We start from the raw sequence: 144,179 nt of genomic DNA on the forward strand, positions 1-144,179 counted from the left end.
CCTTTTGAACAAAAGCAACAACTAAGAATTCTTTCCTGAACTTGCCAGAAAGCCTTTGAAAGGGTTATAAACAAAATTCTGCACAGAAGGTAGAGGAGTATCTTTTTGTCTCTTCCTTCTCATAATTTTTCACTTCCTTTTTCTCTATATATTGCATTTATTTATTTCTCATTGAATCATATACTGGCTTTGGTTATAAAAGATCTTTAAGACCATTGACTGTAACCATTAACCTATCACTGTCAGGCACAGCAGCAATCCCTGCTCCTAAGTGCCACATCTACACATCTTTTAAATATCTCCAGGGATAGTGACACCCTTCAGACATCATAGATAAAGATATTAAACCAAACTGGCTCCAGAACTGGGCCCTGGGGAATGCCACTTGTGACAGCCTGTCTACTGACTTTAACTCCATTTCCACCTTGTCCTCCAGGGAATTACAAAGAAACTGTGATGTAAAACGCATGGCTGTCACCTTGAAGCTTGCCACAAAAATGATTTAGGCTTTCTGGAGGAGGCACAGAGCAAGGCAACACAAATGAGGAGCTGGAAGGACTCTGAGGGGTGGACAAGAATGTTCAACAAGAGTTGGGCATACAAGAACTAGCGGAAGGAGTAGCAGACCTGTAACCATGTGAAGTCTAAGCAGCTAAGGGGAGAAAGGCTTTGATTAACATGAAAAAGGCTGACTTGCATTTGCTCCTGCTGGGTCCAGCTCATGAGAGGCAGTCCTACCAACCCAGACACACCTATTCTGAAAGGGCACAAAAAGGCACAAAGCAGGAAGGGGGTGCTGGCCCAGGTGATGCAGGGAAGTGCACTGCAGCCTCTGGGCACTGTGATCTCAAATGTGCTCTGCTCGCAGAGCGCAGCTCTACGCGTCTCCTACTGTGCGCTGAGGCTGAGAGCTGCAGCACTGCATGTGTTGTGTATTTAATGTTAACAGATCGCCATATAAACAGTCTGGCTTTCCCAGCAAATGGTGATCCAGGGCTCAAGCAGAAAATCCCAGAGGTATTGCAGTGCATTTTCATGAGACATGATTTATTTCGCAATTGTATGTTTTGGCTTTCTGCTCATTATGTCCAGTAATCAAGCTCTATGGGGCTGCTTTACATTACACACACCATGCCATGGAAAGCCCAGCAGCAAGGCATTAGCCATGAATCACCAGGATCTGGGGAGATGAAAAAACTTGAACTCTTCTCATTTTTTATTTTTATACTTAATAATGTTTAGAGTGATTAGGAACAACAACTTCTTTTTCTGTTGTTTTGCTGAAGCAGACACTTTGCTCCCATCAGTGTGTAAGTTGATTGGCTTCTCTAACAAAAGGCCGGGGGCTAATGAACCTTTTACATAAGTCCTTTTTTCCTCAAAATGTGAAATAGGATTTAACAGAAAAATAGTCATACAGACCTATACTCAAACAGCACTGAAAGTATAATTTTATTTAACTTCTGTCCTCTTCCTATGGCTAAGCAGATCTATGTGTGGACATATCCATTTCTATACATAAGCCAAGAAGATTTGGTTTAGTTAATCTTCTGTGGTTAAATCCAAACTGGGGACACATTGTAGAAGAAACATGTCCATGCACAAAAAAAAGGAAAGGAAGGTGAAGAGAAGAAGGAAAAGGAAGAAAGCAGAGGGAGGAAGGAAGGAACAGGAAGAAGGAAAAGAAGCAGTAAGCTTGTTTTCTCTGTGCAGGAAATGTTTTCTCTATAGCAACAAGATGAGTTCTGAGGTTAAACGGTGCAAATGTGGACTTTAAAGAAAGAAAGGTGGGCATATCAGAATCACAGAGTGGATTAAGTGATTTACTAGAAATAACTTGTCCCTTTGCTGCCCCTGTGTTTTAGCCCTATGCTATCTCCCAGAAGAGACAAGCCTGTCTCTTGATACAGTTTTTGATTAATTCCACTTCACATTCAAAAATACCAGCTCTCCTGAAAAAGGGTATTTCTTTCACACTCCATATTACACATGCCAAATACTTTATTGTACTAGATACAACCTCTAAACATTTACAGTAAGTGCACTTAGTAACAAAATTGTTTGCCAAAGCTCATTGGCTCTCTCAATACTTTTGAATTACAAACACGGCTTTATTTAAACAGGAAAAATTATCAGATTCCTGAGTCTCCCACATACACTTCTGGTTATCAGAATTTTATCACAGGCAAAAGGGAACATTTCATGGAGGCTCTTGTTAAAATGCTGGCATCTACCAGTGTGTTGAATTTCCATGTACCGCAGAAGACAGCAGCATAGCTTAAAATCCTTGTGCTCGGTGGTTTTTTGTGGCTTTTTAAGTTTGTTTTGTGAGGGTTTTGTTGTAATTGTTTTGGTTTGGTTTGGCTGTTTTGTTTGTTTTCTTTAAACATCAACCTCTTTTTTATCTTCTTGATAGATTTAAAAAAGAGGAGCTGGGTCAATAGCTTAGAAAATCCTCTAAGAGAGGAAAATGGAAGGAAGGAAAGATAAGGGCACATTTTCTTAAGGAGCTGTGGCTGGACAGGTGTGGATGTCAGTAAAGCTAACTCTCTATTGGAAGTGGCCTTTCCAATCAAATGGAAAAGCCAAGCAATTTGTCTGTACAAATGAGATTGCAGTTCCAAATCCCCTCCTTACAGACATCAGTGTATAGCACAGACTGATGCCTCACAGCAAGAACTGGTTTGAAAGGACACGACAGGTACACTTGCAATAACAGGAAAGCCCTTAACAGGACCAGAAAAAGGAAAAGCCTGTATTTCCCTCTGCAGCAAGTGGAAAAAATTAGCCAGTTTACTACTGAACTTTGCCAGCTACATCCAGTCTCGAGGTCAGAAGAGACCCAGAACAATGACAGAGACACCAGGGACGGGGTCACACCTCCATATGGGGTGGGGACAATGCCCTAGAAAAACGCCTTTGCCCACTCTGCTTTGCATCACCTTTTCACACAGACTGAAAGACAGACCAGGGGTGTTTGCATCAAAGCCTCTCCATTTGGTGGTGTTCTTTTTAATCCCACCTGGTAAAACCAATCTGTATGGTGAACTTTTATTTCTTTCACAGAAAAATCTGCATGTTTTTTGTCTGTGGATACCCAGTGCAGACAGGTCTGGCTGCTGCAGTGTGTCACAGACAGAAACCCTAGATGGCTTTACAGTAGTTAAGTAAGGTATCTGGTAGTTAAATATGGTATCTGGTAGCATACTTCTGGAGCAACACAAAGGTCAGAAAAAGCTACAAAACCTACTTCAGAAGCAGAGCCCACTTCAGTTTCCCTTGAGACACCACTCCTGGGACCCAGACTGGCCATGGTTAAACCCCTGCCCACCACACTACTACAGACCAACAGATAGTCCATGGAGCGACCTGAAAAACTTAATTTCAGTGCAATCCTATACTGGGACAAACTTATGTTGATATTCAGAAGTTAGCAGAGGAAGGAGAACGAAAACACTGGACATAAGACAGGTCTCTTCCTCTCAGACATCCAAGTTACCCAGGCTTAGTTTGCCCCATGAAGGTAGCAGGCCTGCCCTTACCTTTTCACCAAGTGGCCTACTCTGAGCCTTTGTTGCCTGATTGTTTAAATGCTGCTACAGCTGTGACTATTTGGCAAAGGCAGAGTTAAAAAAAACCCCATATGGCAACTATTAAAAAAAACTCCATTACTGATGCACTATGGAAAGAGAGAGAGGTATGCTTAACTTTAGGAATCAGCAAAAAAGCCTTTTTTCGGTCTGCCCTCTCTTCTATCTGCCCAGCTCTAAGTATCTCAGTCAGAAGCCAGCCTGAAGCTGCCAAGGGATCCCAGAAACCTCAAAATAAACAAACAAAAAAAAAAAGTGCTGACAAGAAAATCAGTGTGTCAAACATACATAGAATATATTTTCAATCTTTTATTAAAAAAGTTGTGCTTTTTCTGACCAATGGGTTACCTAGCTACTGTATAAATCACAGCAACAGGGAATTAAAATACAAAGGCCATCTTTTTAGTTAGTTTTCAGATTTATACTGCCACTGAAAATACAATGAAAATACATTTTCCTTGATCTGCAAATTATACACCTTTTAACAAACAACGTCCCACCACTACAATTCTGACACAAACACCATTACATTTGAACTTCAAGAGGATTTACTTGGACCAGAAGCAATCAGCAACAAAAGAATTTTAATGACTGTGGGAGGATTGTTGGTATTTTAAGAAGTCTTCTAAAACCTTTTGAAGAATTTGAGATAAGTAAAAATAAGTGGGGCAATCTTTTTCCCTAAGTACTTTGCACCATGTTTTCACATAGCAGAAGTGAGTTCTACAACTGCACAATGAGGCTGGAAAATCTGAATAGAAGTGCAAAAATTAAAAAAATTCTTAGATGACAACAAATGGCTGGGAATCATTCTAAGGAACACAGCAAATGAATCCTTCTATTCCAGGCTCTGGTTTTTATTCTCTTTGCTCACTGGAGCTTTAATTTCATTAGCTTGCAAAGAACTACTCAATTCACAGATCAGATTTCTTAAGGATATAGGAACAACATGGCAACAACACAAAACACTAATTAAATTGTTACACAGCAGCCATATGCTCAGTGAGTTCCTCTAGCAGAATTGTACAAGCAATGTTCCTCCTGCTGCATCTGATCTGAAACATTGCACTTCACCTTTTAGAAGAAAAGCCACCTGTTGTCAGACATGCTACTGGATTAATATACCTGACAACTGAAATTTGACTGCTGCTAAAAGTTCAAAAGGTTCACTTTCTTGAACTGTTGAGTGCCTCCTTGGGTTGAACTATGTACCTGGACAGCAAGTGCCCTCTGTCACAATCACAGTGATGACAGAAAACCTCCTTGGGCATCTGTCTTCACAAGAGGCCTTCGGGCCCACCCATGCTCAAACAGCCACACCACTCCTGTTTTCAAGTTATTCACCCCTCTCAAAATCCACCAGACTTCCAGCAGGTTAAACTAGGGTGAATGATTGCTGCTGTTTTGTAACATCATCCCCCCTCCTTATCTGGATGAGATTCAATAAAAGCATGCAAATAGCAGTGAAAAGAACACTTGGAAAGGGCAACCCCTCAGCTCAAAAACCCTCAGACCCTAGACTAAAGTGTCTATGATCTTCTACTTTTGTGGGGATGTTAGGGACAGCAAAAATGTTCTTGCTGGATCCAAGGAAGAAAGGTACTCCAAGCACTCTTGACAAAAAGAAATTATTTTTCACTCAGATAGGCTCTGTCTTTGGGGGCAGTCTTGCCCTCTCCTTTCTTCTGCTTACCTTCACTAGTTCAAGCATCAAGCAGGCACTAAGGAAAAAATATGAGCAGATTAGCAAGCAGATGCTTTTAAATGAAAAGGTTCATACAGCCTATTCTTCTGTTTCCCAGTACAATTCTGTGAATAAAACCAAATCAACCTGTACATTCAGTTGCTCTCAAATACAGTCAGAAGAAAGACTGGTTTTGTTCAAAGCAAGTGGATGTATTCAAAACCTTGGTCAACTGGCAGACAATGTAATGTCCACCTTCTACTCCACCTTCCACAGTGTCCACACAAAACTAACTTGACAGTTCAGGTGGATTTCAGTTTGACTGAAAGCAGCATCATAACTCCCACTTGATTCAGCGGAGGCAGGATTTGTTAACTTGTTTCTCTTCCCTCTCTCAGGAAGGAACTGCCTATTCTGAGCAATTTTCTGCTTGGAAGCATAAAATCCAAGCACCTCCTCAAAGCAAGAGATGATGAAAACACTGGGTTTTGCTGAGCTGACCCTCCACCCTCCATTTTTTTCCTGCCCAAATGGGAGAATATCATCCCTTAAGTTACATTCCAGTATGGTACAATGAAGGATATATATATCTCTGGGTTTTTTGTTTTGTTTTGAGGGGTTATTTTTTTGTTAGTGTGGGGTTTTTTTCTTGACTTTTTTTTTTGTTTCTTTCCCTTTTTTTGTATTTTTTCTTTTTGTTATAGAGACAAATTATGAAAAGAACAGTGCCAGGAATTTACTGTTGATATATTTTGCATTGTTAGGAGAACACACAGTTTCCTGGACAGAAGTCCCAAGTTTTTTATCAGCAAGGTCCCACCTTTGCCTAGATTTACCTCTCTTGATGAGTTTTGTTTACTATCAGTGATTCTTGGTAACTGATATTCACATGAGTGACATTTCTCTTCAAAACAGTCTCATATGAAAAAACCACCTGTTAGCTTAGGCATTTATAACAGTGTACATGTATGGCTCTGTAATATAGTCCAGCCATTTGCAATGGATTACTATCTTGCAAAGTGTCGACTTTACAAAATAAAATTGTGCCTTGGTTCTTAGTAGCCCACCGCTTTTGAAATGAAGGAGGCATAATTTGAATGGTACCCTACAAATACTTCTCAGTGCAAAAATGCAGCAGGTGTTTTGTTTTCAATTACCAGAAAGGTTCCATAAAAACATACCTTTTCTTTTTCGCCATTAGAAATGTTTTTTGCCATGAACAAGAAAAGCATTCCAAGAATATGCCATAAATACAGTTTTTGCAATCTACCAACCTGACTGTAGCCCTTTAAGAGCCTTAGGGATGTGTCCTACTTTAAGAACCTATCCATAAAAAACTTGGTACCCCTCACATGTTACAAATTTCATACTGTACTTCAAAGAAGAACCTTATATACATTGTGACTAAAGTACTGTTTATTTCATAATCTAAACAAACACTGGAATACAGTCTATGTTTTTCTACTTTCCGGCAGACTTTACAAAGAGCTTTTTTTTTTTTCATAATTAAAACAATCTGCATACACACAGAACATGCATTCTCTAACACCAGTAATGAAGGTAAGAAGAGTCAGTTTCCCTCATCTTCCTGTTGCCTGTGTTAGGAAAAAATACTTTTCTTTTTACTGTAGTTATGACAGTGTGGCTAAGGATACAAAGACTAGAGCACAGTTTTACTCCCTGCACAGAAAATGTTCATCACAAGCATGCTGATGGTGATACATATTACATGTCTATTAAATGATAGGCATAGTTTTATCCCCTTTACTCCCTTTTTAAAAATACTAAGTGGCTACATGTAAATGCAGTGAAGCAGGTATAAGCTTAATTAATCAGAGTTGATTCAGACTGGCACCAAGATGCAGCAAAGTCCAACAAAGTCTCAGCAAGGCTTTCCGTGGTTATTGATGGCCTCTTCTGCAAAGCAACTACTTTCTACTTTTTCAAAGTAGAAATCAAAGGCTTTGCAGCATGGCCAATCCTGTGGACAGGGCAGTCTGCGCTGGCACGTCAGGCCCCCGGAAAAGATGCACTTGTAGTCCATTAGTGTTTGAGAAAACGTGAGTGGGTTACCTTCCCTGGGGCCACGCACCTGCCCCGCCCGAGCGTCGCCCGCTGCTCTTTGTCGGTGAGGCGGCTGGCTGTGGCTTCACACCACGGAGTGGTCGTTGCTGTGGACGCCAGCCAAGATGGTGTGGTTGAGGGAGGAGGCTGACCGGTCCGAGCCTTCAGTGGGGCCATTGGCGCTCTCGCTGCGCTGGCAGCACAGGATCTGCTTGAACGTAGTGCTCATCTCCTTGTCCCGGTAGGAGTAGATGATGGGGTTCATGGCAGAGTTGAACTCTGCCAGGAGAAGGAAGAATTTTTCATAGGCCAGGACGTTGCACTGGGGACAGCAAACATCGAGGAGCAGCAAGACTAATCCTGGGGTCCAGCAGATTATGAAAGCACCTAAAAAGAGAAAGAATGGAAAAACCACAAAGTCTACAAATATACTTATGTACCATTACTCGTCAAAATATGACAAGAACCATCCAGACAGAAGCAGCAACGGTTAATTTTCTCTTTCAGGAGCATTGTTCCCACAGTCTCTTTTCACTGACCCGATGAGAGGGATGCCATTCAAAGATCTGTAAGTGGTTATGAGCAGCACATCAAAAGAGCAAGGCACACCCCCAAGCCCCAGGCCCAGCCCCCCACCATCTGAAACTCTGCTTGGCGAATACATTTACATTTAAAGTTGATAATGAGGAACATTTTTTCCCTTCAGCTAGGGACCTCTGAATAATCAATCTCTTGATCAGAGAAACAATACTGCAATTTACTTCTCAAACTAACAACAACAAAGAAAACCCTTCTATGAGTGACTGAAGCATCAGTAATAGAAAAAGAGTGGTGCAGGCAGCAATTCTCAAGAAAAAGAAAGCCTGGGTCTTGTTAACCCATTTCAGCCCCATTATGTAATGGAAAGTCCTAAACACACATCCTTCTTGCACTGAAATGCCGTCCTTCAACGGATCTACTTCTTTTCTTAGGGCTCTATTCAATCAAAATTCAGAGGCTCATCAGGCTTCAATAGTGTCAAAGCCACAGAGTCTAACACCGATTAAAATGCTTCCCCCCTCCTTTCTCTGTTTTCCAAAGCTCTGAGGAGAACAAAGCCCAGAATTCAGAGCTCAATGCAGAAATTAAATCAAATACTTTGTACTTTATTGGGAGGACTGAATTAAAGGAAGATTGTAACTCCTTGCAGGAGTTACAGGAGGTTAGAGAGGCTTTAAATATAAGCTCTGCTGGGGAAACCCTTACACACCAGTCATGTCAGAACAAAGACAGGGCTCCCACGATTTTCCAGGCTGCTTTACTGAGGTGGAAACCAATGTCTTATCATCGCTGAGCAGGATTAGCATGGGCAGCAGCAATAAGACTTCCCAGCACTACGCTGAGAACGCTGTTTTCAAACTGGTTCTCCTGTCACTGTGGTATTTATTTGTTTATGTACTGCTCCCGTTTTTATTACAGTGATGGTCTCTTGCAGTACTGGCACCGAAGTCAGTTCCCACACCAGGCAGACTGCCATGCCTGCCAAGAAGGTACCAGCAATTTCCAGCTTGGCAGTGACAACTGTAAGCTGTGCAGTTTGGACAGCAAACCCACCTAGATCAAATAGAAGAAGATTTTCCAAAGGGGTCTGCAAGCCGGCAATATACACCAGGTGACAGACAAAGGTTAGCAACCAGGAGACCACACACAGAGGCTTTTTACACACCAAAAAGCATCTCTAAACTGAGTTTTCTTGCAGCTAATGGTGCCACTCAATGCCCATCACTTTGCTGACCAAGAAAGTTCACCAATGGAAAGAAGCTGGGCGGTGAATTGCCAGCTGCCTGGCTAAAGCATCGAGCTCTTTCACCAAATGACTCTGTTAGGGTCTCTGGCAGCAGTTTGACAGCATGGGGATGAAACTCTCCCACGCTGAGGTGGCATCAAGCATATGAACCCACTTCATAGCGTTTGTCTTTTTGTAGCTCTTTCAGATTCCAGTAGTCCTAGAAAAGGGTATTTGAAACCCATGCAAAGGACTACAGGCTTTTGTCCCTTCCTTGTACCTGTTGCCATAAGAGTAGAAAACTGTATCTCTTTATTTGCAGTATTGTCCACGCTCCTGGAATCTTCCCCCTGCACAGAAAACTCTGCTGAGCTGCTTTTTGCAGAAACAAAGTCATCAATTCAAATTCAACCACTCACTGTTGAAATTGTGCATGTTGTGTTCAGCCTCCTAGCTAGTAAGGCAGCAATGGACTTTGTTCTAGCTTAAGCATCTATTTTCTTCACTGTAGGCTGCCTTGGGAGAATAACATCAGAAATGGGAACACTGCAAGTCATGGGATCTACAGTGAAGGACAAAAGACAATGACAGCATCCTCATCAGGCCTGTAGCAGAAAAGTCCAATGTGGAAACAATGGAGCTAGCAGGAAAGCTCTCATAGCATTGTTCAAAGTTGCAATTGAAGGCTTCCAATTTTCCAAAATTTTTTTTTTTAATCTGTTGCTAAGGAACAACAGAACATTCTGTTGGCATAATTTTTGATATGTTAGAAACAGCAACAAAAAGCTCTATAGTGAGGCAGATTGGAATTTCCTCCTGAGAAAGCCCCAAAGTCATCCAGAAAAAAAATCCACATGCAGATCACTGCACTGAACACTTGTCTCAGATGGAGCTCCTGAGCTCTTTGGGCTCCTCAGTATCTCAGACAGGTTCTGACAACCTATGTGCTGAGGCTTGATTGCCCGCACTCAAGAAAAAGTGGGCTGTGGTTGAGCAACCAACTAATTGCTCTGCGCAGCTCAAGCTACACTGAAAAATGATAAAAATAAAAGTTACCTTCCCACCCAGCTCTGGAAGGAAGTCACCACGGTGCAAGTTGTCACCTTTCTGCTCCTAGCAAAACATCCCCCCATGCTATTGGCTCTGGCACCTTAATGAGTGCTTGCAAATGGTGACCAAAAAATGCCTCAGGTTTGCTTACTTTTTATTTACTGTTGGTACACTGGAAAATACTGAGAAGCATCACTCATGGTAAGGATGTGTTTGAGTTAGGTACAGAGGAAAGGATAAATGTCAGGCTCTTAATACTTCAGATTTAGGAAACTTCATCCATTAAACATGGAATTCTTTTTCTGCAAGGAAAACAAGGATTGAATTTTTTTTTCCTCTTAGAATATTTGTTGAAGCTGGAAGTGAGATTAAATTCTTCCCCTCCCAGAAGTCTGTTGTGAATTGACTTCACCAAGAATGAAGATCTAAAAATACCACATTTAATAAACCAGAGACATCCAAAAACTTCCTGCTGCCATATACTGGAAAGCCTTAAGCACACACCAAAATACTGATGTTTTTCTGCTCAGAATCAGAACTGAGGGCAGTCTAAAGTACAGTGTTAGTAATTTCCAGGTGCATCTTAACATTTTACAAACTTGGTCAAATCTAAATTACAATGACATACAAAGCAGATCTGTTGCATTTAGTGCCTTGAACCTTTGTGGACATGCCATAATCATACCATGGCATGGGCGAGCCCAATGTACTTGGAAAAAAAGTGCAGACTTTATGTCTTTGGGCAGCTAAAGAGCACTGTTCCCTGGACAGAGAGCACCCTGGGATATTACCTCTAGCCCTGGCAGCTCTTCAAAGGCGATGGAACTGCAAGAAGCTAAATGAGCTCTTCAGTTGCAGCAGAAGGAACATTCCCATGGAGCATGGCCAAGGTCTGTCCTGAGGCTCAGGCCACAGAGGGCTGGGTGAAGAAGAAATGCCAATCAGGCTGAAAGCCCATCGGTGTGAATGGCTAGCCATTACACAGGAAAGCTTTAGGAAACCAGAGAAATAGCACATCTTAAAAGACTGAAAGGTCCCTACAGACTAGAGAAGCATGTCTTCCAGCAGGAATGAGTTACAAAAAAGCATTTATGACCTAATCTAATTTTCTGCTGAGGTGTGATACCTCTCATCCCAGTAAGAAAAGAAACTCCGACTCCTTGTGCATTGTCTGTCTTGGAGAGTTGTGGTAGAAGTCTACTGGAGGCTTTTCAAGGTCCATGATATGACTACATCTCATCTGTCTTGAACCCTTGTCTGTTGCATCAGTGCAGATTATGTTTCCATGGTAGCTGGATGCTGGAAACCCTTGGGTAAGTGAGACAAGGCCTCACAGCAAGCTTTGATTGCAAGAAAAACTATTGTAGGCAATAGGCATATGAAACCAGCCATGATAAATCACACAAAAATCAGTGAGTGCAAGAACAAAAGAGAAAACTCCAAAACCCAGCACCAGAAAAGAAATAAGATACACAAGAATAAACACTGATGAGCTAGTCACTCATTACTAGGATACCAGACTGGATGGCTACTCATGAAACTTCTTGTGTTAGCAGGCAAAGTGTTTCCTAAGCAGCCCTCTTTTTTTTTTTTTTTTTTTTTTTCTTTTTTTGTCTTTTGCCTTGGAGAGCCTATGTCTGTGTTTATTCTGTGAACATTTGTTTTCCTCTAACTCAAAAGAGCAAAATAAAAGAAGCACTTTTGCTCCTGCCAAGTCATACAGTGCTGTCCTTCAGAGGCTCCAGAGGGATGCAGCTCTAGTCAATGCACACCTATTCTGAAACACTCTTCTTCTCTGCCTTAGCCACACTGTGTCCCTTTCATGTGCTCTCTTCTATTCATCTTGTGTGTTAACCCTGATATCTGGCATGGGCTCACACTCACCCTGCAAATTCCTCAGTCTACGCAGAGAGGGAAAATATTGAAAGGGCCTCTTTTAGGGAGAGAGGGAAGAAAAAAAAATCTCTCCTGTATTTGCAGTTTTTTAAAGATTACAGGAATAGGATAAGGAACTAGCATATCAGAGACAGAAAAGATCCATTCCAATTGAACTTCAGGAACATTTATAATCTGCTGCTGTTGCCCTCCTACTCTTGTCCATCTGCTGTCCTCAGAGTGGTATTTGTGACAGGCAGCTGCAGCCCCTCTTTCTCTGGGACAACGTGACTGAGAGAGTAAAGGACATTGAACATCACTGCTATCATTGTTATCACAGATACCAACAAGGAGAAGAGTCCTTCTGCACTTGGTGCAGGCTAAAAGCAATGCTCTGGGAGAATGATTTGTTTTAATTAACAAAACCATAGCCAAAAGGGGCTGCAGAAGTGCCTGGCATTTTCCACATTCTGATGTAATCCCACCCTCATCAGGGAAAGCCACTTGCTATGCTAGCTGAGGTGCAAGCTCATCAGCTGCAACACAACTGCACTTCTTCATGTCCTAGCCATCTGTAAACTGTATCAATAGTCCTCCTTATCACACTATGCATTATCTTGTGCATAGCAAGAACAGAGATAAGTACTTCAAGCAATAGTGCCTATTTACAGCTATGTATTGTTTTCCCCTGACACAAACATGACAGCATGAAATTGAAAATGAATGAATGATTATAGATGCCAAAAATCATGAAGAGCATTTACCATGCTGTAAACATACAGAGTGTAGGAGTGATTCTTCTAATTCTAGTCTGACCTAATTTTTCCCTTTTTTGACACAGCACTCTTACAATATATGCTAATAGTTCTTGGTGGATGAAAACACTGTTGTTGTTTTTTGCATTTTCTGCTGGAAATAATTAACATAGGGGTAATATTTGCTTTGACCCATGGAATTTTCACGTGAAGAAATAAAATGTGACTACCACATTTGGATCAGCTAAATAGATTTAAATAATTGTGTGCTAAACTTGACAAATTCTGAAGAACTTTATATAAAAAAGGTTTGCCTCTCCATCCACAGCCTCCAAAAGATTTGAGGAAGATGACAGTGAAGGAAAGTCCTTGAAAAATACCCCAGGTGAGGAGAGCTGCCTACAGGGTACAGGTAAGAAGGGCCATGTTGAAAAAGGGGCTTTCAGAACAGCTTTATTTATTCAAGGTGTCTTTATTTAAGGAAGCTGTACGAATTCTGCAACAGTGAGAGATTCATGGCACACTCCTGCAGTTTTTGATTTATTGCAAAATGCTGCCTTCTTTAACATGCCTCTGGGAGACTTTAGTACTATGGGTGCCTTTGTGTTTCAAGACAAACATTCATCTGGTGAGGCTGTGTGTAAAAGAAAGAGGAAATATCTCCAGTAAGAGAGATGGGATAGCAGTGTAAAACAGGAAATGAGAAACAATGCAAATGTAAAAAACCCCTACATTAATATTAATGAAACACTATCTTACATATACTTCTCTAAGCTGATTTGAAGCAAGAGGATGTGAGCACATAAGAGAGAATACACAACTAGAGAGCATATGAAAGGAGCTGGGTGATACAAGCCACCAGCTTGTCTTTCATAACACTATATATGCCCCATCCCTAGGGATCCGTGTTCTATTCTCCCGAGAGCTGAGCAGCTCTAAATGTGCAAGTTATAGATAAAACCCCATCCTCAGCTTTATTAAATAACTCTGCATGAATTCCGTAACTGTCAGATTTGAGAGATTTTTCAGTCTACTGTACCTATGGTTTGTAAAGGGATTTTAGAATAAACTGGTTATGCTAGTATTGCATCAGATCCCTCATTTCCTACCTTTTCCACAGCTACATGAAAGTGCACAATTCAACCTCTTCCTGAATCTTGTTTTGGGAATTTCAGCTAGCAAGTTTGGTCAGACTTTGTACAAAATAATGGCTAGATTGTGTAGGAATAGAGAAATTATATCTCGCTCAAAAATGTGTTTCCTCTTCTCAGCAGAAATTCAGAATGTGTCTGCTTCAAACATCTCTCTTCATCTTTGAAGGTGCACAGAATTTTTTGGTGTTTAAGGCAAGGCTATCTTTGTCAGCAGACCACCCTTCTCTGAGGAACCCATCTGCTTCCATCTTCACACATTTCTCTGGTTTAAAACATGTTAATGACTTAACAGCTTAAATGACTTAATGAAAGCAGCCTTGGGGCTCTGCTTATGCTCTGACTGGCTGGGAGGAGCAGCAAGCCTTGACCCCAAAGAGTGAGGTGCTGTGTATGTTAGCACCACCTCTTTCCGGGCTTTAATATTTAGTATTTCATGTGTGTCCGTTCATCTAACCAATCCTAATCACCTTTTTTATTTCAGAAAAAATAAAGTAAAAAACTCTTTCTAGGGGGACATGCCATCTTGACTCCCAATGATACTTCTGCTGGCACCTAGACTCCTTTGCTACAGGCTGGCCTCTGCTCTACCTGCTCTCTTCCAGTACTCACATCACCACATTGCCCCTGTTGAAAAACACACAAGGATCTTGGCTAAATCTTTAGGTCAAAGCCTTTATTTTAAATCAGACACACTTTGGCACCTATGCCTGCTACACAAAGGGTCAACTGAAGACACAATGGTGTAACACAGGGAGCTGACAACAACCATTAGCCAATAATTCCATTGTCATCACTAACTGCATGATCAACATGGAGACAGGCAGACACAAAATGCTGTGGTCGTAGGGCTGCATCCACAGTGATCATACCTTCCCTTATCTCAGGGTGAGCCAACAACTTTCATCTTTTCCTCCTGCCTCACTTTGCAAATCCAGACCAGAGGTGATGAAGAGCAGGTTGCCCTTCAGCCAGACTCCCAAGTACCAGCTGTGGGAATCTTTGTGAGCTCGTTCTCTGCAGCACCTTGTGCTTACTGCCCCGAGTGCTTACTGGCATGGGCTGGAGGCAGGACACTCAGATTCCTGGCTTTCCTTCTGGAGATCCTATCTGCTGCATGTCTTCCCACCCGGACACCACCAGATGATCCTTCCACAGAGCCTGGCACCAGTTGTGGGTGTTTCCAATACCACATGGTCTCCAAGCACTTTTGTATCCCTGTAGCATCTAAAGCTTTGACAGTGTGAAACAGCAAAAAGAAAAGACTGGCGAGGACCAACAACAAAATAAAACTAACTGAAGAGAAAATGAAACTGGGCAGTAGCAAGCCATCAGAAGTGATCTGCTTATTGCATGGGTACTTGCCAAACTCTAGCCCAGGCTAACACTTGATGTAATTCCCCACCTGATGCTTGCAGTCTTGCATACGAGTGTACTGGTTTTTGGCCAGCTCAACCAGCCGCCCTCAAGTATTCCACAGCTGACATCTCTGAAGGAGAGCTCCAGTGCTAATGCAAATGGAGGAGACCAGGAGGGTTTCTCAATTGACATCAGCAAACCAAAGGTGTTTGAATAGTCCTCTTTCGGAACATACTTGTAATCGTTTTAAAGAACAACTTACAAAGAGGAATGTGCAAAACGCATTCCAAAAATAAAAGTAAAAGCTTAATCCTGTTGCAATTTGTCTGTATCCATTTGAATCCCTTAAAACAAGAAAAATGGAATTTGCTCCTGATGTAGTAACTGTAGGAGAGAAATACTGCACTGCCCCTCTTCAAAGGGAGAAACTAAGGCTTGTATCCATAGAAAGCATTTTAGACAAAAACAGGAAGTCATTAAATGCCAGTGGTCAGCATTTCGACTGATTTCTAAATTCATAAAGATATGTGAAGCTCATCTGAATAAAAGCTTAGCTGTTGCCAAAGCAATCTGATTATTTATCTCTGTGTAAAGACAAACAGTAGTCCTCGTGGAGTTTCTCTGTTGCCAAAAAAACTGACACACAGAGGAAATTTCAGTGCCTTTTCAATTTTCTGGTGTTCTAGACAAGTCTTTATGATCTTACTTGAAAACAAACGCTCTTACAGTCCCAAATCAGTGCTTGTAGCTTGGCTGGAAAATGAACACGTAAGTCCAGCTGATAAGAGGCTCCTGGTACGGGTCTCCCTGGGTCTCAGGACAAAGAAAAGCAGGCAAGAGATGTCTAGGGAAAACTAGAAGCAAGAATCATAGAATCCCAGAAAAGCTTGGGTTGGAAGGGACCTTAAACATCTAGTCCTAACTCCCACCGTGAGAAGGGATGCCACCCATTTCACCAGGTTGCTCAGAGCCCTGCCCATGAACACTTTCAGTGATGGGACAGCCACAGCTTCTCTGGGCAAACTTTCCAGTGCCTCATCACCCTCATAGTAAATAATTTCCTCCTAATCTCTAATCTTAATCTTCTCCTTTTCTACTTAAAGCCATTCCCACTTGTTCTATCTCTCCATGCCCCTGTAAAAAGTCCACTTCAGTGCTCTTGAAGGCCCCTTTCTGGTACTGAGAGCTGCTTTAAGTTCTTCCCAGAGCCATTTCTTCTTCAGACTGAACAAGCCCAATGCTCTCAGCCTCTGCTCCAGCCCTCTGATCATCTTGGACCTTCTCTCAACCTGCTCTAATGGGTCTAATAAACAACCTTTATCTCATACCTGACAACCTGTTTACACCTCCTAGTCCAAACTCAGGAATCTCTTTGGGGGCCCTGCCTGTTCATACGAATGACTTGGGACTTCAGGTGGGGGACATCCTCTCCCTGAATAGCAAAAGGACCCTGTCTGAAGGGTCTGGGTGAGGCTTTCAGGTCCTATATGTGGGGCAGCTGGAGCTCACCAGGTCTCCTGAAACATGAAAATGCTTCTGCAGAAGTGAAGGCGTACTCAAGAGGTCATGTGAGGCAAGGGCAGGACAGCTGGCACCCTACAGGGCTTGCAGACTGGACTCTCCTCTGCCTGCTTCTGCAAGGTATGTTTAGTGTGCTCGGGACTTGGGTGTTTCACTGCTTTTTTAGCAGCTGCAGTTTCCAATCACAGAAAAATAATTCACAGCCATGGTGAGAAAGCCCTGCTCTGCCCACTTTTTCCACAGAAATCCATAGAATTTCTGTGGTACTCTGCTACATAGTCAGAATGATATGCTCAAACAATACAGCATGTTTAGCAGATATCAAACAACTTTGCTATGTGAGATTGTTTAATTGTATTTTCTTTTGTTGTTAAGGACATTAAGTGATACTGGTATTATGCTTGGATAAGCTCCATTTGCAACACAAGATTCCAAATGAAGCCTGGCTGGATGCAATTTAATATGTAAAGGACTGCCTTGATTCTTGCATAAGATTAAACTAATAATATTAGAATAAAAATATTAGCCTCTGTTGGTTCCCTTAATAGGAATAAAACTTGTTTTATCTAACATGCTACTACCAGACTCTGAGTAGGAGAAAGTGTTAGCAATTTTTACCAGCTCTCCCCAACTGCAAAATCTGTGTGTGCTTTTAATTTATATAGCCATACTAACATTTATCTGATTATAGCTATCTGGTTAAGCTGTGGTAGACATCCTTTGAGGGAACTGCATTAAGATCAGTCAAATAAAGTGATTTTAAGAAGCAGAATCCATGCTGACAGCTGTGCCTTGCTGAGAAAACAAAGAGCACAAGCTCCAAGTGAAGTGGGCAACAGGGTAAGCCCCTAAGAATAAGGGAATGCCCCTCTAGAATAAATCTGCTCAGAAAAATCTGCCTGCCTTTGGACAAATTAGAAAAGCCTTTCTAGTCCTCACCTGAATATAACAAAGCAAACTACTGCCTTAGAGCAAAAGCAGCCTTGGACAGACTGCACATGAATGGCACTATTACCTGAGTTGCCTGCACACCTCACCACCCAAGCAGTGTTAGCGTAATTCAGACATTATTCAGGCTATCAGACCATCAGGGAGACACCTACAAATGGCACTGCTAAAACAGACGGGAGCAGACAGATGTGGCATTGCACATCACAGAAGAAGCACTGAGTAAAGAACCACCCATGTTTTGATTGTGGTAAGTATATACTTACCAATTATCAAAAAGGTAAATTTTAGGTTTTGGCACTTAATTCTACATGTACCTGTTAAAAATTATCTAGATGAAGCTGGTATCTAGGGCAGAAAATATAGGTTTTGTTCTGCATTTCCACTCTGTGAGCATGAGACATTGTTTAAAGGGATGCAGCTACCTTTTGGCTCTCACAGATTTCTCTGGATTCCCCATTAGGATGCTTGCTGTCTTGCTGCCTATAATTTCAGTGTGGTAACAACAGGATTTCCCATACTTCAAATGAGAAATTCAGTGAACAGGACTGTTTCACTGCTGCTGACGGATTCCAGGGGCAGCTCTCTGTAATTTTTTTAAAAATAATTTACCATATCAGAATCTAGATTGATTTAAAATTTTCAGACAAACACAGAAGAGAACTCTAATAAAATCTAGCCTCTCTTTCAAGTCATATCATCAAGAATCACATTGCCATGCATTATGTGGGGGAAAAAGGAGTATCTTCAGCTAGCTCCTTCTCTCAGCAGTACACACTGTGTAAAACCCTGAGTATGTAACTACACCCTCATGACTACAAATGAGGGCATCCCAGTCTCATCCACTTAGAGGATTAGTCACTAAAGCTGCTCCTGGGTTAGACAAGTGTTATGTGTCTTCTCCCTATGACTTCTCCCTTTCCCTTATGACTAAGCTTTCCCAAAATCACTGCATTAATTGGAGAAGTGAGCTTGATTCGGCTTACAAAACGGATCCTTGTGTTTCCATTGGCTTACAGGAACAGTTTTCTACCTTTGGCAGTCTGCTATCCTGTTCTAAATTTAACCTCTGCTAACAAAGTATGGCACCTAAAAGCACCCAAGAGTAGCCCTTGGACTATGTTAGCACCATATCCTTGGTTGCTTGGCTTAAAGATTGCCATATAAATAGCCTCTGAAACCACAAAAAAAGCACACTATCATGCTTTTTTGAAGGTTACTCAGTCTGTGTATTTCCGAGGATGTGACTCCTTTGACCTCTGGCAGAGAGTTTGCTCCAGTGTCCCTATAAAAGGCTATAGGTTTTGGCTATATATAACAAGGGATAACAATGATGAAGTCTAAAAAAAAAGGTGCTAAGTCTCTTAACTTTCAGTTCCCTTACTCCCACACTCTCATGAAAAAGCAATTGAATAGCAAAGGAAAACTGAAATAACTGCCTGTGCCGAAAATGGGCTGACTCCCAGCCACCTTCATCTCTTTCAGGGGTGTCCATGAGAAGTGCCAGACAGAGGTCGTTTAGATCCAGCCGCTATCTACCATGCAAGAAAAGCAGAGGTGTTAACACTGGTGCTTTCTCTGCAGCATGCCTTGCTTGCTGCTTGGCTTTGTCGTGGGTTTTCTGCTGCTGGGCACGAGCAGGAGCTCCCACTGAACTCTTGGCCTCTCTAATGAGGCTGTCAAAGACAACAATCATTCTCTTCTGTCACCTGTCTTCAGCCCAAGGGCAATGCTTATTTCTCACAGTGACAGAGAAGAGATGCTGCTGCCAGGGCAGAGCTCATGGCTGTGCTCACACAGGGGTTGCTCCCCGTGGATCTGCCAGTGAACGTGCTGCTTCTGCACAGCAAGAACTTCAAAACACTTCCTTTTTAGCACTCTCTGTTTGCCATGAACTTCAGTCCTCAAGCGACGAGGGATTTACATGGCATCCAAAGTAAAATCTTTGCCAGCTGAAAATTAAACAATCTAGAACTTTTCAAAACAGAAAAGACAGTTTAAACAACTCTTTAAGATGCAGACCAAGCTGATCTAGTAAAAAAGCAGATCACCATTATGTACAGCAGGGTAGAACTCTACTTTTAAAAATAACCACTAGTAACAGTTCCATCAGATGTGGCAGATAGTGACATACAATGCAGATCACACCATGGCTGCCAGAGACAGAAAATATTTGTGAAAGCATTTGCTTCACACTTGGAGCGCCTGAGACTTCGTGCAGACAGTGATGAGGCATCCAGAAAGTAAGCCTAATATGTTCTGTCTCATCTGATGGCCCTTACAGCTCTCTAATCTCCTCTGGCTGATCCTGTGCCATCTCCAGGCACGTCTGTGGAGCATGCTGCCCTGACCCCTCCGTGTGAACAGGCTCTAGGTGCAGGGCTGGGATGTCGGCTCCAAGGGAGGGGACAGCATACAAGCTGGGAGTCAGCCATCAAAGACACTGTAACTCCACTGACTCCCACAAGCAATTGCAAAAACAAACAACTGCAATCGCCACAGCTGCATTGAAAACTAGCCTCTGAAAGGAAAACAAAAGGCTCCTCCACACTCTGTGGAAACCCACAAGAAGCTTTGGCAAAGTTATCAGTCCTCAAAAGAAGGTCTTAGTATGCATAGGCTATCTACTGTATTGTGTCCTGCTTTAAACAAGAGAGTTGATGCAGGATTGTGAAATAGAAAACTAAACTAGCGCACATCAGTTGTTGTTGCCTGATGGAAGAGGAAGCAAAGGACCAAGACTGCTACCAAACCACAAAGACCATTTCCACTTGCATTACATTCAGCAGCTGCACATGTTTGCAACCCACCCAAGGGGCTGAGGAGGCAGTAAACTGACAGAGTAGCAGAAGGAGTGAAATGGGATCAAAAGCATTTTGAGAGGATCAAAAAAAAAAAAAAAAAGGACACCTCCTCAAACCCCTGCTCCCAGCTTTTGTATTGCTCCATGTTAAAAAAAATAAAATAAAATAAATTCACCACACCAAGCAGAAAGGCTGTGCCCAGCAGCACTGCTTTACCAGCACATGCCCAGGAGGTAGAACCTGGGGACATAGGAAATGTTTTATTGCAATGCTAACCTATCAAAACACTTCCACTGAGTACTCCTCATCCTACCCCCCCCCCCCACCCCCCCCCAAAATAGTACCTGTGGGATCATTCTTAGTTTTAATCCATGTTGATGTTTTAGTTCATCATTGCCCACAGTAGTTCAAGTCAGATTATTTTGGGACAGACATGCTGATATATGAATCCGAAATACTTCTCCAGGATTGTGGTTTTTTATTTTGTTTTAGCAGATACTTGTAGGCTTGCGCCTAAAGTAAACAGGAAACTTCATGAGATAAAATGAGACCTTCCAGGCAAAAAGGCTGAGGAATTTTTGGGTTTAAAAAAAAAAGAGATAAACAAGCAATTAGTATGTTGTAAGAAATTCGCTTGCAAAATCAGCAAATTAATTGCTTCTAAGAAGTACCTCTGCTGTTCTAAATGAAATACAAAGCTTTTTTCTATTTTCAGAAAAGATTAAAACTCTCCTCAACAATGATTAAAACTCTCAACAATGCACTGAAGGGCACCACTCAGAGATTATTTTCTTTTAAAATGTTTTAACAATGGAATATTCAAGCAACACTGAGGTAAACTCCATCCAACACAGCAGCAGTGTGTAGGGAAGATGCATAAAGAAAAAGCCTTCAGGCAAACTCAGATCAGCTTTTGCTGGACTTCATTTGAAGTTCCTGGTGATACTTGCTGGCTTCTCCTCATTTTTCTACAGAGCTCAGAGCTGCGGCCACACCAAAGTCAGGCTAGCTAAATGAGGGACAAATGCAAGGCAGAGGGGCCATTTCAGTGCTGTAGGAAAAGCCCACGCTTCCAGCTCCTTCTTATAAACTTTATAGCCTGGAGATTGATCACAGCTGTGCCTTAAATAATAAGTTACACCAAGCACAACTGCAAGCTTTCTATCTGCTGCGCTCTAACTGTTCTCCAAGCTACAAGGGGAGAAAAGGACCTGAGATTTCTTTGTCCCTTGTGTTTTCTAGGAGAGACAAGCAACAAGGGATGAGCCTGCTTATTTGCCCTTCAAAATAATGAGTTTCCTTAGGCACCCAGTGACACCACAAGCATTTTACTGTCATTGGTGCTCTTGCTGTTGTATGCTGTCCAAACCTTGATATTGTAATCATGCTCATTAATTATCTATGAGCATGAGAATATGTAGTTATGAACAGACTGACCTACTGCAAATTTGTTGATTTCACTGTATTTCCAGTACATATTCTTCTGAAAACAAGCACTCACTAATTTTATTTTTTGTTGTCTGTGCTCTTGTCTTTAATTGTATTTATTAGAGAAGGCTCATTCAAGCTTTACCACCTTTAATTCCTTTAAGAATGCAGTGTCAGTGGCTAAGCTACAGGTGCAGGGCAAGTATTATGGTCTGTGCAGGACAGTTTTCACTCCCTGCTGCTTTAATCCACTTTTTGTGGAGCTCGTGTATGAAGCTGGCTGAGCACTCTGCAAAGCCTGCGGTGCTGGGATGCAACGTCTCTTGGGTTGGTGAGTTCCGTGCTCCACTGCACAAGATATCATCCTGGTTACAATCCAGCCACCCTTCCCCCTTATTGACACGGCTTTCATGTGAACTTTGCTCTCCTCCCACCTGAGCCATGGCTGGAGAAGCTTGCACCAGTACCTGAACCATGGGGTTTTGTAAAACCTGAGGGGTGTGTGCCTGGGGAAGGGAATGAATGAGAATGGGGAGAAGCAGTATTGCTGGACTCTCTTACCCTCCCCAAACAGGAGAGTTTTGTTCCTGTAAGTTATGAACAGTGTTACTGTCTCAGATGGTACTGGATTTCATATTTTCTCTGTGGGCCAGGGGAGCTCCCTACAGATTAGAACTGCAGCATTTTTATGTTCACTGGCTTTGATGTGTTCCATGTTTGTGCAATTATGGCAGCATGCTACTGCAGGTACGGCTATATGTTTCATTCATAAAAGAAAAAAACAAAAAACCAACAAAAAGGTTGATCCACAGCCTGGATGTTCTTCACCTCTTATTCTGCATGACAAACGAATTCCCATATCCATAAGGGTTACTTTGTGCAGGAGTTCAGGGCTGATGGGAGAGGGCTGAATGCAGAGATCTCCCAAGGTTCAGTTGTGGCTGTAAAACACTGCGGCTAGCTGTGAAGTCTGATCTTGCATGTTGCTGCAATGCAAGCTTTTTTCAGTGGGAAATTCACATGTTCACAGTAGATGGTGCAGTGTACAGGCAAGAGCAAACTCACCAATAAGTAAAGAAATGAACTGGTTTGCTGATTGCAGTAGACATTGCCAGGAGGCTTTGATCTCACTGATAAGCAGTGAGATGACCACATACAGGGGTCACCATATGAGCACTGTCCATGAGCACAAGGAAAGGGAGAGGCAGAGGTAGCAATACCTGCAAGAGCATTGCACATCACTGCAACAGTCACATGTAAATGTTTATGGATGCAACAAAAATTCAATCTTTTACAGAGAAATGTTCTGTTGAGATGTGTCAGCCAAGTGGAAAGAGACAAACCCAAGAGTTATTTTATGGCAGAAGAGAGCCATTTGTAACTTGCCAACTCTCCATCTTTATCCATCTTTATCCCTAGCTGTCCTTTCTCAAAGCATCCAGGCATGGTCAATGGGCTGTACACATCTCCTTGCCCATGGGAACACCTATTGGGTCAAATTCAGCTATAAGGGGAAATTCAGAAAGCTAGCTTATGTTGTCATCACGCTTCTAGCACATATACACATCTCGAAACTTAGTGCATTTTTTGTCAGCTGTAGTATTTGTATTTCAAGTATTCAAGCATGCTTTCACAGAAAGTGTATTGATTATGAGCAATCCAAGAAGAACCCACATCTCTGTTGCTCATGAAATGACACTATTTTGTACCTGGTCATGAGTAGTATTGAATGCCATCAGACCTTTTTGTTATGGCTGTGAGGGTTCACTGGGCATGATTAGGCTTACAGTGCATTGCATGGTATTGTTCTATCTGTGAGTCTGTAACAGGAGTAGTGCTTATTGGACATTGCTGGATTTAGAGTGCTGCATTGCCTCTGCATTTCTGTTACTTAGTGTCTATGACCCCAAATCTAAACCCAGCTGCCACCACCCATTTGACATCTCAGGACCAGCTGGAACATAAGGGTGTTTATTTCTCTGTTAAATCTCTATACTCTTCATGTGTCAGAAAGGTTTGCCTTACTCTTAATGTGACAGCACCACAGAGGTGCCTTTATCAGCTCTTGAATGCTCTGAACTCTAAGCAAGTCCTGGAGCCAAAAGACACTGCCATGAAGAGGGCAGCTGTGGTCACAGCAATAATGGGTCTCCTGGAAAACCCGCATACCAAGGACACAAACTGCAATATGCTTACACACCCTTTAATAAAAAAAAAGTGAAAATATTCTAACACAAGTCCTCCATCTAAATTAAAGAACAATTCATACATGAACTGAGCTGCTGAATCTGAAATACTGAAATATTTCCAAATATTTCTCTTACTGATAGCTCTCATGTTGGTTCATCAAGTTTCCAAACATACTGCTAGCCTAATAACTGTTTTCACAGCTCTTAAAAAGCTGGCAATGTGCTTGGTGTTTCCAATAACTTTGTGTTTCATTTTTCTGAGGCGTGAGAAATAGAGGTGTCTGGACAACAAAAAAATACACTACCCATCTTCCAAGTAGGTGGACTTCTCTCGTTGTTTTGAAAGCGGTCAGTCTGTGCCACAGAAGTGGAGGATATTGTTTCAAGATGTGGCAACAAACATCTCTTACTATCACAGATGACAGCACACACAGGAGCTCTACCATAATACACTGCTGCAAAATGCTGCCTTCAAAATTGCATACATGCAGATATTTAGGCAATTCTATCAGGGTACTAAAGCCTGTGCACTGTACTAACACTACTTCCTGTTAAAAAAATCCAACTTAACACTTTACAATAGTATCAGAAGCTTTCTGCTTGGGCTGGCATTTTTACTCATTGTGCTTTCTGCTTTCTTACATACACCTGAGGAAACACTCAGCGAAACTGCTGCTTCTGTAAGACATTTACCTCTTCTGTTTGAAAGTAACTGCATCAAAAAGAGGCAGTGAACGTAAACTTCAAATGAAAAGGATGTCAAGCTTCTCTAATAAAGACAAGTATAATATTTTCTTTGTTATTTTGGGGAAAATCTGCACTCAACAGTGCAATATGCCATGAAGACATCCCATAAGAGAAGCTTTGCAAGATTCCCTGTACTGTAGGAGTCAAGGGTAATTCTTGGTAGCCTGTGGATGCAGGAGACCACTCTGCAAACTTTGAGAAGAAAGGTGAATTGTTTTAAAGTGAAGTGCATAGAGTACATAGCTTATGAGTGCTTTGTGATCAAAGTTTTAATGTATTTCAACACTGTTTTCAAGGTCAAGGCCAGGTTTGAAATCTGGTTCATGTCCCTGCTAAGATTTCAACAGTACTTGCGGAGAAATCTGAGTGTTTATACAGACAAATGCAGAACATGCGCTTCAGCCAGCTTTCCCAGCTCATTTTAAATGCAGGAGATTTTGGAATTAGAGGCACTGTTGTAGGCATTGCATCCTAGAAAATTGCTGCATCTCTGGGTGTACATCCCTCCCAATGGTAAATACTCAGGTGCAATTTCCTTATGAATCAAACCTTAATCGACCACTATTTCTGTGCAATCTAGTTTTTGAATTACTGATGATCAATGAAATCCTGGACTTGGGAACTGGGAGTACAAGACAGCTATAAAAATGAAATGAAATGAAATGAAATGAAATTGAAATGAAATTGAAATGAAATTGAAATGAAATTGAAATGAAATAAAATAAAATAAAATAGTATCTTTTTGATGTTGAGTTTTGCAGGGCACTGAGGAGAGGTTATAGTCCTGGAAGGTCATATATCCTCTGCAACTTTAACCAGAGGATGTGTCTCAGCCCTAGTTGGTTTCTCTGAGCTCCTGTGGATGCAGAAGGAGCTAGCCAAGGAAAAAACCCCAACCCCTAGACCACCAAAATCTCAGCAGCAGTAGTAAATTGACCTGTGCCTGGCCAGTGGTCAAAGACAGCAGGCTCTTTTGCATCCTGGTGCCCCCCTTTCTTGGATCAGCACAGTCAGGGAAGCTGGGAAGCAAATGGCTCCCTACTCAGCAGGCAAAGCTCAATACTCCTCCCGCTGAGGTACTTGTCTCCTACAGTCAGAGAGATAAATCAATCAGAGGCCTAAATGGTGAACTGGCAGGGTAAAAATGGAACAGATGGGCCTGCCGTTTCACAACCTCGTTCAAATAATTCAGGAACAAAACATTTGTTCTTTCTTCTAAGAGTAAATCTCTATATACGTGATATTTTGCCTATGATAGTGGCTTGCAGGAAAGTGGCTACAATTTCTTTTCTGAAAACAGGCCTGGAATTGCTCTTCTATGCCATGCCACAAGCCAGGACAGTATGGCAGTCCAATCCAGCTCAGAGGCATGTGAGATGGGGCACCAGTGCTCCAGGACAGGGTGGTCTCTACTGTGAAGGCCCCAGAACATCCTTTGACAGCTCAGGCTCCCACAAATTACCCTGGCAGTTAAGCTGGCTGTCAGAGGTGCTGATCCTGCCTGCCAGCCAAACAGGGGAGAGGCAAAGCAAAGAAATAAAGAGATTGGAGAGATGGGAACAGAGGGAAAGGAAAGGCAGAAGAAAAAAAAAATAAAAGGAAAATCTCATGGGAAACAGCATCAATCAGTACTATGTTCTCTGGAACGTGCTTAAAAGCTAGTGTTTCTGGAGTGCATATGGCTTTATCCATACCTCTCACCCTCCTTGCTGGGGCCAGGCCAGTGTACCTGAACGCCTTCTGCTTTATAACAGGACTACACATAGTGAGTACAGCACTAAGGTTTTTGATAGGTGAATTGGCTGAAAGTTCTTCTAAAGAATGCTACATTACTTATTTCAAGCTAAGTACTTTGTTTGCTTAGTTAAATTGATCCCTCCTCCCCACAGAGTGAACCAAGCCAAGCTTTCCTGCTGGAAAGACAGAAACCCACACAACTCATTTTGTGCAGAACTCTGGCTAAACAGGCAATGTCAGATGCAGATCACCCTCAATGAAGGCCCATTTTCAGTCCCCATGGTTTACAGGGGCATTACAGTCTATTAATCAATATGCATTCACTTCACCTTTTCTTTGTGTGTGTGCCTGTGCGTGTGTGACAGCAATAGGAAAGAAGTTAAGCTACAATATACTCTGATATTACTCGCTCCTTGCTGTAGGAGGGTAAATACAAAATGCAACTGGAAGGCAAGGTGTGCTTACAAGGCTGGGTATCAGACAGCAAGCAGGCTGCCAGCAATGATCCCTGAGCACCCAGGACCCTTAGAGCTATGTCCCCCAACATAGCATCTATCCATTTTCAATTTTAGTCTATGGAAAAAGTAGCAACCATTCTACAAAATCACAATAGTTTTACACAATATTTTTTAACTCTCTATATACTGAGCTTTTACTTAGAAAACTAATCTATAAATTACTCCTTGTATGTTTCTAGAGAAGTAAAAAATGACCACCTTAAAGCAACTTAAAACAAGGGAAGGTGGGAATTATCAATGCCATATGTCAGAACAAGTTCTTTCTAAGGTTATATCAATACCAGAAGATGTGAAACGGTTCCCTTAAAACTGCTTTTAGAAGAACAAGAAAGGTACTGAATCCAGGAGAACTTGGCAGCTTTTCCTCCTTTTAACAGCTAAATCCCCTCCCTTTTCTTCAGGAGATGACTTCTTTAATGAAGGAAGATATTTCAAAAATCTTAACTGTTCTCATATATCTATGGTTATATTAACAAACTTGTAATCAGATACCAAGTACTTTATTAAAACAGAAAGACCTAGGCAGATAGCTCTTACTCAAACACAAAAAAATGAAACAGAATTACTCTCTCACTCCTCTCAAACATGTCTCAACCTTTTTTCTTTATAGTAACCTCATAGACTTTTAACGCCAACATCAAGGAATTAATTACTTCAACCTCTGCAACACACCAGAGGCTACTCTCCCAACAGCAGCAGATGGCCACCCCATGGCAGATATGTCCGGGGCACTTTTACAGACCAAGTTCTCACTTTCCCAGTTGAAAAACTTTACATCACCCTATCCACAGACTTCAAAGCACTCATCCCTGTTCCAATTCCTCCTGTTTGCTAGTGGGTTTGGAAATCAAGGATTTTCACTTAGAGCAATTCCCTTTGCTCCTGGTATGTCACTAAGTAGTGCAGTGGGATGGACAGCACCAGAGCATGCAAATTAAATACCTGAGATTTACAAATGATGTTACAGCTTCCAAAGTCTCATGACCTTCCATACAAGCTCTGAGCCCTTGCTGCTCTCTAGGCATTGAAGGGAGAGGATATGTGTCCAGCAGTGGACCTGTCATGCTACACAAGCAGCACACTTGGACATAATATCAGCATTTCTCAACATGGATACAGGAAAATGAACTTCAGAGACATTTTCTTATGCTGAGGAAAGTAGAAGTGTGACACAAAGTTTTCCCAAACAAAAACTACAGAAAGGATGAGGATCTTCTCCTGCGATTGCTGCTTCCAGCTTTAAAGAAGGGCATCAAATGTGTAAGTGTTTGAGAGAAACTTAAGGTGGACCAGGTGGGGAAGGAAAAAAAAAAAAAAAAAAAAAAAAAAAAGGAAGAAAAAAACCCTAAAAATATATTTGAATGAAAAAAATCAATGAGGTCAGTGACAGCATCCCCAGGAGTATGAAACATGAAAATAGGAAACTATTCTGCTGCCACCAGAAGAACTCAGAATCATATCTTCCTTCTACATTCACATTCTAAATACCTTTACTTCAAAAAATGCAGAAACTAAGCATTTTTGATGAACATTCTTTTTATGCTGAGGCTAGAAGGATGGAACCATGGCTGCTGTCTGAAAGCTATCAATCACTGCTGACCATTTCCCACTGCACTGTTTGCTGTACCTCAAATGTCTCAGCAAGTTTTGCCATCAGCAGTAACTCTGTGATTTGATGTTAAGAGCCATAGTTTCATTGAAACTATAAAAGTAAAAATAATTTGATATTGAAAATAGTTTTTCTTCTGTTTTCATGGATTATCCCAGAAAAAACAAGCCCAGAATACTTAATCATACTGCTCATGTGCAATGAAGCAATGTAGAAGGAGGACCACTGCTTCTCTTGCACAAAAGAATCTGTTGTTGTCAGTGCTTTCTTTCCACTGGTGGAAACAAACAAGAGTTCAGTGCCTCATTGAATGCTGTTTTACAATGAGACCAGTTAACAGCTGGCATTTTTGTTCGCTTAATTTCTGAAGCTGAGGTCCAGCTGTAAATTTGACTTAGCACTTGGGTGGTGTTTGCTGAAACACAGGAAAGACAAATGGTATCACAAAGGTGAAAACAGAAGCCAGTGGGTGGACATGGACATTACCCCATACCTCCAGACTGCAAATGCTTTCCTTTAGGAATTGCCAAAGATGTATCAGTTTTAGCTGAGGGGGCAAGAAATATAATCTGGAAAGCCAGTGAACAAAATAAGCAAAACATTTAGAAGCAAATTCTCCATGCAACTATGTGCTTTCTAGAGGACAAAAATGTTATGTTGCGAGTAGCCATTTTTAAAAAGCACTATTGTTGCCTCTTCTAAAGAAAGGATGGGTTCCCATCTTCCAAAAAATTCAAAATCCAAAATTCTCAAATTTTGAGAGATCAGCGGGACTTGGTCATGTGCTGGCATTTCACTGTAAGCCTTCTTGCACATGCTGATTTTCAAAATTTCTTCTTGGTAACAACTTCTGCCCTGGGTATTCAGCAAAGTTTACTAAGGCCTCTATTTTAGGGAAAATGTCCCACAAAACATGCCCATCTGCACTGTTTTGGAGAAGCCCAGGCTGATTATTACTTACTTGTGGATGAAGCACTCCTAAGTGCAGTCTGATCCCAGAGCAAGATAGGTTAAAAATTAATTTTGATTTGGTGTGGATTTTCAGTAAGTAAATATCGCTCCTTAGTCAGCATTTTGTTATTTTACCTGGATCCAAGTGAAAATCTTGGATTCTACTTTTCAAGGTCAAGATGTGATTTCCAAATCCTGTTATTAAATTAAAGGAAAATAAAAATCAATTCTCAGGGCCTGTTGAGAAATATACCTACTTTTGCCATTGCAATTAATTTTAGAAGCTTCTTGGAAAAGGTCAAAATCTGTGCAAGCAAGAAGAATTAGCTTTTTCTTTATAATTTTTTTTAAAATCAAAATGTGAAGTGTAGGAACTACTTAAGGTTTACCCCTTTCTGGCCATTCCTGGGCCTGGAAAAATGAAGAGAACTTTCATCTGCCCTTTAAATTTATTTTTTCCCTGAAAAGGTAATAAATTATACTGAAGTGAGGGGAAAGACTTTTATTAAACAAGGCCTCATTTTCATCATACTTAAAGGAATGTATTTACTAGAGACATTTTTCCCTCTCAAGAATAAAATAAAATAAAACCACATTCCTGTCTTAGGAAATGATGGAAGGTCCTCAAAGTGCGTTTTCAAATGATTCTGAATGAAAATAAATAATTCTGATTCTTAACTGAAGGGGGAAAGAAGGAGAAAACTTCTAAAAGGATTCCCCAGGGTGAAGCGTTGAATGCTGTAGGGATACCTGGAATACTTTAGAGAAAAGGCAGTTACCTGGGATGTATCGGGTTTAACTGTGGATACAATAACATTAACTGAGTCAGTGAAGAATTTAAGCAAAACATTTAGAATGAGACTTTCTACACATCCAGCCATACTCTGGGTTCAGAGAGAGTTGCCTGCATACAAGACATCAGTAATTTCTGCTTCATCAAGTGGAGCTTGCATGGGCTTGTTTTGGAAAAGAAAGCTACTTATGAAGTTTATCCCACAAACAAACTGACCACACTCTAATTTCCAGATCCTGTGCTTCCTTTGTTTTTCCTTTCAGCATTCTCACCAGCCAACCAGTAACAGGAAGAGATTTGGTTTGGGACTACTAGAAAAAATTCAAGAAGATCCACCAGAATTCATTTGCCAGACTGTAGATGACAATAAAAATGATCAGTGACTGAGACTTTGAGACAGAGCACACATAGTACTGCTTCTACCAGCAGCATGAAATATATCAAGCAATCAAGAAAAATCATACAACGGGTGCTAAATTTAAAACACACTACAACCACTGCATGATTACATTGTACATAGGTCCTTGGCAAGTTTTCATGCCTCCACTATTTTAACTGGAAAAAGAAAACCTGACTGATTTTCAACAACTCTTTGTGGAAATTTGTCTTCCTGTTAGAAAACAGTGCTAGACCTGTCTAATACAGTAATCAAGCTGTATTTATCAAGAAAATAGAATACAGCTATTTACATTTACACACATAAAATTATTAGTACACTTGTTGTGAATCACTGACTAAAAGTTAAAGTTCTTGTTATTAAATCAGAATGATTTCACAATTAAGCCTTCTAACAAATATATGCAATAACATGAAGACTTTTATTCCCCTTCATCTACTGCCAAGCTGTAAGTACATGGTTACTTAAATAAATTCTAAAATGTCATTAAGATGCACAGGGGAAACAAAAAAATACAACAACAAACCCAAAAAATAATACATAATTCCCAATAAGTGGAAAATGGCAAGGCCTGGAAACCACTGACTCCCTAAACTGCATGTTTTTTCCTGCAAGGAGGCTTTTGTGCAGCAATCAGAAGAACTACTCCTAAGGCTGAGAGAGGGAGAAGAGGGAGAAGAGGGAGAAGTCCAAGTCATCCAAAATCCACTAGGATAGATAAGATGTGCTATAAATAATAATTTTAATCAAGATTTCACTTTTGTCACTCAAATATCCGATGTGTCTAGCAGTGGATCTGTCACGGTCAAATATTTGATGATACAGCTTGAATATTGATGCACACTGCATCTCTGAAAGCATTTGTTACAAACCTTTGCTCTCCATATTATGAAACAGATTTTATCCTTTAAACTTACGAGCTCTCCATTTAGGCTACATCATCAGCAACAATTTCCCAGTTTACTTGACTGTAGGGTTAAATTCACAGTTTATGCACATTTAAAATATACTGATCTAAAAACACTGGGACTGCACATAACTGTGTGCTAGAACAGAAAGTCATTGATGCTCAGACATGTATTGCCTGCACCAACTACAGAGTTTATTGCGCTGTTTTTCTGTCAGGATTAAATCAATACACAAGTGATATTTCTGTGACCTGGGGGTCGGGCAGGGTTGGTGACTCTGAACTGGCCCCCTGTGCAGACCACAGGGTAACACAGTATTTATGGCTTCACATTGCACCACTTCCAGACAAGAATCTGTGAAAATTGCTGCTCTCATCTCAATTCCAGCATGATGTTACTGCCCAGCACAATTCTCTATGGAAAATTTAATAATTACAAGGAAAAACACCTGATTGGATGCTGCTCTTCTCCCCATGAGTCCACTGCTACCTGGTGGAAGGGTATCTCCAAGCTAAGACAACATTCTCAATTTCAGTCATGTCAGGAAAAATACTGCTGCAAAGCTCATCCCCTCCCAACAGCAGCAGGACTCCTAAAGGAGGAGGTAAATAGGTGAAGTTTTCTTCTTACAGTAACTGGGCTCAGAGTTAAACCCTGGCTTCTCCAAAAGATCATCTTATAAGCTGCACTGTGCTAAGAGGGCTGATGCTTCCTTTGGCCCACAGGAATAATGTTCCACGGGTAGGGAAGCTCTGTCAAAGTTTGAGCGATACCATAACCAAGCTCTGTCTAGACATGATCATCTCCATCTCAGTCCAGGACCACAGCCTTGGTAACTGATGAAATGTATTTCATACTGTTTAAGCCTTAAGGCCAACAAAGATAAACCATTCCAGTTAATTACCTGACACTACATGAGGGATATGGAAATGAAGACATGCCTCTGTCAGGACACCATGTGCTGTCAGTCAGGTTGCAGCATTATTTCATAGTCTTTCTATATTCTACTGGTAATCAAGTGCTTTTTTACTGCATGAGAAGAAAAATGGAGTGAAGATGCAGACTGCATGTCAAAACAACCATTCAGAAAAGTTAAAGTTGTCAATAATGTACTTTATTTGCTTCAACAGTGTAGCTACAGCATACGTGAACACTCATGTGCATTAACAGTTTTTTGCTGTTTTCCAACCCTATTTGGAATGTAGATGTGAAAGAAAAGCTACAAAAGTTCAAAAATAAGTCTCATGCAATTAATAACTGCTGCAGAGAGGGCAGGAAAAAAGTCCTTGCTGAGCAGTTCTACCCTTCCAGATGTTTATACTGAACTTCCAGATGTTTTTCTTACATTCAGTTCTTCATTATAATAAGTAAAGACCTGTCTTCAAACACTGTGAGACTCCTTTAAATCAAAATTTATAAAAAACTCAGAGTTTATACAAAAAGAACCTTCACCTTTTTTATCTGTGCCCACATTAGTGTCCCAATATTACAGAGTAAACCACATTCCTGCAAACAAAGTGGATGATTCTATAGGCAGGAAAGTCCTAAGTGTCTTTTTACTTCCCAGGAACATCAAGGGTAAACAATTCTGAACTCATTGTTTGGTCTCCCTACATCCTGGGGGCTAGCTGTGATTTTTGGCTCAACAGGCATGCCTAATTTTGGCCCAACAACATTGAGAACTCACCCAACATAGAAGGCTAATCATCAGGATTAGTAAAATACAAATAAGGAGGGCTGTTGGTATCGTGCTTGTTTGAAATTCAGTTATAAACCCTCAGTATCACAATCTCACAGTCTAAATTCTAAATAGAGAGGAATGCCCAAAGATGCATATGGAGGTATATGGCAAAGTTATCCACACTGTAAAAACGAGAGGTGACAAATTAGGATGAATACTTAATCAGCATTTAGGTAGGAGAAATATAGGCTAACTTTCTAACAAACAGCAACATTCTAAGCCAGTACTTCTCTAGAAATGCAGGTATACACCTAAAATACCTGAAAGACCCTAGCCTTTCATGACTGATTCCAGGCCAAGGAAATCTAGGCCAGGGCTAGTTTATCCAGGCCTGGAATCTGAAATCCTTAATTTTGTGCTTTCACTACTTCTTAAAACAATAGTTAGATATTGTCTTCCTTTTTTGGGCCAAACCTACGACTGGCCTGACAAATGCTTTCAGAGTCTAACTATGATCCCCAGCAGAAAAACAGTTTAGCTTTGTTTTTAAATGCAACATGAGAAAAAGTGGAGAACAGAAGAGAGATGCAAAGTTTCAGCTGATGTATCTGCTCAGTTTCTGCCTATTCCCTGATTGCTCATTTAAAGGGAACACATGGTGGTGGTGAAAGGCAAAGTGTCACTGAGCTGCAAGCCAAACCAGACATGATTTTATGACTATGTGCAGTACACAGATCAGTTCTTCCTTAGTTCCAATGCAAAGGAAAGGCATGGTTTAGAGAGAGAGCTTTATGTTCCTTGTTACTTTTGAAAGATTTCAAAAGCAGCCTTGTTAAAAGAAAAAAGGGCTCAGCTATGAAATCACTTCCTTCTGTTTAAACTATTTTACTCAAGGAAAAAAACAAGAGGGCATGAAAAAAAAAAAAAAAATCTGTTCTCTGCTTTTGACTTTTTCCTAGGATTCAGCATCCCACCCGCTCTGTGGGATGACGCAGTGTGCCAGATCCCGACCGCTCCAGTCAGTGCGTCAAGCAGCCATAGCCCTCCCCACACAATCACCCTCTTGTCGGAGACAGCTGGCACCCTCCCTGCACATGCTGACAGCATCACTGCCTGAGGACTGCACCCCTTTGGGGCAGCTCTTCTCCTCTTGGAGCAAGGCAGCAAGGCATGAGGAGGGCAGGCCGTGTTAGGCAGCTAACAAACAAGAAGCCCTTGTGTTATTCCCTCCCACTCCTGCCACCAAACACAGCGAGAATGCAGACAGGGGAAAAGATGCTCTTCTGCTTGCAGCAGCAGCAACATGGCTTTGCCTGGGAGTACAGCCAGCAGGACAACTCCAGGACACCCGTTTATGGAAGTTTAAAAGTCAAATGAACAGTTCACTGCTGCCCAATTCACAATGGGGTTACTTACGGCTGAGCAGCATTTTAACAAAGATTCTAAAATGAGGAATGGTTGCCTCCCTCTGCCAATGCTCACAGGTTTACCCAGAGCCCCAGTTCTGTTTTCCTTTCAATCCCAGGGCACCCTCCCTCTCCTCCAAAATGAATTGTCTTCTGTGTATAGCAGGCTGACACAAACCAGCTCCCTTCCCCACTCAGCTGTGGGGAAGGAAAGGAGGGAGAGGCATCTTCAGAATAAACTACTCTCCTTCCCAGCTCCACTTCCTGCAAAAAAGTTTGTTTCTGTCTCAAACCAATGTATTGACCAATGTAGTATTACCCTGATCTGCACCATTAAGAAAGGGGTTCTTGTACATGTTTTTGATGTTCACTGATGCAGAAAAAGCCAGATAACATGAGATAAATGATCAGCAAATTGCTCCATGCATACTGACACACTCACCTTTTCTGCTCTTCCCAAATCTCCAGTAGATAAACTCAAAGCACTACCTTTTCAAGAAGGCACTCAGGAAATATGACCCTTGAAATTAAATCTTCTGCTTAAGAAAACTTTAAGCCAGACTTACAAGTAAAGTGCAAACAGTGATAGAGCACCACCACACCTGCCTGATCAACATGCTGACCACACTCTTTGCTTGAGAGATACCTGCTGATATCTGAGATATCTGTTGCCCAGAAGTGCTTTGAAGTGACGCTTAGCTTTTTTTCCTTAGAACCACAAAAAATCCTCCCCTGAAGTGCAAATTCAGCAATATGGGATGATACTCCCCAGCTGATGACAATTAATGAAAATTTATCATGGTGTACGTAGCAGTCTGGTAACACCTTGATGCACAAATATTTAACTCCCCCAATGTGTCTGCAATTACCCCCAAGCCTAACTCTTTACTTCAGTCTCTTCTTTATTTATTTATTTCTTAAATTAAAAGAATTTACACAACAAACCCACAACTGTTTCCCAACTATCTTTATCTTGCAACTGTGCCTCCCAGGTGGTAAGGAGGTAAAAGCACTGCTACTTCTTTACTCTACAGGCCTACGACTGACCTCCGCTAGCTTTCCTCTAGAAACCAAACTGCTTAGGAAAAAAACCAAACTGAACCAAAAACTCAAACCCATTGCAAAATAATACCAAGGTGGGAGCTGCAAAAATGATAAAGAATGTCACAACCTACGAGGGCTTTTGTTGCCTTTGAACAGATTTAATAAAATAATAACTTATTGTTTTCTGTAAATGGTATTTTATGCAGATTAGAAGAGATACTTAAGTACAATGTGTGCAAAACACTGAATGAAGTGCAGGAGTAACAAGAAATAAGATCCTGTTTGAATTTTATAGAAAGCTTCAACATGTGCCACTTGCAGTCCTGAAAAATCTCACCTTTATGAGGAATCAGAGGTATTACTGAACTACATCTGCAGCTAAACTGAATTCACCTCCAGTTTAGCTAATGCCCCTTAACCCCTGGAGTTGTTTCACTCTTTCTAGAATAATACCTGAAATAAATATATTTATTAGGGAAAAGAAAGGGGTCACTTTACATTCTTTGTACACCACTACTGTTGTGGCCACGGTGAGTGGCCTGTATATCTTCCCTCTGACCTCTTCTCATAGGAGACTGATCCTTCCTGCTGCATACACATACCTCTAGAACCATACATGTTTGGGATTAGCTGACATTTGCTATTTATTCAGTGACTGTTTATTGCTACAACTCCACATTGCACTGGTAGAAGTGCCTACTATTTTCCATCCACTTTTTTTAGTAGCTGTTTTTGGGGTCTTTTGCCTTTTTTTTTTTTTTTTATTTTTGTGAAGTCTGAGCCAGTCTTTCACCTCATTGGAAATACTGTATGAACAATAATGTCTTCAGGAAGGAAAACAGAGAACTGTTTCCTAAAAGAGGACTGCAAAACCCAAATTTTCTTGGTATTCTTAACCTCATCTTGCCTTCTGCCATGACAATCATGGAGATTGGAAAGGACCGATTTTTGAAGCACCAGGAGGTCAGGAAAGGTTTCACCAATCACTAGAGTCTCCCTTGGAAATCTCATATAAATGTTTCCCTGAAGACAAGAGCAGGACATGGAGGAATACATCTTATCAATGGTTTAACAGGTTAGTTAACTGCACAATTCATATTCTGGTCAAAATGCAAATCACTAGGTCAAAGTACAACACGTAAATTCTTAACTAAAAAGTGAGTTGACACAGTGACTCACACTGAATCTCTGCCACAATTCTGGCACGTTTGTCAAGTCACAGAATAAAACTATGGGAACCATAATGTCAAGGAGAGAAATGGGAGTAAGTTTTGGGCTTTGTGGACTGCATAACAATTGCATTTATGAACTGTTAGGGCAACCATCTGATGCAACAGGGTAGAGGGATACCTGGAGACCCATGTACTGTAGTGGAGGGCCTAATAGGTGAGAACACATATTGGGACAAGGAGACAACCTGTACCAACCATGCTTGCTGCCTTCAGCTCACTATCATCTGCAGGAACAAAGAACAGAAAAACAGCAAAGAAGATCAAGAGGGAACGGTACTCAGCCTTTAGGCTGTGCTGCATAAGGAAACTGGGAATCCCAGACAAAACCCAAGTAAAACTATTCACAAAATTACAATAACCTCCTGAATCCAAAACGTGTTATGGTATTTCCCTCATGCCAAGCACTGAAGCCTACGCACCTCCCGAGCAGTGTGCTGAAGCACACCCAGTATCTCACATGCTACTTTCCTGTATTAGCAAATGCACCAAACACTATAGGACTGGGTACATGCAGTCCTGCTTAACACACAATCTTTTTGTGAATAGCCTGACTGTAGCTTGTGATTGTTCTCCATATAATGGAATTTCACATAAATACACACAACACCTTTCAGTAGAGAAAAAGGAGACAACAGATATTTCAGTGTAACACCGAGCCTTCCCTGTACTATTTTAAGTTTGAAGCCATTTGGTATCTTCAAAGGCAAAAAGACAAACATTATATAATAGGTTGCTACAAAAGATTTTAAACACGCATTGCTGCAAAAAACCACCACATTACATCTGGATTTTCACTGGTTTCATGTTACAGGGCTAAGCGACCATGTCAATTCCATAAATAAGCTTGATAGTCCCAGTGATCTACTTAGAGCACCCAGTGGTGAACTCTGTGTGCTCTTATTGTCTGCACCTGCTCCAGTGTCTTCCACATTCTGCTGACCCCCAGGAGCTGACCACGCATTACTGAAATCACCTGATAAGAAACAGAGCAGGAAGAACAGGGTGGGCAAAGTAAACACTTACCAAGCACAATGACCACAGTCTTCAGGAGGCTCATCATGGTATCCCGATTCCTGCGGGGTCCAGAACTGTGTCTGGACATTCTCATAGTCCTTTGGCGAACGTACCCAAAGATGTGAGCGTATAGGACCACCATGACCACAAAAGTGACCAGGTTGAAAATAGCCCAGAAGACCAGGTAGGAGTCACTATAGAGCGGTGCCATGTTGGAGCAGTGGGTGATATCACAAATACAGTTCCATCCGACACTCGGTATGGCACCCATGACGATGGCCATAGTCCAGATAACAACAATGACAACGACCACTCGGCGGTTGCTCATCCGAGTGTGCAGCTGCATTCGGAAAACTGTAATGTGCCGCTCAATAGCAATGGCCAACAAATTGGCTACAGAGGCTGTCAGACTGGTATCAATGAGACCCTGACGGAGAAGCCAGGTGCTTACAGTCAGTCTTCTAGTGTTGGGTCCTGTGTTGAACATTAAGTAAAAGTAGGCCAGCCCTGCAAAAAAGTCCGCAGCAGCTAAGTTGGCCATTAAGTAATAAATAGGAAAGTGGAATCGGCGATTCACATAAATAGCCACCATAACCAAGAGGTTGGCCAGCATTATGAAGATGCAGACGGTAATCCCCAGTCCCATTACAAGCTTGCTGACAGTGTTCCATTCAGTGGCTAGATATTTTCCACTTCGGTTATAAAAGAAGGCAATGGTTTCATTGTAGTAGCACTGTGGTTCACTCATGGCTGTAGACTGAAAGAAGAGAGAAAAAAAAAGAGAGAGAAAAAAAACCCAGAATGACATCAGAACTGAAAACATATGATTGTCTTTATGGCTAAGACATACACAAAGAGTGGGGAGGGGGACAGAAAGGAACACACTTCAGAACAAATTTATTGTTTCAGACCAAATGGCATTCCAGAACTCACAAACAATTGCTCTGAGGAATCTAGTAACAGCAACCAGATTAGAAACCACCAGAAATGGCTCCATCTGCTCTCGGAGCCAGCATGATTTCTGATGTAGCTGTAAATTGCATAAAAAACAAGCTTCTGGCCAAGCAGATCTGCTGAGAGATTCAGTTAAAGGCATGCAATTCATAATTAAGAAAAATTAACTCTGCTAGACACGTTATTTATGTTATTAGTGCACAGAACTGTTGTTTGAGTGTAGCGGAAGAATAGTTCATCAAAGAGGAGGAAATGTGCGTTACATTTCCAAGTAGGTTTTAACTCATTCCATTTTCCGTCATGGGTATTCCTTCTTGTCTTGTCTTAAAATGTGGGAAGAACACCCTAAATAAAGATTGTCAGTATGTTCTGAGACCGTGAATTACAAAGGATAACGTATGTCCATAAAAAGTTCATGCTTTTATGAACAATAAAGGAAGCATGACATAGCATTTCTATGAGCACCAGCCACATTTCTAGAAATGGTTTGAAATATACAATGCTTTTAAACGTAACTCATCAGAACTGACTTATTCCAATTTGAAATAGGAGTGAGCCAAGAAATAAGAAAAGCAATATTTGGCTTAACTAGTGTTAAAAGCATCCAACCTTATTTCCTGCATTAACTATTGTCGTGGCTATGCCAGAGAACACATGATTATTTTTTTTTTGCGGAGTACTCCGCTGAGAACAGCTGGGGGGCAACAAACCAGCCCATATTCCACTAGAATGTGGAAGTTTTGGATACAACTGTTGGCTTATAAGAAAATGCCTAATGAGTTTCCTTTTTAAGTTCCATGCAATTACTCAAGGTGCAATTCCCAGAAGGCAAACCTTAAGAAAATAAACCCCTCTGAATAACATCCTGGTTCCTTGTTTAACATGGGTAAACAACAAAGATGTAAAAATAATAATTTAAAAAAAATCAAACCAATAAACACATGTCAAAAAGTCTCTTTCTATATAAGATCTGCCTTTTCCTCTCTGTTTTTATTGCTCTGGAATGCTATCACCTAAACTTGAATTTTTACAAAAGCAGGACCGGTTTTGGCAATGCAGGTAAGCAGCCCAATCAAGGAACAGATCAACAACACTAAAAGGCGGTAATTTCTTCCCATTAAAACATAAAAGTTAACCATAGATTTTGGACAGCTCCAGTTACTCTGCAGGAAGTGCTACAGCTAACCTAACCTTCTTGTGGAAAACAAAACATACAGAATTGGGAAACTAAATTCATGACTTGACTCAAGTGAAAATAGTATCTGATAAAGATCTCCTTAGAATTACCCAAAACTGTTTCTGTTTCTTTTCATGTCTACATTTGTCAATGCAATTAAGCCAGTTCCAATAAAGCAATATACAAAACTTTCCATCTATATCCCAAATGGACTACATGACATTTAAATTTATGTTAAAGAAAAAGGTCTTTTAAGAAAGATTTTACCTCCAGCCTAAACATTGACCAGAAACATTTGCAGTCCCAGGATAATAAAAAAGCTAGAATAAATAGTATTCTAAGCCCAGTGAGCATAATGCTTTTCTTGCTCCTCTAGGATACATCAACCCTTGGGTTTGAAGCCTTTTAGCCTTAATTATTTAAGAAATTTTGAACGTTCTCATGTAGGATCAGTTGCATATAAAAAAAAAAATTATTATAAGGGGTGTTTAACAAAGGGAGACCTAGCTACAAGACATCTGGCTTTAATTCTTTGGTTAAAGACCTTGTGGTAATAACAGGTCAAGTATAAGAACCCTTGAGGGAGAGAGGAAGTCATATGCATGAATTAGTGGCCCTTATAAAAGCTTGCCAACATCTGCATTAAATATGTAATGCACAGGATTTTTAGTCTCTGTAGGAATATCTGGATTCAGGACCTAGTTGATACTTGTGATCTTGAATAAATTCTCTTTGCCTGTGTATTTGTCACTGTTTTTTTCTTTCAGATGTCTGCTGCCCACATGTAATGAATGATTCCTGCTCCTCTGTTGCTCCTATGGAAAGAGGTCTGCTACACCTGAAAAAACATATATTTTTAATTCAGAAATTTAAAATGTGGCTGGTATTATGCTTTTACTTTCTTTTTCCTTCTTTTTTCCTTTTTTTGTTTTGCACATGGGCTTAAAATGTGAATTATTCCCTGATTGTGCAATGCTCTCCCCAACCTTTTAGTTTGAAATCTGAAACACAATATGACAAAAAATATGACTTAATCATGAAATGGCAAGGTGGAATGTACATACAGACATAAGGGTATGTAAAATGCTACAGAGCCAGACTTGTTCAATTTAAAACTTTGACAGCACTTGAGCAATCTCGGAGAAGCTAGCATGAGGCTCACTTGCTACTTCTCTCATTTTGAAGGCAGAAAACCAAAATGCTGTGTTCATGTAAGGAATTTTGGAGAAGTTTTGTTTCTAAGGTATTCTAATCTAAAACCTGGGACCTCCTGTAAAAGTAATCTTTTCATGCCCTGCACACCCCACCCCCCTTCCCAAGGGAAAGAAGAGAAGAAGATGAGACAGTTTGCTGGCAAAAATTCCAGCAGGGGACTTCCAGATGATCACCTTTCTTGGATGCCACTTAAAGGAAGGTTTTGACCTCCCAGGTCACAAACATAAAAATCCCAAGGCATCACATTTAGCTGTGATGCTGATTGGAAAGGCTCAAGCAGGAGAGAACTGCACTCTATCTCTCAGTACTCAAAGTGTTAACATACCACAAAGGCATATGCAAGCAAGCAGACCCCATTCCCCTCTCCTGCCCCTGCAGGAAAAGGGGCAGGGAAGTTTATATTTTAATTTCCTGAAGTTTCACTCAGTGTGTTTCACTGCCTGTGTAAGCCAGATGTGTGGTGCCCGGAGATTTACCTCATCCATCCAGTGTATCTCAACAGAAGTTTAAAACAAACTGAGCTGCAAATTGCCCATGTTAACTAAATCTCTAGGACAAATCTGTGTGGAAGAAGTAAACACTGAGCTGTAAACCAACAAGACAGATAAAGAAAAATTGAATAGAAGCAGGTTAAAAACAAAGTCTCCTCCTGCTGCACGAAGATGACCCAATACACATTTGTCCCAAATCAAAGAAGAAGAAAATCACAAGTACATGGAATTCAATCTCTTAATCCCATGAGCCCAGTGCACACAAACCAGGAAATTTGGCACCAGGACTTAATAAATTAAACTCACTCTTCAGCAATTAGTCATTCCATTCACCTTGGCGCTGGCCTTTTCAGGCACTATTTGCCTGGTTGTCTCCCCTCCTCTGGTTAGACGGGTGCCAGTGGGAGCACTGGGAAGAAGAGCCCATGTAAGATTTCCCATGTTTTGTGCCTGATTCATCTTGCTTCTACGCCACCTCTGCATCACACCCTGAAGAACAGGGTGAGGATTTAGATCCACAGCAGCTTGACCACTGTGTCCCTGGGAGAGCAGCTCATTACTACCTGTCCCTCCTGGGGCAGACACAGCAGTGGAGAACACACTGTCTGCCTGGAGCAGAAGGTGACAGGGGATCTCTGAATCCTGCCAGCTCTGTGGTGAGTGACAGTTCACCCGGTGAGGGCTGCTCACCTGGTAAGGACTGTGTATGGAGAGATGCTTGGGGTGGAAAGCAAACATCAAAAAGTCTTCAAATACCATTGCCTGATCCTGCCTAAACAAAGCGTTAATTAGCACGAGGTGCCTGAGGGGAAGATGATCAGTTTACAAACCCCTCTGCAATCTCAGAGTTTGGAGAGTTCCTTGATCCACGAAACAAAAAAAAAAGGCAAGTCACTGTCTCCCCACCCCCAGTACCCATGGGTGCACCTATTTCTTGTCGAGAAAATCACGGCAGAACATTCTTTGAATATTAAGGTCTGACTTTTACAGCACTTTTCAAACTTGTAAGCCACAAAGAAAGAATCCATATCCAAGAAATCTCTTAAAAATATTTTAACCTAGACTCTCCAAACACACTCTGCTCCTCTCTTTTTTGTGTTTTGCTGAATTAACCTCCACATGCCACTGTTTTCTTACCCAGAACATGGAGGAGAAGAAAATCAATTTATTTTTCTAATATTGTTATGGTAAACTAAGACTACAAAACCATAATAACTCTGTTATATCTATACATTTAGAGCAGCAGTGAATGGAAACCACTACCACTGCTTTCAGCTTGCGTAAATATCTTAATTTTACCAACATACTGGAAGGGGTCAAGCTGAAGAACTTCATGGAACTGCCAACTTCAAAATCCCCAAAGAAGGGTATAAATTAAGAATATATTTAAAATAAGGATAATCAAGTAAGTATAGGTATAATTGAATTAATACATAAATACTTCAACCCACAACTGCTAAACATGGGGTTTAGGAAAGTAAAGTTGTAACAGATGAGGGAAAAAAATCCAATTTGCAAACACAGTTGTCCATTACCTAATGAAAAACACAGATTACTTTTCAAACTGCAGAACATGAAAGAAAAGGTTTAAAATAAAGCAGAAAAGATGTGTTTCCTTCAAAGATAAAAGTAGAAGTAAAAAAAAAAACCAAAAACCATGAAGTCACAAGAGTCCTGATTCATTATAGCCTTATGCACAGACATGTTTTTCATCTGCACAATGGAAGAAGGAAACCCTATTACCAACACAGAATGGCTCCTCCTCTTCAGAATTGCATCTCCCAAAGTAACCATTCCACAGACTTAAAGATAAACCTGTATAATAAGATGGGGTGGTTCTGTCACAGCAGGTTACTTCATTTCACTAGATTCATTTTGGCCTTCACAAAGGTGACAAGACAGGAGGAAATTAATCTCTCTGCAAGGGGATCCCTTTAATGCTATTAAAACATTCTAAAGCATAAAGTTACTTAAGGATCATGTGGCAACAGCTAGGGCATCCAGTAATTTGTAGGATGCTTTTGTAGCAGACTATATTACTACAGAGCCTCAGATCTGACAAATGTCCCAACTACTAGAAAATGAACAGAGAATTTCTCTGTATCCTACAGTTTATACCTGAAAATGCAGCTCAACATTCTAGGCACTCAGTGTATTAAAGAGACCCAGCCACCAGCAACAGTGAGAAAACAGGCAGCTTTACTCTTAGAAGGTATAATTCACAAGTGACACAGATCCCATTGATTAACTATGATTATGATCTCCACGGATTGGCTATAAAACCAGTGAGTTTGTTGACCTTCCAAAATTCTGCAAGTCAAAGGAGATTTAAGAAATTCAAAGCTAGAATTAATTAAAAGAAGAATTGGAAAAGACAGAGTGACCTCATCTATCCACAACTTAGCCAACAATTCACACGCTGTTGTATTGCTGCTCCTTTTCCACAGATCCAACATTTTCAGATGATCTGCGTCCCTCACAAGTACTACATAAATGTTCATAGGGAAGTTTTCCAGTAGAGGAAGAAGTGAAGACTGTTTGAATCAGGGCACAGTCCTACATCATCACACCCTCACTTACATTCCTAGAATGGCTTACATATGTTGATTACTAAGGATTTATTTTTTCTCTGCCACCCCATATCTGTCTTCCCAGCTCAAAGGGACATCCCCATTGTAATGTGGAGATACTGCAAAAAAAAAAAAGTAATTAGCTGTGGTGAAGGTAGAGCACATTGAGCCCAAACTGGGTATTTAAGCCCAAGTGTTCCAAAGTACAGAAAAGGCTTCTGCAAAGCTGTTAAAACTTCTTTTCTTTGGGGTACCTTTCATGACAAGCTGAGCTTCACAAAAACTAGCCAAACACGGGCACAGGCTCAACACTTTGTGGCTTTGTGGGAGACACAGGAACACAATTGTATTCCATCATCTCATTTAGTGACTGAAATATTCTACCTCCTATGCCTTCAGAAAAGGTCTTTGCCATGATGCTGATTGGGCTGCTCCACTTTCTTGCCCAGCTCACTCCCAGCTGCCCAGTTGCAAACGGCTGTGTGTCCTTGAATGCTGCTGTGAGGATGAGGTCTCCAGGACAGACCTTTATCGAACACCCCCACCTTGGGAGGGGTTTTCTGGAGAGAGGTGCAGCACACAGAGTCCTATCTGTGCACTTCCACTTCCAGAGTGGAAGCAGTCAGAGGGGAAAAGGAATCTGCACAATAACATCCCAAATGAGTTTTCATGCATAAATCATTTCATGATTTACAACGTGCATCCTTTAAACCCAGTTAGTAAACCAAGCTGGGAGTTAATTATTGGCTACAGCAGCTCAAAGATAGCAATTTTATGCTGAAAAAAACACTGTGGGCTACACTGGGGCTGCTTCCACCTCCAGGGCACACCTCCCATAGATCCTCACCAAGCAAAAAGTGAGCACTTGGGAGAGTTTAGCCTACAACCAAATTGCATAGCAAATTTAATTTTGAGATGGAAAATAGAGATTTACAGACAGAAATAAGAAGACTATTCTGTATTTACAATACAGTAAAGTACAACAAGCACCTTTGTTTAATGAAATATATGTTAGACAATTTGGGTTTCTTTTGCTTTGATATATTGAGAGATTTGTGAAATATATAAAAAGAATATAGAAAAATCTTTGTCTCAGAGCTTTGGAAACAATGGGTCTCTATAACTAACTTGTTCACACTTTACTGAGCAGTTGCCTTTAAGGCAGTATTGGTCTACTTTAAACAAAACAGATTTGAATTTTGAGCCTCCAGTAATCTCATCTAGTAAAACAATTTTTTTAAAAAGTGTACTGGTATTTTAGTTTCTGCTATGATGTCTGTAACTGGATGTGATGTGATACTTCTAATCACAAATAGTTTTTTCCAGCCTCACCATTTCCTTTTGTTTTGTTTGCTCTATTTACCACCACAAGAGGTCTGTTTTGGTAACAAGGCTAATTTGTTTATTCAGCTCAAGTGGGACAAAAAAATCCACACACTTGTTGATTGCAGAAACTTGGGCACCAAATCCAAAATGCAAATTGTGTTGTGCTTCACTGGGGAAAGGGGTGACAACAGCTGTGCCAGCTCAAAGCAGCCTGTTCTCAAGCATATTATGAGAAGGATAACCATTCTGTGGCAATGATAGCTTAAATCTCTTCCATTCCAATTCAAACAAAATGAGGAGAAATAGAGATGTATTCAATGGCACAGAATGGGAGAAGTGGTTCTTGGCTCTGGCCATGAAAGGCCATCCTAATGGAAACTGCTCTGGATTTCTCTTTGGAACAGCTGCAAGGCAGTTATTTAAACGTACTCATTTGCTTTGAGTATTTGGCTAGTAGGATCCACTCCTGGCAAAAGCAGAGAGAATGATGAATTTTTTTTTGTTGCTTTCTTGTTAAAGCATTTCTGAGGCACTGTTGGAAGTCCCTGGTTCATTAAGTAACTTGAGCTCAAATCATTACTTCTTCAAAGCTTTTACTGCAGAATTCATCTCATGCCATTCATAAAGAGAGAAAATACTAATTACTTCAGAGAATACTTTCATCAGTATGGGTCACCACTTGTGATGTTTCTTTTTTTTGCAAACAGCAAAGCCCTCTGGGATGCTAAACGCTTCTTACAGAATTACTTAACTTTGTTTAATGCATCATCAGACTAGCCAGGTTTCTGTGGAATCACTTTACTTATCCATATTTGAGATATGAAGTCATAACATGTATACAAAACATCTCCAAATTAAAAATCATAAATTTCTGTTACATTTTGTTTCTCTCTCTTTAAGACCAGAATAGCTTATCTAATCAGAAGTCACTAGATTGTGATTTATTGTGATTAATTTGAGATCTTTTATGCCTTACAATGAAATCCTGTGGCAAAAAGCTCAAAGCATATTTGGGAAATTTCTTGTTTCATTGACTTCTTTGACATTTTGTGAATGCTATCCCCTAGCTATTTTCTGTTCCAGATCACAGCTACGGACAGGTAGACTACCTTAAAACTTTACTCATCCTTCATCTTTACACATGACCAGGATGCCTCTGCTCTTACTCACCACTTCTTGTGTCTGGTAACAGGACACTGGGTGAGGAAAAGAAGAGGGGAGATGTGAATAAATTAGTGTGGTGGGAGGGTATGAAGAAACACTACTGTGGCAAATGCATTGCTTCAACAGAGGGTTGTAGAGCAGCACCAGAAGCAGGCCCCGTGTTGACACACTAGCCATAAGAATATTTAAGACAGTATTAGCAATTTCACATCTGGTACCCAAAGTGACTTTCAAAAACTTTTGCAAAATGTGAGCCTTTTGTTACCTGACTCAGAGGACAAATCTTGGGAAAATGCCATTTGCCACTAAATTAACAGGAACTTCTCTTATTGCGGTGCCACAATGAGCAGCTGTAGGATTGAAGTCCAAGAAAAAACCTATCAGAAGAAGCTCTGGTTTAAAAAAAAGGTCCTGCTGAGGTCTCTGAGATTCTCTCCCAGGGGAAATAAGCTTGTTTGCCTGGTGAAGTTAAAGGACTGATAATAAGCAGAGGAGTATTTATTACTGCAGTGTGTAAAGATGTATGCGTATACATATATAGGTATGCAAAATAAGTAGTACTTACTTCTGAGCCTAAATTGACTAAATGTGAAGGAAGCCAACTATGCTGGCAATGCCAAAGGAAAGTTTAAAGATAAGGATTAAAAAATAAAGAAAATTAAAAGTAAAGTCACAAAAGTCTTCTTTTGCAACTAAGATGCCGTCTAGCTCATGCAAAAGGCATGCAAGGTTATTTCCAAGTTTAAAAAAAAATCCTTCCTTAAAACACTAGTCTCTAAATTACTTCTACAGCACACCATGGCACCTCCTCAATTTCAAAAAGCAAAATAATGTCCTCTGGGGGAAAAAAAATTTTAGTCGATGTTGTTTTCTAAACTGTATCCAAAAATTCATTACAAACATGAAAGGCAAAAACTGCCCATGCAGTCCAAATATGAAAAGTGCTTTACTTCAATATTTAATCTAGTAATTGTCTCTTAACATACTTATTTCACTATGTCCTTGTCTGTTAAAAAGGTCTTCCTTACTCTCAGAAACGTATAGATGGCTCCCAGCAGATTGTCTGGAGATGCTTGGAGATATTTATATACAATTGAAGACTTTTATAAACTGTTATATCCACAATGATTTACTGAAATCTGTGGGAATTCATGTAATCATTTAAGTCTTCTTGTACAGATACCAATTTTGAGCCTACTTTTGCAACATGAGGATGAAAGAATGGTATTTTTTCTACCACAATCTCCTACACTGAGATACCAGTCTTTCCTCTGCTTCTTGTTGTCATTTATTTTTGGCTCCCAAGTCAAATCTCACTGAAGCAGTTTATAAAACCTGAGTGTGGAGAGAGACCTCTATATTACTAATCAATGACCACAATCACCTATTTATTTCTAGTCTTTGGCCTAGTGATCTAAGTCCAGGCAGAATTTATTCAGTGAAAACTCTCTGTAGGCCCAGGATACCTGCATTTATAGAACACAATAGAAAGGTGACCATGCTGATCATCAAATCCCTTACAAGTGATAGCTTTTCTTCTGCTCATTCTCACACTACAGCTGCTCTTATTCTCCTTTTGAGAAGGCATTTGTCCTGAACAACAATCCTTAGATGCATGCAAATATGAAACATGCTGCAGTCGAGCAAACTACATGAGTGAAATCTCCTTGGAATAGAGGGTGGTGGATGGGTTTCCAAAATGGTGAGGGCTGCCAAGTTGACTACATTGGACCACTGCCACAAACACACCAAAGCAAGAGCTACATACTCACCATGGCAGAGGCAACAACTGTCTGGCTGTAAGCATGCCCTGTAAACCATTTCTACACCTTGGAATGCCATCTCAGATCTTGAGAGACACATTTTGTAGCAACATGGTACACCAGAGGGAATTGAATCAGATAATGGGACTCATTTTCAAAATAACCTCAGAAAGTCTCGGGCAGAGAAACACAGCATTGAACGGATATATCACATCCTTTATTGCCCATGAGCCTCTAGGAAGATTCAGAGGTATATGAACTGCTGAAAACCATATTAAGACCATTAGGTAAATAGGGCATGGAAGCACTGGGATGCAAATTTAGCAGAAGCCATTTGGCTGGTAAACACTAAAGGATCTGCTGACTGCCCTTGCCCTAGCCAAACAAAATCCCTTCACACTGTGGGAGGAGATATGGTCCCTGCAATACATAGGGAAGTGGCTGGGGAAGTGTGGGTTTCTCCACCACTAAGACGAATACATTTGTGGGATTGTCTTTGCCCAATGATCTAGATGTACTTGGTGGTTAATGACTTGGTGGGTAATGTGGAAGGATCAGGTGACATGGTGTGTGCCTCAAGGAGATTTAATCCTCGTGGAAAAAACATTCTGTGGTGTAAATTGTATGTTGCAGGAAGTAAAATAGCAGGAGTGACATTAACTGATGAAGAATGAATTTTGTGAGGAGCAAGGAGAATGCAATGACCAGGCCAGGCTGGTGTTGGTGCTCAGTGATCCAGTATACCATTGGGTCCTGTCCTGACCACTCATCTGATGGACTGAAGATCTGGAGGGATGAAGCCCATGAAACAGGAAAATAATAATAGCTATCTGTCAAAGAGCAGGGGACAGTAGTTAATGAAAATGTATGTTTGGTAGAGAGATAGTTTAAGGATGTAGTTTAAGGTGTGTGTGTGGGTAAGAAGGGGTTCCAGAAATGAGAAATAAATACAAAGGAACAGTCAGAAGATACATTATTTATGTGGGATCTGAGTGCAACATAAATGGTATGGAATAAGGGGTGGAGGTTACAATGGGTCTGGCTGAGCAGGAGGTCATTTCCCCTTAATAGCTCCCACAGTGCTGCTGCACTTTGCCCTGATAATTGGAAAGGTGCTGATAACACACCTGTGTTCTGGCTATTGCTGAGCAGCACTGGCACAGCATCAGCGCTGCCTCTCCAACATTCCTCCCTCCATCCAGGGGGCTGGGGGTGGGCAAGATCCTGGGAGAGGACACAACCAGACCAGCTGACCCAAACTGACCAAAGCCATATCCTGTGGCATATGATGTCAGCTCAGATATAAAAGCTACAAAGAGTACTATAACACAGCAGTGTCATGTCTCAAAGTATAACAACACTCTTAATAAGTGATGAGTGTCTTTAAAATAGTATTTCCAGAAAACTCCCTGATTACTCAAAATGAGAGAGAGAGAGGAGAAAAAGCTAGGATTCCATGAGGAAATGAAAAAGAGGTTGAATCAGTTCACCTGCTAGAGTTTCACTGTGGTGTACTCACCTCAATCACTTCAGGCTGGGACATCATGGACGATGGCACCAAATCGGTGGGGATATCCATGGTAGCTCAAAATGCCCTTGCTGCTCTCCTTGCACTGTTCCTCTGCACCAGCAAGCTTTTGGTAGGAACACAGAAGCCCTTCCTCAGACTGCAGTCATACTGATATTTACTCCTAACAGGAAAGAAAAAAAACCTGTTGAGAATAACAAGAGAACTGGGTAGCCAGCCAACATCCAAGATCCTGGGCTGCTGCAAAACTAGTCTGGGTTTGTACAGCCCCACTTGCTGACATGACTGCTCACAACAGATTTGCAGGAGAAGTCTCAAAAGGTATACTGGAATTTGATCCAGAATAGGAAAAAAAAAAATCACTTGACAACACAAACTAGACTCACACAAACTGAAATCAGCAAGAAGGCTAATGCACAGATTGCTTTGCCTTTGCAAGAAAATATGGTTACCTACAGAACATTGGAACTGTTTTGACACCCCCCCCTCCCAACAAAAGGAAAAATAAATCTCCACAAAAGAGTATTCACAGAATTACTCACTGGACTTCAGAATACATTAATTCCCTCAGTTCAGTGATCACATGAACTTTCTTTGTTAAGAAAAACAGCTTACACGTTGTGACTTAAAAATATGACAGCCTTTTTTCCCAGGTCGCCACAGATGTGCAGTACATGAATAAATCAAACTGTAAAATTTGCTCAGCTGATTCAACAGAATGAAGTTATCTCCATAGCTATCATGTTTATCAAGGTCAGTTTAGCTTCCATATGTATGTTGTTTTCTTGTGTGCAAAGAGGTGGAGGGGGAAACCCCTGTAAATGTCCATGATAAAAATTCCATTTAAAAATTCTAGACTAAGACAACTGCTGGCTTTTTCCCTTAGTGAGACCAGACACATACAACACAACCCACAAATTAGTCACCACAGAAAGGATTTTGGAGAGACACATATTGCTGTCTTCATCTGTCACTTCCTATTCTGCAAGTCATGGCAGAAATCTACTCATGCAAAGTGTAACCAATATCCAATAAACATATCAAAAATTACTCCAAACTTCTGTGGCATTTTTCAAACTGAGGACATGCTATAGTTACACAGACAATGCCAGTAACTTTCCTGGCTATAAGTTCATTTTTTCAAAGGCAACACTTACCAAGCCAAGAAAGAACAGATAAGTGCTGTAGGAAAGTTATGCTCCACATGCTTTTCTGATTCAGTTACGTCTTTGTTTTTGGTCTTGTTAATTTAAACTCAGCCTTTGCACGCCACCGTGGAAATTATTCCTCCTTCTTAAAAAGCATCATCTTGAAATGCCTGCTTCACATTTCAACACATCCCCACATGCCTTACGTCACATGTAGCTGTCTCATCTTCCAAGCTCTAGGATCACTTTTTCCATTTTTATATAGCTTTCCAGTGACCCCTATTCTTTCCTACTCAGTTCTGGCTAGTAACCTTTCATTCTTTCCACTCCGTGCTCCAAATTTCTTCTCCTATACTCATGGGGAGGGCAGAAAACGGAGCTGCAGCATCTCTCCAAGACAGTCTTCACAAAGTAAAAGAACAAACACAGCCTTCAGGCTTCCTGTTTTCTTTAAAAAATGAGAGTTGAACTAATTTTTCTATGGACAGATGAGGGAAATCTATAGCATCAGCTTGGAATTCTGACTTAGGGAAGCTTCTGCAACTTGACAGTGATTTTCAGTAAAGCTCTATCAACAGCCTGAAATCCTCAACCAACATATCTCATCAATGTCTTTTGAGCTGTTGCAACTGTAACTTAAATATGATCTCAGAAGACATTTTTTTCTGTTCTTCTCATAGCATGCTTAAAAGCAGCAGTTTCAGTGCACCTACTTTACAACAGTCATTGTTAGTTTATTTTAAAATCTTTTCTCTTAATTTTGTAATACTGCCACTTTTGGATAATGAAGGTAGGGAAAAAATTACAGTTAAAGCTGACTTTAGAGAATACTGCCTGAACAAAAACCAAAGGTATGCTTAAAATTCTATCTGTCAAACAAAAAGGCAAGAAAACAAACATTTTTACTACCAAGCATCATAAAGAAAAAAAAAAGTGAAAAACTAAGAAAAAAAATCTGAAGTCTGTTCAGCTCATAGTGTAAAGTACTAATTGATCCCAGATGGATAGGTCCTGTAAACTCATCAAAGAAAATAAAGCATTTGAACGCCATGTAAAAAAGTGAGATAGTAAGAAAAAGATCTCACACAAATGTCACACTTCCGGATGTCGCATCTGAATTTTTTCCATCTGAAAGTATTCATTTGGCATCACTTGCCTCTGGCAGCCTTCACTGAACAATCCTGTTTGCAATTAATTCATTCAGCTCACAAATAAATGCACCACTCCACCATGGCAGCCTTACCAGTCACAAAGAAAAACTAATGCCATCCAGGGAAGAGCAACAGCAATGACGTGTCCTGCCTAGCATTTCATTTTACTACTTGTTGAAGTGATAAAAACACACAACAGGTGTTTTTCTGCTGTCTCAACTTGAGATAAGACCAATTTACTAGAAACAGCAATGAGATAAGAATACAAACAGTAACAGCAACAATATTAATAACATAAGTATACATACAGAAGGTGATTTACATGCAGGAGTGCTCAAAGACGAACCCGGTACCATGCTGCCCCTAAGATGATGAACCATGCACAGACCCTTTATACCCATGTTTTTCCTCCTGACTGCAAGCCCCTCCTGTTTCATGGAAGCAAAATTCCCTTACTTCCAGCCCTCTGTAGTGACCTTTGGGACATAGAACAACCACCTAGGCATGCCCACAGGGCTCCAGACTGACCGCTCGCGGCTACTGTGAGAAAATTAATTCTGTCCTGGCCAAAAAACCAAGCACTATCCACCCCTTAGGCTATGCCATCTACATCATGCCCCAATCCTACACCTTCCAACTTTACACACATATGTATATGGTTACACACAAACACAGGTATCATTTCCACAGTCAGTGGCTGTCCCTCCAAGATGTCTGTTGGGTTCATTTAGTCCATGACTGTGGGCTCTATGAGGAACTCACAACTAATGTATCTGGAGCATCCATACTCATTGTCCTTGGTAGTTATGGCATATAGTGGCATCATTCAGCAACCAACATTACAGACTCTTCTCACCCAAAAAGCAAATCCTTTTGAGGTACACACCATTGTTCCCCACCCCTCTGCATTATCCAAGTGCACTCAGTCCTTGAACAAAAACAATCCCATGGATGGGTTTGCCTTTTCTTGAGGAAGCACTAGTCCAAATTGTCTTCCCTTACACATTTCTCATATCTACCACAGCGACTATATCCCCTTCCACAGTACGTGGAGGTTTGTATTGAGCAGGGCCAGCTTAAATAGTAGAGCCTCTAGTACAAGAGTCTCTAGCGTTAACTAACCCGGTGGCCTTTGCTAAATGTAGATGCCAATGTTTGAAGGTCCCACTACCCGTTGCTTTCAATGTGGTTTTTGGCATTCCATTGCACTGCTCAATTTTCACAGAGACTGGTGCATGATAGGGAGGGACTATGATAAACCCACTCAATCCCATACTCTCTGTGCCAGGTGTCTATTTTTGAAATTACTCCTGTTGTCAGACTCAGTTCTCTGGGAGGTACCATAACTCCAAAGGACTTGCTTTTCCAGGCCCAGGATGGTGTTCCGGGCAGTGGTGTGAGGCACAGGGTAGGCCTCCAGCCATCCAGTGGTGGCTTCCACCATGGTCAGCACATAGTGCTTGCCTTGGCTTGTCTGGGGCAGTGTGATGTAGTCAATCTGCCAGGCCTCCCTGTACTTGCACTTGGACCACCGCCCACCATACCATAGGGGCTTCACTCTCGTGGCCTGCTTGATCTCAGCACGTCTCACAGTCATGGATAACTTGGGAGATACTGCCATGGTTAGATCCACCCCTAGATCACAAGCTCAACTGTGTGCTGCATCTCTTCTCTGATGATCAGAAGTATTATGGGCCCACTGAGCCAGAAGTAATTCTTGTTGCCAATCCAGATCCACTTGAGACGCTTCAATCTTGGCAGTTCCTCCAATTGTCTGCTGTTGCAAGTTCTTCACAAGCCTGACTTTTGGGTGCATGACTCTACAGCACACACTTTTACAGCAACTCCTGTACCCAGGCAGAGATGTCTTACCACAATTCAGAAGACCAGACGTGTTTCCCTCTGTGCTGCCAGCTGTCTTTCTTCCATCCTTCCAGCTGTCCCCACAGAGCATTTGCCACCATCCATGAGTCAGTGCAGAGATAGAGCACTGGCCACTTCTCTCATTCAGTGATATCCAAAGCCAGCTGGACACCTTCAAGCACTGCAACTTGACTTGATCCAGCTTTTCCATCAACTTCACAGCTTGCCATACAGGACTCCACAGAGCAGATTTCATTTTTGACATATCCATAAGATATGGCACAAATTGTCAATAAATAGAGAATATAGCCTCCCATTTTCAGGTAGCTGATAATATGGTAAGGTCTCCTCAGCACACCACCACTATCTTCTCTTCTCCTCCGCTTCTGATGATAATCTGAAATTTTTGCTTTTGTTCCAGTCCATGATTACTTCTGGTGATTTGGATTTCCTATCTGATCTTGCTGTATGATCAAGCGCAACCAACTTATTCCACATGGCATCAGTGGCATGAGGTCTGGAAGGGACTTTCCCTTTGAATATCCAGACCAGTACTGGGCAGCCAGGGTGCCAGGAGGAGCTATACTTTGGCACCAATCACTTCTGAAGCACCTGAATCTCCTTCATGAGCTTCAAAAGCAGATATGCTTTTTCAGCCAGGGTGTAAGATGCCTTGGATCCTTTGTATCACTGACTTCAGAACCCCATGGGTTGTCCTTGAGTCTCTCCAGGTACTTCTTGTGAGAGATTCCAGGAAGGTCCATTCTCCCTGGCTGCAGTGTAGCGCACACTTTTTACATCCTGTCTCATCCTGACTGGCCCAAGGGCTACTGAATGAACAATCTATTTTTTAGCTTGTCCAAAAAATTGTCAAAAAATTTTTCTATGTCACCTGATAGAGAGGTGACATAGAAAGGAAGGTGACTCTAGTCTAGAATATGGATCCTCAAAAAAAATCCAATTACTAAGAAAGTTTGTGCTTCCTTCTTGCTGGCTAGTGGGGACATAGCTGCTATTTAATCAGCATAGCTGATTTTGTCCACTGGAAACTGACAACATCCATCTTGTCATTTTACTCCTAAAAACTGAATTTCCTGGGCAGATCCCTTAAGCTTACTTCACCAAAAGCCATGATACCACCAAAACATAAGGACAATCCAAAATAATTTAAGTTGTTTTGAGGACTATATTTAATGCAGGTAGCTCAGTGTGTGCAGGTTGCAAGCTGAGCTACCCTGCATTTAGTGTATTCATCAGTGGAAGTTGTTATGATCTTTACAATTTCCTCCCAATTGTGCCCTCTCTCTGTTCCACAGGGTTTTGTATCTGCAGCTGAGGATAACCCCCTGCACTCTGTTCAGTACTTAAAAGAGCTGCAAGAAGGTAATAGCTGTGATTCAGTATTGGGCAAAATAAGCAGAAAAGAATAAAAGAGGAGATTTCCAGACAGATGGTGCAGCCCATTGTTGTACACTTGCCCTAAAGTTCTTATGAACAACAGTGAGCAATTTTTTTCCATTTAATGAGACTCCCGTCTCCCCATCAAATTTCTGATGTCTGAGCAGAGACCTTTTCTCTTGCCTCAGCAGATGCACTAGTTTGGTAGCTAGCACAAAGTTAACGGTCCCAGTCAAACTTTGCTGATAGGGTGTGTTTGAATACACATATTTTACAGCACAAATTCTGCACATTGGTTGGTATCAGCCTGGCTCTATTACCCGACACCACTCTCCAGAAGGCAAGATAAAGAAAGCCATCACATCCACTATCTATTACCATGGCAATAAGTACTGAAATAGATCTAGTATATGGCACTGATTAAACATGTTCGATAGTGGTGATGGCACTAATCAGTATGCCTTCCGACCAACTACTGTCTTAAGTTACAATGTAAGATGCAACAAAAAGTACATATTCTATCACCATTTTCATATGCTGTTAAAACCAGGTGGGGCAGTGCTCTTTATCTCTTTCATGACTCATCCCTGATAGCTCTCTGAGGGATATCTTCTGCTAATGGGCCATCAAGGTCTCACTGCATGACTCCTAAAATTACATGATTCCATTGTGAGATGCTCTGCCCACGGGGAGGAACCAAGCATTCCTACCTGGACATAATCTGAGGCATGAAACCCCAGAGAATCTACCACTGGATGCCCAGAGTTCAAGACCTCCACAACCACCACTGGAGCAGGATCACCACTTCAACAGAACCACATCCACCATTTAACTGGACTGCTATCACCACCCTGACCAACAGGGTGTCAGGTTGTATTCTGACTCTGTCAGTTTAGGCCAGTGTTTTCTGCCTTTATTTCAATTTTCCTATTAAATTGTAGCTCTGACTTGGAATCTCTCAGTGGTTCACTGTCAAATTGGTACAACTACCAACAAAATGCACAAGTTACACCTTTTCTTACAGCACATTCAACACCTCCACTGTCCTAGTGAAGACCAGTTCTACAAATATGTCCACCCCCAAAGCCTTCCTGTCTGCTGTTTCTAATCACTGGCCAGACTGCTTAAAAAAACTACAGAGCTATATCTTCTCACCCATTTGGAAGCACTTCATAAGAATGAATAAATTCACTGTGAAAACGTACTTGTGAAGTATTGCTGAGGGGTTGTGGAAGTCTGGAAGGGGAGTGCCAAAAATAAGGGACAAGCTCACTATGTTTCCTGTGCTGGCTGCAGCATAAGCCCCCCCTGGAAACAGTCCCTGCCAGTAAAGCCAGACATTTCTTGAGTCTAACTTCATTGTCTAGAAAAAATAGAATGGAATTTGCTAACATATGAGAAAAGGTTTAGATACAACAATAGGAAAACTCTACCTTGCAAACACTGAAATAAAAACAAAACCAAAACCCATAGTAAAACATACCTGATTCTGTCATTTTCTATTATCAAAATACTTTATTTTTTGCAACTGATACTTTTGGTATTAGTTACAAAAAGTTACAAAATTAACAAAAGTTACAATATGCCCTAAGAAATTGGCCAGATTTTAAAGTTTAAGACTAAAGATCAAAGACAGACTGAAGGTACAACAAAACTGAGCTTATTTGTTCACTTCTGCAGAAGAAACTGAGATACTCACAGGAAACCAGGTGAACTTTTCATGCTGCTGTTGGATTAGCATGCTATATCGGGGCACAAGCTCTTATATATGCACCAGAGACAGGCAATAACTACATGGAATAAAAGATGCTTATATAAACAATACGTCATCCCCAAAACATAGTGCATATATTTACCCAAACCACAACTCGAAATCAGTTTACATCTAGAAACATTTTTCCATCAAATCCCTGTCTCTGTGGAGGAATCCCCTAGGGACCTACTAATTTCTTTGCAGTTGTCAATAGTTAATTCACGTTGACATTTAATGTAAATTCCTTGCAGATATTGTTTAAGAGATCAGAATTTTCTCTCACAGTCTGACAATGTGATTCCTACGGCATCAATTTCTATCCAGGCCGCTTCTGCTCACAGAACTCCTGCTGTTGATGAAGCATTGCGCTGTTTGAGCATAAACATACCCAGAGCAATTATTAAAAATTATAATTTTGCAACCTGACACAATAAATACACAACACAGAAAGTGGCTAAACAAAATATCATTGAGGCTTAAAAGGGAGGGGAGGACAGGGAAGGAGACTTGCAACAAGAATAATGTAGTGTTTTAAATGTTTCACTGTCACAAAAAAAAAAAAAAAAAAAAGTGGTGAGTGGATTTTTTATGTTTTGTTTTGGTTTGTTTTTTTTTTCTTGTTTTTCTGGTTTTTTTATGTACAAGTGTGTGTTTTTGTAGGATTTTTTTTTCTTTATTTTCAGCAATCTGAGCACTCAGGACTTTGACAACCAGAAAAACAGGACAAAAAACTCTCCCAATTACAGATCAAACCTAATCACTGAACATGTCAAAACAGGTAATGCCTACACCACTGCTGCCCCTTCAGAATGACAGTGTCCTAAACAATGTCTTGGAAGTGACAAAGAGTCAGGGATTTTATTATGGTTCCATGCTATGGTTCCATGTAAGTAATACATTTTATTATGGTTCCATGCTATGCTATGGTTCCATGTAAGTAATACATCTGCTTTAGTGTTGGTATGATGCCTGCTTTGATTGCAATTTGTCAGCCAAAGCAGGCATTAAGCTTAATATTAATTGCAACCACCTCTTTAGCCATGAACAGCATTAAAAGCAGGACAGCAGTATGTTTAGCTCTCTATCAGCTTTCAGATTGCTTAACTGAAGCAGTATCAGCTGGCCAGAGCACTCAGCTTTTATTTAAGCAAATCAAAACAAAATAACAGACAACACCTTGGAAAATTTAACTTCAAGATGCCCAGGTAGCTGAAAAGCATCCAACAAAAAACCTCAAACCAAAACAAACATGAGAGCTCACTTAAAGTTCAAACTAAAATGCAGAAGTCCAAAGTGCATTACTAACCAGAACAAAAGAGAAGAAAAGAAACTCGTGTTTCCAATATTCCCTTCTTCCTTCCACCAAATCACCTACCTGTACACCTCAAAGACTTTTAGACTTTTTAAAAGCTGCTGCAGGGATGTTTGCAACATCCTGGGGCTAAAAGAGTTTTCCAGTTTCCATTACTTCAGTCTTTACTTTCAAAATACAGCTCTTAGCCTTTCTTAGGTAAGGAAAAAAGATTAAGAATTCAGTAGTGATTTGAGGCTAGAAATTTATTTCTAGACAAATTTTAAAAACTGCCCTTAGATTCAGCAGGACTCTTCCACAACACAAGGTTCCACAGAGGATCTCAAATCTAATCCATTTGCATTCACTGTGCAGTCTGTGCTTCAAACAAGAAAAAAATAATTACGTCATTCAAACCTTTTTGAATAGAAACTCTGTGGCTAATCTGGGGAAGATCATTGTTCTGGCCTCACTAATACAAGTAGTACAAGATTGCTCCTAAGGCTTCCCATGACAGAATAGAGCTTGCAAGTTCAGCAAAGATGCCCCAGGCAGAGCCTCCTTAACCAAGCTAAATAGTTTCACGAACCCTGCAGAGGGAGTGTGGTGTGAAACTGTCCTCCTTCCCCACTGTAAGATCAGGGAGATGATCTGTCACCTTAATAATTTATCACACACTGAATTAATTTACAACAATAAAATAGTACTCCCTCAGAGAAATCATCTGCTGTCACAAAGAACATGGTTCAGCAAAGATACCTTCACAGTGACCCCACCAGGGCAAGGTTAGAGAGCCTGCTCACATCCCCAAATGAAAGCGGAAGAGCAATCTGAACGTATAAAAGGACAGAAACCTCTCTTCACAGATTTTCAATGAAAATAGCCAAACAAACCAGTAGATAGTACAACATCCTCAAGCCTTTACCCTGCAGGGTAATCTTTTCCATATGCCACTCTAATTTGCTTCATACCCCTTCTGAAGATGACAAAATCAGACTGACCACAGTCACGACAGGGGTTCCACCAAAGGGCAGACAGCTCAAGAGTCTGTAATTAAACTACACATGTCTACCTTTCTCCTTTATGTGCTCTGAGGTCCCGCCCCAGCAAGGACCTCCAGATGATCTTAAGTGAGTAGATTATTCCCAAAATTACAAGCTGTTATTCCTTCAGAAATTGTTTTTGTCTTGGAGTTGTGTATTTTGTTATTTTGGGCTTTTTGGAAGGAAAAGAAAATGCCATATTTTATTAAGTGACAGAAAGCATACTTTGAAAGGACAAACCCATAGGATATGGCATTGTAATATGTATAGTCATGAACACATTCACCATGAGTTGTGTCAGTTATGATACAAACTGGAGTCACATCAGCAGCAGGCTAATCCACCAAGTTTCTCTGCATACTGATGAAGAGAAATTTACCAAAATAAAAGAGACACACTCCTAATTTTCTATTAACATCTTAACTTTTTTTTTGCTAGTACTGTCATGACTGTGCTCTCAAAAACTGAATCATACTCATTTTCCTTGCTAAACACAGAATACCTTTTCCTCTGCTACAGAGTGAGGCAATTAATCTCATTTGCAGTCAGACAAGACTTTCACTTATTTTATGTAGTTGTCCTTTTCCAGAATCCTTTCCGTACTTCCCTGACCTAGGTCAGTTTGCACCATCCTGTGCAATTCTCTCACTTGCTAAACCTCCTTTCCTGATTATTTCCATATTGTATCTATTCCACACCCATCTCTTGGGGAGCATTTTGTTGCTGTTTTCTGAACCCAGAATGATATTTCATCTTCTCTTGAAGCCTGTACTTCTCTGAAAAGTGGAACTTTGTCTGAAAATTCAAAAAAAGTTCTGTATGGCTTCCTCAGTTTTCCCATTTTCCTGCAGTTTGCCCTTTAAAGCCAACACATTAGTCTGCCTCCCCATTACTATCCAGCACCTTTAGAATTATTTCAGTCATTATCTAGTTTCTCCTAATGACTTCCATAAGTGTTTGCATGTTAGGAATTGCTTAGAGATTATTGTTACTTTGCCACTCATTAAGGCTGGAGAACCTCTTCCCATCCTCTGGGGGAAAAGAGCGAGCATCTGCCTTAATGCAAGGGATGCTGGCTGGTAGATGCATGTCTCTTGGGAAGCATTAGGAGCTTCTTCAACACAATGAACAGATCAGTGTAAAAATAATCACAACAAACACACAGACACACAAAAATTGCTTTAAAACATCAGCTACAGCACCATCTTCAAGAAACAACTGCAGCAGCAGCTCCACAATGTGGTTTTTTTTTTTTTTTTCCTTAAATTGGTAAATACTGGAACAAGAAGATATCCCTGAAAGTGAATTTTTAATTTTTGCATTTCAAGTAAAAGTGACTTAAAGAACTAGAATAATAATTAATGCAATCATATGATTTCAACATTATCTCACTACTTTAAACTTCCAGAATCACAAGAAAATAAAGATGAAAAATACAGCTAGACACCAGCTCCAGAAGAATAATGCCAATCTGCTCAGGCTTAGGAAAACAAGTCACTACAATATGGATGGTCTCTCATTGCACAATGACAATGAAGCTGCTGTCATGTGACTGTATTTTCAAAATATACACTTTCATCATACTGACATCTATAGTACCAAATACTCCTAAAAGAAGTAATTTCAAAACAGTTTCTGAAACTCTTTTGAAATTGTTTATTTCTGCTGACAGACATGAAATTTGAACTAGCTAATGAAGAGGCAGAAAAGTTCAAAGTAACCATAGATAGCTCATAATTTAAGATACATTATTAACTGTTGCCAGCACTGTGTGCACATGTGTATATAAAAGAAAGTATGGTGTGTGTGGTGTGTGCTTTTGTCCTCTTCTGTTATTATTAAAAAAAAAAAAAAAAAAAAAAAAAAAAAAGAGAGACAGGAAAAGAGCAAGGAGCTGTTCATTAAAATTATTCTGAACACTGGAATTGCAAGGGTAGTGGATATAATTTAGCTTCAAATACATTCTCATTATTATTTTGCTTATTAATTAATATAACTAAAGAAGATAACAGTGGGCAAAGGCTTTTGTATCAACTTTATTAATGACATAGCTGCAGGGATAGAGTGCACCCTCAGCAAATTTGCAGATAGATACCATCCAGAGTGACCCAGAAAAGTTTGAGAAGTGGGACCATGGAAATCTCATGAGAGCAGGAACAAGGTGCATGCACATGGGTCAGGACATTCCCAGTACCAGCACAGGCTGGGGGATGAACGGATGGAGAGCAGCCCTGTGAGAAGGACTGGGGGGTGCTGCTGGGTGAGAGGCTGGACATGACCTGGCCATCAGCACTCACAGCCCAGAAAGCCAAATGTGTCCCGGGCTGCATCCAAAGCAGCGTGGGCAGCAGGGTGGAAGGGGATTCTGCTGCACCTGGAACCCTGCATCCAGCTCTAGGGTCCCAGCTCAGGAAGGACATGGACCTGAGGAGATGTTGAGAGGGATGGAGCACTTCTCCTATAGGAAATGGCTGAGGGAATTTGGATTGTGCAGCTGGAAAAAGAGAAGGCTGCAGGGTGATCTAATTGCAGTCTTCAAGTCTTCAAGAAAAATAGAGGGACTTTTTACAAGAGCATGTGGAGAGAGGACGAGGGGGAACGGATTCAAACTGAAAAAGAGTAGATTTGGATTATATTAGAAAGAAATCCTTTACTGTGAGGATGGTAAGACACTGGCACAAGCTGCACATAGAAGCTGTGGATGCTACATCTCTGGAAGTGTTTATGGTCAGGTTGGATGGGGCTTTGAGCAACCTGGTCTAGGGAAAGTGCCCCTGTCCATGGTAGGGCGTGTGGAACTAGATGATCTTTAAGGTCCCTTCCCAGCCATTATATGATTATGATTCTGGCTATATCAGAAATCAGGATGTTTTACTCCAAACTAACACTCCTCAGCAGAAAAAGCACAAGAACTTAATCTTCTAAACAACTTACAAAAAGAATTTTAATATTTGTTTCCAAGAAGAAATAACAAATTCAACACTTCCGTGGATCAGCAACAGAGACTCCATTTGTAAACTCCACGTTTTGTTTTAAACTCAGAAAAGTAGTAGTAGGCTGGCACTCTTCTGGAACAAGTTTGTATTTAAACATTCAGGCAAATATTCTTTTGCTAGATAAAAAACCCCATCTGGATGATAACAAAATGTCAGAATTCTCAAGCAGCTTTGAGGGGGGCCAGCCTTAAAATGAATACTTCCTTTTTACCCCACATCCACAAAACAGATGTTCAATCTTCAGGCAGAATAAACCACCACAAAATACAATAATCTGGAAATGCTGAAGCCAAGGAAGTTCACAATTAAGCACACCAAAACCGAAATCCCAAATTACAAAGGCACCACCTCAATATAGATCTACATGTGCCATGACCAATGACACAAAAAGTTTATCTGAAATAGAAATTTGCCAATTATTCCCTCCACTCACAATATAATGTATTGTTATACATTAAAGACTGTAAGGCAATAGATTAACATGGTTCAGGCCACCACTAATGCAGACACAGGAACTATTTATCAACCCCTCAAACCAGCAATAACAGTCATGCTCTTTCAGAAGTATTTATGCAACATCTGCATTGGTTCAACTGACTGTTCTCCAGACACTTTCTGCTGGGCTGTATTTTGCAAAGTTAACCGGAATGAAGTTTGAAAGAACTTAGAATTAACAATAAGAAAGAATTATCTTAATGACCGGATTTAATTCCCTATTCTCATGTCACTGCTCTTTCCCAAGGCCACAAACAAACTTATCTGATGGACAGCAGTGACCCAGAAATAAGATCTTACCTTTGATCTTGTTAAAATGGAGGGGGAGCAAACCCAGTAGCTCAAGACAACAAAAATCCTAATGTTGTCAAATGAAAGGGAATTACTTCTTGTCCATCATGCAAGTATCAGGTGTGCTCAGAACAATTCACCCAGAATTTGTGAATCCCTGCTGTAAAACTGGGGCTGGTTACTAATTTCTTGGCAGAGGTCGACAGGGCTTCCTAGCACTCAACACTCTGCATCATGTTCCCTGCTGTCTACAGTATGCCAACTCAACTGGTTGGACTTTTTGTGGAATAGTTTTTATGGATGATCAAGAAGTAACACACTTTGCAAAATACCCTTGGAGCAGCAGCAGACTGTCAGGGATGCTTAGTAGAGAACTGCAGCAGAGTACTGGGTTTTGGCCTTGGGTAGCTTATGCTGATCATTCTATGAATTCAAGATTTGTAAATGCAAAGCACAACTGAAATATGCCCTGAAAGGAGAAATATGAAGAAAACACCAAGACTTCATCACCTTTCCCTCTGATCCTTCCCCTTTCAATTATCAAGTGAAGTGTAAAGCAACTTAGGCTGCTGGCTATCTGAACAAGCAGGTAAATACAGAGGATTAGCTCACAGCTTGACTAATTCACTTTAAGAATAGACTTGGATTAACTCTGAGTTGTGTTTAGCAGACAGGCTCTTAGTGCATGCAAGAGGTCACATGAATTAAGTAGGCTGTTGTAAATTCACACCATACTTCAGTGATTATTCAGCTTCTCTGACTAGGTCCTCAATATATACAATGCCCAACAGAAACAACAAATATTCAATCAGAATATTTGGGAGATGCCACAAATTCAAGTGAAAACAGAAAGCCAGGAGGCAGAATGGAGTTGGTGTAAAAACAGAACAAAACAAAATCCTATCCTCTAACACGTATGATGACAGAAAGGTTAGTGTCCAAGCACTATCTAGTCTGTCTCACCATTTTTTAGATAAATTCCATTTGCAGCTATTTTAAAGAGTAAGCAAGACAAAGCCTCAATTCTAGTAGACAAAAGCACAACTGAATATCAATGGATTATTCTTAAAGAAAAAAGAAAATAAGAACTAACTAGTAGTTTGCCTCCAGCTCTTCCATTGGAACTTGGTGCACATTAGCATGGGTACAAACTTAAAACACATACACATTTCAAAGCCTCCTTCAGACAGTTTTGTAACAAAAGCATAAGCCATAAAGCATTACTTGGGAACCACTAAGACTATTTTGTGACCACACAAATAAACTAAGAAGTTCAAGGGATCCAGGCCACAAAAGGAGAACGTACTGAAATCCACCCACAAACCAGACTTTTTAGGCATCTCACAATTGCACACACCAGCTGTGTCTATGACACCAAAGCTTGAGGCCCATGCACAGCTACTCTCATCCCCGACATAGCCCCCTTAGGCATGCTGCGTCTGATTTTCAGCCTCCCACAACTGAGTGGCCTCTCTTAGGTCAGCCAACCTTATACTCCCCTCTCAGGAGATCCCACCTGGACTGCTGCATCCAGCTCTGGATCTCTGAACAAAAGGAAGAGCGAACAAAAGCAGAGAGGGCCATAGAAATGATCAGAGGGCTGAAGCAGCTCTCTTATGAAGACATGCTGAGAATGTAGGGTTGCTCAGCCTGGAGAAGTCAAGGTTCTGGGAAGGTGCCTTATAGCCCCTTCCAGTACCTAAAGAGGGCTTATAAAAAAAGTTGGAAAGGGACAAGTGTATGTAGTGATAGGAAGGGGGTCATTGACCCAGAAAGAGGGTATATGTCAATTAATATTAGGAATAAATTATGTAGCGTGAGAGTAATGAGACACAGGAACAGGTTGCCCAGAGAAGCTGCGGATACCTCAATCCCTGGAACTGTTCAAGGTTATGCTGCACAGCACTTTGAGCAACCTGGTCTAGTGGAAACTGTTCCTATCTGTGGCAGGGGCTTGGGACCTAGCTGATCCTTAAGGTCCCTTCCAACCCAAATCCTTCTATAATTCTATACAAAAATGCACTATGGCATGCTGGCAGAACGGACAGTGTTTTGGAGTAACCCACTGCCTACTACTTGGTCAGCTGCTGCCTTCAGTCTTGCAGCAGCCTTCTTCCAAGGTCACTCCACTTAACCCAATAGGCAACACTGCCAGGTGAGAAGGAAGAGTAAAGCACCATAACTTGCCAAGTCCTCAAAATTTCCCACTACAGCAATACTGGCACCCCCGTCTAGTGGAGACACAGCTTATACAAGCAGGAGATGACACTTGCAGGATCTTGGGAGGAAAGTTAAGCAAACCACAAGAGGAACAGTCAGAGCACAGGAAGACTTCTGGTGCACTTGCATGAGGCAGATGTATGGTGAGTGCACATTTGGGTTTCCTACCAACTAAGAAATGTCACCTCATCTTGGGAGCTCCAAGAAAAGTCAGTATTTCTCACCCTCCTTTCTCACATGAAGCACGAAGGAGCAGGGTGTGGCTTCTTTGCCAAAGCTGTTCCTGCACTTTTATGCCAGTTTTCTGTGGGAAGAAGTAACTGTTTTCACACAAAAATTATACCAAAGATCTCCACATAGATCCCCTCCTAATATTCATAACATATAGAACTGAAAAAGCTGTAAACAAGTCTTTCAAATAGAACTTGGTCATAAAAATCTGGGCAACTGATGGCAAGAAACTCTGTGGAAGAGACATTGGGAATGGGAATATGCAGGATCATGGCATAAGCCTTTGCTCAGGCATATTATTTTTAAGGCATTTATGTTTTCTAAAATCATGTAATTCACTCCTGTCATCAGATTGTCATCAGCTTGCACATCTCCCCCTGAATTTTTTTCCTCTAGGCTGAATCTCCTAGGATTCTTTTGCATGTGAAACTCAAGCAATCCAAGGCAGGAAACAGAAACACACTGTACTTCTTGGAGAAGCAGGCATTAACCTATGCTATTCCTATCAACTGTTTGCAAAACTGAATAATTCTAAAGACCCATTTTTGGTCCATTCATTAATACCAGGATTGTTCTGATTATAGTAATGCCCTGAAGTCTTAGTTTCCAGTCCCACTAGCATGGGCTTTTTAAATAGGACACTAACTGCTGTAAACAAGAAGCTAAAATACTAGGGGAGCAAACACTAATTCAGAAAAGTCTTCTTTTGTTTGCAAGGTTTCTGTACAGGGAAATACACTGCTCTGAGGTAAAGTTTTCAGTAGTTCCATCAAAATATTTAGGTGGAGCAAAATAATCCTGATATGCTTCCTAGCTGCATTGGGACAGCTCTCAAAGCCCTGTGCAGAAACCATGCCCAGGGCAGCTCAAAGATGCCTGGATCATTTCCACAGAACTGCTCTCCGTGTATGACACATTTTTGGGAGGAACAGAAAGGAAAAGGAAAGACCAATAAACTCGATAGGCATTTATAACTTTCAAGTACAAGTCATACTCAAGATGATACTCCTTGAATGCTGGGTACCTATCCACACATCCATTTCCCTAAAGTTTTTTGTCCCACTGCAGTATCTCAGGAAAATTATTTGTGAATTCCATTTGCTTGGCAACAGGAATGAAGGGGCAATGACCTATTGACACACTGGACTTGTGTCTGCAGGAATGTAACAACAAACAGGAAGACACGTGGATAGAAACGGCTGAAAATCCCAATGAATTCTTCACTTCCCAATGAATTCTTCAGGCTTTGCTCCTCAAACAAATATAATGCTTATATGGATGGTTGACATAGGCTCAAACATAACTCCTAGTACATCCCAGTGTCACTGTGGCATACAGGACATCATGCTCTTACTAGTTGGGTGGCTCATCCCAACAAGACAGAAATTCCTGGAGACATTCTCAGATGGATGCAGGGAATGTTCAGGTTATCCTCCTGCACTACTAATTTACCAATACAACATACAAAACTTTAGCAGGGCTAAAGACACCTTCCAAGTGCAATAGTCACGGACAGGCAACACAGTAGTAATATAGACCTTGCTGCACTTTACTCTCCTTTGGGATTGACAAGTTTATCATTATCAGTCAGAATTTATGCTTCTGTATCTAGCATTCCCCTACCAATTTCCCAAATGCCTTTTACTTCAATAATTAGTTTTATATATTCAAAGTCAGCATGCAACTACAGAAATGTGTCACAAAGTTTACTCCTTTAAGCACAACTTTAGGCAAGGTAGCCAAATTTCCCCTTTACATCCTACGTTATAGGTTCACTACCACATGAAACCATTTCCACTGCAACTCATAAGAAGACTGTACATATCTAGTAAAACTACTGATCCAGTCTCTACACACAATCACTGAAAACACACCCGTCACAAAAGGCATTGAAACAACAACTCAGTTATGCACAAAAGCACACAACTGACTTATGTTAGCAGGAGTACCAGTGAAAGAGCTCAGGAGTGCCCAGATAGAACATCACGCACACATACACAAAGCCACCCTTTGCTACTTCACATTCAGTTACAAGTAACTGAGAAAATGGTTAGTAACACAACCATGAAACCTTGAAAGTTCCAGGACCCCAGAAGTGACACCACTGTTGCAGTAACAGATTGTGAAAAAACACAGTAACCACAAGAAAACAGATCCCACCAAGAGAGTCAGTGAGTGCCTAACACAGGCGCGCAAACAAAAAAATACTGACCAAGGTAATGACTACCACAGGCCCTCCTAGGGCAAGGCAACATCTAGGGAGGGACAAGGCGACCTTTTCCTGACACTTCCATTGGCTTGAAGTACTAGCCTGCAGTCCTCCCCAAGGTCTCCTGCCACCAGCCACCCAGCTGACAATTTGACAACTCTGACAATTTGCTTCTCCTTGATCCAAAGCAGCAGGAAGGTAGGGGTGCTCACCACCCACTGGGCTTCTGTGTTGTGAGCTGAAGGGACAGCGACTGTGGCCCTGGTGCCACCCCCAGAGCCTTCCACCCCTCCTTCAGCCCTTCCACCTCACTTGACACCAGCAAAGCTGATTCAAACTTGAGCAGCAAACAAACTTGAGTTTTCTTCTGCACAAACGCCCTGGCTGTGGATGCCCACATCCTGGCTGGCTGAGGCATGCTGTCCTTCACACATTGCAGCTATGCAATGCCACCCCAGTTCCCTTGCTCTGCCGCCAGCAGCAGCTCAAAGCTTCAGGACATTGTTTAGCAGATCTGACAACCACAACAGGTCAAAAACAGACTGTGCTATCAAAGACTAAACATTTAGTGAAATCCAGCAGCCACAGTCCCTTTATCAAAACCCCTTCACAGTAGACAAAACAACACTTGCCACACTTGAAAGCTATGTAGCTATGAAAGCTTCAGAGTTTATCAGTCTTTCTCCTTTCCCACAAACACCAACCTGAAGTATTACCACTTTGAAAACAGGTGTGACCTGTACATCTCTCTTCTCTGCTTGTATTCCAGGAAGTCTTTGCTAGAGCTCATGTTCAGCTCACTGCTATTAAACAACCACCCACTTACTCAAAGAAGATACAAATTTCTCTACGCTGTAAACATTCAATACTCATCCAACGTTTATTGCTGTAGCTAACTTCTTCTTAATAAAAAATGGATACTACTTTAGCTAGATTTTTCCACCCAGGGTGAAAACAACGATCCTCAAACGGCAAAAGTACTTCTAAGGAAAACTTCTGCTCCCATAAATAATGAACCAGCACCATTTCATATCAGCCACGCCCACCCTAAAAAGATGGGGAAGAGGGAGGGAAAGGGGCTTGCAATGAAAAACAGTATGCATTTCCTTTGCCAGATTTTTACCACTCTTACAATCTCCAGCATTCTGTACAGAAAGATCTTGCCTTTGATGTCAATCCAATGCTTTCAGGCTTGCTCCTGCAAGCACTGCAATATGCAATACATTTTCTAGCTGGCAAAGAAATAGATGTACTACATTAAGTGCCTGTGAAATCCATCCTACTCCAAAGGTCACTGTGGCATGCAAATTCCTACAGAAAAGCCAGAATGGTCTGTAATATGGCAACATGAGGCCTACACTGAACTGAGAATTATCATACATGACTATCAAAGTCATAGACATTTTTTCCAGCAGTTTCAAAAATCCACTTCAGAAGGTGTTTGCCTCTTAGTCAGAGTCAGAAGCAAAACTAGAAAGATAATATTGGTCGCTCATATTTATCACCTTTGTATTTTTAAAAAGAAAATGAGAGAACCTCTGAATTTTGTCTAGAGTATATGACATGGAAGCAAAAAAAAAAAAAAAAAAAAAAAAAAAAAAAAACAAAAAAAAAAGCAGTTTACATATAGTTTTCTGCAATACAGTAGTCCCAAAATATGTTTCCTTCTAAAAAAGATCCAGCTTCCCCACTTTTGCAACTGAAGGCATTTTTTGTGCCACTGATCCACACTGCCTACCATCATTTCAGCAGCAGACCACATTGCAATCTATGAGTGGGAAACAGTAAGGCACAATGCTTTGCTCCTGTTTCCCCAGCAGCCAAGCCACCATCCATCACAAAGTCCACCAGCACAAATCTTCAAGGCACTTGGAAAGCAAAACACTCTGCACACACCCCCGGCCAGAACCCTGTCCAGGCTATTTATCCTGGGAGTGGCTGGAGGAGGAGGGATGTGGCTCCCTCTCTCCGGCTGTGCTGCTGGCAGGGGCAGGCATGCCTTACCCAGACTCCTTGAACCACAGCAGCCCCACAAGTCTGTGGCTGTTTTTGCTTGCCAGAAACAAAGGGAGAAGATTCACTTTCTTTTTAAGAAGAAATACATCTTTACTTCGGGGGTAAAGGCACCAATGCTCTCCCCTTTATATTCAGTAACCTAACTGCCTACAGTATCCGGGTCAAGAAGGACCCAGATCCAGTAGGAAATCAGGACAGGACTGAAAAAAACATGGTCCACAAACTATTCCAGGCTGTGCCTATCAGGAAATTCTGGACACTTTGCACTAATCCAAGCTAGGCTATTGTTATTCTGTAGAGAAATACAATGCCTTAACAACCTCAAAGTTGTTTGTCAAGAGCTTATAAGAGAAATGCCATGGTCATGGAGTTGCCATGCAAGATGGGGACACACAGATACTACACAACCCAGCACATAGGCTCTTTTCTGGTGCTCAATGATGCACAAACAGAAACAGTATTTCAACAGTTAGAGACACCAGTCATTAAAAAATGAAAATTGATCCTAGAGTGCAACCTTCACTCAAACAATAACCAAGATTTTGCAAGCCAGGTGTGCTGTTAATCAGCTTGGGAGTGTGGAAAGTGTGTCAGGCAGTCAAGAAACACCAGTGGAGGAGAGGAGGAGAGGTCTGGGCACATGAAGATAGGCCCTTCTCAGAATTCTCCCCTACTTTCAACAAAAACCAAACCAAGGTACCAGACATTCAGATGTTCACTGTCATATATACCAGTACATCAACAGAAGTGCAAGAATGCACAGGCAATGCTTCCACATGTTTTAAAGAAACTAAGCTTGAAATGTAAATGAAGAAAACCAAAATTCAGGTTCCCTGACATGTAAGTAGAACAGCAGCTCCCATTTCCTTGACAGAACTTTCTTCTCCCCAGGGAATAATTTTGTATTTCTGTCAAAGCAACCCATCAGCCTTGCACCTGATCCAAAGTCATTCAGTGCCAAAACAGATTTTTCCATTGACATTTATGGACCATGGTTGAAGCCTTAAGCCTCTGCTCTGGCTATGAAGAAAAACACATGGGGGGAAAACAAGAAGTGTGTAAGTTCAGCCCTAATGCAGCACTGCTGAGGAGTGCCACATCTCTGCAGTATCACCTCGTGACACCTGAAAAAGTCAAAAACACATCAGATGCTAGAAAACCCCTGCCAGCTGAAGCCATTACTGCCTCAAGTCCCTCACAATCAAGCACTTCTGGAGAGCAGCGTTCTCCCTTCAAATTATCAAAACTCCTAAGGCAACAAATGAGGACCTTACCTAAATTGAAATCAATCTTAAGGAAAAGGAGATGGGAAGATGGAAAAAGAAAAGACATACTTTATTTTCTCAAAAGTTGGTTTTCTTTTCACCCTACTAAACTGATAGAAAAAATAATACAGCCCATTGTGAAAGATGAAGCAGTGAAATGCCCAACATATAAAGAACTAATCCAGTAACTGAAGATGCTGGAGGGATCACATATTGATTGCTCTATTCTTCTTTCAGTGAAAGAGTTGTATGTATTTTTCCCCTGGCATTATGTGTAGCAGGAGCTCTTCAAATACCCCATTTAGATGATTTAAGCTGAATTTAAGTGTCCCTTAAATTACATGCACTTTTGGTTCTGAAAGGGAGGAAATTGCACTTACGTAGCAAATTCTAATTTTGTGAAGGAAACAACAGTGAAAGGACAACTGCCACACAGTACCAGTTACCACTCCCAAATTCTTCCTCATATCCTTGAGCATTACCAAGACCATAAGTGACGGCCTGTGAAGAGTTCCCCACTCAGCCCTGATGGCAAAAGAGCTGCATTCAATTACCTCTGCATCCATATGATAAAAAAAGCCAGATACACAGCAACAGTGCTCAGTAAGTGCTGGCAGGTCACCACCTAGAGGTGCTCAAAGCCAGCTCTTCTGACATCTGGAGAAGGCAGCTCACCTCTCAGAGTGCTCAAACTGTTGGTTATTCAAAGAGAAGACAGTGGTGGTGTTCTAAAGGAATAAAGTGCTCAGAAGAATTACTTGCCTTTTGATTTGAACCTCTGAATATGAGACAAAGTAAGCTCAATATGGATAGGCCACTGAGAAACAGCTAACTATCTATGAACGTGTTATTAAGGGCTCATCACAGTGATATCAAAGTGAATCCCATGTAAGTACAAAGCAGAGCAAAACACTTTCTTCAACAACCTCTCCTGGATTCCCCAAATAGTTTAACTGTGTGACACTATAAAACCCAGTTAAAGACAAATTTTTCCCCATTTTTAAGCAGGGAAGGAATTATATTTTAGTTACAATCTTCCAGAGCTACTGATGAAAACCACAAGACCATAAAGTATTTTTGCTCACAATGATAAGATTGTCTGTTACACGTGGAGTTCACATATTAAAGCTGGGTACGCAGTGTAGCATTACTTTAATTTTGCATTTTCCATGTGTTTCATCTCAAAAGCTGTTTAAGCTTTTGACCCTCAATATTTGTTTTGAAGAGCAAAGGAAGAGAAAGCAGACCCAGCCAATGTTTTCCTCTCTTCAACCAGCACCACTACTGCTAAGTTCTCAGAACAAGGTTTATAGCAGCCAAGGGTCTAACTACTACAATCTGTAATAGGGAGTGATAAAGACAGCAGCACACTGATCATGCAGCAGTGTTTCTCAGTATTCCTAAGTAACAATTCCTTGGTTATTTGATGTACAAAAAGGAAAACAACCACCATTCATGAACAACTGCACAGGATGAGACAGCATCAATCTATTCTGGAGCAAAATAGCATTTAATTTTGTGTGGTTAATATTTAATAAAAACAACAGTAAAACACAGGCCTATCAAGTTGCTTTGTAAGTCCGAGCCCATATCAGTTAAGGGAAAACATGCGGCACGCCTATAGCCAGTAATAGCAAGCTGCAGGGCAGAGTCTCACTTACGCCTGTGCACACAGTATTGCTTCAGCCCGCTGCTGAAATTGCCAGAAATATTATTTTATACTGCAGTGTATCCCATCCTCACACAAGAGTAACAGGCTGCACGGCACACAGCCCTGGCCGCCAAATTGAAACATGACTCCCAGACCTGAAAGTGATTCATTTTAGACCAAATGGTACAACACAGCAAACCTGAACTAGCATGCAAAAATTTTATTTGAAAAGATAAGAGTTGCAGCATTTCTTAGCAGCAAAAAATTGCAGCTACCCCAATTCCCCCACGCTTTGAGAACACAAGTTGCTGACAGGGTCTCCCCCAAGTTATTTTGCCTTTAAACTTCAAAAAACCCCAACCAAACAAAAACAATTAAGAAAACGACACACAGAAAACTAACCCAAACCTGGAGCAAATGAGGATTGGAAAAAAAAAAAGAAAAAAAAAGAAGAGGGGATTTAGGCAGCTTCTAACATTCAAAGACAACTGAAATCTGTGAAGGTGTGAGCTTGTTTCACAGAGATATCCCCAAGAAAATTAAATGTAGACATTCCAACACATTATTGTGATAATGAAAACTTTGCACATATTTCCATAGGAAGCAGTATTTTGGTATCGTTCCCACTGTGGAGCTATTTTAAAAGAACATAGGAAAAGAAGTGAGAGGAAGAAACTTGGTCCCTTTGGTTCCACCTCAGTCTTCTCATTTCAGTTTGCTAACGGCTTTTGTCCTCTAGCTCCCTTTCTGCTCCCCCCCGCTCCCGGTCTTTCTCTAATAAATCACACCCTTGTGCTTGTCATTCACCTTCTCCCTGTCCTTTACCTTTGTAAACATCATGGATACACTGACACTGCTCCCATCGGACTCGAGCAGGCTCTTCGTCCGAAGGACTGAGAAAGTCAGGAGAGAGAGGTGGCAACCATTTTTTATCTAGGACTTTTTCCACTGCCTTAATTTGGTATAAATAAATCCAAAGTGAATTCGGGGTGGAAGGGGTGACGAAAGTGGGGGGGGGTGGATGGAAAGGAAAAAAGAAAAATACGAGGTCAAACCTTAAGTAAGTCCTGTTAGCGTTCCTTAATCAAACAAGTGCCCATCATTTATTCCAGGCCAGCCCCGGAGACGTTAGTCCAGCAGGAATAGCAGCCTGACCCGACGCCTCGAACCCAGTCGAGCCCATCCCGAAGGAGCCCTTCGCCGGAGAGGACCCCGACGATCGCGCCGCCCGGCACAGCACTGCGCGCCGTGGGACCAGACCAGGTTCGGAAACACGAGAGAAACAGCCAAAGAGAGGAGACGAAGAGCGCCGTGGGCACGGAGCGCTCGGGGAATGGGAAGCAGGCACCTTTTTGCGGGCGAGAATGGTGGGACCCCCCCGCCCCGCTCAAGGCCCGGCGCGCTGCGCTTACCTGCGGGGGCTGCGCGGGCGCGGCTGGAGGGAGCGCGGCGCCGCCGCCGCCGGCGCGCACACAGGGAGGGGGAGGAGTAGGAGCGGAGCGGAGCGGAGCGGGACTGGGAGGGGACAGGGAGGGGACGGGACGGGACGGGACGGGACGAGCTGGGCTCCCTCCGCCCCCGCTCCGCCTGCGCGGCTCCGCCGGGCGGGCCCAGGTGTGCGCCCGGCCCGGCCCGGCCCGCCCGCGGAGCGCGGCGAGCCCCGCCTGCGGCCGCACTCCATCGCACAGCCCGGCCGGCCGCGGAGCCTACCGCGACTGCACGGCCGTGGTATGCAGGTGTTTCTGGGACAGCCACGGTTATCGTCCTGTGAAACTTTCGAATCTCCAGCCGATGTCGGCAAGAGGCGTTTGGGAGCCCCAGTCACAGGAATAGTCAATTTACAGGTTCACCGAGCCCTCATCCTTGAGGATGCACAACAGATGTTGGGTTGGGTTGCACAACAGATAGTTTTCCAGATTAGAATAACTATTTTATTATGCAAAACCAGGTTCAAATTGCTTTTTCTTCCCCACCCCCTGCCCTCCATAAGTTTTTAGTGTGAAATAGTCGCATTTAATTGGATTGCAGGAGCGTCTAGAGGCCACTTTTGCATGTACTTGCATCAAGTGAAAAGACAAATGTTGCACAACACTTAGAGTTCAGCAGCTGAAATGGCTAAGCATTTCTATCTACAATCTGTAGTGAGATTTCTGGGGAGGTTACCTACAGCTATGCGAGCCATCAGTGCCTCCAGCAACACAAAAGCCTAGTATGAAGCACCAAGACCACTTAAAGCACTCGTATTTCTTAAGGACCCAAAAAGCAGTAGAGACAATTCTCAAGTCTGATGTTTGCTTTTGTGGCACCAACACCGTCTGCTACTGTCAATATCTGCTGCACCACAGGTATGGTTATTAACAAAGGTTTTGGCATCAGTGAGAGCAGATCTCTTGGTGTCATGGCTGGTGAGATGCTTTCTCTTTAGGAAGTTGTCACCACACAAACCTTGTTTTTGTACTCAGCGCTGTAATTTTGCTCTGAGACTAGACCAACATGCTGGAAAGTTTTGTTAAGTACTCCGCAGGCTATTAACTTTGGAAAGTGCTGGATTTCATCTTCTACCTGTTCAAAGCAAGGTTCCAAGTGTTTGCAGGAGGTGACCAAAAAGCATGTTCTGTTACAAGCTCTGATAGATGGTTTAGCATCCACACACCAGTTATGTGACAGGTCTTAGTAGTTTTCTCACCTATGCACAGGCCACATCCAGGCTGGACAACTGCAGTCTTGAAACAATGTGCTCAAACTGCACGTGTCCTCTCCTGATGGTAGGAAAGGGATGATATACATGAGTCACTGATTAGAGAGCAGGTCTTCAAAATGTAGAATTGATTATTCCAGTCTTGTGGCAGTATATCTGCTGTAGCTTCATTATGAACCAGATTTTACTCATCTTTTTGGGACACAAACTGCCTGTACATGTGTACAAAATCTGTCCTGTCCTCAGCCAGTTGCCCAGATACCACTATAAGAATCAAGATTAACTTGAATGCAATCAAATCTTCAAGCAAATGGTGATCTGACAAGATTTACATCTCTGTGGGTGAGACCTACAACCCTATGCATGCAGGAGTCTTCTTCAGCAGGACAGTGCTTGCTGCTAAGAGCTAGTATATCTGCAAATTGGAAATCACCACTGCTTAGCATCCCTATGGTTAGTCAAAACGTTCTGGTTAGGATGTCCTCTGCAGCAACTCCAGCTACTGACCCCTGAAGGAAAATAGCAGAAAATAGCATCCTGAGCTCATGGGAAAATGAACATGAGATGGAATTATATGAAGGTAAAATGATCAAAAACATTTTAAATAAAACTATTTTTGAGCCCAGTTTCAGTGAACTGATGTAGTTAAAGCAGCAATGTTTTTTCAGTTCTTATGTTTTCTGTTAGTGACTTCAGGCATGCTCACTCAGCCCTGAAACATTGACTTGTTATTTATTCAAGGATAATGTCATTAATTCTCAGTCAGCCACTCTTGCTCTAAACAGAAAATATAGGGAATATTCAGTAAATCTTACAAACAGGCAAATATTGAAGGTCCAGGGAAGATCACATGGTCTGATGTTTAATGAATGTAACTGCTATGAGACTTGGCTGTGGTGCTCTGTGGTCTGAGACGTGTTTATGTAATCACACACAGATGTACTGAATTGCATTAGATAGGGAAGTAGTTTTCACATCCTTCAGTCTGGAAAAACTTTTGTTTCCAGAACAAACAATGTAAGTTCCATGTGCTCAATTTAGTGAATTGATTCAAATCATAAGTATGCTTAACATGTGCAGACACTGATATAGTTATATTTCATTCTCATTTCATAAGTATATATGATATACTTATATTTGCATTCATAAAGTTTCAGCTGAGTGGCAGCAAGATTAGTCATACAAACCCAGAAAAGTTAAACATCTAATTCCTCTTTGGTCTGGGCCTGGAAAGTACCTCTGGTGTTTTTAATTTAAAAAAAAATTCTGGGAATTTACACTTAAGATGTCTCTTCACTCTGTCACTTCTCTAAGCAGCATACTCTGGTGTGGGTAGCAATGGATAATTTAATTTTGGATTGGAAATGTGTTGAAATTTTCAGTGCAATGGATGCTTTGAATGAAACCTTTGGTGAGATCACTACTAATTACTGTGGAAAAAATGGCATGCTTCAGCTCTATCCGAGTTAGGAGTAATTAGAGACCTTGAACAGTATATTCACTTTTTATTGACCAGCTTTTTTTTCTTAGAGTCCCACCATTTGTGGGAGTCCCAGATTGCTAAAACATGTGTACATTACAAAGAACAGCTCCAACAATTCACAAAGAATAAAGCACTCTCTGGAGTCTGAATTTTTGCTCATTTGTTACGTACATACTCTCTGAAGCCCAGTGCTCACATGTTGGGGATCTCTGTTCAGAACAGGGTGCAGAGGAAATAACATTACCTACAGTTAGAAAACTGAGCAAATAACATTACCTACAGTTAGAAAACATGCTGTTTTCCAGAGAAACTTCAGACACATCAGAAATCTCACAGAAAGAAAGCATCCCTTTCCATAAAGCTATGTCATCTTTGTTCTGTGGCAATGCTTCTGCCTTGGTTAAGTCTCCTCGGAGCTCCTGCTATGATGCAACTGCAGTGCTTGATGTTCTGTGAGCCACAAACTCCTCTAAAACCTCCAAGTTCTCAAGGAAAAAGAGCAGCTTTTTTCATGGGAACTCGGTCTCTCCCTGGTTCAGCCTCCTATTGTTTGGACCTGAGGATATCTTATTCCTTCTGAAGAGTAGCAGATTGCTGAAAAGCAAATGTGATCATAGCTTTGGCTTTTCATGGCTTTCTGCCCATGCCCAGCCCCTAACAGCAGGATTGCAAGGCCAGGATTGAAGGAAAAATAGGTGTCTGAGCATGCTGAGGATTAGGAATATATCCACAAAAGCAGAGGAAGTGGTTGATTGTCACAGCCTTTATGGCAAAATCTATCAGGTCAGGCTGTTTAGACAATGCCTGCACCAGAAATAAGAGCAGTGTCTGTCCAAGTGACCAGGGCTCAGGGCTCTTCATGAAAGAAGGTATGGGTTTGTCCTGGCACTTGCAACATCCATGTTGCCTTGAGATAACTGGACTAGGGTTTGCAAGATGCTTCAGGCAGTTCCCACCAGAGATGCGAAGGAGTACAGTGCATTAGTGACTAATCCAGAAACAACTCATACAGAACCATAAACCTCTGTGTTACTGTTAAGAGTCTTACGGATCACATGCCATGGGATGCATCAAAGAGAGCTGATGGCTGTGTGAAGCATATGGGGTTTGTCTGGAATATGCATGGAGTAAAATGTTGCCAGGAGGCTCTTGGATGGGAGGCCAGGAAGCTGTTGGTTGTGGGTTCACTGTGGTGAGGGAGGCGAGACAGTGGCGGGGAGCTACAGTTTTGTGGTAAGCACAGGCTCAGGGATAGCTGCAGGTTTCATGGAGGAAGGTGTGGGGGGAGGCCGGGCAAGCATCTCCCATGGGGAGCATTGAACACTCCCACGTGTCCTTCAGCTCTGTGGAACACCTGCGTTGGAGCCTGGGGGTGGGTCACCACCGCTGTTTCAGGGAAGCTCTGTGTTTATGCTGCCCAAACACAGCTACTCATTCAGCCTTCTGTTTTCCAGGTTGTTGAAAAAAACCTTTGTAGGGTGTTAAGGGATGACTAGATAGTGAATGTTCTGATTTGTCTTTTCATCAAGCACAAGGCTCTGGTCTGCCATAAAATGACTGAAATCCTCCTTCTAATGAGCGGGGAAATGAGGATACAGGGAAAACAAGGAAACCTTTACCTCCAGAAAGTGCAGTGGCAGCTGTTGGGTCCATTGCTCCAGCACCTGCCCCTTTGGTTCTAACTGCAAGGTCCAATGAACATAAAATCCTGCTCCAACAGTGATTCTTAGTCAATAGACAGCATCTAAAATCCATAATTTATCCTGTCTGTGCCCTTTCATTTTGAACTGGATGATATTTTTACACCAATAAATTGAGTGCCATGCCTCTGTGCAGTATATAACTTTGTACATCAGTTTGGTCTGGTTAAATGCCAGGTCTTACATGAACCTCCTGGCATGAATCCAGCAGAGGACAACAAAGGGGCTGGAACATCTCTCTTACAAGGAAATAATGAGGGAGCTGGGCCTATTCAGCCTCAAGAACAGACATTTGAGAGGGGACCTCTTCAACATCTATGAATATCTGAAGTGCCAAGAGGAGGGAGCCAGGCTCTTCTTGGTGGTGTCAAGCAGTAGGACAAGAGGCAATGTACAGAAACTGATGCTCAGGAATTTCCACCTGAACATGAAGAAGAATTTCTTTACTCTGTAGGTGAGTGAGAACGGGAGAGGTTGTGGACTCTTCCTCACTTGAGAGTGTCTGGACACAATATTCAAGAAGTGTCTGGACACAATCCCCTGCAATGTGGTCCGGGATGACCCTCCTTGAGCAGAGAGGTTGCACCACATGACCTGCTGTGGTCCTTTCTGATCTTACCCATTCTGGGATTCTGTGGGCTTTGGAAAGCTGCTGAAGCTATCATTTGAAAAAGAAAATAATGCCAAGTGAAAAACTCAGCACTACATTAGAATTTTTCCTTCAAGAGACAGTATTTCTTACTAGTGTCTTAATGTTTTTATTTTTACTGAAATAATAATTGATCCCTTCTTTCTTTTCTAGAGCTTCAGAAGCAGAAGTCACTAAAAGTTTTCCAAGAGGTGCCATGTGCACAATGGGATGAGTAACACACACACAAACCCAAAGGGGAAATAGTGCGGGACTCAAGATTTAACTGACCAAAACTGAAGAAAATTCCCCAAAATCCAGGATAGGACCTGTAATACTAGCTGAGCAATAAAGAATTTGGATATATTTAGTTAATGAAAGCTCTTGCTGGAAGGTAAGATTGGGTCATTTATGTCTGCACAATAGCAGCCCTAGTGTAGAACATATGAATACCAGATGGCTGGAACGGTTCCATTAATGAACTGATGCATTCATTGTTCTGAATTTGATTTTGTAGCTTTTTGCTTATGATGATTTGATTGCACCACTATTAAAAACCTTCAATAACCTCAGAACTCCTCAGAATGCAAAAGAGGAGATGCCTCTGTCCCCACTTTCCACTGACCTGCAGGTGTGCAACACCTCTGTCAGTCAAGCTGATGAATACATTTCATGCTGTTTTCTTAGTTCTTCAATTAAATAATATATGCAGGATCCATGCACAATATATTCTTTCTTCCAAGACACGGGAAAATGCATTCCAGGTGACACTCCATTATAGTCAGCGGGGTTATCCTGTGATGGACATGTAGGACAAAAGAAAATCATAGCTGTAGGTATGTAGGGAAAAATTCCTTCCAGATATGTGCAAATACAGGAACAATGTCAGGCACTAGGAGATACACTTTTCCTCCAGAGCAGATGCCTCCTTTATTAAACATAATTCCTATTGAAATAATCTTTCTTGTCTCCAAGCTTAATTAATGAACAGTCTAGGAAACCACTTCATGTGTATGTTTCCACAGACAGTTTAATTTTCTGGCTTACACAGCTCCTGTGCTTTCCCTCTCCTTCAATACTCTACTCCAATATAGGCTCTATCTTCGCCCTGGCTCTGCAGACACTTTTTGTCACAAAAAGGCCTGGTGTAGTTAGGTGACAAACATATGTCTGTCCTTTGTGGCTCATCACTGATCCTCATGTCTGAACAGACCTAAAGGGAATAAGAAAATTTAAAAAAATCTAGAATATTACAATATTATTATCAGTGAGTAAAGGATTTCTGTCAGAGCAGGGCTTTTGCTCTACACCTGTCTTTGAGAAGCTGGAAAGACTCCAACCCCTAGTGTCAGGAGTGACCCCAGTCTCATTTCTTATTTTACTTCCATTTCAATCCATTTGAGGTTGCACTTACTAAGAAAGCTAAAATTAGAGTAAAATAAATAAATAAAACCCAAAAATCAATGACTAACAAACAGGAGGGAAAAAATGGAAGTAGACAAGTGTGGATGCAGACTGCTCACAAGACCCTTGGAGACAAGTTCTTCTCTTCCCTGGGGCTCCTCTGCCTCCTTTTTCACCTAGCTACTCCAAAACCCTGATGGTGTTGGTAGAGATTAGTTATCTCTGATACTGCTTTGTGGGACAGGGCCACACCAAGAAAGAAACAGAGGTCAGGTGGCAGGGGGAAATTCTCATGCCAACCCTCCTTAGCATTAAGGCAGCAGACATGGATACCAGATAACAGAGATGGAATCCCATTTTTGAAGGCACTCAATTTCTCTAAGAAGAACATCCCAGGTTTTCCTTGGATGCTCTGTGAGGTTTGCTTCTCTTGAACTTCAGCATCGTGTCTCAGGCACACTAAAGGACAGGAAATGATCTCCAGCTATAAGAATGGTATTCACACCATCCTATTCCTTGTTCCACAGACACTGTTAGGATTATCCAACACCCATCCTGCAGGTGTTGGGCACACAAGGAAGCTGCAGGACACCCTTTTGTGTCTTTCTGGAATAAGGGGAGAGGACACTCTGGGGCACCCCAGATGGAAAGAGATGTGTAGGTTTGGATTCAGTTTCCCACCTACAGAGAGTAAGCTAGGATGACCAAGATATCTGAGGGCTTTTCTCAGCTCCCCAGGAGCAAAGCCTGTGTAATCCAGCTGCTGCACCCTTAGGAGTGCTCTGGTGGCTGGCTGCCACAGCACTGCTTTCCCAATCATGCTGATGCTGTGCACTCGGTGAAATGCCCCTGCTCTGCCTCACCAGCACAGAGGAAAACCTTGGGATCAGTCCAGCCTTGTTAGTTAATAATTGAAGGCCCGGTTGCCTGCTACTCCCTTTGCCATTTAGGGCTGAATTGCTGCTTGTGTTTACAATCCCACAGATAGTATTTGCAGCATTTGTTTGCAATTGTTCCTGTAGTTCCTTTGTGTTTCTTTCACCGGGCAGGCAGAGTAAGGGCTTCAATGGAAAACAAGTAGAAAGCCATTTGTTTAATGCCAGCAAACTAAGCGGACACAGTACCTGACCTCATCAACAAAGCCACTTTAAAGCCACTTTAAACCTGATGGAAGTCTAACCCCATATTTTCAAAAGATGAGAACACCTTTCTTGGTGGCACTTCTACTTTTTTGACCAGCTGCCAGATTTTGCCTGGCTTGGACTGTGGTTTCCCAAGATTTCTAGATGCCCAGCTCTCCTTTCAATAGGAAAAAGGTGTTCAAAGTGCATGGTAATTTCCATAGTAACTCTTCGGAGACATACTTGCCCTGATGGTGACCTCCTCAGCACTGGGAGAAACGAAAAATAGCTCCAGCTCTGTGCCATAAAACAAACCCGGGCCCCATCAGATTTTGGTTTTTAATTTTTCCCTTCAGGAGCCTCTCAAGCAGCACAGAACAGAGTCACCCAGGAGGGGCAGGGAGGAAGCTCAGGAGGGCATACTGCCTGTGCAGGACCCTGTACTGGGGCAGCGAAGTCAGGAACAAGAAAAGCAAAAGTAAAGGGACAGCAACCAAGTCCCCTGTGTCATCACCCATGTCAGAAGGGGCACAGTGCAACGAAGTGAGTAAAAAGGGAGAAGGAGAGATGTCAGGCACAAAGCTGAGATGTTTCTCTATGTGTTTGTTTATTTGTTTTTTTCTCAGTACACAGTTGGTAACTAGCAGGTCGTTAATTGATAATAGAATATATTGGTTGAAATTTCTTGTCACAAAACTGGGGTTTTCAGACCATGACAGAAATAAGCTGTTTGATAGGCAGAAGAATACTGGGTGCTGATACCTATAGTTTTGTTGATGCTAGTAATGGCTATCAGGTTGTTCAGGATTAGCAATATTTGAATTAAAGTCCTTGCTCTACCATGGCTTAAGATCTTCAAGCCAAGAGCATGTATATATTTTTATGGAAAACATGCTGTATCAGTCTTCAACTTTGCACATAAAGGATGAGTAGACAAGGCAAATTCTGTGGCAGCTATTACACTCGTGGTCAGACTTAATTAATTTTCCCTGAGCCTTCAAGTGCAGAAGTACGTAATATATCGAGTGAAAAGGGCCAGCTTGATTGTGCATCAGTCTGAACAAGAAACATCCTGACTTCCAGAAAGTAATAACTGTGTCAAAATGGAAGGGAAAAAGGTGTGCTGCATTACAGGAACGAGGCACTGACCTCTACAAAGGTTAACAGGCAACGTACCCAATGGAGATTTTTTGTTCATTAGGAGGAAACATGAGAGTATAATTAGAAACAGTCCATGCTGTATGGTTTTACCCACTACTACTATTCAACAGAGTAGAACAGATGAAGGTATTCACTAGTTTTGGGATTGTATTAACAACCAGAAAGTTAACAGTGAGTGATTAAAATGGACATTAATTTTTTTTCCCATAGGAGTCAGGAGATAAACTTGTAATTGAATATTGGGGCTTAACATCAGCAGAATAATGGTAATTTTTATGAAGATGATTTTAAAAATTATTTTATAATTAATGAAGAACATGCACCATTTGAATGATTGTTAAGTGGATGGAACAATCAAATGCAATAGGAAATCTTTAATATGCCACCTGAGACTGAGCCCTTCAAATTGTTCTGGAACCTGCCCACAGAAGATCCTGGGTCAAAATTCAGTCTCCAGATCATAAGCTGCACATGAAGTTTGAAAACAAAGAGATTTTCTTCCTTTGAGGTAGGTACACATGTCCTGTGAAGGTTAATGGGAACTGCAGAAGCATTTGCCCTACAGGGAAGTGGATTAAAACCCCACACTATTAAATTGCTCAACCATAAATTTGGTCTTTAGCAGTTACACAGATATATTGAAATTTGGAGTTTTCCTTTCTCAGCAAAAATTCTCAAAAAAAGTTGCAAAATATTGAGGTTGAATGGGAAGAAATAGGTCAGGGTGCAAGCTTGTTTGTCTCTATATACTGGGAGCCTTACTGCTGAACTGCACACGCTTGTGGCCACTTTCTTAAAGCTATGTAACATTGAGGCTTCACAAATCTGCCCTGTTCAGACTGTTGTCTGTTGAACTTGTTCTAGCTGGGAAGAACTTAAGCCATGGATTTGACCCAATTTCTTGGTCAAAGAAATTATTCCTGATTCATGTGGAGTAAGGCTTGAATCACTGGAAACAGCGATATCACTGTGCCTCTTTTCATTTGGCTGGCATCTATTGGACAAAATTCATAGTCTGAAAAAGAAATAAGCAGAAAAAAGGCAGAAATAATTCTTCTTTTCAGAAAAAAATCCCCCAGGTTCCATTTTGAGGCACATCATCCCAGAAATGAATCTCACTTTCTGATACATAGTAAAAAATACATGTCTTTGAAAATTGCAAGGACAAAAAAGAAGTATTCCCTTTATGTGACTGCAAAGAATCTGTCTTTTTTCTTTAAGGAGTGTCTGAGGACTATGAGCAGCTGGATGAATCAAGTGAAATCCACTTCTCTGGGCTCTTCCCAGACAAGGGTGAGCACTGTTGCATGGTAGTGAATCTTCTTGCAACTCAGATAAGGTGAGCTTATGTGATCCTTTAAGCACTGAAAAAGAGAAGTTACCTATTGTGTGAAAGACTGGAAAAATACTGATGCAAAATTATTTTAAAAAATATTTATGAGAGGACTGGCATTTTGTACATTCTAGAAATTTTAAATAACAATCTATACTATGTGCTATGTAAGATTTTTGAGTACCATGGTTTATTACACCTTCCTGAACTTTGTGAGGATAGCTTTTAAATTTGTTGCATTAAAGAATACATTCTCAGACAAACTGTTCTGGACCCTATTATTGTCCTTTTAGAATTGTGACCCATTCTTTGTGCCTAGCGTGATTCAGCCAAGCTTTTACCCACTGCAGTAAGTGAAAGTTTACATTTTTTGGAGAGGTAGTACCTAATAATAAGAGGACCATGAAGTCATTCACACAACCACATGCATAACTTGCATGAACTCCAGAAATCAGTAACTACCACAAAGTACAGAGGTCATATAGGCAATGATGAGTTAATGTTTGGAGTCAAAATCAAGTTCTCAGTGTCAGTAAAGGGCCAATATAATTTAAGGGGCTTTTATATGACAGTGTCCACACCACTGTCTGCATGCCTAGGTAGGTTGGCCTGTGACTCCCATTAGTACCTGAAAGGAGTGTGACAGAACAATATCCCTCATATTCAAAATGGGAACACAGCCTTGTATTTTAGCACATTCACAGGAAGCCTGAAGCTATGTGCTCCTTGTGACTCAAGACTGGTGGTTTTCAGATGCTCTTTTGGTCAGTCATTCAAGCAAGGACTACACACAGCGCTGCTCCTCAAATTGCAAACCTCCTCACACTGCCCATTCAGCAGAACAAATACCCGTGCTCCTTGGGATGAAGCCTGAGAATAAAAGGCAGCAGGACTTCTCTGTTCTGCTCCCTACTGAGTCAGGAGCTTGGGCTTTGTTACGCCAAAAATTTATTGGCTTTACATTGCTGGAAGTACAAAATACTCTGTGTACAAGAAATAGGTTATGTCTCATAGTAAGTATGCTGCCTGTGCAGAGCAGCAAAAGCTCCTTCCAGCATCATTGGCATGATGAGAACATACCTGTCTGTGTCTATACCACCCCATTCTAGTTTCCACTCTACCTCCAAGAGTCTACCAAGAACAGTGAATCTGCTTCTCTTCTACCTACATATGGATTTTATCTGGAGGAGGATTATCTTCAGGTGGATAGTGAATGGTTGCCTTTAGAAAAAGTATCTGTTTCCTAAAAAGTCACCATCCTTAGAAACTCTCATCCACATGGAGTAGTGGAGGTTAGGTTGGAGGGAGAAGGTGGGAGAAGGGTGAGATGTACAGCTCTGAGACCCATCTATGAGCTGGGCACCTGCTGCACTCCTGAACAGCTCCCAGGATTTCTGGAGCATACCAGGTTCAGAGGTTTCAAGAAGAGAGTCCCTCAGAATAGGGAATGAAAAGGGGAGCCTTGAAAACTCTGAAATTAGTAATTCCAGTCAAAAAATACATATTCTCATTTCAAATGTTCCATTTAAATGCATCAATGCAAAATTTGGTCAAAGTAACACTAGGGATTTGTAAACTCTTTGAGGTAGAAACCAGGTTTTGACAGTCTCTAGAAGAGTGAAACATCAGTTTTAAGTGGAACCCACAAGTACTATAGTTTAAAGCAAACAAAAAAAAAATGCAGCTGGTGCAGGGCCACTCCATACTTCTTCAACCTTTGTAAGCATGTGACTCCTGGCATGGAGTTTTAAATAAACAATAACATAAAAGGTACATTGGCATAGAGTATCCTCACTACTTACCACGTCTTGCTACGCATTCTTACTGACACAGATATTGTCCTGGTCTCAGTCTGTGCTGCACACTTCCAGCGCTGTGCAAACTGCCATAATGAGAAATAGACATGAACTGGAGCTCCTTGATGATATGACAGCCACCAGAGTGGCCTTGCTCTGCCAACTGGCAGTGGAAATGTCAGGCCTGACTCTCAGTGATGCAGAACACAGGACATGTGGTGCAGAGCCACAGAACATGGGGCAAAAATAGGGGCCTCCATTACAAGAGGCAGCCAATCTCCAAGAGCAAAACAAATCCTGTGGTGGGATTTTAAAATGATCATGTCACAGCTTGGAGCCACTCTGTAGAAGCTCCACCCACCACTGTGCAATGGCAGACTTGGTGGTTCACAGGTGGCAGAACTGTAAAAAGCCAGGAAACCATCAAATAAGCACAGCTGTGACCCATAAAGTTCCACTTCCACCGTGCAGCAAATCGGAAAGGAGGCTAACTCTGAACAGTCCTCCTCCTCTGGTCCATGAAGCATTTGACATATGGATAGCTTGGTGCTGGGAGCAGCAGCAAAGTTGCAAACCTGGCTATCAAACCCTCTTCTAACTCCACCACTGTCAGTGTGCTGCTGCCATTAAGGAAAACTGTGCTAAGGAGATGCCTTTTGTTGAACCACATGGATAGAGCAGAAATGTTGGAAGGCTGTGTAGTGTTCTGAGATTCCAGAGAAAAAATTTACCAAAAGGCAAGAAAACTGAAGTTGGCAAAACCAAATGTATGGCATAATAATAATAATAATAAATTATAAAATGCCTTTTGTCTTCAGTATCATCCCGTGGGTTTCATTGTTTCCTTTTGCAAAAAAAATTATCTGGAGAACAGTCAAAATTTGCATTTAGTCCCAGAATTGTGGTGCTCTCCAGCCATCTATATGGTACAGGAATGATGACTTGTGCTTTTTTTAAAAAAAAAGTTTAGACCATACCTGAAGGCCTTACCTAAGATGACTGTTTTAAAAGAAAGTATATTTCTCTTTCATTTTTGTTAAAACTGGAGTCATTGGTGATGCCATAAATCTCTCCTGCCATCAGTAAAAGACTTGTTTTTCCTATAGGCAGGACTGATTTTAGATTTCATCTAAAGATTAAGATTTGATCATTACATGGTTTGTGTATCTGAACATTTCAGTGAGAAGAGGAAGGCCGCCTTTCAAAGGCTGAGGTAACTGCTGGAAGCAGAAATGTACATGCCAAAGGACGCACATTCCTCCTTCTCATTTGGGTCTCTTCCTTTCAAAGTAAACTGACCTCCTTTGTCTGTGTCTACTTCAAATTGCCAGTCAGTTTACTATGAAAGAGACTTCTAAGCTAGGTCTAATAAACACCTCTGTCATACTGAATCTCTCTTGTAGTAAAAGTCCTCCAGTGTTGTTTACAGACAATACCACCTTCCTGTGTCTTTGAGAGGTGTGCTCTTACAGAAGCAACCTGTACTGACCTTGATAGAAGGGATCATTTATCAGTAGGAATGGGAGAGCCAAAGCTACAAACATGTAAACAAGACCAAATCATAGCAGTGTTAAAAGGCTTGTGTCTGTGTAAAAAAACCCCAAAAACCCAAACCCAAACCTTCAAAGAGTTACACATCTCTGCTCTTTTGTTTAATCTTAGACTGCGCAGCCCTTGCCTCATGCTGTTAGTGAGCGAGAGGTTTCATGAAAGCTCCTGTGAGTCATGGCTACTGAAGTGCTTGTTTCTTGCCCACCTTCTTGCTTACCCTTCACTGCATCTCAGTCATTTGCTGGTGGATCAGGAAACTCTTTCTACTGCAGCAGCATCTCTCCTACCTCTGAGGTTCCATCCAATGGGATCAGGACTGTATTGTGCCAGGTATGAACAGATATTCATACTTTCTAAAGCTTTCTGCCTAAATAAGCAGAGAGCAGAAGACAGGGAAGAGGTGTGTTGTCCATTAAGGAATGAGGGATATAGTGATTTGCTCAAAGCTGTTCATGTAATTGCTGTCAGAGCTAGCAGTTGAAAACCTGGGGAGCTCCCAAGTGCCAGAAAGAAGAAACTAGACTTGTACAAAATTTTCCCAGCTCTGATTAAATGAAATTAAAATATTTCCTAAAAATAAACTCAAATATTTTTATGATTGATATGTATCAAAACATGCACCAATAAAACCCCTCCTTTCTCAAATGCAGATTCTGTATACAGACACACATGAAGAAGAAGTCAGAGTAAAAGTGAGTGAAGTTTGGTTTACTCATCTGAAACTGTGCCTGTTTACATATGGCTGAATTAGAGGTATTATGTCTTTGACAACGTACTTCATTAATATTTTTGTACAAATGCATCTACACCACAATCTCCAAGGCTGTCTATTACCCTGTTTTTCACTTGTTTAAACTTTTTCACTTTCCTGCTGAGTTCCTAATGGAACAGTTTCCTAATGCTCTGGTTCTGGGGTAGTGTTTTCGGTCTTTTTTTAAGGTTTGTGAAGATTGTCCAGCACTTCGAGCAAAAGCTTTAGTAATAAATATATAACACTGGGACTGATCCCTTTGCCCTTCCTCATTCTGAGGTTCCTCTTTTGATTTCAAGAACAGAATCAGCTGAGCAACACGCTACGCATCACAAATAATATTGGCAGGAAGACCCACAAAGCAGAAACAGAACTCCTGTCCTTCAGCCAGAAGGCATTATAATTTCTGTGACGAAGAAGATCATGTTGCACTTTTGTTCCTACAGTCACAGTAAGAGGAACAGTCAGTTCTCAGAAATACATGATTTTATTTTAAGGAGTGTTGCATGGTAGAGAGAGCTGAGCTAACAGTGCAGCTAGGCTCCTGCGAAGAAAATTCAGATCATGGAAAATGAAGAGTAGGTGCAGTAATATAAGGCAGAACATGTACTGGAAAAAAAGGACAGTGCTGCAAGAAGCTCCTTCTTTACTGAGGAATGGATTGAGAGAAAGGAGAAAGGGCACACTGGAAGAATAGTTTACTTTATCTAGATACAGCAGATATCAAGTTGTATATGGAACAACTGGATATCAGTCTAGTGAGCAAGAACTGGAGAAACAGAGAGATGTGGAGAACTTCTCAGGAAAGGGAAAAACCACAATGAAAACTCTTGCAAAGCTCACTGGAAAACTCCAGGTGGGGGAGTGAGGGGCCTGAGGAAGCAGACAGAGCAGGCAAATGCAAAGCAAAATGAATAAGTGAAGAACTAATGATTGAAGCAGAAACTGCAGTGAAGTGGGTAAACGCAGAGCCTTCTCCCAGGTGACAATCTGCAAAAGAAGAAATGGGTGAATAGAAAGCAAAGGTGCAAAACATCCTCAGATTTGGATAGAACAACAAATAAAAAAAATATAAAAGACATGGGACTTCCAAACAGAGTTAGTTCCACCTTAATACAATTTCCAATTAAATGTGGGAACTTAGCCAAGACATCATTAATATCACTCTAATAGAAATGTCAGCAATACAAGCTGCATTGAGAAGATGAAAAACAACAGAGCAGCAATCAAATAAGCTGTAGCACTAATGCTAAGGATATGTGACATCCACAACTTAAAAGAAACTACGGCAGAGCTCAGCAGTGGTGCCTGAGGAAAAAAGAGATCACTCCAGCATCCTGAAAACACAAAATGCTCCAAACTGGGATTGCAAGAACCATGATGTCTGGAAACAAGTAATGAACTCTATCTAATCTGAAAAGTTTTCTGCAAATGCTGCACTCCATGAAATAAAAGGAGCAATGGATGGAAAGTTTTGTGAATAGTTTGGATATAGGCTTAGTCCTGTACAGACTAGATACATCCACTAAGACCACTTTAGATATATGCAAAACAAATCACTGGCTTTCAAAGCTTCCAAAATAGCTAGAGAAAATCTTTGTTATTGGCTCTTTTGGTCCTAGAGGAGCTTGCCTGCTGGTGTCAATAAGGAAGAGAAAAGTCAAGTGCTGCTGACAAAGAGTAAACAGTGATTTAGCATAAACACCCCTTAAAAATGTGGCTGCTTTTCCTTTTAATTGATATTAGGATTTGTCATGGACAGTGTCAGTGTGCACTAACAATACTAATCCTGGAAGTATGGAAACTGCCTCTACACTTTTGACAGTACAAATGTCCTTAGGTACAACTCATTGCCACATTGTGTCACAGTGCCCAGCTTCTCAGGATTGGTGAAAAAAGAAGGGCTAGATCATAGAATCGTTAAGGTGGGAAAAGACCTCTAAAATAATCTGTCTGTAAAGGTAGAACCACCATCATGTTCATCACTAAACCATGGCCTCAAGCACCATTACCACATATTTTTTAAACATTTCCAGGAATGGTGACTTCACCATTTTCCTGGGCAACCTCTTCCTTGCAACTCTTTCAGTGAAGAAATTTTTCCTAACATCTATTCTAAATGTGGTGCAACTTGAAGTCATTTCCTCTTGCACTGTCACTTGTTACCTGGGAGAAGAGACCAACCCTCACCTGGTGGCTTGCCCCATTCAGGTGGTTGTAGAGGGTGATAAGGTCTTCATCTCTTTCTCCAAGTTAAACAGCCCAGCTCCCTCAGCCGCTTCTCATCAGACCTGCGCTCCAGACCCTTTTCGATCTTCATTGCTTTTCCCTGGACACACTCCAGCACCTCAGTGTCTTTCCAGTAGTCAGGGGCCCAAAACAGGACCTAAGGTGTGATCACCAGTGTCAATTACACAGGGACAGTCAATGCCCCGGTCCTGCTGGCCACACAATTGCTGGTACAGGCTAGGATGCCATTGTCCTTCTTGGCCACCTGGGTGCACACTGGCGCATGTTCAGCTGGATGCTGACCAATAAGCAGCCCCAGGTCCTTCTCTGCTGAGCCACTTTCCAGACACTCTGTCCCCAGCCTGTAGCACTGTAGGGGTTGTTGTGACCCAAGACCAGGACTTGGCACTCGGCCTTGCTGAACTCATTCATTCAGCTGGTCTCAGCACCCTGTGTTTGCATGGCTGTCTAGAGTGCATGCACTCCACATAGATGTTTCTTTGGTAGGATGTACGCAAAACTAACCACCCTAAAATTTCCAGTGTTTCTGGCCACGTGATGAAAGGCAAATGTTATGCCATGGCTGTGACCTGTGATCATACCTTTTTCATCCACTCAGCATCTAGTAGTTTCTTGAAGGAGTGGACCATCATGCATCCTCAAGTTTCTTGGGCTACACATGTGCAGAGCTAAGCTCCTGAATGCTTTCAAGGGCCTCTGGGAGAAGCTAAGGGGCAGACAGCCATCAGAATAACACATGCAAGCTACTTCTTAAGGTCCTCTTCTTATCTATGCACCTGATAGTAGGCTGAATATATTTATCTTGTGGCAGCAGCACACATCAAGTTGCTATCACTGTGGGGAGTCCTGTAACCCCTCCTTATTCACATGACAGACTCATTTTCTGGTTATAAAATAGTATCAGATCCAAGTAAGACTTAAATTGCAGCTATTGTTAGTTGACTGTTGTCTACATTCCTCTGCCAGAACCAATGGAAGTGTGCTTATTCCCCTGGAGGACACTGTCATAAATGCACTTCCTGATTTCTTTGCCGCAAGTCACTGACAGGTGAGCTGCTATAACTTCATGATGGCTCTTAAGGCTCTCCTCCACTAACTTTTAGCCAGTTACAGAGCACAGACATGGCTCTGTGCCAGGCTACAGAGCACTCTTGTCATGGATGCAGCTCTTTTACATCCATCCCACTGCTTTTCCCATCCATTTTGCAGTGTGGCATTTCTGAGCAGTTTTTTTGTAAATTCACAGAACAGGTGAATGTGTATAGGATGTGATGGTTAGCTTCTCATATTCATTTTGTGATCACTTCAGTGCACCAGGTCAGCTAACTCCTTATTAACGCACTGGTATTTGTAACGAGGTCCATAGTTTTGGAGAAAAGATATCTCAGCCCTTCTGCTGGTGCTGCTTAACACTGGAGGTCTAAGTCAGTAGCAGGTTGAAATTCTTGCAGAGTTTGCAGGGTTTGACTCAAGGAAGTGAGAATTCACTGCCTCCTCTGATATGGACAGGAAACATTTACAGATGCTCCCAGCAGAGTCTTCAAAGGGTGAGGCAGGAAAACATGTGGTGTACATGTGGACTTCAGTGGGAGGTGGTTCTGCTTGATGGATATTTTTCCTCTGTCAGCTTGTAATACAGACAGCAGACCCTGAGGGAAAAACGGGGTCACACCTAGGACTGAAAGCTCTGCTTCTGCTGAAGCAACAGGTGGAGCTGCCATTGCAAGCATTTGTAGTTCCAACACTTAAACACTGCCAAACCACCGACTGGCTTTAGTGGGACAAACACGGAATTGCAAGGAAAGGTGAGCACATTCTGTAATGGACGTTTCCTCAGCCTTGAATCTTTTCATTTTATGGAAGCTTGTCAGCAGAGGGAGAAAGAAAGGCAACTCCTCCTGCTTTGCTTCACTGCTTCACCAACTAATTATCACTTATACGTTGCACTTGTATAACTGACTATCCCAAAATTAATTAAATCCTTCCAATCCTTAGAACTCCAGTTGGGTTGCTGTATTTTACCATTGTATTTAATCAGTCAGTAGCGGAAGGAAATTCTTGTTTAGAACAGAAAATTGTCTGAATTTTTCAGCCTCTGCTCGTGTATATTCCAGAACCCAGATTCTTAAAAGAAAATTTCCTTATGGTTTGAAAACAGAAGTCATATAAAGAAGCCTTCTGCTTTTTCTTCTGTCAAATAACACCACAAGAGCCCTCTCTTTGTCACTCGTGACCCTGCACTGATCATAATGTGTACACAGGGTAATTTCGTGTCTCTGGCTCATCTCATGAAGAAACAAGACATTCTTTCCTTTCTGCCTTGATCTTCAGCCCAAAGAGCAAAGCTCTGCCTATTGCCTGAATGCAGAACTGTTTCTGATGCACTGGCATGACCTCAGAAGCTTCTGCACAACAGATTTGCAGGGAAACTTTGTGCCACCAATGAACTGAAAGAGGATTCCAAGACACTAGGAAAATGTGAAAACTGCTCATGTGCCTTAGCAATACTTTCTTTAGTTGATCAAAAACTGGGAAGGTTAGGAAGGGGCTGCTAGTTGTTAGCACAAAGAAGATTTTCACTCAGTGGAATGCTATATGTCCTTTATGACATATGTAATTTTCCTCCAGCAAAGAAGACATCTCTTTTTTTTTTTTTTTTTTTTTTTTTTTTTTTTTCTTTCTTCCTTCTTTCATCAGCTAAGACGGTTAGTATCTTCAGAGCATGGGCATCAGTCAAAATTTTCTCAATATTCTCAGAACCAATAAGATGAAAACAAGCCCAAAATCTTTCATGCACAAAGAAGTTAGAAGTCTGTTTCTCCAGATATTGTTTGTCGCAATGATACAGCCACTTTGGTATTAATTTGATTGATTTAATGAGCAAAGTAACAAATCACAACATCACAGAATATGTTGGAATATATTCCAGTATGAGTTGGAAGGGAACCCCAAGGATCTTCAGGTCCAGCTCTTAGCCCTGCACAACACCACCCCTAAGAATAACAGCATGTTCCTTGGAGCACCTATTGTGCAGCAAAGTAGAAAAAATAATTGAATGTAGCTCCTTCTCAGTTACCCTGGGTGGCTCATGAGTGCTGGATAGAATGAGAGCCAATGAAAAATAATAATTATGACACTAAAGCATCCTGAAGTCTAATGAGTCCAATGAGTCTAAGTTCAGACCAGGAACACAGCAGGGAGGAATGAAGATGGCAGTCTTTCATATTCCAGAGCAAAGTCAGATTCCAGGCAAGGAAAGGATGGGATAATCTACAGATAGATTAGAGATTCCTCAGTAAAGGATGTGATGCTGCTCAGGAACTGTGATTTCCAATATTTTGCATCTGGTCAACAATATTTTTGATATACTGGGAAAATAAATCATGCTTCCAAGTGGAACACAGGACAAAGACTCTTACCACAGGAAGGGGTCATGGGTAAGAGTGAGCTCTGTGCCTTCAGCATGACTTAAGAGCAGGTCAGAGATAACAAGTGTAACAAATCACAGTTCCACAAATACTTTTCATGCCATTTAATGTCCTGCTGCTTCATCATTCCATGAGGACACAGAGCAGTTGCAAACATGTGAATGCAGCAAGTTCCATCTGACTTCAGCAGTGACTTGTATACGGTCTGGAGTAATCTGCAGCCTCAATACATTCGAGGCTGTTTGCAAAAGCAGTTAAATATCCAGATGCCTAACATAATCTCTTAGTCTGTGCAACTGGGCTAGGACAAAACAAATCCTTCCTTACTGGGCTTTTCTATAAGACTAATTTGTCTGGAAGCACAAATTGCTCCTGTCTAATGGAAATAATTCCCTTCTCTATCTTCATATCCCCATCTTGAAGTTACTCAAAAGATAAAGAAAACTGTAGGAGAATTCCAGAATTTCAGCATGGGGACTTTCTGAGTAAATTTAGTTTCTTCTTCCTGTTAGAAGTCCAAATCCCTCTAGCTCCCTGTGTCCTCCTCATCCAATATTAATTTAAAGTCTTGCCCAGTCTGAGGTACCTTAGACTTGCAGCCTATATCTAAGGAATGCTTTAGAGACTGTTAGTATGGAAATAACAACTTCACCAATACTCACAATCCACAATTGAGTAGCTTCATGACTAATATATTCTAGACTATATCTACGCTTATGCTTCCCATTTAGCCCTAAAAGCTCATAGCCAGAGTTCCAGTCACATGGGATGCTTTTATGAAGAAAAAAAATAAAGGAAAAAAAGTAACAGTTTTTTAGAAAATAAAAATATATTCCATACAAGTTCTCTTCCTTCTGTGTATGGCACAAACCTTTTCAGCAGAAATAGCTGCTACAGCAACAAACCCCTTTTGGAGTTGTCTGGACTCAAGTTAATACTAGATGCAAACTGTAAGGGTGACTCTGCAAAAAATTGGATATACAGCTCTTCCATTCTAATCCCTAGGTGGGAGTTTTCCCTCAGTATAAGAAAAAAATTACTCTGAAGATCTGATCCACATTTCCCATGTTAAGAGGGGAATAAACAGCACTAACAAAAAAATTTATATTTTGCTTAATAAACACATTAGTTATATAATAAGGATCAGCTTCAGTTGATAAAGAGTTAAAATTTTTGCTTTTGCTATGAGAGAAAAAAATGAGCTTCAGGAATAAGAAAAACGTGTGCTTTTAACCTGCTGTGTCACATGACAAAGAACATAATTGTTCACAGAGTTATTGAGAGTATGTAAATCCTGGTGCAACAGAGCTTCCATGTCTCAGCTAAATATAAATGTAATGTAACCTTTTGAAGTCACAGACTGGCAGAGAACAAACTAAGAGCAGTTTGCCCTGCAGTTGCATGCAGACACATCATAGCCATCTTAATCATGTTTGCTTTGGAGTCAGAAGACAGCATCAGAAAACATGAAGCAAACACTAGATCCAGCCCTTTGGGGAATTTTGCCATTTTTTTGATTATGAAGCTGTGTAGCTTTTTCTGCAACAGAGGATGTACTTCACCAATAGCTAGTTTTTTCTCCTCATTGAGATAGACATTGTCATCCATCTGACTGCAGTACTGCTTTAAGGTCTAGAGCGGTGGCGTGGGGAGTTCTTTAAAGGGAGTACATACTGTGCCCATTTGGTGCTCCATGGTAATCCATGGACATAATCCGTGTGTTCCAGATATGTTTTTAAAAAAGAGTTTTGTCACTTTGTCAGTTTTTACTTTTCTGAGTTTCTCATGACAAACAGCTCATTCTCAGACATAAATTCACTATCTTGGAAACTGGCGCAGCTTAATTTTTGTGGCTTTCTTAGAGCTTCTTCATTTTATACACCTCAAATGGAAATGCAAATTTAAACATATGAGACTAAAAAACAATTTACTCTGAATGTGATTTAAGGACTAATCAACAAAAGGAGTTTGGCATAGTTGTCTCTATAGATCACTTATATATCTCAGCCCAAACTTTTAACCTATGATTCCAGCTTCCCATTATATTTTTAGTACTGTAATTCTGATTGTTCTTTAATGTACCTGGACTAACAGTAGACATAGACTCAGACATAACATAGTGATGCCTAATGAAATTTGTATTTCTGTCTTTTGGAAGCAGAAATCTACTGTCATGGATTTACTGCTTGCTCCTTATTGCTGCCATTGTTCTTTAAATATCACTCTAGTAAATTACAAATAAATCTTAAGCTAAGTACTGCATGAAATGAAGTGGTATCCTGTAGAATGAATCTACCTCTTCTACTTGAAGGATTGTCTTCAGGGTAATCCCTGACATGAGTACAGACTGGGACAAGAATTCATTGAGAGCAGCCCGGCTGAGAAGCATTTGGAGATTCTTGTGGGTGAGAGGCTGGACATGCCCCAGCCATGGGCACTCCCACCCAGAAAGCCAAAGGTGTCCTGGGCTGCACCCAAAGCAGCGTGGGCAGCAGGGGAGGGAGGGGATTCTGCCCCTCTGCTCTGCCGTGGTGAGAGCCCACCTGGAACCCTGCACCCAGCTCTGGGGGCCCAGCACAGGAAGGAAATGGACCCATTGGAGTGAGTCCAGAGGAGGTCACCATGGTGAGTAGAGAGATGAAGGACCTCTGCTATGAGAAGAGGCTCAGAGGGTCATCCTAGAGATGAGAAGGCTACAGGAAGACCTTATAGCATCTTCCAGTACTTAAAGGGGGCTATTAAACACAGGGAGAGGGGCTTTTACAAGGGTAGAGAGTGTTAGGACAGGGCAGAATACAATGAATATATGAATGAATATCCCCTTGCTTCAGCTTCACTGAATATAACCTTTATCTTAACCCTTGCCTGACTGATGAAAAGAAGATTGAGAAGTTTCTCAGAGACTCTAGAAAAGAAATCTACAGTCCTAAATTTTTTTGATGAGGGGTGTGGGAACATATCTGCCTTTGTCAGAGGTGTTCCAGAGGGCTTCCCTATGCACTATAGAGCCAACTGCATTTGTCAATTTGCCCCAATCCCTTTTCAAAACTTTCCTGTTGTTTTCATATGAGTAACATTTCCATTTTTCAAATGCCATGTTTTCCTTTTGAAAGATTTTTAACTCTTACAGACTGTGAATGATGAAGAGTTTATTTTGCTTTGTTTTCTTTTGGAGCAGTGGTACAGAGTTTACTTTGGCTTCTAACTCCCCATTTTTTAAAAGCTCCCTGTCTGATTGTGAGCTTCTTTTCTCCCTTCCCCCCACCTTTTCTTTTCTTTTCTTTTCTTTTCTTTTCTTTTCTTTTCTTTTCTTTTCTTTTCTTTTCTTTTCTTTTCTTTTCTTTTCTTTTCCCTTCCCTTCCCTTCCCTTCCCTTCCTTTTCTGCTTTAAATATTACTATTTGCTTTAGAGTTTGCTTCATTTTCTACAGTTCCTCTCTTAAGATGATGTAGCTTTGTACCACATTTATTTGGTATGCTCTCTTCTTCTGTAAACTTAATGCTAGAACTTTCAAATGCAGTTCTTATTCTAGCTCCTAATTTTGTTATTGTAAGACCTAAGATCTTGTTCTATGAAGTCTATTGACTGGCATGCTGAGTGCTTCTTCCTGAACTCTCTTCCTAAACTTATGCTTGCTCTAGAGACAGAGATACAAAATCTTTAATTTTTCATTTCGATATCTAACGTCTGCTCTCGTAAACTTAATGTGGATCTGCTTTGCAGTTGCACGATAAATTTTGCTCTACAGCCCTGACCTTCACAACTTGCAAATTAATCTTAATTCCAGCCATAATTTAAGCAGTGACACCTTCGTTATTTCACTGATAAACCTAATTTTGGTTGTCCCAGAAATACTATATGGTTAATTTCTAAAGAATTGACTTTGAAACATCTTTACTGGAAAAGATAATTGGAGAACAGAACAGAATGATTACAGTTATTGAATACTAATATTTAATTTAAAAAAATCCAGGAAATGTAATTTTATATACAAAAGGAATTGAAACTTAGTAATTAAATTCCTAGAAACTTCAAAATATGAAGAAAGATGACTATTCAATTTACCATTGCATCTTTTCCTTTTTCTGAAGGGAAGCAGGGGCCTCAGTGTACCTGCTGGTGAGAAGTTCAGCATGCAGTGAACCTAAGGCCAGAGGAGCATTTTTCCAGATGAGAGGAGGTTTTTCACTGTCTAATCATTATTATTATTGATTTGTAAGCGACTGTATTTAATTAGTTCCTTCTTTTTTTTTTTTTTTTTTTTACCCTAGGAAGATTCTGTCTGTGTTTACCCCACTTTTTGGTTTGTGCTAATCGTCACCAATGCAGTTTTGTTCAGTGGTCGGTTGAGTAGTTGGCAGCTCTTCTTGTTGCTCTGTCACCAAGCCTCAGCCTACTGGGTGCTATCTACATACCCTGTGGAAAAATAATTGCCATTTTCGCCCTAAGAAACCTCATGGACATGGTTCTCAGTACATCTGAGGTCTCTTCTCTAACTGAAGTCCAGTTCTCACTGTACGGCTTCTACTTCACTAAGCTGCAAATATATTGTTTATTTATAAACAATGCTTTTGTGTAGATAATACATACCTAAGGCAGGTTTTCCTTCTTAATATCTTCAGGAATTACTGTGTCCAAAACTACACTGGGATTTACTGCCGCCCCCTTGCTTTGACCCAGACCTGCCATACTTTGGTGGCATTGTTCCCATGGGTGAGGGCTGTTCCTGGTCTCTTTGTGCTTCCACTGCTTCAGCACGTGAGTATCTGGTGAGTTTATTCTCCTACAAGAATACTCTTACAAGACCCTGCACTGCTGTGTTGACTCCTGAGTTACTTTTCAATGGTTATAATGGAGATTTTTGCCAGTGCAATTGTTCTCTGTCTTCTACATCTGTGTGCTTCCTGTCTTGGACAATTAAATTCCTTTGAATGGCTTTCAGGGATAGCCATCAGAAGGGACTCTGTGAGTCCTGTAGCTTTGTGATCAGGCACAGAGGAAGGATCATCCAAAAGCAACTTCTCCTCATAATTTTGTTGTTCTTTCCCAGTACTTTCCTCTGGCAATCCACCATTAAATACTGCAGGACCCTGCAGAACCCAGGGAACCACTGCCTAAGTGCTGCAAAGATATTCTCTGGATATCTTGATGATTGTGCCTTCATTTCAGGGTGTCCTTTGTATGGGAGGGCTATTGCTAAAGTTGACAGTTTTGAGTGGTGAAAGCCAAAAGTGACTTTGTCTTTGGGTTTTTAGCAGTGATTGGTGTTCAGATAATAAAGCAATTTAACAGTTGAGACAGAACATTGTCTTCACTGAAGCATTACCAATATGGCAAATAGAACACTGTGTTGAGTCAACCTCAGTTATCTTTTCCTGTTTGATATTCCACACTGATGGGCTCAGGGAGGCAGCTACCTGCTTGGTGCTGTGCTTTGCCAAATAATCCTTTGGAAGAACACAAGCTAACCCTGACACTCTGTTGACTTTTCCAGCAGGACTTCAGGAAGGTAAATTTGATTGTTAAAGTGAAAGTAACTGAGTATTTCTAGGAAGCAAATTCTCTGCTATCACTTGGGCACTTGTTGCCTGCTGAATGGGGTTACTGGGAGTGGCCTGAGACTCAGCTCTGCTGGACAAGTCACAGCATTCCTGGGAACACAAGTGTGCTTCTGAATACACACATATGTACCAGTGTGCACAAGGCAGCACATTCACAATCTCCACGTTCAAACAAAACAAAAGCATAACCAAACTTCCCACAAGGATCCTCCCACTGGGTTACAACTCTGTGTTAAGATGCCAAAGAGAATGTTGCTGCTTTGTTCCCTGCTTTTACAGACAGATATGACACTAGACACTGCCTGTATCTAGCTAAGATGCAGTCATTCATTATTTATCCCTCTCAGTCTCTAGAATTTCCCTTAGGATTTTAAACTTAGCTGACCTGTCTGAAGCACTGTGACCTCTCTCACTGCAGGGCCTGAGTGCTTTTATGCTGTAATGCCACTCAACTTACACCCCTGCATGCACTGGAGCAGCACAACTGCCCCTCTTGCACCAGAAAAAGTGGGAATATTGGATGGTAAGAGCCCTGCCAGAGAAGTCCACAAAGTAGGTGAGTGCCTTGCACCTGTACAATCTTCATGCCATCCTCTCTAGGTACTGCGTGGAGGACCTCCTCATACAACAGAAAGCAGTGACAAAGAGCATCAGGTCAAGTTTTACTGCAGTGGCCAAACTTGGGGGTGGGGTGGCATTTTGCTGAAAAAGCATCAAAGGGTTGATAGATAGTTCTTTTACTCTTCTTTCCGGGGACAAGGAGTAAAAGAAGGATAAGGAAAGACAGAACAGTGTGCTGGCAAGTCTGGTTTGGGGGATATAAAAGGAGATCTTTACAATTCAAGACCAATAAAATCCTCTTATCCCTTGTTTGCTTGCATTTTTTTGCAGAATGCTGGACTACTGAGAGGATGTATGAGCCACATGTCTTCCTGCTGTGTTCTTTTTCTACCCTCACAGTTTCAAGATATTCTCCATAATAAAATTTAAAGACAATTAAATGTCTTTCCAAACAGCAAGATATCAACCAGAGGCAAAATTCCCTAGTATCCAGCTCCAGTCTGAGTTTCAGACTGAGCCTTGTCTTCTCCCTGAAGCTCTGTGTTTCTCCAGTGTCAGATTTAAAAAAAAAGAAAACCAAACAAAAAAACCCAAAAAAAACCAAAAAAAAAAAAAAAAAAAAAAAAAAAAAAAACCCCACCATTTTTTAAGAGTGTTTAGTTCCTGTCAAGAAAGCCATATCATATTTGCACTGTCAGATACATCAGCCATGACTGAAAAACCAGAAAGTCCTACAGTTAGGGAGCTGACCAGTCCTTTCAACATGTTATTTAAAAATGGTATTTATTAGTTTTGTAGATTTCAGCTACATAGACAAAACACAGCCAGTTAAAAAAATAAAACTAAAAAAAGTCTGAAAAGTGTCTCATGGGACTTAGATGTTTTCCCTTCTGTGCCTTAATTCTGATTAACAAGATTCATTCACAAAGCATAGGGCATCCTTTCTGCTCTAGACACCAGGAGGTACACCAATGACAAGCTATCCCTGGGGGTTTTCTAGACCTCCAGACACTCTTCTGTAGTTGTTCTGCTAATGCAATAAGACTAATTTGTTCCAAATTGGATCCTCTTAATCCTACTGACTTCCTGCTTCCCTTCTGTCATTAGTGTACTCAGAAACCTTCAGATTTGCACTAGTAGGGCCACCTTCCTCAAGACAGCCTACCATTTCTTTGGCCACATGAAACATGAATATTATTTCAACTGTCTCCATCAGTATAATCATGATGTTCCAATTCCATAACAACCCTAAAAGAACACCTGCTAAAAAAATTATAATTAAACAAACAAACAAACAAGAAACCAACCAAACAAAATATCCATTATAGGATCCAAACAAAATTATTATAGGGGAAGGAAACCTACATGTTTTTTTTTGAAAAAAACCCTATTGTGGATGCCTAGTTCAGCATTTATCTTCCACTGGCTGTACAAGGGAAAGGCACAAATGTACTCAGACAGGAAAAAATAAAAGAAATCGCATGTGTTAAGAATGAAACCCTTCTGTGGTTGTTTTTGTCTATTCCATCAGGTGTTTTTGTACGTCCTATATTGTGGCATTGGGCGTGGTGGGGGTTATGCTCTGGGGTACTTCAATGAACTGGTCTGCAGAGCTGTTCTGTCTATTTATACTCTTGTAAATATCTCTCTGAAATGGTGCAGAGCTAGCTAAAATTAAAATCATATGTCTTTCCAGTTGTAGCCAGTCAATGAGGATAAAGGCATTCCTGTATCCCATTAGAGGATCCCTGTGGTATTTCAGACATCTTGAGGTTGCTGTCATCAGGCCTGTCCCTAGTAAAAATCACTGTAGCCCTCTAAAAAGCTCACCCTTACAACTGTCATTACTGCCATGCTAATTGCCTGAGGAGGTAAGCGGTCTCTTGCTCCTACACCATGGAACAAAGGCTGCTCCCTTGCAAATAACCTCTGATGGAAGGCTCCCAGAGCCTGGCATGCTTGAGTGGAGGATCCAGTCCTCTGTTCAGAGTACAGCCCAAAGGGTGAAATACACCAGAAGGGGCAGAGAAGCAAGAGGAGCAGCCAGCAGAACTCCTGTGGTTTTGGACAGACCAGTTTAGCTACGCGCAGAATATTAAGCACGCAAAACTTCATATATTAACAGTCAGCACGGAAGGAAGGAAGGAAGACTTTGAGACAGGAGGAGATAGAGACACATGTCATACGAGTCCCTCCAGCACCATTCCATGAAATTGGTAAATTTTCTCAGACTCTATAAGGCATTTCAAGTTTTCAAATGTAATAGCATCATCTGGTAAATCACCTGCCATCTCATTAGCTTACTGTCACTGGAGAACAAAAATGGTTTTCATTTTCAAAATGATGTATGACCAAGCAATTGCTCATGGTTATTACATGGCCACAGTGCACTTCCCACACACAGAGCTGCACTGCAGCATGAGTATTTGCACCACAAAAGGAAGTCTTGTGTATCTGAGACATCAACAGCTCAGCTCACATTAGGTATCAGTTCCTTTACCAGGGAGGCTTCCGTGGCCTTTAATATCAAGAGATGTTTTCAGCTGCAGCCTTGGACCCTTGCTGTCAACTGTGCAGACAGGCAGGCTAAACCATGCGAGCCAATGTGGGCAAAGTGTTCTTCCACACTCACCGCTAACTAGTTTTCTTGGTTAAATTGGAGGATGCAGGCACTGCGATCTATAAGCCAGTGACAAGGTTGGAAGGTGTGTGGTGTGAGCAAGCAGTGACTTCCCTGCCTCTCTTTCCAAACAGCTGCCTCCAGAAACACATCTGCAAACTGTTTCAAAAAAGGCAGTTCTCAGCTTGAATACCACTGCCAATCAAGCTTGTCTAAGCTTTTAGCCACAGAAACAGAACTGAAGAAGAACCTCTCTCCCATTTTTCCTTCCAAAATGTCTTTTGAATCACAGTTCTCTGTTTACAGGTGAGGATTGTGACTGCTGTTTTGAGACACAGTGATTAGCTGCATGCAAATAAGAAAAAACTATTGTAAAATATAAAGAAGTAAGAATTTTTATTGAAGGGTGTTTTATTCCTCATTTTAACTGAGGAACACAGTTTATATTCTATAACAGAAAAATGTTCATTTCTCTTCTTATTTTAGACAAGTTTAGGGTATTTTTTATTTTCCTTTCTGTTTGAAGACCTTTTCTTACCTCAGCCTATGAAGGTATTCAGCTATTGATTTTCTTCATCAGCCACCATTACCACAGGTAAAGAGATCCAGTTAGGAATTTCACCAAATTAATGTTGCAAAGCAAATGCATAGGTTCATCTTTCATCTCATATTTTGCCAAACCTAAACAAGAGAGTGCTCTCATGAAATGAAGCCTGCAAGACTGAGATCACAGAGAAGGTAAAACCAAGAGCCACAATGACTCTAGATTATACACAATATTAAGGCTAACAACCAAACATTTAGAAAATGATGATAATTTTTAGACATACAATTTACTTATAGACTTGGGTTTTTTTAAGGGGATACAAGTTATGTGTATTTTTGTGTGTATTTTTTAAGGAGATTATAGAAGAATTGTTTTTCAGGGAACAGGGTGAGAGAATTTTCTGCCTTGTGAGGACCTTGGGCCTCTCTGAGGTCATCAGTAGTCCTCAGAGGTAGAATTGACACCTTCTGTGGGGCTTCTTTATTTTTATCAGGCAAGGGTGACAGGGTCACCACCAGTAGGTGGGAGATGAAAGCAAAGATATATGGGGAATGGATCTCATGGGAAAAGGAGAGGAAAAAGAATGGCTTTGAAATGCAGGTCATTCCCAATCTGGAGTTTCTCACATATGTATTTTAACTCTGCTTTCTAGAAGTATAGTTTTCAAGAAACAGGCTTGGGCTCCTGTAGCACTTGCTTTGCACAGACACTATTTTTGAAATGTAACTCCCTCTTTTTTTTCTGACTTGTTAGGATCTAGATGCTACAAGTACCATACTCCTGAAAGGAGGCATTGAACAGTATGCTATACAGACCATATAATGGCATAAAAAAATTAAAAAAAAAAAGGCTTTTCACTTCTCTGGAAATAAGGAACTCCACAGCTGAGAGAGACCTGGATGACAGGAATCAAGTTCAAACTGCAATATGCTCAAAAGCTGGTGATGTTTGGATGAAGAACTTTTCATTAGAGCACTGCTACTGCAGTGAATACTGAATTTAGCACCACATGCAACAATAACTCTCTCAAATCTCCTTTGGATGCAAAATTTTGGGCTGGGCACATCTCTGCTGAGCATCTCTGGCAAAACCTGAGGATATCAAATTTGTGCCTGGTGAACTATTTTTGAAATGTAACTCCCACTTCGTGTCTCCCAGATTTGTGCCTTGATTTCTGCCATCTACTGGGAGTGAATCCAGAGGCACTCACACAGTGACAGCAAACTGGAAATGTCGTTGGTGATAGAAAAATATCTCCTTGCACACATGGGTGAGGCCACTTATTTTATGCTTTTGTGACAGCTGAACAGTTTCACCTGTTAAACTTCTACTTTGGATGATGATACAGGAACTGAAATAGCTGTGTAATCATAGGTCCAAAGCACTTTTGCAAATGCAGTGAGGATTTTTAGATCGTGGGTGAAGAATAAAAAAACCCAAAACATCACATTGTGTAATTTTTACATTCAGTAGTGCAGTGCAAATTTGTTTCTTTGGGCCCTAAATAAGTGGTGTGGCAGTCACACATGGGTCACGGAAGCACATACCTATCCTTTCCTGCTGGACTGGCATTCAGGGGACAGCTATCATGGGCTTACCAGTGACTGCCAGATTTCTTCTAAGTTATGTCTATCATTTTATGGCTGTGTTGGCTTATTGGTATGTTCTGCTTGAGAATGGAAGACAGTGACTTGTTAGAGAGTTTTGGGAAAAAAAGGCAAGTAAACATGTTCAGGAAAAAGTAACTGTGAGGATATAGATGAAATTATGAATGACACTGTAAAGTTCAATATGAATGAATGGAGCTATTACAAAGAGAAAAAAAAAACTTGGACAAGAAAGCATTGTATGGTGCAGTATGTTCTCATAGTATAATCAACTCAAGTGAGAATCTCAGTCTCTTTCAAGATTTCACTGATAACCCCTTCTCTTTGACCATTAAAGGGTTTTGCATTGCAGTAAATCTAATTAAAGACTAGTAGCTGTAACTTCTGGTGCTTTCTCCCTCTTTTTTACATGTTTTGTCTACATAGAATGCTGGGCCAGTGTTGCTTGCTGGGTATTTATATCTAAACCATTAAATCAATATAGAACCCCTGTAAATTAGACGAATGGACAATCTCTTACTTCTAAACTTTCCAGTTGTCCTTTCACTGCTTGGAATAGCCCAAAAAGGGCAGATGGGGCAAAACCAAGCCTCTGCACTGGAGTCTTGCTTATATTCTGCTATTTTTCTTTTCTTTTCTTTTTGTGCCATTTCTATCCATCAGCCTAAGGAAGCATCATACACAGAGCAAGACTGTGGCATTCAAGAACAAGTACTCACTGCAAGGAAGTGTTCCCAATGTAAGGAGCTGCTGAAAGAACAAAGAGCTGTAATGCATTTTCCTATTAACTTCTAATGAACATTATGAGTATTTATATATAGGAGGATGTGTCCTAATAAGCATGTAGTATGCTGCCAAACAGAAGAAAATAGCAGAGGTTTTCATTTAAAGTTTGAGTTAGTATTTTTTGGGCTTTATGGAACTTTAGGGATTTCCTGTTAATAACCATGTCCTGTCTTGAACAAGATACAGGTTTTCCCCATTTCGTTAGCCTGCCTTTCATTCTTTGTGGCTCCTCAGACTTCTTTCTACCAGCCCTTGCAGACATGAATTCTCTTGCAAGAACAGTGGAGAATTTCAAAGCAATTAGGAGGTGTGTGGCTAACCCTCGGGAATCTTCACAACTGGTGTCACTTAACATTACTCTAAACAGCTTCAGGGTAATTAAGCCAGTACTTCTGTTTTTCTGGTTTTGCTTCTGCTGCTTGTAAGTTAAAAATCTTAATTGGAAGCTTTGTGTTTTCTGAGCTGTAGCAGCATACACATTCAAGCAAGTATATGTGATGAGTGGGCTGAGAAGGAGGCAGGGAAGCAGCCGAGATGGCTTGTGGAAAAACTTCAGGCCAAACAGAAACCCACAGCATACTTCCCAAAAGCAAAACCCCAATAAAACCTCACTGGATTCGTGGTCTGATTTGATTTCTTCCCCTCGGAGCTCCATGAAGGCAGGGGGGCTGGTGATTCAGTGTGTCGCCCCGCAGCCCCAGCGGTGGTGCCGGGGAGGAGCCGGCTCTGAGTCACGCTCCCAGCTCCTTCGCAGCATCAAGCTGCGTTTCAGGAGCAGCCTTGTGCATCTCAGCTCCACTTCAAGTGTGTGTTCTCATCACTGAGTTGTGTCAAATGCCTTTTACGAGCTGTAATTTTTACCCTGTTCCCAGGGAGGGAGGGAGGCGGCTGCATTACTAAGCCCAGGCTTCACCAGCTCTAGTCGGTGCAAATGAGGGGTCAGCCGCAGCTCCTGTGAAACACCAGGGTGTTTCTCTCTGTCCCCCTTTTTAGGCCAAGGAGGGCGTGTGCACATTTCACAGCCCTGTGCCCAAACCTTTGGTCAGCAGCCAGCCCCCTTCTCCCCAGACTGCTGAACATTTCTAGTTTATGCTCCCCACGCTTCAGCTGCTGCTCCGCGAGTCCAGCATTGATACAACTGTCGGCTTAACCCTGAAGAGGAGACACTGCCTTGTTTGACTTCAGCTTATTTCACTTTATCTAGAACAAGCACTGTCCTTGCCAGTTTTGGGTTTGTTTGTTTTTTTTTTTCCTCTCTCCACTCTTCACCTCATCCCAAAAAGGACTGCAGAGGAATTAATTTCCAGCTGTGCAGGAAAGGAAAGAGAAAAAAAGAGCAGAACAATTCACAGTGCAGCCAAATTTCAATTGAAAGATGCATTGCCTTTACTGAGATGTCAATACAGATGACATGCTGCTCTTTTATGAAGGAATGAGGAAAAAGAAAGCATAACTCTATCAAAATGAGTAAAGATATCTTCAATATAATGAATTTAACAGCATTTCACATTATAGTATAGAGAATTCTTAGCCCAAGATCTAGGAGATGAAAGGGCTGAAGCAGGAGGAAATTGCCTCCACTTCTGAAAAGACCACTACATTACTAATAGACTCCTGGGCAAAACCTTCTTTATTGCTCTGGGGTTAGAGGAAGTCCAGTCTTAAGAAGATGGGACTCAGACAGTGACTCAGGATACAGCAGTGTCAGAAAAGGGAGCTAGTGGAAAGGTGTATCCTGCTCATCAACAAGATGTGAGGCAACATTGTAGAAAACTGCTGTGCACTTACAGTTGTAATTTTGCCGTGAATAAATGTACAGCCTAATTCGTTCTGATTTATACTGAGCTCTGCCTGACCTAAAGCTTTCCTTTTCCAAGTTTTAAACCATGAAAATTAAGAGTACAGCTAGCCCTCAGTTCAACCAGGTATTTCTCTCTACTCCTTTGTTAGGATCTACCCTAGCTCAGAGGGTTCTTGGCTTAGGATTTACATGCCAAGTGGGCAATTTACCATCATTCAGAGCTCAGATTCCTAGCTTGTGGTTCAAGGCAATATGCAGGATTTGGAGTGATATCATTTCAGCCCAAACCTTTCCTTCCTGTCACTAAACTGGGACCATCATTCCTCACCTCTTTGCGGCTCTCAGTCTGTTGTTGTACGTGCTCTGTTGGTACCTCTGTCCTGCTCGGGTACAGGGACATCTCTGTACCACAGACATGAGAAAGCATCACTGTTTTCTATGCCGAGGTCAGCGTGCAGGTGCGGACAGGCCCCAAAGGCCATGGCTGGACTGAGTGCCTGGGAGCCAGTGCATGGCTGTGCCACACTGGCTCTGGGAGGCACCCTGCCTTTGGGCAGGAATCCCTCCTACCTGTACAGGCAGATCTGTGTCTCTGCTTCCAAACAAACTTCCTTTCTGTAAGACAGCCCAGTTGCCAGAAAACCACACGTGGCCGTGGCTGAAATACCAAGAGTGTGATTCTGTCTCAGGGATTTGCTGCCTTCATGCTGCGCTCCAGCTGTGCTTTCATGGCATATGACATCAGCAGCACTCCTCATGACCAGCACATAATATTCTCAAAGCAATGCAGAAACTAATTAATTCCAAGTATTCCCTTAATCTCATAACACAGTTTGAATATGCCCTTACTTTTGCACACGCAGGAATCAAGCCTTCTTCTTTCTCCTCATCCTAAGTGGTCTTGAAGTAACTAACATTAAATAAACATGCAATGTTGTATGTACGTTTTTGCAATGTGGGTCTCATTAAGATCAAATGGGCAAAGGGAATAGCAAACCTGGCATTGAATAATAAAACAGTCTTGACAGTCCTTGTGTAAGCCTAAGCTTTTAGAGAAATTTACCATGAAATTCAACATTTCAAAAAGTGTCCTTTATTTTCACATGTGCAACGACATCGCTTCATCAATTCACATCCTGAATATCTCACACTGAATACAAACTAATAGGGGAACCTAAAAATCAGGAGACATCAGTCTCATCTAAGTCCTGCAGCTTTGGTAAGAACTCTACAGAGTTGGTAAGAAATATTTTCAGAAAATTCAGCAATTCCTAGATCACATAATAAAAAAGAATTTCCCCGGACACTACATCTCTTTTAGGGCTTGTTTTAGATGCAAATCCATTCAGAAAAGTTAAATATCTGACAAAGATGCTGTATCTGTTTTGACACAGTAAGAAATGGATTTGGTTAGATTGATGTAATTTCACCAGAATTACTCTGTGGTGCTATGATCCTGAGCTGACTTCCCATCATCCCAAATGGTAAGTTTTGCACCTTTTCTCGAGTACTCTACACAGCCCTGAGCCCACCTCCGCTCATGAAGCTGTTTCTTGAACTTCACAGACTATGCATTGCTGCTGCCATTGTATAGTCTTCATAATGATATGCAGCAGTGGGCAAAAGTGGTTAATAAATGTACTCCAAAATTGAAATTTAAAATTAAAAGAAAAAGAACTATTTTACATTATTATTGAGTTTTTTCCCTGTGTGTTTTTTTTTCTATCAAACTGAGTTGTATTTCTGTTGTTTTTCTTCCGTCTCATGCAGCTGTTTGCTTGAGGCTACACTGAATGAATGAACATGAATGAAGCCCCAGGAAATGCATTTTTACAAGGTTTCCACTGTTCATGGAGGCAAAAAAAAAACTTAAAAATGTGAATAAAGCAATTGCTGCAGGGTTAGCAACTGTAAAATAAAGAGAAGGGAAGTCACTACATAGTACCAAAAGTTGTTGAGGGTGTTTTCTTCTAATCTAGCTGTCCTGAGGCTTTTTTTCAGCTTTTTATGATGTTTTGGAATGATATCTGCTGCTGCAGGTTGGATAGAGTGACAGATGAAAGATCTGGGAAGACCAAAGGAACATATCACCTGGCATCTGCTTTACTTGCCTCCCAGTGTCCCTGACTGCAGCCACTCAATTAAGAGGGTCTTTGCATGAGGCTGCTGATTCCCTTCCGGTGCAGAAACGGCTGGAGGGGCACTCATCCATGTGAGCCTCTGTTAAGGGTTGTGAGATGTGTGCTCCTGGCTTGCTGCACAATTTAATTAGTAATGGGGTAATACTGGGGTAACCATTAGCACTTGGGACCATGGGGGCGGTGTTGGACTGACATCATGCTGACACCAGAAGAGGTAACATGCTTTGATGGCAGCGACTTTTGCAAGAAAAAGTGTGTGATTGATAGCCTCAGCATCCAGCACTGGTCTGCAGTAATGAGGCATACCTTCTTGGAAACTGTTGCAACTCTTGTATTCTTAGGGGGTTTTGGTTTTATTGGCTTTTTTTATTCCAAGTGTTTTCATGATGGGCAACATAATTTGCCAAGGACTTGTTCCATTTCCACCTCCAGTTGTGTGTACTCCCAGGCTGGGACTTTCCTTTGGTCAGAGTGCCAAAAATGTCTTTGCTTGAGTAAGAAATTGAGCACAGGGGAGTCTGATCCCACAACTGGTATCACTGCTCGCCAGAAAAGTAAAAGCAGCCTCAGGATCAGCAAAGTCTTCTGTGGGATGTAGCGCAGAAAACCTCTCTCCTTTGCATTGGATTTACAAACACCCACGTAGAAAACCACTTTCAGATGTTTTACCTACAAGACACAGCCCAAAATCACATCTCTCATACACAGGTAGGTGGTGTAGCATCTGTTGGCTTTGTAGCATCTGAAGAAAACGACCACCCCATTATCCATTTATGAAATGTTGCCTCCAAGAGGGTGATGAGCAGGACAAGTGGGAGCTGTCTCACCTGTGGATCTGGAAGTGACCTCTCTGCTGGTTACAAGGAAGCAGCAGCAATGGTCTAAACATCTGACATACACAACACCACAAAGCATAGCAGGGATTCAAGCAGGTAATATGGACAATATGTTAAATATTTCTGGGCTCTTAGGGTACAGTGGATGCCTGTCTGGGTTTAATACAATTTAAGGGGAAGACACTCCAAAATGAGTTAGCACCCCTCTTATTTTTAACCATTCCCCTTTTTACCAAAAAGGAGCAACTGCTGCAATGACAAAAACTCCCACTTCCCCCAAACAACAGGGAACAAGGACCAAACAAAAATGTCAGAACCCAGGATATCCTTCTGGATGCCCTGGATGGCTCGAGCCCCTGGCAGAATGCTTGGAGACCTTGGCAGGAAGCCAGAGACACTTGGGTTTTCAATTTTAATCCATAGAGAAATTACCAACCTTGAATGAAGAGTTACAAGTCACAGAATTTAAACAGAATGATAGTTAATTTATCGCAAGGTGAAAAGTGGAATTTTGGGGATTTTTAGTATAGGGGTCTAGGGGGCAAGATGGAGGGATTTGGGTGTTGCCTTGTCCTTCTTCCTTTTTCTTCCTAGCCTCCATCTTCTTTGTGATGCTGGCACTTTTGGATTGGTTCAGAGTAGAAGTAGACTGTCTAACATAGGTGATAGGTATTGAAAAATAATAGTAAATAAAGTACATGTAGGTTTTAGTATAAAATATTGACACCACCCCAAGGGCAGTGCAGTGTGCCACGAACCAACCTGCAGGACAGACCTGAGCGGGTCAGGAAAAGAATGTATTAGATAAGAGAAAATAAACAACCTTGAAAACCAGAGCCAAGGAATTCCAACTGCTTCTTCAACCACTGGGCTGGGAAAAAGAGACTTCCTAACATTCTCGGGGTCATCCTGGTTGCAACAGCTCCAAGACAAAAAGAAAAGTTGGAGTCCAAAACCAGGGAAATGCCCCCTCAATCTCTCTGCTGGTGGCTGTTGCCTGCTGGTCTCTCTGTTGAACTGACAGAGAAGCTCTGGTGTCTGGAAGTCAGGAGCAGAACTCATCCCATGTGCAGTGCCAGGCTGTCTGCCTCTCCCTCGGCCAGCAGTGGTTCCGAGCCGCTGGGGTGCTGCCGTGGAAAGGAAATGGTCCCACCGAGCACCGAGGGATGGTGGCCTGGCCCTGAATGGCCCCAGCTCCAAGCTGTGGACAGGGATTGTGGAATCTGCCTGGAACAGTTCAGGATTGTGAAGTTCAGCCTCTTGGGTTGCTGCACGGGGATCCGCCTGAAGCAACCTACTCTGGAGCCCAGAAGGAGGAAAAGCAGGCTTGTGCCTTGCACCATCCCAGCTTCCCGACAAGAATGAAAGATGAAGGCAAGAGAGCTCCTGCCTGAGCAACCCTGACCTTAAAAGAGGTCCTGGCATTTCCGAGCACCACAATTCCCTTTCCAGCTGACAGGCCTTAAAGAGACAGTAACAATTTCTGGTGTATGACATAGCACAGAGACATATGGAATACAATAATATTTTGAATTATCCAGTGCAGTCCCAAATTTGATAAAGTATTCATTGCATCCAACAGTTCAAGTGCAGAGCTAAGTTATCCCCATGGGTTTATCACTCTTCTCCCCTATATTATTTTTTTTATCCCAAACACATTATTTTATGAAACTCTTAAACAGTTTTACATGCATTGCATTGTCTTATATTCAGTCTTCCAGGATTGCAAACAAAGCCTAGGTCATGCGGCTTATTTAACTTCAGCTAGGCTTACATCCAGCTCCATGTTTTTTTTGTGCCTTTTTTATTATTTTTTTTCTGATGCTACTGGTTTTGGTTTTCCTTTCCCTGGAATCTTATTATTTTTTATTAAAAGAAATAGCTTCAATGTATTTTTTTCTGAAATAATGCAATATCTAAAGAATGCTACAGTAGTTATTTTCATTCACTTCCTTTTTAAACTTCCGTTGTAACTGGAACATGCTTTAAACCACTTCTGAAGTTCCTGTCTAGTGCTTTCCCTTTTGAATATTTTACATTACTTATTTCATTGTTTCCTTACTCAAGTGCTATCAGGCAGGCTTTCAAGTTAGAGGTTGCTGTAAGTAACATGCCTGGGTACTTCTCAAGGGAGGAGGGTGTGTTAGCGCTCTTGTTCTGCCCTTGTGCTGGGGCACACCTGCAGTACCAGCAAGTGCCCAAGGGATCTGCTGCAGTGGGATGTGTCATAGAGCTGAGACCAGGCTGAAGGCTTTTCCTCTCATTAACATACACATACAGTATCAAAATGCTTCTGGCACAGATCACTTAGCTACTTGGGCTATCTGTAAACGGTTGTATTTGATTTGATTCACTTTTTGCTTGGATTGCAGGTAATATTTGCATGCCTCTGCCCTTCTGTACTGGAATGATCTTCTGCCTTTTTCATACGTATTAGCTGTTTGGTGCAAGGCATGTGCAGTTTTTGTCTCTGTGCAAAACACACCAAGTCAACAGAGTGGTTCAAACACATTGCAGAATTCATTTACAGAGTGATACCAATATGTGAAGTTTGGCTAAATAAGAAATGCTTAAGAAAAAAAGCAGAGAAGATACAAAAATACCCTGTATTTGAGCTGCCACAAAATCAGAAATGGATGAATACTTTTGCTAAAGTTCAGAAGAAGCATCTGAAGTGGATCAAACACAGACCTGTTGTTAGAGACATAGCTCATGCTCTTCAAATGCTGCCTGCATTGCTGTGATGAAAAAACAATTAGGTAAGCTTGGTGGTTCCTTAACTTTCCCATAGAATTTTTTGCTTGTCTAATGCTGAGTTTGCAGTCAATCTCAGAAATTCCGACTAGGTAAGGGTCGTAAGGCTAAAGTAATTGCTGATTGTAATTTGCTGAAAATGACGACAGAGATTCTTGAAGTTACTAGCACCATTCAGTTACATCATAATTCCACTGAGTTCCATCTAGAAGTTTCCTGAGATTTCTGAACAAATGTCATAACATTAAGGACTCTGATAATATCCTATAATTTCAAAGAAATCTGCACACTAGTGATGCTTCTTCATTACAACATGGAATGTTTTACCATTGTAGAGACATGTAGAGACACAAGGTAAGCTGCTAAAATAAAAAGGAGGCCACCATAGTGATTGAAGAGACCAGTCACTTTCACAGAGTGCCTGACAGGTTGGAACCCAGCAACACCCCAACTCTAGAAAACCTCCTGATTTATGCTGTGGACATCTGCATGCATTTCATGATGCTAACCAAAACCTCATTGCCTCAGAGAGAGACAAGCACCATTCCCAGCTCTGAGAGAGTCTACAGTTCCTAGGCCAACCTAGTGATCCGACCTAGTGTTTGAGAGCTGCTTGAGGCTCATTGTGCTCTCCTCTGTAGTTAAGCAATGCTGGCTACAGCTCTCTCCTCTCTTGCTTTGCTGCTGCAGCTCAGATTTCATCCACTCTCAGGTATTTCTTCCCCACTCTCACAGATCCTGCATCTCTCCCCAGCTTTTTGAGATGTGGGGTTTTAGCCCAACCTGCTGCACCTTCACTCACTCTAAACATCTTGGCCCTTTGTGACACCCCCTGCAAGTTCCAAGGAGTCACTGGGGAAAACACTGGAGCGTCATTGCAGTTGCTTCCCTACAAAGCAATAAAACCACAATTTCCTTCCTACTGCCTCTCAAAGCCACTCCATCAGCTTTGCTAGGTCCCCTGTCCCACCTCCTAAGCAGGCTTCATGTCTCAAGTTTTTGAATGAAAATGAAAATTATTTCTTCCCATCTCCTTAACACATGCACAAAATAACTGATGACTGTATCATTTGCTTGAAGGCTTATATGCAAATGCACCTTCTCTTAATTAAGCACTCTTAGTTGTCTGCAGGAGAAGCCAGGTAATATTTTCAGACTTTTTCGTGGCTTTTGTCTCTGTCTTTCAGAAAGTGAGGAAGCAAATGCACATTCCTGTTAAGGCTTCCTGAGCTTCATGTAATTTGAGGGATTTGTCCCCCAGCTGAATCTGTTTAGTTTGAAGTGTCTTGTTTCACTTTTAACACCTTCTAAACCTCTCCTGAAAATGCTTGCATATATGATCATTGAACTGCACCGACAGTGCAGTTACACAGGTTTGCTTTCATGGAGAGGAAAAAAGTCTTTGCTGTTTGTTGGAAAGAGTTTAAATGCATTCACTCTTCACAGAAATAGGGCCACTAGACCTTGTAGGTGTCGAGGAAAAGAAAATGATGTAGTAGTTATAATGACAAATAGACAGTAAACATCACTGTCAAAGCCATCCTTGTCTCCAAAGGGATGTCTCTGGCTAGAAAAATTCAACTTTCATGACCTCTTCCTTCTGCCTTTTTTGTAGGTAAGCAGCTGGTTGCAATTACCCTGCAGGAATGCCGACCCCGGGGTGGTGCAGAAGTGAGTGTGCTGCATGAAAGCTGCAGCCTTAGTGAAGAAGGGAAAGGAGTGTCCTGCAAAAATCATTGAATAATAGTGACTAATGACCCATTTCCTATGTACATGATCTATCTGGAGACATTATCTGATTGGTTCGTGTTGTTTCAGCTTCCTGTCTGAAAAAAATGTGTTTCAGAGCACAGAAGTCACTGGACTGACTCGGGGAGAATGCATGCTACACCTCTACAGCCTTCCCCAATCTGTATTAAAAATATAAAAAATATTACAATCTTCTCCACTTCAGGAATGACTGCCTAGAGGCAAAAATTAATCCCTTCTCTTTCTGTGTCCCCTCCCAGGCATTAAGAATTCTATAACCTTGTTGACATTACCCTGTGCCACAGACACGAAATGTCTTTAATTATGGAAATGGAACATTAATTTCCACACATTTAGCTTTTAGTCTGTTGTTCTGGTTTCAGACTTATAGAGAAAGCTTGTGTGCCTGTCACCTGTTCTGTTTTTTGGTCATAGCGGATATGTTTGTCTAATAAGAGGTGCCACCCCTCCCAGTAAACCTTGCACTGTCAACCATCAACAAAGTCACACTGAGGTAACACATACTTAGCAGCAGTGGCTCCAAGCACACACACAGTTATGTGAAAGACAGCTGGCTGGTGGGACATGCCACACGTATTTAATATATGTGGGAATGTACTGAACAACCAGAAGAAAGAGTGTTAATTTTCTTTTGTCTTACTTGTGAAAATGAAGATCTTTCAGATGTAAGATACATTATGAATGGTTTGTTTGAATTTGGAAGGGAGGCTCTCCAATTCTGCAAGAAGAGGAAAAGGGAATACCTATTCAAAACTAGATGAGTTAAAAAAATTCCCATAGAGATCATTTGAAAAATGGAAAAAATGTAATGACTATTTTACATTTACACATTTTTTCCTGTATTATTTTTCATTTTCAGAACAGAAGTGTATATGTACAAATTTTAATTACCTGCAGGCATAAAACCTGCCAAGTGACACAGGAGAAAAAACAGCAGGAGAATTTGTAAGAAGAGAAAATTAGGGGAAAAAAGAAAGATTTCTGTCTTTGCAGATGGTAAATAAGCTAAAATATCATATATCAGCTAAAGAACAGCTGAGAAATCCTTTACAAAACTTTGATATTTTCCCTCTGGAAGATCCAGATGCCTTGGGAGACTCCTGACAGCCTTCCCAGAGTGTGGATCAGTGGTGCTCAGGTGTTTGAGCTCTGCAAACACACCCATATCCAGCTGTCCCTTATGAGGCCATCGAAGGTCACACACGAGCTTAGTAATGGACAGGCATATTTCATGCATCATCATCATCATCATCATCATTCTGTAGTTTCAAAAAACCTGGCTTGGAAAGTCATGCTGAGCCTCTTCAAAGACAGTTTTTCTGTTTTCGTAACCATCTTACTAAGAGAATTGTAATCAAAATATGGCCCAGGGTCATACATGTACACTGTTTCTAGGAGAGGTACACAGTTGATGGAGTTGGTTTCAGTGCGTTTCTCAGTGGTTACCATGAACTACCCTGTAAAACAACTTAAGGGGAACAGACCATCTCATTGGATTGCAAGATTTCTATTTTGAGCCATGGTATTTTATCAGCTGCCCAAGAATTTATGCAGCGTCAAACAAATGCTATCATATCTAAGCAAGTGATGATCAACTTTTCACTGGATCAGTCTGGGGAGACCCTAAAGCTCATAACCATTCTCAGAATAATCCTCTGGGGACCAGAAGACAAACTTTAGATAAAACTATTTCCTCCAGACTTATCCTAAAAGGGCTGCATTTTGTCTGGAGTGACTGCCTCTGACCAGTGTTTGAACACGAAAGGATGGCACAAGAGGTAGTTTGCATCCTTTGTTACCTGCATGATATCCAAATTCACAGCAGTAATGAAGAATTTTTTTCTTTTAGACCCTGTATACTGTAAATCTCAAAATACTAAGACATCAGTCTGTCTGATCTTGTTCCTGTTCCTATTAGCAGAACTTTTTCTACTGTTCACCATGACAGCAAAATCAGCCTGGAAATGTGCATATTTCAGATATACCTGGACATACAGGATTTACTCCTAAGTATATCTTACACTTTCTACATGTTAGGCATTTCCTCTTCCTGGCAGCAGGTTTGACCATCTTCCCATGGATGAGAGTAACATGCTTTCTATTATTTTACAATGAAATAGTGTTAAACATTTCTGTGTTCATAAGTGTGTACATGCGTGTAGTCAGGTTTTTGTTCTGAGCAACAGCAAAGAAAAGACATACGTGACAGTAAGACATATAGACACAGGTCTTCTGCCTTGTTAAGGTATTTTAGCTATGTTCGTGAGACTATTTTGGTCTTATGTAAGGTTTCTTTCACCAAAAGTCTGTTGCTGTATTTTAGTTACATAGCCAGACTTTCAATACCACAGGAAACTACAAGGCAATCTGCACAATCACTCCCAAGAAAGGTTATGCCCCATATGGAGCCCTTTGAATGCTTACACACTGGAGTCAGCAGTTGTGCTTAATATCTGTGAGATATTGCACAATGACATTTAAGGTCATGTGTATTTTCATGCTTAGAAGCTAACTCTGTTATCAGATTTCTAAGAAATACATGAGGATTTCTTCCAGGCTCCTCCACTGTCAGAAGATGACAGTGATTATATTATTTGATGGCACGGGAAGATGACCTCTGTCATAGATACTGGAAATAATGGAAATGTTCTTTTGAAAGAAAGAGTGGCAGTGGAATGGTCCATCCAACCAGAGGAGTCTTTAAATATTTTCAGTAGTGAGTTCCAAGGCTATCCAAAGCTCAGTGTTGCAGAACAGGAATTAAGTATCAACAGCAAGGAGTGTGTGGTCCTCCCATGGCTGCACACCTCTATCAGAGCCAGAGGAGCAGTCTGACAAATCAGGACTATGGCAGAGGTATTGCAGGTACAATGTGGCATTGCCTAGCTGCTTGCTCATCCCTCCAAAATCACAGAATTATAGAATGGTTTGGGTTAGAAGGGATTTTAAAGATCATCTAGTTCCAACTTGCCTCAACATGGACAGGGACACCTTACACTGGATCAGGTTGCTCAAAGCCCCATCCAACTGTTCTTGAACACTTCAGGGGATCCACAAGTTCCTCGTGCAACTTGTGCCAGTGCATCGAGCCACTCACAGTAAGAATTTCTTCTTGATATCTAATTTAAACCCACCTTCTTTCAGTTTAAAGCCATTACCCATATCCTATCACTATATGCCCTTGTCAAAAGCCACTCTCCTGCTCTTCTCATCTCCAGGCTGAACAACTCCCATGCTCCCAGCTGTTGTCATAGGAGAGGTGCTGCAGCCATCACCTTTGCGGCCCTCTGAATTCACTCCAACAGGTCCATGTCCTTGCTGTGCTGGATGCAGGGTTCCAGGTGGGCTCTCACCAGAGCAGAGCAGAGCAGAGCAGAGGGGCAGAATCCCCTCCCTCCCCTGCTGCCCACGCGGCTTTGGATGCAGCCCAGGACATGCCTGGCCTTCCGGGCTGTGAGTGTTCATTGCTGAATCATGTTGAATTTTTCATTCAGCAGCACCCCCAACCCCTTTTCTTCAGGGCTGCTCTCAATCCAGGGAGAGCTGGAAGTGGGGGTAGGCTCAGCCCTGCCTGGCTTTTCCACTTAGACTTCTGCCTAGCAAAGGAATGCTATGAAATAATAGTGAGAAAATGAAATATCTTGTATTATGCCTCTAGCCTCACCCATCAAATAATACAAGGATATTAGAGATGCTGTTAAAAACACTAACTCAAGTTTATCCTAGTGGAACTTTATCACAAGCAACAGAGACAGAGCTGCAGTAGCTGAAGCTAACTTATTATGTCCAAAGCCCAGAGCTAATGATGTGTACAATATGTCCTGCTACATAGATCTCTCATTGGAACTCATGTCCTTACCTTAGAAAAGAACAAATGTATCTCGCTGGTAGAGTGAAGGCCAAAAACATTAATGTTAATTGAAATGGCACTCGCAGCAGACTATTTGCTGCTCAGGCTGAAATGCCTGCTCAGCAGCAGCTTCACCTCACTGAAGGGAGCACTGATCATGTTTCTCTGGGAGGAGAAAAACTAAATTGATGGTTCTGTTTTATCTCTTTATTCGATAATGCCAGTGTAGGTTTTCACACGCAATGGGAGCCAAGCAAGACCTTAATTTTTCCTACAGCTGAATCTGTCATCAAAATTATAAAAAAAAATCTTCTCAAATTTCAGATGAATTCTGCCTGTGGTTGTGATCTGGCCCAGGTTCATATGAAACAGCCAGTTCTGGCTCTCCAGAGCACGCTCACGATGGAGAGCATGCTCCCTCGCTGGTCCCAGCAACTAGAGTGCAATGCCACAGAAAGGAAGGATAAATCACTTGTGACCTCACTGGTCTGGTGTTCCTGTTCCATTTGTGCTGCAGCAGACGCAGCAGATGGGCAGAAAAGGGGAAAGGCTGTACTGCAATGCAACAGGCACACATCTGACAGCGCTAAGGTTCTGGACTGCTGTTCTCAAAAGGAATGACGTGATTTTTTTCATAGTCTGCACAAAGACAATACATAACCATTCAGAGCAAAGCAGGCTGGGACTTTTACTGACTGCTCTTACCTTACCTTGGTTGAGAAAAATAGCACGGGTCTTGCTGCCCAGACCCAATGCTCCCAGCATACTTACTTCTATTCTCACACTCTCTTGGTGCAGGTTGACAGCACCTCTAAAGGGAAGCAAAAGTTTTATTTTTAAAACTTTTCTATTGGGTTAATTCATGACTTCTCCACAAATTTTAGTGAAATCTAAATCTGTGCACAGGGATGACAATGCTGCTCCCCTTTTGAGGGCATTCCTCCAAAGTAAAATCTCCCAGGTGTGGTTCAGAATAACCTCTGACTTGTCTCATTCTTCCCTTTTGTCCTGTATGGGGCACTTTCCTTTTTTGCCAGCAGTGCTCATAGCTAGATTACTTGGATTTGCCCACTTATCAGGGTAAATCTCCTGTTATCAGGGGCAAAAATCTTTTGCTTTTTAACAAAAATATTCCAATAAGATTTTCCTGCCTGAGGGAATTCATCATTCCTGTACCCTTCTTAGCCCACTGAACCTGACACAGTTTTCCCAAAAGCTAGACAGATCCCTGAGATCAGAAAGGATGTGCAGTTCATGGAAAGGAAGAGGCGCTGTATGTCTGGAGTCTGAATGTCAGTGGTGGCTAGTTTGGCATATGATTTGGGTAAATGTTTATCTACTCTCTGATCCCAGGGCTTGGTTCATGTTCAGCCCAGAAGATGTTTTTGCTGCACGAAACCAACAGTCTGTAAAAAATAGAATTGTCTTTGCACATGCATCTTAGCTAGAAGAGAACTAAACATGGTGAAACATCAGCTTGTGTTGGAAATGAAATGTTACGGTGAAGAACAGTACATCAGTATATCAAAAAAGTGTCACAGGATACTACATTTTTACTTCTTGGCACCGCAGGTTTTTGGAATGGGGGGGGGGGATTTTTTATTTTTTTTCATTACCTCCCGTTCCCCCCATTTTTGTTGTTGCTGTTATTGTTGTTGTTAATTTTGTCATGGATGGAGCTGTAAAAAAATCCATTGTGATGGCTGGAAAATCCTGGTTTTGGCAAACCCGGTGGTTTGACGGGGCAACACACACGTGACCCAATTTTAGCGACAGCTTTGTGTCTCTTGTTTAATGGCTTGCAAATGAGTGCACTTGAAGAAAAACAGAAGCCAGTGGAGTATGAGTAATCCAGCTGGGAATGCGCTTCGTTACGGGGCGGGGCTGCTCACAGCATGCATCACCCATGCTGGCAGCCAACATCCAGGGACTCCCCCGCCGAGGGAGGACGAAAGCTTCTTGTCACATGGGGCCCAGTGGAGGACTCATTGGTTTTGTTGGACAGAAATGAGAGCAAGAAACACAAGGAACACAACTTCTCTCTCATCTCCTGCACATCTTCTTGACATGCATCTTATGGGTTTGGCTTTTTGAGTAGTTTTTTATTTTTTTCCCCTGGGGGATTTTGACCACTTTTCCCCCCTTGAGGATTTAGAAGTTTTTTCAAATTTTACAGAAACAGTGATGAAATTTCACCCATCCTGATTCTCATGTATCCACCCTGAAGCTCAGGGGTTGTCTCAGTGCTATGGAAACTAACCTTCACATCAGAGTTAGGGTTCAATCTGTGAGAAATTGGAGTTCTGATTAATGAAAGATAAAACAGATTAATTTGAGATCCTGTATATATATGGAATTTGGTACGTGTGTAGTTTTTTCAAGCTCCCAGGTTTCATATCTAAATGTAGGCTGAGAAATATGTCCTCGCTGCGAGAAATCCCCAAATATTTTTTACCTGTATGGTACACCACTTGCCTTCTAAAGAAAATGATGTTTGCACAACAGGTGTATGTATTAACTTTTAAACTTAGATTTTCTACGTATTATTAGACTGAGGAAGAAATAACAAAAACTGTAGACTGGTGTTCTGTTTTTCTGAAGTCATTATAATACAAAAATATATTAATATCCTGGGGGCTGTTTCCAACAAGAGTGCATGCAATACTTTAACCTTCCTGTCCTCCTTTGCTTTGAGACCCAGATTAGGGCTAGTCTTTCCATAAAGCATGAGGATGTTAAAGAAGGAAATCTGTGATTGATCACAAGATAGTTCTTACTTTTAAACTTGTCATTCGTTGGCAAATCTTGGGTGGCGTGTCTAACCAGCATTCACTTTCAAGTACATTTCTGATAAGGAGAAATGGGGTGCACAGTGGGATATTTTCCCTAACATTTGTTTCAAATCCTTTTTACATATGGTATCTTTTGTTTATGTTAATTTAACTCTGATTTTCAGAATGATGGACTGCTTATTCAAAGGCTCTAGTAAAGAAAAAATGGTAAGTGGTGTGCAATGAGAATTTGAGGATTGATGTCCAAAATTATCTTTGTCATATTTTAGGCTTGAGATTCTCAGCTGTCTTGAGACTACAGCTGTATCTAGGGGTATTGTGAGAGTTATGTCTTGGTTTAAGACTGTGATAAACAGAAATCCCAAGTGTCATCATACCTAAAGGCCATTTAATTAACACAAAAGCTCCTTCAGCTCTTGTCTTCCAGTGTTTTTGTATATCAAATTAATGATGCGTTAGTTAACAACTAGGATCAGAAATCAAAGTGTTAAACTGGAATCAGAAGCAGAGAATAAAAAATTCAGCAGAATTGAGGAGTACTGCAGAAGCTTGTCCCCTTACTATTTTTAATCCATAAATATTTGGGGAATATTAAAATATTAAATATACTCTACTTCCAATCTGCCTTAGACATGCTCTTCAGCAGAGCCCAGGATCCTCCATGCCTGGGCCACTAACACCAGGAAAGAATTGGGAAGAGCCATGGGTCTAATGGGAGGGTGGTGGGTGCCCAGGGCTGGGCTTCAGAGTAGGAGAATGCAGCAAGAAAACATTGGCCAAAAGTTCAAACACTGTCCATGACCTGCTTGACCTTGACTTTTTGTGGGTTTTTTTTGGTTTTTTTTTTTTTTTGTCTTTCACTGTCTTGCTTTTCCTAACAGAGTATCACCAATAATCTAGGACAAAGCCTCAACCACACCACAAACCCAAGAGATAAAAATATGCAGCAAGCCACACAAGGTCCTAACTTAGGCTACTGTCCTATTCTTAGACTTTTCCTTCTATGTTTTTTTCTCCCACCCAGAACTTCAACCTTAATCACAGCCCTTGTTTTAGCAACAGTTTTATGTTTGGTCTGGTGATCTCTGTGAAATCCAAACCTCAATATCATCCTGTGTTGAGGATTTTTAGCAAGTGACACTCTAGTTCAGTGACATTAAAGCAGAACTCAACACTTCCTCAATGGTTTCTTCCTTCAAATACCACAATGCTGCTAATTCCAACACTAGGAATACTCTAAATATGAGCCTTACATCATAGATATGTATGAGCCTCAGAGCAAAATGTCTTGGACATAATGGTGATACTAACTTCCCATATACCTAGGGACCTATTTTAAATTTCTTCCAATTATCTACCTAAATCAACACGTGACACCTAACACTTGTCCAAGTCATGTACATGAAATCCAGAATTACAAGTAATTTTGGGGACAAGTGACTACCTGTAGTTCTAAACAAGATTATCTGGCAATTTTGTATGCCTTCTTTGCTTCAAGTGGCCGTTTCTTGACACTAATCCCATTATAAACATGAAAGAAAAAAAACTAACTGGGGGATTGTTCTAAACACAACTGTCTTCCCAGTTAATCAATTTTATGAAGTGTTCATGAAGTCTAATTATAACCCCCCAGACAAAGCCTACAGACCACTAAAAGAGGAAGACCTAAAAGCATCCCTGTAACTGATGCATATTTCTTTGTAGGTCCCTTTGGAAATTTGTCCTGAAAGTCTTCATCAGAGGTGACCACTCTGTTCTAGCTGCCTAAATCACATTAATATGCTTGGTCATTGTACTATAACACCACCAATTTTTTTGAACTAGAAAATATGGACCCAGACTGATGGCCGGTCTCAGCACAGCACAGCTGATCCTTCCTGAATTCCCCAGCTTCACTATACCTCTAGTTTTTCCCCATCTCCCTGACTCCTAAAAGTACTGCCAGAAACTTGTTGCTTTATGAAGGTCAAAATGTTAATGTATTCCAATCTGCTTTCAGGTCCTTCCTTCCCCTGTAGCCCAGCCCTATTTTTCATCCTGATCACTCACCAGAGTTACAACTAGTTTTATTCTTAATGCTGTATCTCTGAAGCCTCTGAAACAGTGATCTTACCATTCCCAGTTTGTACGAAGGAAAGAAAAATTTAGAAGGCCAGTGAACATTGCCTGCTGTTTCTTTGCCTCCTTGAAACCCTCATGCTGATCCTAATGTCTACCCTGATAGCAGCTGTAGCCTGACATCACCCTAAATGTAAGACATGTCTATTTCTCTGAGAAATATTATGAGACTACAAGGTTAGTCTCATAATATTGTAACATGTGAGAGGCCCATATTTAGAAGAGCTCAGCAGCGTATTTTTGGTCAATTGCTTAATGCAGGAATCAATTGTACCTCCATTTCTCTCACTCAGTGCCTCTCTTTTCATGCAGCTTGCACTCTGTATAGAATAATCTTGCTTATGTTACCATGTAAAACACTTAGGTAAACCATGATACTCTTGGTGTGTGCTTCCTTACAGTACAGGAACTTGCCCAACAGGAAAGAGGATAGAGAATGCTGAGGCATCCTGTTCATCCAGATAGAGCAAAAAGAAAGCTCTAATGTGTAGTAAGCTTCACATTAGGAAGGCCTTCTGGTAGGAAATGAAGAATCATAAACTGCCCTTAGGTGGATACCACCAGAGAGGGAAATCTGGAAAAGTCCAGCACTGATTTCTGGCTTGCTGGTCATAGCCAAGGTCTCCCTGGGGACCTGTGTCTGTGAAAGCAAAGATTTTGGCATATGTCTTTACCATGATTAAACAGGCCACAGCTGAAAAAGATTGGAAGCACATAAGTGTTATTTCTGTAAGGCATGTGGTAACTTAAAATGACAAAAATTGAGGTGCTAAATATATTTTTAAACTTATCATAAGATTTTAAAAAAAGGCCTTCTCAAACTTTCAACAAAACACTTAAGGAAGGATATGGCAAGGAACTTTATTAATAGACTTTTACAACCTTTGGTGAGAAAAAGATAGGAAATAGTTTAAAATTTAAGGAGATCAGAAGGATTGACTTTGGAACAATTGCTCCAGTAAGACACTTATTTTCTCTAAAGTGCTAAAATATTTTAATTGATCCCATCCAGCTACCTGCACCCACTTAAAGCTTTTGTTACTTTCTCACAGGGTCCTTTATGGAGAAAAAAAAAAGAATAAATGCTTATGATGGATGCTAAAAAAGGTGGTCATCCAGGGTTTCACATCAGGCACCAGAGAGATGATGTAGACCAGTCACAGGAAATCTCTTTCGAATGTTCTTTCCCCAAGGACAGAAGAAAAATTGCTTCCTTTTCCTATGCCCTTGTCATCCAGAGGTCAGGGAGAAATTCTAATGAAAGGAAAGCACCCCTGGTTTGCTTGCACTTAGCTTGGTCATGTTTGGATTTGGGCTACACAGTATGTCTTCTCTGAGGTCAGTGCTAGAAAGTTCTCAGTATTGTCTGCACTATAGCACAAGCTTTTGCTTAGACAGACTGCTCATTGTGAAGAGTAATTTACCAAATATTTATACAGTTTCACTTACTTCATCAGTGAGCTACAGAGCACTGACTGTTCTTAGCCACACTAAAAGGGGTATGACATCCCCTCATGGCTGTTAAAAATGCAACATTTTGATAACAACATTGCACAAAGAAGAGTTTCAGTCATGAGCAATTTTTAAATTTTTTTATTCTTTGAAGGTTGTCTTCTAAATCAATTTCAGGGCAAAAGGATGGTTTGACGTTTACATTTTGAAAAGATGAGCTGAAACTGAAAGAATAATTTACCAAATCTATAATGTTTTGAAAACAGATACATGAGAAATTTCATTCTGTACCAGAATGATTTCCTGTTGTGAGCCTCTACATAGGCTTTTTTGATATAGTGTTCATCTCTGAAGGGTTTCAATGGCAGAAAAGACAGAAGCACCTCTGTGTTTGAGCTTCATTCTTTACCTTGGTTTATCAAAGTCTAAGCTCTTCCTTTGGGAATTTTTTTCCTTTTCCTACTGGTCACATCAGCAGGGTGACATCACTGTGTCTACTCAGCCATTTCAGACAGATGAAAACAGAAGGCAAAATTACTCTGGGACACAGTGTTTCTTTTGAGTACCTCAGTACTCAAAAGCTCCTGAGTAAAAACCCTGCTGTTTCTAGTTCAGCTGATCAGATATCCCAGATCCATTTGTAAAAGTCAAATCTGGATAAAGACTGGATTTTAAATAATTCTGTTGTTTAGGTAAATTGTAATGCAAAACATTTATTGCAGCCTTATTTATCTTCGTCTGTGCTGTGTTTATACACATGTATTCCATGAAGCTTCAGCTGGCCAATTACACAAAATGTTTATGTCAAAAGCTGTTGGTTTTTTCTTCCTCCTTCCTTGTAACCTTGTGCTTGTTTCATGCTATTTGGTGCAGCCAGTAGATGCACCAGTACTACAAAAAGACACTGTTCTTTCAGCTTTGGAAGGAAATGTTGTCATTGACAGCTTAGAGATATACACCTAGAGATAGCATATTTCCTAAAGCAAACATCCAGCTGACTTATATATTGCTGTCATTTCAGTTAAGTACTTTATTAGTCAGACATCTGGTCTTCACTGGGTGCCGCTGCATAAGCTCTTTTTTCAGGGCTATGAAGCAGTCTCAAGGCTGTTTGCAAAGACTGCAGAGCAAAGCCTTGTCTTCTCCATCTGGGATGACAAAAGCATGCACAAACTGACGTTCTGTTCCTTAATTTTGTACAATACAACCCACAGGAGGCTTCTCTGAGACAATCCATACACACCTTTCTTGTTTAGATTGCTGTACTCTCCGAGTAATATCATGAAAAAAAAAAAAAAAAAAAAAAAGGAACAGGAAAAACTTACCAGTAAGGGTTTTATTCAGGAATGGAAACTTTTTTCTAATGATCCCCTGAGCAGATTTCATGTGAGTGACGTTTCAGTGTTTTCAAGACAGAAACTAACAATGATAAGGACAACAGACGTACCCCTCCAAATTCACTGAAAGAACTGTTTTGATTCAAAACACTTAGGCTGCATTTATAAACCACTTACTGGGGCCTCATTTCCGTTGCTTTGATGTCAATCTGCTTAGTTTGAAACTCAATGTAAATCAAGTCCTCTCTCAACCCCAGGAAACATGGGGAAGGTGCCAACAGTTAGAAGTTCTTTGTGGGCTTGTTGGGAAGAGCAGATTCTAGACCAGGATGTGTAGAGAACTGGCCTTTGCAACTACCCTCAGGCAAGCCTTAGCTGTAGCCTCATAATTTTACATGGCCTTCAACAAACAGAGCACTGTGAGGGCTGAACTAAGTACCAGGATGCTCATGTCCAGGCTGCAGGTGTCTCACTGAAGAATTATGCATGGACAAGGAACATGTTTGACTCTAACAATTGCAATAAGCAGCTGTTCTGCATCCTGACTGTGAACTGTCCCGTGGGATGTGAAACATGGAAGGAAAAGGGGCCAGCTGAGTGACACAAGTTTCAGGGAAGCCAGTGCATGGGAACAGAGCTCCAAATTTGGGATAGAGAAGAAGTGTAGATGAATATTAAACATATTGAAAGATTAGTTAAACACCTTAGCTACATGCTTGCCATGTTGGACTAACTTCTTCATGAGTATTTCATGTCATCCTGAAATGACTGCGTGAAGGGGAAATTCATCCAGAATGGAGAGAAATCTGAACATTCCCAGTACCAAGGATGGCACCTCAGTGCCATCAGAAAACCTGTTTTCTAGATTTGGAAAACTCATGGTGTTTTAGGGACCTGGATTTCATAACAGAACATGAAATCCCCTAAGCTCAGGAAAGCAAACAAAACTGTGGGATCAGCAGTCCTTGAGAATACTGTCTCAGACCAACATGACAACCAGAAAGCCTTGCCATACCCACCCAGATCCTCTGATGCGCAGTCAACCTGAGGGAAGACCATGTGTTTCTCCTACACTGTATTCCATGTGTGGGAAATACAGCAGTGCTCTTTTCCCAAGTACACATGTTTGTGTCTGGGATATGTGCTTGTTTTCATGACAGTATCATCCTGTTACTAGAACACCTCCAGCAAACAGCTCTTCTGGTGTCTTGTAGATAAGAATGGAGGTGAAAACCAAAGGAATAATTTTGCTGCTTCTGTTTGCTTGAGTGTATTTGGGTTGATTATGCCTTCAGTAAGGCATAAACTGTTTGTGTCTCCAAATCCACAGAGGCAGAAGCAAAGCTAACTGTCTAACTAAAGTAATTTTTTTTTGCTATTAGGCTCTTGCTGATGGCATGAAAGTACTTAAAATTTTACGTTTTAATGACCATGCTCAGACCCCAACCCTCCTGACAGTAATGATTGCCAGGTTTGTCCCTACTGTGGGAGCCCAAGATCATCCATCACATTGCAGCAATTTCCACTCCATCCACAACCCTGATCAAAAGCCCAGGGAAGTGACCACAGCCATGACCCTATCCTCTTAAATATGAATTATAGTCTTTGTTGCCATGCCACAGATTTTCAGTACATACCCAATGGCAGATAATTGCCTTTCAGCATGTTGGGAATTTTTTACAAGTAAACATAACAGCCAGAAATGGATTCCTCAGTAAACCGCACCACTTTTTCCTTCACCTATCCTCTTCATAACTTGATGTGTTTGGGTGTACAAAGGACACCATTCCAGGCCATTAGGTGACTCATGATTACATTTAGTCCAGACATTAAGGAAATGAAAGCTTTTACAGGCATTATATAAGTTGCTTTAATATTTGCAAATAATCCTGAGTCAATAACAGACACTGTAACTATGTCAGTTATTTATTAACTAAAGACTAGTGTATTACTTATACTATGTAAAAACTACAGCTTATAGACAAACTGCCATAGACAAACTGATAACAGTTAACTTTGGACCAATATATGAATGATATTAAAAATTATCTATTATACATCCATTTCTGTCTAATCAGATATGCTGGACAGATGAGTCCTCAATGAGTTTTGTATTTAAATTCTATTAAAACTCTCACAAGCTACAGCATTTAACATTGTCCTCTAGCATGCACCAGCAAAATTAAAAAATACAAAATAGCTCCAACCACAACAAACCAACCCCCTGAATATATTATAAATTTAAAAATCCCATGCCTGTGTGTAAAGATACAGGAAAAACCTCTCCAGCACTCCTGCACAAACTGTACCCCCAGCAATAAGTCAATTCAAAGCTTGTAGCTGATCCAGGTGCAATCTTCTTAAACCAGATGTGAGCTCCAATCAAATGCATTTAGCACTTTGACAGTGCTTGATATTTCACACTTGTGATGGTGAGTGTGGATTTTAAGGTTCAGGATGTTCATTTCCATGTGGAGAGTACCAGCAACACCTGTGGGTGAAATATTGTGAGAATGAAGTGACTTAGGTAAAGAAGTTTGACCTCTTCAGGAAATGGCACTGAGAGAGGTAATACTGGAGGACCAAGAGAGAGTGAGGTCACTGGTGCCAAAAGCACAGCATTTTATCCTGATTGATGTGATCTTGCTGTTTTGCAGTCTTTTCTTATTGGTTTCCATTTGTGGTTTCCTATTTCTTACTTCCATTTTTGTCTCTTAAACATTATTTTTACTGTGTACTTCATTCATCATTGCTCACTCTGTGAATCTAGCACACTCGAGGACAATGGCTTCATACAAATAATCCCTACCTGCAGCAGCATCATGCTGCTACAAAATGCTACCAAGCCCCACAAAATCAGAGTCAGGCTCTCACTGCAATACACACTGCAGTGGTTTCTTTCCTGATTGCTGAAGGAAGTGCAGGATAATCATACTGTTAGCATCACTGGTCTCTGTGTGCTGTCCCACCATAAATTATAAGATTGATGAAGATGTCTATGATTTGCTGCTTGGTAGAAAAAAAAAAAAAAAAGAAAAAAAAAAAAAGCCTGACATATGAATGCAAATCCTGCAACAAACAATGATTTTGCACCTCCAGGTAATTTTTGATACTCCTCTGACTATTCTTAAGTTGAAAAGTGGCTTTTTTCCTGGTTTTCAAACAGTACCGTTGATACATTGTGGCGACAGCTTCTGAACTTTTTGTTTTACTTCTGAAATGGTAATTCATTAACGCTTCCAGCACAGCTCACTGAGGAGTTCTGAAGTAAAAATATTTTTTTTTCCTTTTTCTGGCTACGCTGTTTGCCAAACCTATATTCCCAAACGGGTATTTAAGTGTACTTCAACCAGACAAAGTCCCAAGAAACACATACTCTACTTTCTGACATGCTCTGAATTGCTTTCAGTTCTGTATTTCTGTACAAATACACCTAGTGGCTAAATTAGAGGGTATGAGCTACAGCAAATTACATAGCCTGTTTAGACTCACAGGCCAGCTCCCCATAGTTAAGGGAAGGTTTGCTTTGAAACTGTTCCAGGTTTTCTCTCCTTGGTCCGAATTTCCTTTATCAAGCGTCCCTTTCACCTTTCTATTTATGTCTCCCTCTTCCCTTTCAGCACCTCAGCAGCACCTCTCTTACATTGCTTGAGGAAGCATAGAACCATTTGAAAAAAAAAAGTAAAATAAAAAAAGGCAGCCAGCTGCTTTCCTGTTCTGCTTTCTCCCTCTGCTCTTCAGCCCTCTCCATTACCCTCCTGACAACCTGCAATTTCATTCTTTTCTCTGGAGGTCTGTTTGTGCTGCAGCCTGTTGTAGCCCAGCAGCTCAGTGCAGGTGTGAGCACAGCATCTGCAGCAGGTTTGCATTTGCAGGGGGCTCTGACCTGGGCTGCTGGGCTGGGCTGGTACGTGTCATCATCAGCACATCTGGTGGGGCAGGCAGCGAGGAGGGACAAGGGGAGATGTGCAGGCTCTCCATTCCAGTCTAGACTCGTGTTGCACTCACACCTCCACTCACAGCCTGGTGCAAGTCTCTTGGTGAATCCTTTGGTAGCAGTGCCTCCTCTGCTCGCTCACCTGCACACAGCTGGGCTGGACTGGGGAGCCATCAATCCCCTTCGTGTTTGCAGTAAACATGAAACTGCTGGCTTTTCTGAGCCCCTAGTAAAAAGCTGCGCAGCAGAAGTACAGAAAATGGCACTGGGAGTCCAAATTATAAAACTACATACTGGACATTATATGGTATTGTTATTAGAGGAAGCAGTAAAAATACCTGTCTTAAATGGTTGTTAGACAGATTGACTTTAGCGGAAATGCAGTTTCCATTAGAAAAACCCCAAACCAAAAACCAGTAATGTGCAGTCTTCATAGCCCATTCTTTAAAAATATTTTCCCCATGACCTAATGTAGAATAAAACCATACAAATAAATATCTTCATGCATATTGTAACAATGGGAACTTTTCTAGAAATGGCAGGCAAAAACCTCAGTCTCACTGGGCTTTGAGACTGAGGTAAATTTTAAGACACTTTGTTTTTGCAGGTTTTCTATGCCAGTGCACTCAATGCAGTTGGAATTGTTCAAAGACAATTTTCAGTGTAGTCTTTTCCTACCACTATGAGTGCTTGAGGTCCAAACCAGTTGCATGGTTATTTAAAGCAGCTCTAAGACATCTCAAAGTCTCATTGTTTGTACAAAGAAATTTAAAAATCAGAGACAACAAGAAAAATAATGAAATTTTGGACAAATTCATTTTTATTGCATTCTCTTCTAGTCAACAGAAAAACCTTTTCTCTCTGTCTTCTATCAAGTTGCAAAGGAAGGAGGCTGGAGCAGAGACATCAAGCCCAAAGTGTGGCAGTCTGGTAATTGTGTGGAAGAATAAAACAAAATATAAACAAAAAAGAATCATTGACAGTCAAACATAAAGGTATGATTTTGAAAACCAGATGATGGAAATCTAGAAAGAAACTGAGAAATAAAATCAGCAGATGTGGTCAATGAATGTTAATAGTGGGAATTAATTTTGTCAAAACTGAAAGTAACAGCCCTGTTCCAAATCCATCTACCAGGACTGAAATGAGCAATGGCACCACCAGAGTCTTCATTTTACGAAATGTCAAAGGTACCTTGATCATTACAAAGAGTCAAGGTGTGAAATTATCAAAAGGCTCCAAGGAATGTTCCTCACACAATAGATATGCACTCATGCTTGTTAATAATAGGGTTTCCACAAGATGACTGCCAAATGGTAGCACTTCACAGCTTGCTGCCAGCTCCACACCCACAAATTGGCCTGCTGCACATCTAAATGCTACCATCTACTGAGCTTCAAAATCACAGGAATCAGAGGGATGCTGTGTGAGTGGTACCAGCTGCACCCACTAAAGGGTTGCAGCAGAAAAAAAGTTGAGAAATTAATGATATGAAAAGCTAACTGCAAGTATTTTGTTAGCCCTGTATCTGCAGCCATGTTTCTTTCTTGAAAGTTAACCTCTTCCTCACCAGAGCAGACCTTTTAATTACAATTGTTATTTTTATTTTATTTTATTTCAATAATTAAACTGTTCTAATCTCAGTCCACAGGTTTTGCCTTTCTGAGTCTGCTCTACATTCCCCGAGTAGCAGCTGGCTCTAGTGACTGCATGGTACTTAGTCGTCTGCTAGGGTTAAACATCTACACTACCAGATGAAATTACTTTGCAATTACTTTTTAATGACAGCTTCATAAACTGGCAGTGATGAAAGCTCATTTTCCACTGCTTTCATAAGCATAGAGGTAGCTTTGCCATGTCATGGTGACCTATTCAAATACTTCACCCGCTGTTTGTACTTTCTTCACTGTTATTTGAAAAGTGAAATTCCATTGCCTTGAGTTTGTGGGCTTCTATTAAACCACACTCCCTCATCACCTTGAAATTTACCATGGCAGGAAGGTCTTGTAGGTGCAATGGTATTTTGCTTCACAGAATATTATATCCTTTCTACAACTACTAATAGCCAGACCAGAGTGTCCAGAAAACCTGTAAATTAAATTCTGCTTGTGGGCACACAATCCAAAACCACTCATACTTTTCTCAAGGGCAGCAAACTACACTACATATGTGTCTAATGGGATTACCTAAAACCTGGTGGGCTTAGTTCAGGTGAGGAACAATATGGGGCAGCAAGAGAGCTGTGGCTGAGGAAACTATGACCGGTTTGGGAAACTGACATCCTGATGAACCTGAGAGATACATGAGACACTGGGAGTGTTGACATTCCCAGGTCTCTTCCCCAGGACAGTTGGAGTGTGTTGGTAGGGGGCTACACAGCTGTGAAGCCCACTTCTGCACATCTGGGCAAGGAGATGTGAAGGGCCCTGCATTTTCTTCTTTGAAGCTGACTTAAATTATAAACATGTGCTTCTGTGCTTCTTTTTCCATGAGAGAGCACAGGTCAGAAAAAAACACGGGGAAGAGAACAGTGAAAGGAGAGAGGGCTCCCTCCCTGTTTTCGTTGCTTACTTCTGTCCCTCTTCTTCTAGGTTTTCAATGCTCTTTCCTCACTTTCCAAGATAAGTGTATTTAGAAAAAGCAGGAAGAAGAAGAACAACAAGGATAAAAAGCAGATTTTTCTTAAAAAAAAAGAAAAAAAAAAGAAAAAAAAGAAAAGAGATAAATGAAATGTTACAGTGTCTTTTCTAAAATGGGAAGAAATGTTTTTGAAGTTTTGAATTTGAAGTGCTTTCATAAAACAAAGAATTTTGGCAAAGCTACATTGCTCAAAAATGCTTTTGGACAAAAAGCATTCATAAACTTTACTAGAAACACAAACTTCCAACACCCATAGCTAACATGACCTGTAGCAAGGGGAACCAAAGTAGAGGAATTAGGAATGAGCTGGACTCAGAGGAGGACCCCTAGCAAAACTTGCAACAACACCCTAAAGTCAGAGAGGACACTGTGGGAGAAGGCTGCTGATCTGTGCAGCCAAAGGAACTGCCAGCAGCAGGAAATAGGAGTGCACTGCACCTCCATGCTCTTCTCTCTGCTATGGAGTAATTCGGTAGTCATTGGCTGTTCTACATGCAACAGAGGAGCATGAAGAGGTCCTGACTATTTATTTTCTTTTAGTTGTGGATAAAGCCTGCACTCTAGTGGATTGTCTCTATAAGAAAGTGTAATCCATTTATTTACTTGTGGACTATAAGGACTGAATTTCCAGAAATGCTGGACTCTGTTCTAGCTTCACTTCTCGAGGACTGTGAAGACAGAGAAGTCAAACAGAAAAGTGCTTCAAGACAGTCTTATCCTTGCTACAAAGCCAGCTTCTCAGAGCACCTCAGAAATGTGGCATTTTTTTGCTATGCAGTTTGAAGTTCCTTTCTGGTAAGTAACACACTGAAGTAGCAAGGCTCTCTCTTTGAGGGTCTGTTTTGAAACCAGGAACATTAATGTAACCCTTTTTGTTGACTCCACAAGGCTTTGGAACAACTCCTACACCACTCACTCGTGAAAGATTCATGCCTATACTTAATGGTAAACATGTTTAATTTCAAAAGCACTGGAGATACTAGGAAGTAAACATCTTCTTTGTTTTAGACTTGTCCCTAAGTCTTGTGCCAAGTCTGGCCTTGAAACATTTACTAATAGAAAAGGGAGCTGGAGATAGTCAAAGAGAATTTGTTTTAAAACTGGAGTGGTTGAGGAACCTTTGTTATACTCTCTTCTCATACTGCTGCCTAAAACTACAATGCTAAGCACGAATAAGGGTAAACAAGAGCCAAGTGTTGTACTATTAAATATAATAAGAAATGTTTCTCTATGTGTACATATTTTTTGTGCAAAAGGGTGAAGTAACAATACCTTTCCATACTGCACAGATCTCACAGGTAGAGGTAAAGCCAGTTCAATCTTCCAGCATCTCAACCCTAGCACAACTAAAAGATATTATCAGAAATGCATATCTTGTTTATTTGTTTCAGTGCACATGATCACATTCCCTCTGTGCATGATGGGAGCAGTTAGATGACTGCTTCTGTCCTGCAGCAGCTTTAAAGGTTGTTATTCATTCTCATCTGAATTAAACAGAAGGCAGCCCTCCATTGCAGCTGGTTTGGTAGAGAGAGGCAGCCTGTGGAAGCAAAAAAACTATATTCATGCCTTCTTTACAGGAAAAGGAGCAACTCAGTTTGCCTTCTTAAAGTGTCCCCTCGAAGAGTGGGGGGCCTCTCACCATCAGTGAATCATGGTTCTGGGTATCCACATATTTGCAAAAACTAAGCAGAGGTCATGTTCTATTTTTCAGGGGTTCTTTCTTACCTGTAGTTACAGGGCTTATGCTTAGATTTAGGCTTCCCTGAAGACAGGTTATGCACACTGCTTGTCTTTCATGTAGGTGTTAGTATTCTGTCCAGCATGAGCTGCACAGTAATTATGATAGCATTTAGGCATAAAGTCAAAATGTGCAAAGTAGAAATCACCTGAAAGGGAGAGAATTGGCAATTAGTCCCAGAGCTTATGAGCTACTTCCTTCACATTGCCTCAAACTTAGATTCTGATAACAGCACAAGGTTAAAACTTGAAACAAGTTGGACATGACCAGAAATACCAATATTAAAAATCAGGTCAACATGAGTTGCTGGAGATCATGCCAGACAAAGTGTGGTTCTGCGTCAAGTGGGCATTTCTTTATGGCACTCAAGGTTTTGAATCTTATTTGGAAGATCTCTGCTGATATATAGCTCATATAGTTAACTACAGAATATAGTTAATAGTGTAAAATTCTTCTATTTTTTCTATAGACTCAAAGGCTTTTGGAAATTTACATTTGAGGTGTCCCCATCTTGCTTTATGACATTTAAAGAGCTGTATTGTAAAAACTGTAATAATTAGGATAACCAGATAAATGACTTTTAAATTTAGATTTGACAGATCTCTACCAACAGATAACACTACCAAAACTAGAGCAACTACTGATTAAAAAAGGGAATTGTAGCAGAAATGGAAATGAAGGCAGCATTTAATGGATGAGATGATGCTCTGGCTACTTATGTCGTTGTCAGACTAAATATATTAGTCTGTCTTTCCTAATGATCTAGCTTCTTCCATTTAGCAGAATTTGAAAATGCATTTGTTTTTGTAACCCAGCCTCTCAAGTATTAATTTTCTTCTATCTCTATGGAGCATCAGAATCATTCTGCTGACAAATGCTACCGCAGTCACCATGGGGAGTCAGGAGTTCAGGGAGTGAAGTTTGGATGTAATGTGCTTGTATCAGTCTCAGTGCAATTTCTGACTGCTTTATGCAAAGCCAGCCATTGCTTACAGTTCATCAGCTACAAAAACAGGACTTAGAGGCACAAGCAGGTCAGTGTAAAAGAGAGACTGTGTTGTAAGTCAGAAGGGTTGACACCATTGAAAGTCATGCTACAGGTTCTCACCTGATAACAGAAACAGTATTTTCTCATTCTGCTCATTCTGTTTAAGACTTTTTAACCCATACTAATATTTTGTATCCTTGATAATTTGGTTCAAAACAGGTACAAAGGAGATAAATTTTCCAAAGCCAGAAATTTTCCTTTTCCTTTTCCTTTTCTTTTCCTTTTCATTTTCCTTTTCCTTTTTTCTTCTTCCTCCTCCTCTTCCCCTTCCTGCTGCCATGTAACTCCATCCCGCAGGAAATGACTCAAATCTGGTGTACAGGGGGTCCTTAAAATGCATTGCCATGGTGCAGGTAGACTTCAGGTGTGTGGACAAGTTCAGTTTATCTCTGTTCCTCTAATATTTGATAATGCCACTTTGATAATTGTTTGTTTGACAATGCCATACATCTTCCACTGCGTAATGACTCCTCATTGGAAACCAGGAAGTTTTACAGTGCTGTTCTCAAAGATCCATCATCCAACCTACCAAATCTTCAAAGGGGATACTCCTCCAAGCCCTCTGGGAGGCTGGATGCCATCCAGCTCTGGAGATGGCTCAGTATTTTTGTTGAGAAGCTCCAGGGTGCTGGCCGCTGCCGACACGAGGCTGGCACGTTTTCCATGGTAATTGAGATCAGATGGGGACATGCTGTGGCAGCCCTTTGTAAGGCTGTCTGGGAGCTCTGCTCCAGCACGTGGCAAGGCTGGAGCAAGGCAGGGCTGAGCACTGAGTGCTGGGCCTGCAAACAGAGGCAAGCACTGGAGGACGGTAGGTTTGCTCTCATTTTGCTCCCCTTCCCACTATCCCCTCCCTCCCTCCCTCCCTCCAGTCAGGGCAGTAAGTTCCACCAGGGAACTTATTACTTGCAGATGGGTATTTTCTAAAAGTAACAGAGACCAGTTAATGTACAATTCTGAATAGACCCGGAGCTTTTAAAAAATTGTTACTTTTGTAGAGACCATAAAATTATTTTCTCCCCTGCTGTCATAAAACAAAAAAAAAAAAAAAAAAAAAAAAAAGCAAAATTAAGCCACTGACAAACCTTATTTTCAGTGTAAACCAGTAAATTTTTAAATTTGTGTATTTAAATAAAACAAAAGCTTTGGTTGAGAGGTTTTTTTGGTTTTAGTGCTTTTTTTTAGAAACACGAGCAGAAAGAATTAAATTTCAGTCAACAGCTGTTTTCTCTTAGGAAAATCCATCAAAAGTCTCAAGTCAGATTGTGGTGCTTGTGGATGATACTATTCACAGAAGTAATGGGGTGGATTAAAAATTTTCATTAATGTAATTCCACAGAACTGCACTCAAAAGATCAGGTAAAACCAGTGCTATCACCATACTATGGGAAGAGATTGTGGATCTCTAAATAATGTATTTTGAATTATTTATATGCAGGCTTTAAACACCACAGGATATTCTCTCCCCAGCCATGCAAACAATATGGTAAGGATCTTATGTCAGCTGGGACTCTAAGTATTTCTAAAATGTATTATAAAATGTTATTATAATACAAATAACAGGGAAAATTTCCATACAGCTGGAAGGACATGTGCTGTAACTGTTGGAGACTATCTCCATGCAATTCCATCTAATGAGATATGACTGCCCATAAGGGACCTTTCCTAGACTCTTGTCTTGTAACATAATAATCAGCTACTTATTTTCCTGAACACAGGGAATGGAGGGAGGACTGGAAATGGTGTTTCGACATTTGTGACCTTTAGCCTGTTTTTTATTGGTTTTGGAATTAATTATGCAGGGCATAAAAACACACCACCAACAATCTTCTGACTTCTGCTCTAGCTTTCATGATGCTTGTTTTAAGCACAGGATAACTCACTATCAGTCTTGCTTTCTTGGCACATCTTGTCTCCTCCTCAAAGGTAATTTTTCCTTCCTGGGGAGAAGAAACCTTTTCCTAAAGAACAAGCATAAAACCTGTGCATTAGTACCTGCCACTTCTTCAAATATAGCTTTTTGTAAGTCAGGACTTAGGTGTCTTGTGGCTCTTCCCATGTAGCAGTGACTCCTACAAACACATGGTGGAGAGCAGGCCAGGTCACTTGTTTTTGGTGAAGAAGTTGGTGCTGCTGATTACTTCACTAAAGTCTGATGGAGACTTCAAAGGTGCTCATGGGAATACAGAAAAAAATGCTGGAGTATCCAGGAATTTTTGAACATATGATGAAAGCAGTGTGTCCTGATGCTGTGGTGAAGCAAAATTCCTGTTCTTCAAGTGAGTGAGAAGAGGATGAGTGACCAGACTCAGAGCTGTGCTCCCAAGTGGTGCCCATGGCAGTGGTCTACAGGCAGGGCTTAAACTCTCATGGTTCTTAGACCAAGCATTGAGAGGAGATGATTAATGATATGCCATTGTTGCTGTGACCATGCTTTTTTTCTTTTTTGTGCTGCTAGTTTCCTGTCCAGGAAGAAATGCCCAGTAAAGTTACATACAAGTTATATATGTACAAGACTTTTTTATTTACTACAGTCAGGACCAACTGGAGAAAATCAGCAGCTCCCTGAAACAGCCCTGTACTTCCTCTGACTGCTTTCTGTGACCTGCACACAAACCACAGTTTTCAGTGGAGGGGGGAGGAGGAGGAAGAGATAATCAGAAGCACATGTAGGAATTAACTAGAGATTTGCTGGATCTTTTTGTAAGCAACTGTTCAGGGAAGTTCCCTGGCCAGGAGAGAAAGATGAAAAAAATTAGACCAGCATCACTGAAGCTTAAGGGCTGGTCCTTTTCCTGCCCTCCTCCACTGCACTGTGGGGCAATTTGCTGCCAGGGCAGCAGCAAAACCCAGCGGCCCAGCCTGTGGCTTGATGTGGGGTACTTGTGAGGGAATGCTGTGTCACTTGTTTTTGGTGAAGTCAGCTCTGCTGATCGCCTCACAACAGTCTTGCAAAATAGTTCCCTACCCAGATTAGACTGGGTTTACACTGTCCTTTGTTTCATCACCTGCAAAAGTAGGCGAGGGCACTGCTTAATTTGTGAGAGACCGAGAGATTTAGTTACAGGGCAGCAACTGGGACAAACATCTTTCCCTGCCTTTGTCTTTAAATCTCATTTAGAAATAAAATCTCAGGACAGGGATCATCTAGCACCATGTGCTGACACACAGCTTAACACTGCAGGGTTTCCACTAAGGATATGTGGTTTACACCTACAGTATAAACAATGACTGAAAATTTCTCCTATTACTTCCAGAGCCAAGCAATGACAAGGCAAGTCTTTCCTCTCCCAGCCCTGCTGACAACAAAACACTTGGACAGCCACTGGTGATTGCCAATGAGAATGCTAAACACATCTCTCACCCTCTTTCAGGGGAGGAATTTGGTGACTTTGTTCACCAGTATTATTATACCAGTCTCTTACATATTTTCACACTAGTCATCTGCTAAAGGAGTATTTCTACCAACTCTCTTGGTTTTTAATGTAGAACATCTGTGTCTTCTTTCCTGGACTAGTTTGTCCTTTTTTTGCCCCCTTAAAGTAAATTGATGAATGAAATGTCTGTTTTGTTCTTCAGTTTGGTTTGCTGCTGTCCAAAATTTTACAGACACCTTAGCACACATAGAGTAAATAATCCCAGATTCTCTCATGGAAAAACACACATGCTGGCACATGCACAAAAAATCATTACAACTCATTTTAACTGAACAGAATGTCTCGTCTTGGACTTCAGTTTCAACTACATGACCCAATGAACTGTAGATTACCTGAGTCAGACAGCGTGTCTGACCAATTGCAAATAATTTTCCCCTCACTGAGAATGCCCTTGGGCCTTTGTATCTTCTCATAGGAAAAAAGCCTGCTTCCATCTGCATGAAAATGTTGCTTTTTGACAGATCTGTTCTTTGGAAATAGTTTAAAGAAAACTGGTGAATATTTAGAGCATCCTGCATTGCTCCGCTAGCAGTAGTACACTTCCAAAGGAGTCAAGCTGAAAGGTTTTGCCCCAAAAATTTGATTACCAAAAAAAATCTTGTATACTTTCCTCTGCTAAACTGAAGCCTAAGGCCAAAAGCAAATTTCAGTGGAAAACAGTCCTCTGCTAATTTGTTAAGCCTTTCGTGCATACTTTTCGTGCATACATGCTCTTTTAGTTGATATCACAGGGGATAGGAGATTGCTCATGAAAACAACAAGGAAATCAAAGGCAAGGCTGTTGTGTGCTTCTTTTATTCTCCTGGCTGACCTACCTAACTTTGGGAACTATCCTGGTGTGCTCAAGAAATGCAGGGTTAAACAAAATTAACTAACTAATGCTTTCCTTTCAACCAAAGGAAAAATCCTTCTTGCCTTTTCTCAGCACTACCCAAACCTTGAGGAGGAAGTCCCTACCATTAAAGAAAGAAATTTCCTTCTTTTATTTAGTCTTTGTTTTTACCTCATCAGGCAAATTTTCAAGGAACAATCACTCCAGCGAACGAAATATCACACATCCTCAAAACACAAATTACTTTCATATTTGTAAGTCCTGATAAGACAGACAGTAAATGAAATTTTAACAAGATAACTAGTGTTTTGCTTTCCATTAATCCTTGAAGCACTTCTCTCTGGGATAGCTTTGGAATCAAAAATGCATTACTGCACATCTCATTAATACCACGTGCTTTCCCTCAGTGAAAAGAGCTTCTGTCCTACAGGCATCTTGGCACAGAAATCCAAGCTAACCAGCTGTAGGAAAAGCAACCCATGGTTTTCCTTCTGTCTGCCCTCAATAGCAACTCTGAAAGTTCTGGAAAGAGAGAGATTTCAGCATCAGGTGGGACGGAACAGGAGATGGTTAGTTTCATGGACTCACACATAACCAAGTACTGTTCACCTATTAATATAAATATAAATAATTAGAACTAGTTTAATAGAGTGAAAGAACCACTTGCTACAAAAGACAGTTCAGAAATTCATAGATTTTGAAGGTCAAACTGGAGAACACAATCATCTTCATTGGTTTTCATGGAGCTTGATGAGCACTAACAATAGATTAACTTAATTGATTCATTAATAGATTAATAATTCTTTTGAAGAAAATTATGTTTTCCAGTATTAAGCCTACCTTAAAGACATAAAAAATGCATCTCACCAGTCCTTAGAATTGATGTCTTCATTACATCCTGTAACCAAGTGTTACTCTTCTAGTTTTATTATAGTTTATCTAGCTAAACTAGCCAGTCCCTACCTAATAACTAGCTAGTCCCTATAAATCACTAGTGCCCATTCAGATCCTGGAAAAAGCAGAGGAAATGCAAAAGGTTTCATCAACACTGAAATTAGCAGAGGCATTCGAACTACTGCACACTTATGGCCCACTTCATACCTTCCTGCACAAAGCTGGAGTGAGTCCTGCAGACATGCTGTATTTCAATAATTCAAGGGTTCAGAAACTGATTCCCAGAGGCATCAGCTGCTTGTCTCTGAAACCAATAGCTTTGTACAGAGTGCTGTGGGCATGAGGGTATGTGTGCGGCGAGCTGTTTCCCATCCCAGAGGCTGGATGCTCAGCAGGGTTCTGTCAGAGAAGTTCTGAAATCAGATAGCCCTTGAACTGTCATGTGTATTTAAAAAATTAAAAATATGAGTCAAAGCCCAACAAACAACCCAGCCCAACAAACAACCTTTTTTTTTTTTTTAATTTTTTTTTCTTTTAGCCTGAGCTACCTAGACTTTTCCATGCAGGCATATTGCTACTTGAATGTTTAACTAAAGGGAGCATCATACACTGAATATCAAATGCTTGCTGCAGCGTTTGATATCAAGGTCTCAGCAGAAAACTTCCTAACTGGTGAGTATTGCCTGACAGATTCAAATAGCCATGATGGTGAGCATTTATAGAGTGCATTTTAGGCAAGGTATACCCTAGGTAGAGCAGAAGCATACTGTACCAGCCGGCCAGTGGACTGGTTCCTGACAGACACAGTTGCTGAGACTCAGAACAAACTGCCTTCAACTCAGCAGAGTTCAAGTCCAAGTACTCTGAATGACAGGAAAACATGACTCAGATGAAGTGCTCTTGTCAAATGTTGCTATGCCCAGCATTCCATACACAATTTGTACACCACAAGAAACAAATACTCAAGGAAGCACTGGTGATTTGGCCAGAAGTGCTAGTAAGTGGAGTACTTACATATTTCTAAGTATTTTCCAAATGTTTCATATTTTTCAATGGAGGAAAACATAAAAATTTTATGTACAAATCTCTATACAGGCTGGTAATTTAGTTGTATAGCAGTGCCAATTTATTTGAGAAAAGCTATTACACTATGCCAAGGTTAAGGACTTATGCATGGAAAGCACAATAGGTTTCTTGCAATATGTACTTATGTAGAAGTACTTATGTGCTTCTAATCTTTCCATATCTCCTCAGCATGAGCTCTGACGCTTGGAATTTGGTTATAAATCCAACTTACAGGTGCTTCACCTATCACATGATGCCTGTGCTAACTGGAACAAAGTGCTACTAATCGTGCTTCTGCTTTTATGAAAAGCACCAGCAGAAATAATTTTTGTCATCCAAAACATCTTGACTGCTATGACAAAGGGTTGAAAAATCTAGATTAGGTTTTTGTGCTTTCAAGAGAATTTTCAAGAGAATAATAACAAGTTCAGTTCCAATGAGCTAGAGAGGTCATGAAGCAACTTTATCTATCTCAGATACTTTGAAAAAAACCAAAAGCAATCTACAAATTATTTTCAGAGTAAGATAGAATTAATATTTGTAAACATAACCTGTAGATTTTTATATGGCTGAAAAAAGTATTCATATATATATATTTGCAGTGACAACAAAACAATCTTGTATATAATTTATTTCAAGTATTTAACCACTTTTGATGAAAGGTTTGCTTACGCATTAAATAGAATAGAAAAAATTGCCAAAGCAACCACTTCACCACAGGAAAAATATGTTATGATGGCAATTCTATGCTTGCTGTCCTGAGTTGTGCAAATCTCCTTCAATGTTACTCTGATGACTTGTGTATATAAATACCTTTTCTTTCTTTTGGTTTTCTGGAAAATGTTTTCAAAAAAACAGTCATGTGGAAGATGTCTAAGACAGCTATGTTTTTGGAAAGTCACATCTGTGAATCTGAAAACAAATGTGCCCATCATCAGAGAAGAGAAATTTTTAGAACAAGATCTTATTCATCGTTTTGCACAGTATATTTCCTTTTATTATTGCTTAGGATGTTAATTGATAACTTCATACAGCTGCATAAAATTCAGCCATTGTTAGCTCTGGGTTGTTTTAGTTTTCTCAAATCTGACCTTGCTATGCATGCCTTATACCCAAAAATAAATAAAACCCCAGATCTAAATAGTTGAAAACCCAAAGTCTGGTGTATGGCCCACAGGTAATTTGTAAAGATCAAGAGCTATACAAGTCTGTTCCCTTACTCAGGAAAGGGCCTCTCTGAGAGTGGGCAAAGCCTGACGCAACTTAGACAGGGGAAGTGTGTGCATGCCAAGGACCCTTAAGTCACTGCGTACTTCAAA

At 41.1% G+C, this 144,179-nt stretch overlaps 1 protein-coding gene across 2 annotated transcripts; it reads right to left on the reverse strand.

Moving 5' to 3' along the window:
* Nucleotides 1-6,191: 6,191 nt before the first annotated feature.
* LPAR1 (lysophosphatidic acid receptor 1) lies at nucleotides 6,192-74,897 on the reverse strand. 2 transcript variants are annotated; one of them, XM_041400198.1, is made up of 4 exons: nucleotides 74,842-74,897; nucleotides 50,400-50,571; nucleotides 38,230-38,977; nucleotides 6,192-7,725 (listed from the first exon to the last, which is right to left on the reverse strand). In XM_041400198.1, exons 2-4 carry the CDS (start codon nucleotides 50,457-50,459, stop codon nucleotides 7,424-7,426), a joined length of 1,110 nt encoding a protein of 369 aa, XP_041256132.1. In that variant the 5' UTR covers nucleotides 50,460-50,571; nucleotides 74,842-74,897; the 3' UTR covers nucleotides 6,192-7,423. The 2 variants fall into 2 exon arrangements, with proteins under 2 accessions (XP_041256132.1, XP_041256133.1); XM_041400199.1 differs by lacking the exon at nucleotides 74,842-74,897 and adding an exon at nucleotides 74,485-74,589.
* Between the last annotated feature and the right edge of the window lie 69,282 nt (nucleotides 74,898-144,179).

Source organism: Onychostruthus taczanowskii, unplaced genomic scaffold, assembly GCF_017590055.1.
Source record: "Onychostruthus taczanowskii isolate IOZ18803 unplaced genomic scaffold, ASM1759005v1 scaffold174, whole genome shotgun sequence".
NCBI classification, from domain to species: domain Eukaryota; kingdom Metazoa; phylum Chordata; class Aves; order Passeriformes; family Passeridae; genus Onychostruthus; species Onychostruthus taczanowskii.

Bases quoted from the DNA above. Each gene is read 5' to 3' on its own strand.
- LPAR1 (XM_041400198.1), bottom strand. From the start codon at position 50,459: ATGGATATCCCCACCGATTTGGTGCCATCGTCCATGATGTCCCAGCCT. The intron at 38,978-50,399 runs GTGAGTACACCA...CTCTTCTTTCAG, and splicing joins CCCAGCCTGAAGTGATTGAG to TCTACAGCCATGAGTGAACC. The intron at 7,726-38,229 runs GTAAGTGTTTAC...TTCTCTTTTTAG, and splicing joins GACTGTGGTCATTGTGCTTG to GTGCTTTCATAATCTGCTGG.